At 34.0% G+C, this 110,381-nt stretch overlaps 8 protein-coding genes and 1 pseudogene across 14 annotated transcripts; 7 read left to right on the top strand and 2 right to left on the bottom strand.

The window, feature by feature from the left end:
• Window positions 1–1,278: 1,278 nt before the first annotated feature.
• LOC147411297 (uncharacterized) lies at window positions 1,279–1,879 on the bottom strand. The gene is made up of 2 exons (XM_086446980.1): window positions 1,590–1,879; window positions 1,279–1,525 (listed from the first exon to the last, which is right to left on the bottom strand). The coding sequence occupies exons 1-2, from the start codon at window positions 1,854–1,856 to the stop codon at window positions 1,355–1,357; spliced, it is 438 nt and encodes a 145-aa protein (XP_086303106.1). The 5' UTR covers window positions 1,857–1,879; the 3' UTR covers window positions 1,279–1,354.
• Window positions 1,880–7,001: 5,122 nt separating this feature from the next.
• LOC147411298 (uncharacterized) lies at window positions 7,002–8,984 on the top strand. Its single transcript, XM_086432019.1, has one exon. It carries the CDS (start codon window positions 7,002–7,004, stop codon window positions 8,982–8,984), a length of 1,983 nt encoding a protein of 660 aa, XP_086288145.1.
• Window positions 8,985–14,537: 5,553 nt separating this feature from the next.
• LOC147411299 (uncharacterized) lies at window positions 14,538–19,318 on the top strand. Its single transcript, XM_086446993.1, has 2 exons — window positions 14,538–14,966; window positions 18,792–19,318. The coding sequence occupies exons 1-2, from the start codon at window positions 14,711–14,713 to the stop codon at window positions 19,100–19,102; spliced, it is 567 nt and encodes a 188-aa protein (XP_086303119.1). The 5' UTR covers window positions 14,538–14,710; the 3' UTR covers window positions 19,103–19,318.
• Window positions 19,319–20,990: 1,672 nt separating this feature from the next.
• On the top strand, window positions 20,991–32,985 carry LOC147411300 (Putative membrane lipoprotein). 4 transcript variants are annotated; one of them, XM_086447023.1, is made up of 5 exons: window positions 21,055–21,145; window positions 22,332–22,389; window positions 22,738–22,984; window positions 23,617–23,889; window positions 23,959–24,324. In XM_086447023.1, the coding sequence occupies exons 3-5, from the start codon at window positions 22,744–22,746 to the stop codon at window positions 23,991–23,993; spliced, it is 549 nt and encodes a 182-aa protein (XP_086303149.1). In that variant the 5' UTR covers window positions 21,055–21,145; window positions 22,332–22,389; window positions 22,738–22,743; the 3' UTR covers window positions 23,994–24,324. The 4 variants fall into 4 exon arrangements, with proteins under 4 accessions (XP_086303142.1, XP_086303137.1, XP_086303131.1 ...); XM_086447016.1 differs by lacking the exons at window positions 22,332–22,389; window positions 23,959–24,324 and adding an exon at window positions 32,578–32,985 and having other exon boundaries at window positions 20,991–21,145; XM_086447011.1 differs by lacking the exons at window positions 22,332–22,389; window positions 23,959–24,324 and adding an exon at window positions 28,036–28,452 and having other exon boundaries at window positions 20,991–21,145.
• A 15,243-nt stretch (window positions 32,986–48,228) lies between these two features.
• LOC147411301 (E3 ubiquitin-protein ligase RMA1H1-like) lies at window positions 48,229–52,902 on the top strand. The gene is made up of 2 exons (XM_086447034.1): window positions 48,229–48,650; window positions 51,963–52,902. Exon 2 carries the CDS (start codon window positions 51,989–51,991, stop codon window positions 52,694–52,696), a length of 708 nt encoding a protein of 235 aa, XP_086303160.1. The 5' UTR covers window positions 48,229–48,650; window positions 51,963–51,988; the 3' UTR covers window positions 52,697–52,902.
• Window positions 52,903–58,435: 5,533 nt separating this feature from the next.
• EXPA12 (expansin 12) lies at window positions 58,436–60,480 on the top strand. Its single transcript, XM_086450945.1, has 3 exons — window positions 58,436–58,572; window positions 59,239–59,548; window positions 60,156–60,480. Exons 1-3 carry the CDS (start codon window positions 58,482–58,484, stop codon window positions 60,466–60,468), a joined length of 714 nt encoding a protein of 237 aa, XP_086307071.1. The 5' UTR covers window positions 58,436–58,481; the 3' UTR covers window positions 60,469–60,480.
• A 5,442-nt stretch (window positions 60,481–65,922) lies between these two features.
• Window positions 65,923–72,950, top strand: LOC147411303 (nucleic acid-binding protein). The gene is made up of 8 exons (XM_086447047.1): window positions 65,923–66,561; window positions 68,520–68,565; window positions 69,243–69,292; window positions 69,435–69,476; window positions 70,046–70,159; window positions 72,144–72,222; window positions 72,343–72,414; window positions 72,511–72,950. The coding sequence occupies exons 1-8, from the start codon at window positions 65,996–65,998 to the stop codon at window positions 72,556–72,558; spliced, it is 1,017 nt and encodes a 338-aa protein (XP_086303173.1). The 5' UTR covers window positions 65,923–65,995; the 3' UTR covers window positions 72,559–72,950.
• A 9,447-nt stretch (window positions 72,951–82,397) lies between these two features.
• Window positions 82,398–91,836, top strand: LOC147411304 (choline transporter protein 1-like). Of its 3 annotated transcripts, none has more exons than XM_086447058.1 (10): window positions 82,398–82,732; window positions 83,929–84,290; window positions 84,944–85,089; window positions 86,542–86,725; window positions 87,768–87,841; window positions 87,927–88,040; window positions 88,479–88,835; window positions 89,564–89,824; window positions 90,789–91,016; window positions 91,182–91,836. In XM_086447058.1, exons 1-10 carry the CDS (start codon window positions 82,548–82,550, stop codon window positions 91,374–91,376), a joined length of 2,106 nt encoding a protein of 701 aa, XP_086303184.1. In that variant the 5' UTR covers window positions 82,398–82,547; the 3' UTR covers window positions 91,377–91,836. The 3 variants fall into 3 exon arrangements, with proteins under 3 accessions (XP_086303184.1, XP_086303187.1, XP_086303194.1); XM_086447061.1 differs by having other exon boundaries at window positions 82,399–82,732; window positions 83,932–84,290; XM_086447068.1 differs by having other exon boundaries at window positions 82,399–82,732; window positions 84,013–84,290.
• A 2,183-nt stretch (window positions 91,837–94,019) lies between these two features.
• LOC147411305 (putative nuclear RNA export factor SDE5) lies at window positions 94,020–107,640 on the bottom strand (annotated as a pseudogene). Its single transcript, XR_015175470.1, has 13 exons — window positions 107,517–107,640; window positions 102,186–102,739; window positions 100,706–100,730; window positions 100,453–100,486; window positions 99,067–99,144; window positions 97,197–97,337; window positions 96,862–96,994; window positions 96,064–96,146; window positions 95,846–95,902; window positions 95,690–95,757; window positions 95,493–95,599; window positions 95,340–95,410; window positions 94,020–94,294 (listed from the first exon to the last, which is right to left on the bottom strand). The product of XR_015175470.1 is annotated as a putative nuclear RNA export factor SDE5 (transcript).
• Between the last annotated feature and the right edge of the window lie 2,741 nt (window positions 107,641–110,381).

Here is a 110,381-nt window from a genome sequence, read left to right on the forward strand (position 1 = left end):
TTGATCTTAACTCACAAAATTGATTTTTTGTGAAATCCATCAGATAAAATTTCATCAATCAAGCTTATTCTTAGTCTCTGGGGTCCACTAAGTAGTGTACCAAATGCTAAAGATGTTTGCGAGTCATTTTATTATGTACCACAAATACCCAAAATTGAATATTAAATAACACATTGGTATTAGCTATTATCAATTTTGATTCCAAACATGCGTTACATCCATAGATTTTTTTTTGCTTGGGATACACATATGCACATTCTCATAAATATGTGCAATTGTGTATCTCAAGGCAATAAGATTTGTGATTCTGGCACATGCTACATCACGAGAGTTTCTTTTAGTATGCCACATGGGAGTGTCAGAAAATCATTACTCTATTATTTTTATTATTATCATTATTATTATTTTTCTTCACATAATTACGTATCTTAAAAATCTTGAGTAAATTTTTTTTTTGTGCATGTACTTAACCTTTAACCATTTTTACCATTCACTTCAATCATAAGATCGTATTTACTTTCAATCTCACGAATTGTTGAAGTAAAAGATGATAGAATTTTGTATTAAAAACTCAAGGATTTTCCACAGACGATTAAAGTGAGATTGAAAATGAAGTTCAATAATTTAAGAAATAATGTAGGACTCATGATAATTTGACACTCTTTTTCATACACCCCCATTATAGGACCATAGCTCCTTTGCTTTAGGATATACAAGAAAAAGATTTATGATTCTGTAATTGTGAGGTCGAGAAACATGTGGGGAGTGTTTGAAAAAAAGAGTGTCAGATTATCATTAATCATAATTTATCATAAGAGTAATGATTTTTTGACTCACCCACATTGCATACTCAAAATACTCTCCTGATGTGGCATGTGCTAGAACCATAGATCTTTATTCTTCAAAATACATAATTACATATATTTATGGGGATGTGCAGGTATGTATCCTAAGAAAGAAAATCTATAATCGTAACACATGCCACGTCAAGAGAGTATTTTGAGTATGTCATGTGAGGGAGTTAGATTATCACGGCTCTTATCATAAAAGATAATTCATTTGGGGAAGAAAAACCAATGAGTTTTTAAGTTCATAGTTTTCATTAGTCTATAAGAGAAAACCTTTGGTCAAGGGGCATGTCATAAGTTTCAAAACAGGGGCATGTCTTAATTATTCACAAGAATGAGGAGCATGTCTAAATTAACTAAAGTTTAAGGGTTATTAAATTTAATTAGGATTCGCCTCCTCACTGACACCGCCAACTTAGCTAAGTCCAGTTTCAATTAAAAAAAATCAAAATTACTAAAAGAGACAACAGCAATCACCTAATTATAAAGTAATTCTTCCCAATATATCAGGGGCATTTACAGGGCTCGATGACTGGTTCCACCTCAGTTTTGAAGAGAAGAAACGATAGTGAGTCGAGAGAGAAGTAAATGAACCCCCCAGGTGAGTGAGTCACAAACGATCCGAAACTCGTCCCCGCAACACAGTGCCAGGCAAGGCCGTACGATGAATCAAATTCCTACAAAAAAAACACATTCAGATGAATGTGTTTATGTGAGAGAGAGAGAGAGAGAGAGAGAGACCTTCTTGAGAGCTCGAGCAATGTGGGTGGGGTTAGGTCGATTATTGGGAGCGACATCAACAAGTGATCTGGTGCATCGCAACGCAAGTTCTTGCATGTAGGCTGGCATATCGGCTGATCTCAACCGTATATTTAGACTAATAGAAATGGAAGCCAGCCTCACATCTGTAGTTGGAGACCTATAGATGGTTGGCACTAACTTACGCCGAGAAGGATACAGCACACCTTCGTTCTTCTCCTTCGCTTTCTCTTTCTGTGTTCTCTCCATGGGTATGAGAGAGTGTTACAAAGCGAGAGACAACAAACCTTGAGATTTGACCATGTTTAAATTAAAGTAACGAGAAACGAGATATTGACGAGATATTGATACGCAGTACTGAGGGCTGACACGAGAAAGTGCGGAACTGCATGGCACGTGTAGGATCAGCTTCCTAAGAAATTGGATTTTATGTTTATTAGGTAATTTTTCAAGGGAGATTAATTAAAAATCTGACTAACCTTACTAAGTTAGAAAGGATTTCACCCTTGGTGAGGTTTCTTGGGACCAGGGGCGGAGCCAGCATTTTGCCCATGTGGAGGCAATCAAGAGTAAATTTTTTTTTGTGGGGATAATTAAAAGTGAAAAAAAAAATAATTATAGGGGCAAAGAGTGAAAAAAATAAAATTGTGAGACTGATAATGGCAGATTTTTTTTGAATGAGTTTTTTTTTTTTTTAATGAAATTTAGAGGGTTGTGGTGTTGGATGGCAGATATAGTCTATTACGTAATGTCTCTCTTTTTAATTTAATTATTTAAATCACCATTATTATTTTCATAAAAATGATTTTTTATATATATGATTATTGATAAATATATATTTTTGTAATAAATTAGTTTTTCTCAAACATCTAATATTGGGAAGAAAATATTTCAAAAAAAGTGTAAATCTTAAATGGTTCATAAATACCTGTGGTTCAATCAATTAAATGATTGAATAAGTGATATGTAGAAATTGACAGTTCTTTCAAAGATGGTAATTGAATTGAATGAACTTTATTGCAATATTTGATCACATCGATTGGACCATTTCTTGGATCTGGTTTTGAAAATAATGACAATTATTATTTAACTTTTGTAGTACTATAGAAATTATATACGTGTGTACGTGTCCTTTAAGTTGATCAAACAATTGATGAACATCACCGACTTGGTATCTAGTTTTAAAAACACATGAAATCTTATAGTTTAGTTGGTAAAATCTTTGGGTGATGTTGACATGGACTTGGATTCAATTTTCAACCAACTTAATTCTTCGTGAGCTGGAAACTTGACCATAGAGTGCCACGTGGTACAATCTTGATGACTCATTAACTCATATACCAACAAATCAAAAATCATTCTGATTGTTTTGATCATTTTAGCATTAGATGGTCCATGTCCTCCAATGAGAGGACTAAATATTCACAGATATAAAATTACTTCAAGGACTATGATAGAGGGATTTCTTTCTACCTAGTCCCTAAGTTTTAAGACTTCTCTTAATAGTTAATTTAATAAAACTTTTATTTATAATCAGTCGTTGAACCCCACTCCACAAATCTCTTATAATTGAATGTCAAAACTGTATTAACCTTTTGAATTCATCATTTTCATCTTTAAAAAAATATGAGTTTCAAAGACTTCATTCTGATGGAAAGGATTTGAGAAGGAAGAATAATTCATTTTCAAGGATTTTTTCAAGCATTTTAAAAATGTATGTAAAAAGTTTTTTAATTTTTTTTTTTTGCTTCGGTTTTGGATGAAAATCAATCGAGGATGGTTCTTGTAGTTTGAAATCGTCTACACAAGTCGTTATATCAAGTTTTTAGTCGATTTTTCTTTGTATTTTTGTTGGAAAAACTTGAAAAATGAAAACGAGTTAATTTTACCAACATCGAGCTCACCACTTTTTATTTTTGGGTTCAATATTTTTATTGTCGAACTCAACAATAAAAATAGATGAGCTTGACAATAAAAATATTGAACTTAACGATAAATAAAAAATGCTGATCTCGACCATAAAAAGTGGTGAGCTTGAGATTGTATAATTTTTTTTGAATTATCTCAGCTTTGTTCTTTATTATTTTTTATAAATCATCAAAATAAATTTAAAAAGTGCATCTAAATGTTCACAATTAGAAATATATCATTTTCACTCGTCCTTCACAATAAAAAATTGTCGAAAATGATTGGAATCACCATTGGAAAACCTAAGTATGTGAAAAAGATGAAAAAGTGGTAGTTTGGGTCTTTCAAAAACATTATAACCTGAGATGAGGTTTAGCGACCCTTAAGAAATAAAAGGTTTACTAAATGGACTGGCCAGCAACCGTCCAAAATTCAAAGACTAATTAGAAAAAATCTCTCCACTAGGGTCTTTCAAGAAATTTCCCAAAATTTAACCACGTGGTATTTTGTATGGGGCCCATAGCCCATTCATATATGCTTGTATTACAAATTCCATATTGTGATTTTGAAAATTGTCTAGATTGAACCGAATCATCTTGTCCGTGAAGCAGATGATACCTCATTATCAAGTCAAACGCAAATCTGAGACGTCATTAACAAAAAACAAGAAAAGAAGTAACAAGTTAAATACAAGGGTATTTTGAATTTTTTTTTTTTTTTTTCCAGAATCTAGGAGAAGTTAAAATAGTTTCCAAATGCAATTCTAACACAAAAGTACTTCTGGCAGTACTTAGAGAGTTTGGTTCCGAAAGACATATCATGCTCAAGAGTACTTCTCCAGTTATTTCATAGAGAACTCTAGCTCCAACTATTTGACAAAGTACTCTTGCCTTTGGTATCCAAACAGACCCTTAGGACTTTTACTTTTTAAAAGTATTTTTTTTAGATGAATCCAAATACACTTTATAATTTTCAAAAGCAGCAAAATAATTATGTATCCAAATGGGCTCTAAAAATAATAAAGAAAGCAAATTGAAAATATAATGGTGTCTTAATTAATTGTCCTTTTCAACTTTCTCTTAAGTCTTTTTATTTTATTTTATCGGTAAGCTAGGGTTGAGGGGGGCCCTCCCATTTTATTTCATAATGTTAACAAGAATAGTTACAAGTGATATCATCAAATACAATACTCAAAAGTTCTTTAGGAATATTTGTGTCATCCTCAATAACATAAAAAATGCTCTTCAATAGCTCCAAAACGAGCTAAAAAATTTGTTGCTTGATTTTTTTTCCCTCGAAAAGAACTCAAAAAGACACGTTGAAAATCTCATGGCCATGATTTGACTCTCTTTGACAATTTCAGCATATTTCCAAGATATCTAATAAACAACCAAACTTTTCTTGAGTCTTGATTATACTCGAGTCTTAATCTGAGATAGTGGAATCGCACAATTCCAAGACATCTCGTAGTTACCTTTGATCACACTCCAAGACATTCTTGGAGCAACAATATTTAGAAAATTCACAAATATATATTGTTGATTGTTATGAGGGGGAGCTAGAGAATGAGATGCATTGCTTGTACATGTTCAAGACATCTCGTGCTTACCTTCGATTACACTCTACTTTCTTCTTTCTTCATACATTTTTTTCCCCATTTGCAAGCATAGAGAATAACCATACAATAATGCCATGCACCCCAACCCTCAAGCTTAAATCCAACCCCAACAACTACAATCTCAAAATTAAGTTCATGAAATTGCCCTTTGTGTCTCTCCCTAGCTAACGACCAAGGTACGAAATCTTGCCTTTTTCAATGGACTTTGAAACTTTACTATGTGATAAATATCTTTGGTTTGTTATGGTTTTGCTCTAAAAATTAAGAATCGTGATAATCTGACTTACCCATGTGGCATACTCAATCAACACCCCTGATGTGACAAGCTCAAGAACCGTAGATCTACTCGCCTTGGGATACAGAACTACAATTCTCCATAAAAAGATGCAGTTTTGTATCCCGAGAAGAGCATATCTACGGTTCTCACACGAGCCTGTCATGTGGCTAAGTCAGAATATCACGACTCAAAAATTAATTTTCATTTATACTAGATAGAGATCATGCACTCAAGGGAGTTGGTAGCTATCTTTTTTGGCTTCCCAACCCATTAATAATGTTTGGTACACCCGAAAAAACCATCTTGATTGGTGATTTCTACACAAGGTATCATGAGGTGACCATCTTGATTGGTGTGGCTTCCCGACCCACACCACAGGTATCATGAGGTGACCAGATGATGAGAAATGATCTAATCCATAGGCCAGAGATCACCAATCAGACCAAGTTTTTTTTTTTTTTTGGCTTGTAGGTTTGACCATAAATTGTTACTAAATCTGCTCTTTTTATATCAATGCAAAAATGGGTAAGAAGTGAAATGCATCACGATACACTTATTGTGGAATATAACAAACCATATGCCAACAGATTTATTTTTAATTGGATTAGATGAAATTAATAACATAATATTTGGACAAATCAGGTTCTGAAGACGATAGTCACGATACAACGTATTTACTTGAAAATTTCATTGTCATATGCAATATATATATATATATATATTAGATATTTTCGATGATTGTTTATATATTTGATATTTAGATTTAGATCATTCTATTTATTTTGTTTCTAGTTAATAAGTATTTTTGTTCATATTATGATTCTATTTGTAACTTGTTTACAGTTTAAAATATATGTAAGCAAAACCAAATTAACAAATTGAGAGGCCAATTCTCTTGGTATCCATACAAAATCATTATAGAGAGAAACCATGAATTATAAAATGACCAAAGTGATGGTCCGACTAGAGTTTGTAATAAAACCGCTTTTGGTAATTGTAAGAAAGAATCCTATGATTTGAAACATAAATCAAACAAGAACACAAGAATCTCACAAGACACAAGATATATGTGATTCGATCAAAGTATCGACCTTCGTCCATGTCCGAAAACGGAGGTTTCACTATGATAACCAAAGAAGAACTAGGTTACAATTTCTCTCTGTCTCTTGTATATCTCTCACACCCTTTTAGGGTTTCATCTCTTACCTTTTATATACTTAGGGTTATAAAGAGGTCAAACGGGTCGGATCCAAATCCAAACCAACCCCACACATTACCAATTAAACGGGTCGTTAATGGATCATCAAAATATCCGGATTGAATCCACAATAACTCTCTATATACAAGAATAGAAGACATATCCCAACAATGATAAACTATCAAATTTTACGATTATCATCTTTTACTAATATAAATAGAGGAAATGTAAACATATCTAAACATATTTGTTTAAGTTTGATCATGATCGGTATTTAAAACTATGTACTATTATTTATTAACTTAAATTTGATTATGAATATTTGGTCATAGTTTACCTATGTGTGGTGTTATAAATGAAATTAACTGCACATTAAAATCAAACAGGAATAACATGGACTTCCCTGAGCCTCTCAAAAAGCTTTGGAGTGCATGGGAGATTCGGATTTTAATTCTCTGTAGTCTGCTCCTCCAGGCCCTACTTCTCATCTTGGCGCCCCTTCGAAAGGGAAAATGGTCCAAATATGTAAGACCATTCATCTGGGCATTTTACTTGTTGGCCGACTCTTTCGCAGGTTTAGTTCTTGGAAACCTCATCAATGCCCAAGGTGGTGACTCTGAATGTGAAAACCCTAGAAACAATATTGAGCAATCTATTTGTAGCTCCAACAGTGAACTTATGGCCTTCTGGGGTCCATTTCTATTGTTGCACCTCGGAGGTCCCGACACTATAACTGCTTTCGCTCTCGAGGACAATGAGTTGTGGTTAAGACACTTGCTTTGGCTGATTTTTAATGTCTTCACTACGAGTTACCTTCTTGCACGGGCCCTCCCCATGAGAAGACTCTTGGCCCCAATGCTACTAATACTTTTGGCTGGAATTATCAAGTATGGTGAGCGAACTCGTGCTCTTTATCTTGCAAGCATGGATGTTTTCAAGGATTCTGCAGCACGGAATACCATCCCAAATTATCCCAGCTTCATGGAGGAATTCGTGCCAAGAGCAGAATTTCAGGCTTATTTAAATAGGCCACAAGAAGAAGAACGGTCTGCCCAACAATTCGAACCACTAGACAACATTAAAGTGGTAGAAGCAGCTCATCATTTCTTCAAGACGTTTAAGGGCCTAATTGCTAACCTTCTTTTCAGCGTGAGCTTGAGTCAGTTCTTCTTTCTGAGATTATGCGGTGAAGATGCCTTTAAAGTGGTAGATGTCGAACTTGGATTCATCTATGATGTGCTCTATACAAAAGCGGTTGTGGTGCATTCGGTTATCGGGTATGTTCTACGCGGCATTTGCTCTTGTTCAATTTGGGCATCACTCTTGCTTTTCACTTTTACTAAGAAGCGCAATTATAAGAAATTCGACAGAGGAATTACATATGCATTGCTTATTGGCACCATTGCCATGGATGTTATTGCATTTATAATGCTCAGCTTCTCCAATTGGACTATTGTCTCCCTTGGGAGTACTCGTCTTAGGCGGATTGTCTCTATAATTCTTGGAAAATGTCCATTTCTTAATAGACCCAGGTGGTCAGAATCAATCTCACAGTACAATTTGATTGATTTCTGTCTCATCGAGCGTCCAAAACATGTAAATTGGATCGTACAAAAGCTCAGCATTGGAGAATTTGTAGATTATCTTCAATATACATCCCGTGCATCAGTCACCAAAAATCTAAAGGATTTCATTTTTGATGAGTTGAAGAGAAAATCTGAGTTTGCCAAGGATTCCACGACCACACAGATGGTATGTTCATGTCGAGGCAATTGGGTTCTCAAAGGCACTGATTTTCAAGACTTACTTGGTTGGAGCATCGAAAAAGAATTCGATGAGAGCCTTCTATTGTGGCACATTGCAACTGATCTCTGCTACAACAACGACAAGGGCACAAGCAGATATAAGGAGATCAGTAAGAATATATCAAACTACATGCTATATCTCCTAGTAATGCAACCTTCCATAACATCGTCAATAGTGGGAATCGGGTTAATTAGATTTCGAGACACATGTGCTGAGATAAAGTATTTTTTTCACAAAGAGAATTCGAGGCCAACGTTGGAGAAGGCACGTATGATCTTAATATCATTGAATACGGAAGTTGAACCTTTATTTACGAAAGGATCTAGAACCAACTCTGTGTTGGTTAATGCACTTTGGCTCACCAAATTGCTCCATCAATTACCCGAGGATAAGAAATGGAGGATCATTAGTGAGGTGTGGGTGGAGATGTTATCTTATACTGCAAGTCACTTTCGAGGAGTTTTCCACATTACGCCACCAAGTAGAGGAGGAGAGATGCTAATCTTTGTACGATTCTTGATGGTTCACCTTGGTTTGCGTGAACAATTCACCATTTCAGCTCAGGTGTAATTTGTGTTGCAAAATTATTTTGAACCCTGTTTCCTTTTTAGGGTTACTAAAAAGGAAGTTATGTAACATTTTCTTAAGGGATTTTTTCTATTTGTGGGATTTTTATTTTTGGGGAGATATACATGTTTTAGCAACTCCCGATTTTATAAATAGAGATCTTTTGGGTTGTAAAAACTCAAGGAAAGAAAATAGTAATTATTCTTATTCTGATCCGTGGATGTAGGCGCACTATTGAACCATTTAAATCCTTGTGTTTTTCATTTATGCGTTACTAATTCTCTTTATTGCTTTGTTGTTCTACAAATTGTTATCAAAGCCAATAATTTTGTACTTATTGTAGTCAAATCACTTACAAACACGAAGTTTGATGTCGAGAGATTCAACAAGAGTGGTAGTTTCAATCTATGGCAAAGAAAGGGTAAAAGATATATTGGTTCAAAAGAGTTCGGTTAAGGTGTTGAAAGTGAGTCCTGTAAACCAAAGTGTGATAGGTGATTGTCAGGTGGTTCCTAAGGTTTGAGAGGACATGTCAAGATCCCCTTTTGGAGTTGATTAGGCAGCTACACATGTGTATTGGTTGTGTGATCGAATCGGGGCAGACCAAGATGATTCAATAGTGTGTAGTTGGTGCTTTAAAAGGCCAATGGTTGTTTGAGATATTAACAAACAGGTGACTGAGTCAGGTTGATTTAGGTTTGAGTTAGAGTTACATCCCAGGCATAGTTGATGCAAAGTTTGTTGTTTAATACATGTGCGATTTCTCTCCAAGTTGGTTATGGTATTAGGCCAAAATAGAATGATGGACACGTGTGACAAGTAATTGTCCTAGGTCTTCGGTACGACAAAATTCAAGTCAAGCTAGAGATTGTTGTGTAATTAATTGGTATTTTATTTTCCTTTTATGGTTACTAAAGAGGGGATTATGTAATATTTTCTTATGGGATTTTGTCTATTTTTGGGGAGATCGATACATATTAGCGACTCTCGATTTTCTAAATAAAGATCTCTAAGGTTGTAAAACATAAAATCTCAAGGAAAGAAAATAGTGATTGTTCTTGTTCTTATCCATGGACATTGGCACATGATCAAACCACATAAATCCTTGTCTTTTATTTGTGAGTTATTTGTTCTCGTTATTGCTTCGTTGTTTTACGATTTTATCAAAGTAGTCGTGCACGTGAATCCAACAAGTTGAGAGCAGATTCTCTATAGCACGTTTTTCTTGTAACATTTTTCAACGATTGAGAGAGCACCACATCAACAACATAACAAAATCTGGCCATTTAAATATGGGGCCTTAATGAGCAAAAGAAATACAAATCTATCTTGGCAATCTAATCACCACCGAGAGAGACGATAATCAGACATCTAACATCTCTTTCTAAATAGTATTTTGATCATTATTTGTTATTTCTAGTGTTATTATGATCTCATCTCAGCATCTTTGGCATTTCTGTGCTCAATTAATTGAAGTACATATTAACTAGTGTTATTGCTATCTTTTAAAATTTTACTTTTGGTTTTGATTGGGATGGTGGATTAAAAGCATTGCAAAAGCACAATTCTACTCTTAACCATCCAATTAAATTTTCTAGAAATTTTCATTCCAAAATTTTCATCCTTATTGATAATAGGATCAAAGTAAATAAAATAGTCATTTGATAGCATTTCATGTTAATTAATCTCTATTCAATAAATTTTAAAAATAGTTTCATCACATTTTTAAATTATTGTTATTTTTTTTTTATCTTTTGCCAAGATTATCTCAAATTGGTCCTTAATACATCAAACAAGAATAATCGAGTAATAATGATTCGACATGAAGTCTTCATCCTAACATTTTAAAATGGAAAATTAACAAACTAAAACATAGAATAATCATCTTGACTCGATTGAATTTTGAGTAATATGGTCAAAAATACTATCTACATGTGCCCCATTTGCAGGATTACAAACATGGAGTATCTCCATCCTAATTTATAAAGTTGTAACAATGGTTTCGGATATATATGGCTCACTCTCATTATGGATCTGTGGGTCACGTAAAGATTCACAAGGGAGCACTATTTTGAATCCAATTACTCACTAATCCATCTGTTAATGAACCTATACACAGCTAATTTAGCTAGATTTGAAATCTTTCTAAGGTCCGTGTGCTTACATCTTGGCATCCAAAAATATAATCTGATGCCACTGACTTGTAAATGAGGAAATTCTAAGAATTTTGAAAAATAAAATTCAAAAGTATTAATTTTCATCGTTGAATTTTAATTTTAAGTTTCGTAGTTTGGGGAGTTCAGTAACCGTTCAGTTTCAACACTTTGGATCAAGAAAAATAATATATTTTTTAAAACTTTTTTTAATATGAGGTCTTCCGTGAAATCTAGAAGGCATTGTTGTGTTAGATTGTCAATTTAGTAATCCATGTGGAACCCAACAGCCTTTAGTAAGATTTGAAATCTTATTAAGTTAGTAAGGAAAATGTTTTTCTATCATTTTTATTTTTTTATTTTATAGAGAAACACTTTCCTTACTAGCTTAGTAAGATTTCAAGATTTCAAATAAATATCAAATTGGCGATCAAACACCACATCCCTCTAGATCTCATGGAAAGAGGAAGAGAAGGCAAGAAAAGAAGAAATTGCACATCAGCCACCCAGGTACACCTCTCTATCCTTTCCCCCATATCTCTCTCTCTCTCTCTCTCTCTCTCTCTCTTCTCAGATATCTCCCTCTCTCTTGGATCTTTCTTTCTCCCCCATATCTCTCTTGAAGATCCGTGGATCAGAAAAAATCATAGATTGTTTCAAAATTTTCGTTTTCAAGATTGTTTCGTTGGCTGAAAAATCGAAATGTCTTATACGTACGAAATGAAACGAATGTTTGAACCATGGCAAAAAACCACTACAACTGCCAATATGGGTCTCTCTCTCACCCATCTTGACTTTTCGATTGTCGTCATTGATGCCAATGCTGGTCTTTGAAACCTCGATCTCCTCATTGGCCTTGAAAATAGATCTAATTACACAGTTGTTGAGGTCTTCTGTATTTCCAAACCAAGATCGAAACTTCCACTTGATTTTGGTGGAAAAGCCCTGATTTGGCTACTAAAAAAATATGGACTATTTAGTATCCAATTTATCAAATATATTAACTAAAAAAGATTTTTATATTGAAGTACTATAATTACCCTTTCAATGATTTCCTATGTGTTATAATTAATGACATGTCCTTTAAGTATGGTCATCAATTATAATAATCTTTAAATCACATAGATGATGATGACTACATTAATAATGATGATGGAGATGAGTATGATCATCATCAAATTGATTTGGTCTATGTATATCATATTTATTAAAATATATAAATAATTTTAAATAATTAAAACATAATTTTAGAACTCAACTTGAATGTTCATTGAATGAATTCAACTAAAAAATTAGCAAGTTAACACAAATGAATCAAATAAAATCATATTGAATTTAATTTTTAATAAATAAAATATTTAATTTTTATTTTTCACAAAAATATTAATAATTAAATAAATTGGTCAAGTTTTTTATTTGATCCCTATACTTTTATATCAAACACTTTGTAAAGTTGTTAAAAGGGTATTCCAAGTATTTTACTTAAAAAATCTTCAAAAAATTCTTAATAGACTAATATTTTATTAAGTGAGGTTTAAATGATCTGTATTTTTTACTAGTGGATTATTTGCTACATATTCTCAATAAAAAGTCCTTCTCCCAATCTTAAATCCAAAAAATAAAAATCTAAGAAAAAAAAAACAATCATTTCATGAGTCGAATTTGACTAAATTAAGATTCTGGCTAACTGTTCATTTAAATCAAAACGTGAACATGCAAAATTGCAGATTTTTTAAGTAACGAGATCGTAAATTTAAAGTGATAAACTCGCTAGTTATTTTCTCAAGAAGTCTATTTTTGATTCAGATTTATACATTAAATTCAACAATAACATGATGACAAACTCTAGTGCTTTCTAAGTCCATGTTTCTATCATCTATCACTAAACTATTGATTTTGTTTAAGGGTCCACATCCTTGGAGCCTTATTCTTGTCGATAATGACTCAGCGAGAAACTGAAGGGGACTCCCATTGGTTGCACTTGGACTGATGACTTTAAATATTGTTGTTGGGACTTTGGGATGTACAATGGTGACCGTGAAAATAATTATCATTGAATAGTGTTAATTAGTGGTGGGTTCACCACAAATCATATTAAAATTTTGAAAATGGGTATTTTCTCAAACAGAAATTTGAATATCAATGACCCGTTAAACTGTTTTAAGAATTATTATGTTATTTTATTATCATTATTATATTATTATTATGATCATTATTAATGTAAAAAGTAAAAAATGCTGTCACTCTTATCATGAATTTTTGGAGTTGATGGATTACTTATATAATTAATTATTTAGACAAATTAAAAAATAGATAATTTCAAACAATGTATTTTAATACTTTAAAAATCGTTTGTCAACATCCAAATAATGAAAAGTATAGAATGACAATAATTTTAAAAATCGTCGAGACTGAGATGATTCGTTTGAGTTATCTCAATATTATTTTTAAACAAGTGGAATTTTAAATGTCATTTACACTAACTTGTATGATATTTAAAAATTTTCAGTTGTCAGTTAGATCTTTTGTCCGTAAAAAGAATTATCTCACCCCAGAATCATATCTTAATAATGATCTCTCCTTCTATTTCTTACAAAGAGTCTGAAATTTGGGACAGGATACTTAGATCAAGATCTTATGATGATCAAGTTAGCAAGAAATTAAGAAGAACTGAGTTTGAGCAGGAGTAAAAAAATCTTTTACTTGTTTGTTGATCATTTTATGCATAGATTCCAAGATTCCTACTTACATTAATGACTCCCTTCTTGAAGCATAATACATCCTTATACCAATCTTTTACTGATTTGATATGAGCATTCACTTCTAAATAGTAATGATCCAAGAAAATCTTCTTTAAGAGTTTGTTTTGATTCTCTTGTTATATTTTGTAAACTTTCCTAAATGAATTAATGACTCGACTACATTCAACTGAAGGTTTTGAGTTTTGTTATGTGTCGCTCAGGCTGAATCATCTTCAAGAGTCGACTGAGATGTAACATGGATGTCTCAACTAAATCACTCACCTGTCTAGTGGTTTTATCAACACCTGTCACTCCTGATACAAATCTTGCATTGCTTTAGTAGTCCTGTAGGTCTTATTGGTCCACGTAATCGAACGAAATTATACCCTCACACTCGCCAAGTCAATCAAAATTAATATTAAAAAAAATATATCTTTTACTAACTAATTATTATTAGCTAAATTAAATATATTCTAGTAACTAAGCATATTTGAACTCATTTTACATATTTTATAACAAATTTATTAAATTATAAACCTTGTTAGAGGCATAAGTGTTTCGAGATGACTCAAGCGAGTCAACTTGGTACCGAGTTTGGAAGACATGAACATTGAACACCGAATTATGACATGTACCGTTCTATAGTTCTACTCTGTGTCTCTGTCTGCTTTAAATAATAAACAGGTCACAGGTCCTCTCCGAGTCTCTCAGATCTTAATTCTTTGCAAATCCCCCAATCTAGGGTTTCTGATTCTCTACTTCATCTCCGATTTTTTTTGGGTTAAAGTAATCTGATTTTTCCTCCAAATCTCCATTTATTTGTTCTTATACTTCAATGGCTGTTGTACTCGAATCGATCAGAGTTCCTCACTCTTCTGGCTTTCGAACAACTCTTGCACCATCGCCAATGGCTTCTTCTGTTTCTGCGATCTCGAGCGTCCAAAAAACCAGTTCTTTGCCGGAATTCAGGGGCTTGAGGATCCAATTGCGTTCTCCAAGACGCACATTAACATTCACGACCTCGAGGAATGATAGAATTGTTCGTCCAAGAAGTAGAATTGTCAGCGAAGCTCAGGAAACTACTCTCGAAGGTTAGATTTCTTCTATTTCCCCCCTTTTATGTATTTAATTGATCTGATATTTTGGTGTAATATGTTTTTGTTTTTATTTTTTTGAACTACTTATTAAACGATTTTTTTTAAACCTACGATGTTTTCGAAATATAATTAAAAAAAAAAAAACTTTTAAAAGATCCAATTAAATCCTACAATTTTTCACAATAATCTCACGAGTAAATTTAACTGTTTCTTTACAAATTAAAGAAAATCACTCTCTTATGATAAATTTTACCTACTTTTCTGCTTTAAATATATTGTTTCCAAAAAAATATAAATAGATTTCTCATGCTTTATTGAGATCTCATGGAGTGAGAGACATATTTTGGAGATCATTAGAATTGCTTATATTACTAGACTAAGGGTAGAATTAGTACTATTATACGCATATTACTACATGATATTTATCATATATATATTTGGTTTTTGATAAATAAGAATTCATTTATTGAGGGGAATGGTCAAGATGACCAGACCACGAAGAGGACAGACTACAAACTAAAATAAGATAAACAAAGCAACCGAACAAAAGACTCACTTACATAGCAATAGAGCAAACCCGCTCCCATTTGGTAAAAAGATTTTCAAAGAAAATTCCTTTAGATTCCTCATAGATTTTACTCCAAAGGAAGATGGGACCCAAGATGGAGAAAATAAGTTCTTGGCAAAGCTCTCCCTATCTTTGAATATCCGAGCATTCCTTTCTTTTTAAATCCCCCAACAAATAGCCAAAAAAGGGTGATCCTCTAAAGCTTCCTTTTGGAGGCCACAAACCCTAAATCAAGAGAAGCTCGACTTTCAAACAAGATTAAGATAAAAAGGGGAGAGCACCAAGAGACGCCAAACAAGCCTAGTTAATGAGACCAAATCTCTTTGGTCAAATTGCAATGAAGCAGTATGAGATCCACAGACTCCCCATCTGACTTACACATTCCACGAAAGTTTACTGAAATAATATCCCTTCTCATAACATTATCCATTGTCAAAATCTTCCCCAAGATAACGGTCCAAATGAAGAAGGAAAATTTTGCAGGAACTATTGGGCTCCAAACTTGCATATAGTGGACATGCCAGTGCTGCACATGTGAAAGGCTATGGTAAAGGGATTTAACCAAAAACATCCCTCTCCTATCATCACCCTTTAATGAGTATCCTCATCATTGGGATTGAGGGCCACAATCTCGATGGAGTTAACAAGACGAGCAATGGAGTCCATTTCTCAATTGTTGAAGCTTCTCCTGCGACCAAAATCCCAATCGACTCCATGGTTGGAACAAGTTAAGAAACAAGAAATCGGAGCCTACTTCTTCAAGAATAACTCAAACAAATTGAGGATTGGTATTTGAGGGAAGAAGGTCCACACTAAGGATCCTCCCAGAATCTCACCATGGAACCACTTCCAATTCTAAATCCCACCTTATTCCTGAATACTTGAAGAAAATTCCTTTTCAAACCCTACAACCATTGAAAGAATGAACAACACTGCTTTCCCAATTGAACGACTTTTCACCAAATTACTTCTTTCTGCCAAAGATGATTTTAATCACACTTGAACCTCCATAATCACTTGTCCAAAAGAGCATGATTCCTTTGACACAACTTTCGAATTCCGAGCCCTCCGTGCTTTTCTTTGGGTGACAGATCCGATTCCAATTGACCAATGACTTTTTCCCCTCCTTGTCAAGCCAAATGAACTCTCTAAACAATTTTTTCAATTTTAGCTCCGCACTCCTAGGTATAGATAATAAGGTTAGAAAGTTCGCCAAGTTACTCTTAATTATAGTCACCTTACCACGTTTAGACAAGTAGCGAGATTTTCAATAAGAGAGTTTCTTATCCACCCTCTTCAAAATTGGGTCCACTTTGCTATTATAAGGTGTGCCTAGGGGATCCAAAGTAAGACGAGGGAAAGGAATGAATCTAGCATCCCATGAAAGCACCAAGAACCTCAATGTCACCCACATCGCCAACAAAAGAATCCTTACGTTTTTGGAGATTCACCGGCATACTTGAGAAAACCTCAAAACACACAAGGATTCCACAAAAAGCACAGATTTCTTGGATGGATGCATCCATGAAAATGGGATGTCATTCGCAAACTGAATATGAGAAACCATTAGACTGCTTGTCCCACCAACAAAGCTTGAGAGAACATTGTTTGCAACTACCTTAGAAACCATCTGCCCAAGAGCCTCGACGGCTATGATGAAAACAAATGGTGATAAAAAATCTCCTTTCCTGAGACCTCTTGAGCTTCTAAACAAACTAGTTAGGGATCCTCATATCTAATTTCAAACTAAATTTGCATTAAACCCAAACTTCTCACTCATCTATCCCATCTTTTCATCTTTTCTCCTACCCCCAAAGCCATGTTGTATTAAACTAGTATTTTTCAATGATTGTCATTCCACAAATTGCACAAAAACTTAAAATTGATGGAGGTAAGTCCCCTTGTCATAACTCATGAGGATGTCCTTGGTAGGAATTTCCCCGAGGGAAGCTGCCTGGATGAAAAATAAGATCTCGGAGGGGAATTTTGGCCCCCAAATGGCAATATCTTGGGTTGGACTCCCTTTTCACAATACACTATTATTTCTTCCAAAAATAGACTAAATTGGTATAATGACTGAAATCTTTTTGATGCAAAACATCATCACCATATGCATGAAGTTCAGAGGTCCTCAAAATTGCAAAGTCCTTGTATTTTAACAAAGTCTAATGGTAGAACTTTTTTGTTGATCAGGCATTCCATTATGGGTTTTCTAGAACACTGTAGACTTGAGCAGATCCCTGAACCCTATCTAATACCAAATGAAATCCCTAGTTTCTGAGAAGAAGTGTGCCCCAGAGGAATAAAAATGATGAAAGCATCCACAGGGACAAAAAATGCTTTTGTTTCCAAAAACATAAAAAAGTACTGTTATTTTTTAAGACTGGGAAACACAAGGGGGAAAAAAAAATCAGGAGTTGTAAAATTTCTTCCTACTCGTCAAGATTCTATTCAAGTATTTAGGCAAGTCTTTTGGTTTTTTCTTGCGTATAGTGCTGTTGTGCACTTGTGCCTTTCACCATATCATTTAATATTCTGTAGTGCCTACCATCAATGTTTTTGAATGTTGGAGCTGGTAACGACCTTGTCTTTTGAATTGAGGAAATGGTGGGCCCTTGGTACTTCCTCCAAAAGATGGTTTCAATGGACAACTCAATCACTATTTTTTGTCCTTATCATCATTCTATTCATCTATCACTTCACTTTTAAAGCTGTCTTTAGAAGCTCAAAACTCAACTAGGAATCAATCTGCTTCAAGTACTTGTTCAATTACAGCCCACCTCTATATCAACATTTCTTAAGATATATTGAGTTACCATAATTGTGGTTTTCACGTTTTCTGATTCTTCTTTGGGATCTTAAGGTGCTCCATCAAGTTTTTCCGGGGGTGATGATCTCAGTGACCACCTCAACTGAACCGAAATCTTGATGAGGTTTTCGTGTGCTTTACCGATCATTTTCATGTAAAGTTGCTTGGGCCTTTTCTTTTGGTTATAGTTGAAGCACGTGTTGTGGTCTTATGCCCCTTAGGATTCTCTATTTATATGAAAGGAAGCAATATACCTAACTTATCAAATTTACTCTAAAGTTTCTAAGAGGAAGCAATATACATGATCAAGTGATTTGCTATGGTTGACTTCCTCGTGAGCAGAATTTCCACATATTTTTATGAAAAGTTATTTGATCTGGTGAATTCAATTTTTGCAGAACTTACATCTTTATTTATTTATTTATGGTTTTCGATTATGCAGTGCCAGCCGTTACCGATAAGTCATGGGAGTCACTAGTTCTCAAGGCCGATCTTGTGCTGGTTGAATTCTGGGCGTCTTGGTGTGGGCCTTGCCGTATGATCCATCCAGTAGTAAGTGAACTTTCAAAACAATATGCAGGTAAATTAAAATGCTATAAACTGAACACTGATGATTGCCCATCAATTGCAACTCAATATGGGATCCGAAGCATACCAACTGTCATGATCTTCAAGAATGGTGAGAAGAAAGACGCGATTATTGGTGCCGTGCCAAAAACTACACTGACCAACAGCATTGATAAATTTGTTTGAAGGTTTGCTAAAACCTTTGCAAGAATCTCACTGTCTAGTACTGTTTGATGATATCCCTTTAGGGGCCCGTGTTCAGATACTATGATGCCATATAATAAATCCATTACAATGTGTATAGTTATGGAGGTTGTGATTCTCTTGTTTTATTGTTTAAGATAACATGTTTGTGTACACAGTTGAATATTTTGTATTGGAATGTCAGCATGGTCATTTTCAGTTGTGAACATGTCAAGTCTTTAACATGTTCTGTACTGAGTTCGTGAATTACAAGGTACATTGGTCAAGGTTTCATGCTCAGTTATTTAATTTTAATATCTATTTATTATAAAAAAGTTCTAAAATTGGTCCAGAAGACTCACTCATATGAAACGAGATAAATTAAATGAGTCAACTCAATCCCAATCGAGTCCAGAAGACTCACTCATTCAATTTAAAAAACATGTATTTGGCAATTGGATCATGCCTGCTTCATATCCATATCCCCGAATTCCCCTTTTTATCTTGGATTGTCAATTGGCCAGGCGACCTCAAGCCCATGGTTTTAAATCTTGTCCAGGACCGGCAATACTCGTCTGAGTTGTCTCGGTATTGTTCACCAACAAAACGAGTTGACAAGTTGTCTCAAAGACCTGGTTTGGTTTGGTTTGTTTTAATTCTAAGGCAATTTTTTAAATCTCGTTCGAGACCACTTGGTCTCGTTCAATGGACGAGATGAGATGTTAAAACGAGTTTTTAAACCAAGCTCAAGCCTCGCAATTAAACCCAAGTCGGGACTGGCCCAAGTATTCAGGCCGATTTATGGGTTGGGCTGGGCCACTTAGCTAATTTTCTTTTATGCACTATCTTAATATTATTATTATTTTTAGGCAAAGAAAGACTAATGGTCACAACAGTCGATAGGTAAATGTGGCTTTTGAACACAATAGATATTATAAATTCAGCTAATAATGTTGGAGAGTTACTATTACCACACCAACTTTTACTAATGCCACACCAACTGTGTAATTCTTTAGTGGTTCATAAGAATTGGTGTAGCGTTAGTAAAAGTTGCTGTGGCAATAGCAGCTCTCTAATTTTATTATAACTAAAAGAGAACGGATCATGGGACATACGAAAAAACATATGTAAAAATAATGTAATAATAATAAATTTTCAAAAATATGGGTTAGAAGTTTCGGATTGAATTGATTTTTTGTGAGGATGATCTCTATGATGAGAAGATCATCCAAAAAAAAAAAAAAAAAATCTGTCCAATCTGAAACTTATAATCCCATCAAAAGTGATTTAGAATGTGGACCGTCGATTTTTTACCAATAATTTGTAAATCACTTTTGATGGACTTAGAAGTTTCAGATTGAGCTAATTTTTTGTGAGGATAATCTTCTCATCATAGTGACCATCCTCGCAAAAAATCAGCTCAATCCCAAACCTCTAACCCATATTTTGAAAAACCATTGTTTTTACATATGTCCCATGAACCACCCTAAATAAAATTAGATATATGTTATGATCCGGCCAGGCCATCCAACGGGCCTAGATCACAAGTTCCAGCCTGTTCCAAAACTATAATCAAGCCCAACCCAAATTGACGGGCCTCAATCTTATTAGTTCAAATAAATATCGGAAAGTTTCGAAAAAAAATCAGAAAATTTTCGCAAAATATAGAAATGGAAACCCATCATCTTCAGCGTCCCTTAAAATCCTGCCTTGTTCTTGAAATTTGAATGTTGAAGAAAATAAAATTTCGAGGGTGAAAGATAAAAATATTACTGTATTTCACAAATAATTGACACGTTATCGATTCAATTTTATGAATTTTAGGAAATTTTCGGATAATTTTGTGATTAAAAGTAACCTGCTAACCCGGTCCAAAACCCGGCCCATTGAAAGCCCTACTTCAGCACCCAATCCGAAGTCCGAACACTGCAGAGTGAAATGATGGCACTCTCCATGTCATCTTCGGATTCTTATCTTCCTTTTCGTTTACTTGAAAAAGGCGAAAAAATCCAATTCGAAGAGCACTCTGAGGATAATGGCAATCTGGTATTTTTTTTATTTTTAATTTTTTCAAATTTAATTCTCGTTTGAACATTTCTTGAACTATTGTATCAATTTTCGTTTTTTATTCCATTTTCATTCTCTGCAGAATTTATTTTCCTTTAATTCCATAATAATAATAGAGGAAGATATACTTTTAGGTTTGCAGAAGGATTTTTAGTGCTTCAGCATTTTATTGTTTAGTAGTCAAGGAAGTGTTGAGTTTTTCTTTGAATGATTAAGCTGATGAAGAACTATGTCCAGTTTTTTTTGTTTTTTTATTTATTTTATTATTATTATAAAAAAATCTTGAAATTGTTTCTAATTTCTGTATAATCTCTTGCACTCCATTTGTATGATTGCACTCCTTATTCAATAAAAAAACATAGAGAGAGGGTTATTGAAATGGGGTGCAATTAGTAGATATTTTAAAAATGAAAAATGTATTTTTTTAAAAGATGGGGTGCAACCAAAACTTGTGATCTGCAAGTAGTCGGTCCCTATTATATTTGTTACACAGAAATGCTTTAACTGGAAAAAGTTAGAACTCATAACCTATGGTAACTGCTAATTTAGACCTTGCAGATAAGAAGCTCACTATGTTAATAAATTGAAAGTAGCACAAATGAGGATGTTAAGATGGATGAGTGGAAAGATAAAAAAATTAGAAACAATCACATTTGGGAAAATGTAGGAGTAGCACAAATAGATGATAAACTAAAGAAAGTTAGCTGAGGTGGTTTGGTCATGTTCAACGGAAGCTAATTACAATCCCAATTAGAAGAAATATTCAAGTTGAAGGTCCTAAAAGAAAGGAAGACCCAAAGGAACGTGGATGGAGATGGTGAAGATATGAACTTATTTTCGATAAGAAAACACTTGGTTCTGGACAAAGTGGAATGGAGGAACATGATTCGTTTAGCCGACCCCATATCTTTAGGATAATGCTTTGTTGTTGAGGAAAGGAAAAAAATTAAAAACCATGTGTCACCCAAGAAAACTTTTTAGTTTTAGCACCCAACACTTGTCCAACGTGGATCATACACATGTGTAGATAGACTCTGCAATATACGTTCTAGGATGGATGGTGGTACAGTTTTTCATCATTCATGCGGGGAATGATCTTTTGATTTGCTGATCATTTCCTCACTTGAATCTTGATTTTCTTTTTTTGGATGTCTTGTATGCTTAGGACCAAGAGTTAAATACTTAGTCTTATGTGCATCATCTACAGAAGCTGATACGACAAGGTACCTACTCTCTGATCCTCACCACATTTATATGAGGTTTGGTGGTTACATAGGTATAGGGGTACTTGTATAAAATGAATGTCTATGTCGTCTTCAAAAGGTTTCTTCTTCAGTGCTAATTCATGTGGCAATATTATTTTCTGATTTTGGTTTTCAAGTTGTTTCATTTAAATGAACAATGAATAGTGGATTTTTTATTATCTAATCCTGAGATTTGATATCAGTCCTTTCAGTTTTACAATTTGCTTCATAGTTCATATTTGTTATGCTTTTGGTTTAATTCTTTATGTTATGGTTTCTTCAATCTTGTATGTCAAGAATTAATGATCTTAATTCCTCTTATTTCAGGCCCTTATGATCATAAAAGGGTTGTTCAGGAGGTATGAAAGGTGGAATCCTGTGCATCCAACATCTGGAGCCTTTTGGGGGATGGGAATAGGCGTTGGATGCGGTGTTGGATGGGGTCCAGGCTTCGGCCCTGAAGTCATCGGATATGTTGGGGCTGGATGTGGTGTTGGATTTAATGTTGGCATCACCCTGGCTGGTGTTGGCATTGGCCTTCCTGCAAACTTCCTTATTGAATTTCCATATAATGGTGCATTTCTTTTTCTTTCGTAATTTAATTGCTTAACTATTGCTTCACTGCTGGAGTTTGGATTCTTTTTGTGTAAAAATGTTCTCTGCTGCCACCATGACATGTAAAGTGGGATACACATATTTGCAATAAGCCTCCATTGCATGACATTTGAACAATGTGGAATGAGCCCATCATGCTAAGAATTTGACCAATTGGCCTATATTTTCTTGAACTTTAATTTGTGACATCTGTAAATTACAGACATTATTAAATTCTCGTAGTCTATTAGACCCCACAAAATACGTGCCATGCTCGAAGCTGATACCATTAAGCCGGTTACACAGATATGTCCAAAATGTTAATTTACTTTAAAAACACAATTGATTAAGTGTACATCATATGAACATATTAATAAATAAATGGACATTGTATTTAAACTAATCGTATGCAAATAATGTCTTTGAAAAATACAAGTTTATAGTAATAATGTTAGTGTTTGTCACCTCTTTATGACATTACATGTATGCATTTTTATTGCATGAGTGGGCATGTCTTTGAGGTACATGGTCCTTCACTAACTCATGTTTTTCAAACATATTGCATTTCATGTTCTTCTCCATCTTAAATGAATCAGTATAATCTTTTTCCAGCTTATACGGCAACAAGAACATGTGCATCGGTGTTTGCTAGATCCTACGATCTGTTTTCCGTGAGAAAAATCAAAGGGGATGTTTGGAGCCACGTTGGACCTCGAATATCTGGTTTACAGAGAGAAGCGAGTGGAAGAATCCCTGGCTTCAACCTTAAGCATTCCTTAGAGGGGATTAGCTTAACTGAGATGAAGAAGATGATGGACTACCATGCTAGGCCTATTTTGGAAGGTTTAGGAGCAATCAAGAATCATTGCTTGCCACCACATAGAGGTACATGAGCAAGTTAAATTTAACTTTTTTTTAAGAAATTACTATATTCGTTTTCGTGAATGAAACTAGGGCTTATGGGTGGAGCAAGGTTCAACATTTTCTAAGATATGCATGAGCCAGATGTGCTCATACCCCCAACGTTGCTAAGATAATCTTATCAGCAAATATTTGGACAGCTGTTCTCATTATTTACCTACTCTTTTATATATCTACAACCTTTAGTCCTTTATCTCTAAGGGGCTTGTTTGGGTAAATCTCAAAACCACATTTGTTGCTACTTTCATTATAGAATCATCAAAATGTGCGTAATTGTGCACGTGGATTGTACCTTTAGTTGGAACCTAGGTACTAAATTTTGATTTCAATGTCTATTTCGGTTAGCCTGGAAATGGAAATATTTCGATTAATAGGAAAATTAAGATATTTTTTCTGGAATTGATGGAGATATAGAGAAAATGATGGAATTATTGAGGAAATTTTCATTCAAACTATAGGAAGTGATAAAATAAGCATGAATTCTCACTTGTAAATTTTCAAACTACAATCAAAATAATCATATGAAGTTTGGAAGTGAAAATCAATAACGTTCCATTGCATTTTTTTATTATCAGTTCTATTGCTTGTTGTTGCAGACTTGCAGGATTACGAGAGCTTGATAGCCAAAAATAATAATATCATACATGGAAATAATTTTATGACATTAACTACATGTACTTAGTATGTCTAACTCTTAAAAGAACATATTATTTGGTATTACATCCACACATTATTATTTAGATATGCACAAATTAATAACGCATCCAACTCATTAGAAAATTAAAGATTGAATATGCATGTTTATATGTACATGCTAATATGCTTAGAGTTCATCAATTAATATGATATAAATAAACCAGATCTTTAATTATTTATTTTTACTAAGTAATAAATATTAGGAGTTATTTGCAATTCTTGTATTGGGTAAGGGAATCAACCCTTGATTTTAGCTAGATTGTATTTCTATCTTTATTTTGGAAGCTCTTTTATTTAAGGGCCCTTTCCTCCCTTAACAAAGGGACCCCAACTTCCATTAGGGACGAGGATTAGTGAATTGGCTTAAGGAGCCCATGGATGTAGTTGTCGAATTGAGAAATTGTCTCCTTATCTTTTCTACTCCTTTGGATATTTAATTTTGTAATAAAAGATTTTCGTCAAAGACTGTGATTGTGGGGTGTATCTCGAAGCATTGACGGCAACCTTGAAAAATGCCAACATAGATTCTATTTTGGTTGAATTTTGGGTTCAAGGATTGGGAGTAATGGTTGTTTTAAGTAAGCATAGATTTAGGGTAAGAATTTGGTTCAGAAGTGATGGATGATATGGATTCATGGCCCCGTTAGAGGAGATAAACATTTCAAGTGAAGCCCTTGACTATTGAAGGACCTAAGACATGTACTACCCCTTTGACGCACTCTTTAGTCTTTGAATAAACATTAGTTTGAGTGGTACCTTTGGAGTGGGTGGGCAATTGAGCCTTGGGATGCAAAGTTAGTTTCTTTTCCCTTAGTTTTGGTTTGCCATTAGTAGCTAGTTACCGTGTTCTCGCTGGGGGTTTGGTAGTGAAAAACACTAAAAGACGATTTGCAACTGAATTTTTTTTACGCTGATGCAAAATGGTAAGGTTGGTCTGAAGCACTTCATTAAGTCTTTAGGCTATTTGTTTATGGTCAGGTTGGTTTTGGTTGAGGGTGTTTTTCCCTAATCTAGGATGCATAGTTTCGGCACACTAAATTTTTTTTGAGAGATTTGGCCTAATATTTCCAAAAAAAATAAAATGGAATATATGTTTTCTTAAATCAATTAATCGATTTTGTTCCATTGTTGAATTTGGTGGGATAGAATTTCTCAAGGGCTTGCGTAACTACGGAATCTCTGGTTTGTCAGGGCTTGCTTATCCCAAAAAATGGGTTCATTCCTCTGTTCAATTTTATCTAAAGCTACGTCTTCTGTCAACATAGGTTTGTTTTTACATTCATTCTCACTACCTCAATCCATGTTCTCTTTGGCACATTCTTTCTAATTGAGACTGTAATCGCTCTCAGTTGCACATGACCAAACCATGTCAATTGACTCTTCGCTTTTCCCTTTATTTATCACCTATTGGAGTTACTCCTGTGACTATTTAAATGCTTTCATTAACTTAGTTTTTATCCTCATCCATCTTAGCATCCTCACCCCTGCTATACTCGATCTATGTGCATGTTTCTTATTGTCCAACATTAAGCTCTATAAAACATCACTTATTGTTGTTTTATAAAAAAAAAATCCTTTTTTTTAAAGGTTGATCAGGATGCATTGATACATAATATTATTGAAGCACACCTCCACTTTAATCGTCCATTCTAATATTATAGACACCACCCTCAAATTCTCAATCTTTATAGATGATAGAACTAAGGTGATGAAAATGGTTTTTCTGGGTATTTCCTAACCATCAATTTTTATTGCCCTGTTCTTTATAGGGGTGTCATTACTAAAGTTGCATGCCGACTGTCTTGGTTCTATTTATTACAAAGCTCTTGGAATAAAAAGCAACTCTCTAAAGTTATGGTTTTTCTTGACTTCCTTTCTCGTCTCATGAACTTATATTACGTCATCAAACAACATACACCAAGGGGGCTTGCTGTTAAATATTAGTAATTACTTTATCTTTAGCTAGAACAAATAGATATGGTCTTAAAGCATATCCCTGATGTAAACCAATTGTAAATTGACACTTTTTTTCTCTCTTCACCATCTGTTCTCACACTAGTCACATCTCTCTCATGAATGTCCTTGACTATGTTAATATATTTGCTTGGGACTCCTTTGTTTTCCAAAACCTACTAAATTAATTCTCTATGTACTTTTTTCATATGTTTCTTCTAAGTCAATAAAAACAAGTGGAGATTGATCTGCTTTTTTCTAAACTTCTCTATCATTTGTATATGTGGAAAGATTCCCTCGATGTTTGATGTCCTTCGAAGAAAACCAAATTGGTTCTCAGATATCTTTATTATCATTTTTTTTTCAATCTTTCTTCCATCATTCTTTTCATATTTTAATGGTGTTACTCATAAATTTGATGTCGTAATGCTTAGTATGGCTCTATATGAGATAGGCGTAATTTAGACTGGTATCAGTCTTTTCCATTTAGACTGTTTGCAGTACAACCAAGCTGCCCAAAAGAGTCAATAATGAGATAGGCATAATTTAATGGGTTGATCTTTGGCATATGGGAGATCTACTAGGGGAATTTTTACTAGGTGGGACATTGTAATTAGGGGTGCAACTCGGTTTGGTTTGTGGCTAAATCGGAACCTAACCAACATAGGTCAGTCCACTAAATAAGACCAGAACCAAACCAAAATGTCAGTAGAACCGAACCAATCCAAACCAAACTAAGGTCGGTCCAGTTCCATGGGTTTCCAATATCCTGTAAACTTAGTTGGAAACGACATATTTTTAATAAAAATAAATAATAAACAAAAATAATTTGTATAATAAATCATTAATCTATTCATAAAATATAAAATAAAAACCCATTAATTTATCCCTAAGGAAGTCTTTAATCTATGCCCTAACTCCTAAAACAATTCATATAACTGAATAAATTTATTTTATAAGGTTCAGTTCTATACAAGCCTTGAACCGGAACCGTACCAAATTGACCGGTTCTCCATTTTCTAAACCTAGAACCGAACCAAACCAACCCAAAGCTCTTAGTTTGAGCCGGATGAAGTCGCACCCCTAATTGTAATGTTGGTCCCTTTTCCTAATAAAACAATTTTGCTCACATCAAAGACCTTGTTTGATCAAAAATTCTTGCTGCTACGGTGCTACCCCAATATGATCATCAGTATGTATTTATTTATTTATTTTTAATTAGTATGTAGCTTTTTCATATACCCCAGATGATGCCCCATTACATGGTACCCATTGAAATTCAGGTCCCATTCTCACCCCTGTACTAAATCACGTTGTTTAGTCTCAAGATGACATTGTAAATTGTGATTGATCTCTTGAGATACTGGGGTCGTAGTCCGTTGTTCTAGTTTCTTTTCTATACCCTTTCTTTGTCCTCTATATTAATCAGGATTTCTGATGTATCTATTGTTCATTTTGTAGGTTGTAAAGATTAATTCTTTGAAGGACTTATGCCATATTGAAAGTATAGTAAGTATTGTCATTGCACATTCTTTTACAAGAAAGCTAATGAAATACAAAGATCGAAAGACGTATTGAGAAGACAATGTTTGTTAATTTCTGCATGCATGTTCTTTCCCAAAATTCTAAATAGTTCTTTTCAAGCCGTTGAAGGGTCCATTGAAATTGTACGTTGGCTTTATCGTCACTACCGTCATTATGCCACTGTTATGGAGTTAGGACCCACAATTAATGTTATGAAACAGTTAGGAAATCGGAAGAAGGATTTGAACTGATGAACTTAAAATTGCATTGTGGCCTCAGTTGCTGTACGTGAATTTTTTTACTTTTCTTTAGCAGAATTGAATGGAGGAACAAGATTTATTCAGCCGATCCCAAGTTTTTGGATTAAGATTTTGATTTGTTATAAAATGGAGGTTAATTAGTGGTACCTTACGAACTGAGTCTTCATTTATTGGTTAGCGTTTGCCATGGTGGTTGTGTGATTTTGAGATGGTTGGACATATTTTCAACACAAATGGTATGATCGACCGGTTGAAGTTTTGTTTTGTTTTGGAATGTTTTGACATAATATTTCGATTTTTGGCTGAATTGGAATGAAATATTAATCCCGAAACATTGCCAAAACATTCAATATTTTGGATTGTGTATTTTGGTTGAAACTGTCTCCATTTTTTCCTAACCAAAATATTATCTCTAGATGAAATTTTAAATCTTGACGAGGACAACTAGCTGAACATGGAATCCAAAGTGGGGATTTATCTTAAGAAATCCTGACCATTGGATTTGGTGTTTTAAAAATTCATACCTATTGCCATCCGAGGAATGTTTCAGTAAAGGAAAAAAATGTTATATTTAAGCCATGATCAGTTATGAACACCTGTGCATATGACATTTAACAATTTTTGAAAAATTGGATCAAAATGATTGATCGAACGATCGGATCCAATTGGATTTTGAAAGAAAGTCTCTTTGGTTCAAATATAATGAGGTAATTTGAAAAAAAATTGGGTTTGTATGATCGGACGTGAGAGTAGATTCTTATGAATCAAATAAAACTACAAAATTTTGACACATTCCAATCAGATTTTTGTGATGGTTGTGCCATAATGGAATTTGTGGGGCAGGTTAGTGTTAGAAAGTTATGCTTTGGGAGAGAGATTTTTTTTTTTTTTGTTTGATAAGTTTATATAAATCTATTAAAAACAGAAAAATGGTGAGGAGATGGCCTCTTTAAAGTACAAGAGGAAAGCTGGAAAAAAAAAAAAAAGAGAGGAAGAAAAGTATAACATAATGCCAAAACATAAAGGGACAATGACTTGAAAGACTCTTTATTGAGAATATGTACTAAATGGTCTCCTATTAAAGAATACGGATTATTTAAATATCACTTAATAAAATATTAGTCTACTAAGGATCCTTTGAAGAATTTTTTAAGAAAAATATCTAAAATACCTTTTTAACAATTTTACAAAGTGTTTAGTCTAAAAATATAGGGAGTCAAACAAAAAAATATTGACCAACTAATTTAGTTATTAATATGTCAGTAGAAAATAAAAATAAATATTTTATTCATTAAAAATTAAATATTTTATTTATTAAAAATTAAAGTCAATATAATTATATTTGACTCATTAGTATCGATATGCTAATTTTTGAATTGAACCTATTCAAGTTGAGTTTTAAAACTATGTTTTAATTATTTAAAATTATTTTAATAAATCTAATACATAGATCAAATCAGTTTGATGACGATCATACTCATCTCCATCATCATCATTGGTGCAGTTATCACCATCTATGTGATTTAAAGCTTACTAGTTTTGGTAAGATAAACAAATTTATTATTATTTTTAATTGATCTATAAGAGATGACCATAGTTAAGGGGCATGTCATTATAAAATATAGGAGTAGCTCAAATATTCTCAAATAAATATGTTTCTTTAAACTTCAAACAAACATCATTGAAAGGGTAATTATGGTATTTTCACTTCAAAAATTCTTTTTAGATTAATATTTGATATATTAGGTACTAAATAGTCCATAATTTTTTTAAAGAATTTTTTGGTACATATATTTAAAAAATAGGTCTTTGCGATCATTGTCTCAAAAATAAAACATCGCAATCAAGTTCTTTCAAGACTAAACGGAGCACAACTCATCCTTATCTAAACACAAAATTCTTGAAGAACACTCCTACAAAGTCCTCAAAGGACACTCCACAGAAAAAACAAACCAAAATGTCCAAGATTAAGGCACGAGTCGAAATCCCCTTCCTTGAAAGACTCTTTTCTTCCTCTGATTCCAAAGATCTCACCATATTGCAAATGGGAGAATGGCTAGAGATATATTTTTCACCTAGGGTAAACATTAATGTAACCCCACCCAAGGAAAATGGACAAAATAAACTGAGGAAAACTTCAATCCATGTGGAAAAGAGAGAAAATAAATTTAAATTTTTGTAACAAGATATAATTTCCCGATTCTTCATTTGTATTTCAAAGAGAGCAAAAATTTAGAATGTGCCTTCAACTGGCACATTCTTTCTAATTGAGACTGTAATCGCTCTCAATTGCACATGACCAAACCATGTCAATTGACTCTTCGCTTTTCCCTTTATTTATCACCTATTGGAGTTACGCCTGTGACTATTTAAATACTTTAATTAACTTAGTTTTTATCCTCATCCATCTTAGCATCCTCACCCCTGCTATACTCGATCTATGTGCATGTTTCTTATTGTCCAACATTAAGCTCTATAAAACATCACTTATTGTTGTTTTCTAAAAAAAAATTCCTTTTTTTTTAAAGGTTGATCAGGATGCATTGATACATAATATTATTGAAGCACACCTCCACTTTAATCGTCCATTCTAATATTATAGACACCACCCTCAAATTCTCAATCTTTATAGATGATAGAACTAAGGTGATGAAAATGGTTTTTCTGGGTATTTCCTAACCATCAATTTTTATTGCCCTGTTCTTTATAGGGGTGTCATTACTAAAGTTGCATGCCGACTGTCTTGGTTCTATTTATTACAAAGCTCTTGGAATAAAAAACAACTCTCTAAAGTTATGGTTTTTCTCGACTTCCTTTCTCGTCTCATAAAAGTTATGGTCACAGGGCAATAAAGATTGACACTTTTTTTATCTCTTCACCATCTGTTCTCACACTAGTCACATCTCTCTCATGAATGTCCTTGACTATGTTAATATATTTGCTTGGGACTCCTTTGTTTTCCAAAACCTACTAAATTAATTCTCTATGTACTTTTTTCATATGTTTCTTCTAAGTCAATAAAAACAAGTGGAGATTGATCTGCTTTTTTCTAAACTTCTCTATCATTTGTATATGTGGAAAGATTCCCTCGATGTTTGATGTCCTTCGAAGAAAACCAAATTGGTTTTCAGATATCTTTATTATCATTTTTTTTTCAATCTTTCTTCCATCATTCTTTTCATATTTTAATTGTGTTACTCATAAATTTGATGTCTTAATGCTTAGTATGGCTCTAAATGAGATGGGCATAATTTAGACTGTAAGCAGTCTTTTCCATTTAGACTGTTTGCAGTACAGCCAAGCTGCCCAAAAAAGTCAATAATGAGATGGGCATAATTTAATGGGTTGATCTTTGGCATATGGGAGATCTACTAGGGGAATTTTTACTAGGTGGTACATTGTAATTAGTGGTGCAACTCGGTTTGGTTTGTGGCTAAATCGGAACCTAACCAACATAGGTCAGTTCCACTAAATAAGACCAGAACCGAACCAATCCAAACCAAACTAAGGTCGGTTCGGTTCCATGGGTTTCCAATATCCTGTAAACTTAATTGGAAACGACATATTTTTAATAAAAATAAATAATAAACAAAATAAAAATTGTATAATAAATCATTAATCTATTCATAAATAATAAAAAAAACCCATTAATTTATCCCTAAGGAAGTCATTAATCTATGTCCTAACTCCTAAAACAATTCATATAGCTGAATAAATTTATTTTATAAGGTTTGGTTCTATACAAGCCTTGAACCGGAAGCGAACCAAATTGATCAGTTCTCCATTTTCTAAACCCAGAACTGAACCACAACTTGTTCCAAACTGAACCGAACCAACCCAAAGCTATTGGTTTGAGCTGGACCAAGTCGCACCCCTAACTGTAATGTTGGTCCCTTTTCCTTTTCCTAATAAAACAATTTTGATCAAGAATTCTTTCTGCTACCCCAATATGATCACCAGTATGTACTTTTTTTTTATTTTTTTAATCATTAGTATGTAGCTCTTTCATATACCCCATTACATGGAACCCATTGAAATTCAGTCCCATTCTCGCCCTTGTACTAAATCACCTTGTTTATTCTCGAGATGACATTGTAAATTGTGATTGATCTCTTGAGATACTGGGGTCGTAGTCCATTGATCTAGTTTCTTTTCTATACCCTTTCTTTGTCCTCTATGTTAATCAGGATTTCTGATGTATCTATTGTTCATTTTGTAGGTTGTAAAGATTAATTCTTTGAAGGACTTACGCCATATTGAAAGTATTGTAAGAATTGTCATTGCACATTCTTTTACAAGAAAGCTAATGAAATACAAAGATCGAAAGACGTATTGAGAAGACAATGTTCGTTAATTTCTGCATGCATGTTCTTTCTCAAAATTCCAAATAGTTCTTTTCAAGCCGTTGAAGGGTCCATTGAAATTGTACGTTGGCTTTATCGTCACAACCGTCATTATGCCACTGTGTTATGGAGTTAGGACCCACAATTAATGTTAAGAAACATTTAGGAAATCGGACGAAGGATTTGAACTGATGAACTTAAAATTGCATTGCGGCCTCAGTTGCTGTATGTGAATTGTTTTACTTTTCTTTAGCAGAATTGAATGGAGGAACAAGATTTATTCAGCCGAACCCAAGTTTTTGGATTAAGATTTTGATTGGTTATAAAATGGAGGTTAATTAGTGGTTACCTTATGAACCGAGTCTTCATTTATAGGTTAGCGTTTGCCATGGTGGTTGTGTGATTTTGAGATGATTGGACACATTTTCAATACAAGTGGTATGATCGATGGATCGAAGTTTTGTATTTTTTTGAAATGTTTCGACATAATATTTCGATTTTTTGGCTGAATTGGAATGAAATATTAATCCCGAAACATTGCCAAAACATTCAATATTTTGGATTGTGTGTTTTGGTTGAAACTGTCTCGATTTTTTTCCTAACCAAAATGTTACCTCTAGATGAAATTTTAAATCTTGACGAGGACAACTAGCTGAACATGGAATCCAAAGTGGGGATTTATCTTAGGAAATCCTGACCGTTGGATTTGGTGTTTTAAAAATTCATACCTATTGCCATCCGAGGAATGTTTCGGTAAAGTAAAAAAATGTTATATTTAAGCCATGATCAGTTATGAACACCTGTGCATATGAAATGTAACAATTTTTGAAAAATTGGATCAAAATGATTGATCGAACGATCGGGTCCAATTGGATTTTGAAAGAAAGTCTCTTTGGTTCAAATATAACGAGGTAATTTGAAAAAAATCGGGTTTGTATAGATCGGACGTGAGAGTAGATTCTTGTGAATCAAATAAAATTACAAAATTTTGACACATTCCAATCAGATTTTTGTGATGGTTGTACCATGATGGGATTTGTGGGGCAGGTTAGTGTTAGAAATTCATGCTTTGGGAGATAGATGTTTTTTTTTGATAAGTTTATCTAAATCTATTAAAAAAGGTGAGGAGATGGCCTCCTTAAAGTACAAGAGGAAAGCTGAAAAAAAAGAAAAAAAAAAAAAAGGAAGAAAAGTATAAGATAATGCCAAAACATAAAGCGACAATGATTAAAAAGACTCTTTATTGAGAATATGTACTGAATGGTCCCCCTAGTAAAGAATATGGACCATTTAAATCTCACTTAATAAAATATTAGTATATTAAAGATCTTTTGAAGAATTTTTTAAGAAAAATATCTAAAATACCTTTTTAACAACTTTACAAAGTGTTTGACCTAAAAATATAAGGAGTCAAATAAAAAATTTGGACCAATTAATTTAGTTATTAATATGTTTGTAAAAAATAAAAAATAAATATTTTATTCTTTAAAAACTAAATATTTTATTTATTACAAATTAAATTCAATATAATTTTATTTGACTCATTAGTATCGACATGCTAATTTTTGAGTTGAATCAATTCGATGAATATTCAAGTCGAGTTTTAATATTATGTTTTAATTATTTAAAACTATTTATATATTTTTAATAAATCTAATACACATAGACCAAATCAGTTTGATGACGATCATACTCATCTCCATCATCATAATTGATGTAATTATCACCATCTATGTGATTTAAAGATTACTAGTTTTGGTAAGATAAACAAGTTTTTTTTTTAATTGATTTATAAGAGATGACCATAGTTAAGAGACATGTCATTATAAAATATAGGAGTATCTCAAATATTCCCAAATAAACATGTTTCTTTAAATTTCAAAAATTATTGAAAGGGTAGTTATGGTATTTTCGCTTCAAAAATTCTTTTTAGACTAATATTTGATAAATTGAGTGCTAAAGAATTCATAATTTTTTTAAAAGGACTTTTTGATACAATTTTGAAAAAATAGGTCTTTGCGGTCATTGTCCCAAAAATAAAATAATGCAATCAAGTTCCTTTAAGGCTAAAGGGAGCACAACTCATCCTTATCTAAACACAAAATCCTCGAAGGACACTCTTACAAAATCTTTGAAGGACGCTCTACAGAAAAAAACAAATCCAAAATGTCCAAGATCACGTTATGAGTCAAATTCTCCTTTCCTTGAAAGACTATTTTGTTCCTCTGATTCCAAAGATCTCACCATTGCAAATGGGAGAATGCCCAAAGATATATTTTTCAACTAGAGTAAACATTAATGTAACCCCACCTAAGGAAAATGGACAAAATAGACTTAGGAAAACTTCAATCCATGTGGAAAAGAGAGAGAAAATAAACTTAAATTTTCGAAACAAGATATAATTTCCCGATTCTTTGTTTGTATTTCAAAGAAAGCAAAAATTTTAAAAAGCCACGCTCCGCTTAGTCAAGTTATCCAAGGTTAGAATATTTTTTTAGAGATGTTAACCAAATGAAGAAGACGATCTAGGAAGGAATTAAGGTAAACCAAATGGAAGACTCCGGGAACACTAAATCAAGGGAAGGCAATAAACCTTCTAAGGAAAGAGCACACAGAGAATTTCCCTTCCCTATTTTCAACTCACTCTCTCATATCCTCTATAGACGACACAATAATGGTAGAGTCAAGAATTTCTGAAAGAGAAGCCATCTCATCAACATCCCAATCATTGAGATTTCGCCTTATTGCAAATCAGGTAGTATTTCACAACTTTGTTTTTCTTCGACGATATTGCATAAATGGATGGGACTTGTGTGGATAAAGGTGATTCCCTCCACCACTTGTCTTCCCAAAAACGCACCTTGCCATCTTTTCCCACTCTGAACTTAATCCCTCGATTAAATTGCTTTTGTTTTTTTGATTTTTTTGGGTTAAATCTTTTGAACTAAAAACTTCTTATGATATTTGTGTAGAAGACAATGGCTCAAGAATTTAAAAATTAATTAGAAAAAATAAAATGCACCAAGAGAGCTTGAACTTGACGCATGAAATCATTGTCTTTAATATGTTATTTGCTCGCTATTCAAATGTGAATTTAAGTTTGTAATAAGCCTCCAACAGACTTATGAAGAATACAACAAGTCCAATCTCTTAATCATAATTCATTGATTTATAAAATTAAATAATTATTCAAATAACTCAACTCGATCATGTCCCAATGTGAAACAATGAGGGTACAACTAATGTCAATATCCAAAGAAAATTGTAATCCACTAGAAAATAACGGACTCTCAAATGGAAATTTTATTAAACTAAAAGATAATCTTGCATTGCAGCTTATTTTAATTTGGAAAGTAATCAGGGGTTAAGGTTGACTCCCTACTAAAATATAGAAAAAAAAAAAAAAAAAAGATTACACTCTTCTATCAGAGCATCCCTTCGCAATCTCCCTTCCATCTGAAAGAAGTTTGGTGGAAAATAATTTTACTTTCAGTCAAGTTGATTAGAATGAAGTAAGAAAGTTTACAGCTCTATTAGTTTCTCTATAAGAAAAATTAAATTGAGTATCTGAAAACCTATCCTTGAGAATCAGAATCTTGATTTTGTTAATTAATTAACTGCTCAATAATTTTCTAAGGAAGATTGGATAGAAATTTGTGAATCCGAAGTAATCTTGTTTCGAGAGCATCCACATCTGATTGCCTTCTCCATACCCTTCGAATCGAATGGGAATACGAAATACCAACTCATAAATCAAAGAAAGATTCTTCGAAAGCCAAGTCAATAATCTTGGGAGATTGTCCTTCATGAATATTAATTTGATTTCTTGAAACAATCAATCAAAAATATATTTTATAGAGAAATTTATTTTTGACAAATCCTCTTACATCGCCCTTCTTACTTACCAAAGCCAATTTTTTTTTTTTTTTTCAAGGTTATCTACAAGCCAATCAATCTCAAGATTCCAAACTATGTAAGATATTTTGTATCACACAAACAGAGTATCCAATGAGAGAGGAAGTTTCCTTTTAGAAGCAAAGGATGAGTCATCAAAATTAAAATTAATATTTTTATAATAATAATAAAAGAAAAGTACGAGTGGTGGTTGTTATTTTAATTTTTAAATAAAGCTGACTCAGTTCCATATAACCTTATCCAGTTATCGACATGTAAGAAAAATTAAAATAAAAATAATTGAATTTATAATGCCACGTGTCGGTAATAATTACTGAAACAAGTAACTACGGTTTAAGATAGTTCTGACACGTTATGTGGGACTTTGATGAGATTGGTACGTTATATTCCATCATTCCCATTGGAGTATCTATAAAATTATAACAGAATGACGTGTATTTGGATAAGGCTGTCCTTCTAATTAGATAAGGACGTCACCGTCAAGTTTTTCTATGTTAGGCCGTTTATGGATTTCTGTTACCGTTATCTTCAAATCTATTCAGTGATTTACTATTGGGATGTCGATGGATCGGATTGGACCCATAATTCGATCTAATCCACTAATCTCGGATCAGAATCAAGGATGATTTGGGTTTCCTATAGGATTGATTCAGGATCTATTTTGTCTTGGTTCAGAAGAGCCCATCCAATATTGAAAGTGTGTAAATTCTATAATATATATACATTTTTTTTTAAATATATAAAGTTTATTTAGATTTTATGTATCAAATGCGATTTCTTCTAATTTGTTAGGAAAATGTTGTAACGACACAAACGATGACATAAGGGTGATACAAATGATGTGGTGACGTGCATATAATCGTAGATGCTTTTTTACTTGTATCTTGCAGAAAAACATCTACGATAATATGCATGACACCACGTCATTGTGTCACCCGACTCAATTTTTTAATTGAAATCACACTTGGGTATAGGTCTAGATTTAGATTTGGATCCTGCTATTGTTATTCGATTAAAAAAACCCAATCCAACAAGGGTCTGATCCGGATCCAATTGTTATCTAATCCATTTTGGGTTCGATCAATCCTTATCAGATTAGTTAGGGGCGAAGCTAGGATTTTCTTGTAACGGGGTGCAAACTATGGCTAGTTGTATGGTTGAAGAACTTAAAGATGAATGATTTTAAGGAGAAATTTATTGAAGAAAATAAAATTTAGGTCATTTCCAATTAGTATATTCAATAGGCAAATGTCATCAACAAAAAATTGAAAGGTAGGGTGGGGGATGAGGGATTGGAGGGAGGTGAGGGCAAATGGGGAGACAGGTAAGGGAGTGGGGACAAATGGGACATGTAATTAGTTGAAAATATAGGGATGTCTCAAAGTTCTGTGGGGGCAATTGCCCCCATCAACTCCTTACCAGCTCCACCCTTGAGATTAGTACAATATCCACCACAATTTGATTGGAACTTGATCCATTAACACTCCTAAGATGCATTTATTCTTATTCTTTTTAATAATACTTGAAATGCTTATTAAATTTATATTTACATTTAAAACGTTCAACTATTGTATGGTGTGTATTATCTGGGAGTAGTTCATGGGACAACAATTGTGACAACATTTATGATAATACTTTTTATCTTATATACGTTAAAAGTTTTGGAATGGACAGTTTTATGTTTTTTTTTTAGGATGATTTCCTCACCATAGAAATCATTCTTACTAAAAATCAGCCTAATAAGAAATTTTTAACCCCATCAAAAATTATTTACCAAAAAACCATTGATAGGGATGTTATCACAACACTTGTATTCCAATGAATAGCATCTATGATTTTTTTACTAATCGAATGTCCATGCCAACTTGCGCGCACCATGACTAATCTTGAGGAGGACTGCTACAGCAACCCATCACTATGGTCCCCCAGTTAAATCATGAAAAAAACCTAAAAGGAGAATCGAACCCGTGACGTGCGCCTAACCCACACTTCACGTGCTCGTCCTTATCACTTAGGCAATCCATGGGTGGGTACATCTATGATTTTATATATACCACCAGATCAACATATTAAAGATTGTGTCGTAAGAATTTAATTTAACATTTTTCTTATTTTATGGGTTAAACTTAATTTTTGAATTATCCAATTTTTTTTTTTAAATTCATACTAGTGTTAATGGAATGAAATCGAAAACCTTCCCTACCCGTTATTGTATTCGTTGGGATCCATGGGACAACCATATATTTTTTATCCAAACTCAATAAAATAAAATAAAAAAATTATGTAATGGAGAAACTTCCACGAAAACACAATAGTTGCCAAACTCTCTCGTTCACACTTTTACGAATTTTCACGTCTTAAAACTGACTCGTTGGTTCATGGCCGAGTCGTACTAATTGCTCCCACGTGATCTATCAATTTCAACAGTACCACACATTTGTAAGTTTAATGGACTCGGAACCACTGAGTTTCAAATATGTGGATCTGACTCAGATTGATAGGTATTTTCCTTTCATCTGAAAAGGCACAGTAGGACCCACAATAATGTGGACAACACCTAGATTATGATTTTAGATCGTATGGCTCATATTTTTCGTGACTTGCCATCATTAAGTGGATTCTGGTACGACGTCATCATAATTGTCGGTACGTGATGTGGACACATTTGTTAATGAAGATCTAACCATTGAAATTAAAATATTTAAAATTTTAACCTTATTTAAAATATTAAAAAAAAAAAATTACTAGCAATCGTTTCGTAGCCATCACTATTGTAACTATCACTATTGATTGTATCATAATAATTGCTACATAAGTTTCGAGCTAAATGTTTGTTGGGATATTATTCTTTAAGGTTTTTAACAAATAGATTCTAAATAAAAATAAAATATAAAAGTAAAAATAAATTAGAAAAATTTATCGATAATTGAGGTAGGGAGAAGTCGATGTTCTTAAAATCAATTTCACCCTCTTAAGATTGAATTTACAATATAGTTATATCTCAAATGTTTGATTTCGAAGATTCAATAATTACTCTCTCACAAATTTATGTTGAACTTGATCAAATCAATTGTAGTACAAGCAACATGAATGATAAAAAAAATTCAATGGAAAACAATACTATTTTAGATAGAATAATAGAGAAGAAGAGAGAGATTAGAAGCTCAATTTTGTGTGCCTCAAACACTAGGATACGACCCGTTTTATAGACACTAAGTCCAACGGTCTATTGTGGTAATGATAAGAGAACATTTAGGCTTTAATTAAACTGATTTTGAACATTGGAGAATCCAATGGTCTACAACACATTACAGAATGGAAATTTTGATTTAATGATTCAATGAAGATCAACGGAACAACAACAAACAGTAGATAAATTGCAATGGGATTTTAAGTAAAATGATCTTCAATTAAGATCTAAACCCAAATCCAAGCCCAACCTGGTGCGTGTGTTTGTGTGTTATCATGTACACATGCACGCATTAAGATTTTTTGACGGATTAGCCCTAAACACAACGGGTTGCAATCCCACAGTGCCTAAGGCTCCTATTTAGCCCCCGAGACCCACTCTCTTTCTCATTACCATCTAAACAAGAGAGAGAATGAGATCATTTATTAGTTGAACACTATTCTTGTAGGACTAAGTTTGAAGACTTGTTTCTATAACTTTCAAGAAAAAAAGCAATTAAAGATAATATTTAACTTTTAACTTACACATAAAAGGTAAAACTCTTTTAACTTAGGTTTCACCAAATAAGAAAAACTATACACAACTAAAACTCAATAGGTCTTGAGTTCAAAACTTACCCCTCAACAAAACACTATAATAAAAAATTTCAAATTTTACAACAAATTCCAATTTATAGCACAACTTTTTTGTTGCTTTTAAACATAAAAATGCTCACGTCAATATAAAAACAAATTCTACTATACTAAAGCAATCACAATACTATCAATGTGATCACTTCGATATAGTAATTGCAGTAGAGTAGTAATCGTTCTAAAACAACTACTACCTTTTGTTTCTCATCAAAATCATGAGCACTAATTGATTTCAGTGTAAAAGAACATTAGCAATTCTTCAATATGGTAAGAATAATTTGAGGCACTTTGGTACAACAACCTTATTCGCTTGGCCCAGCAACCATGATTTAGTCCTAAAACTTATTTTAAAAAATGAACTTGAAAACTCAACATCATCAATTCAAAATTTCTCAAGTAAGTTTAGAAACTCAACACATTTTAGAGTGAATTACTATTTCACAAGTTGAAAATGAGTTATTTACGATTCGGGTTAACTGTTCATTTTAATTATCAAAACGTGAATGATCACATTTTTGTTAAAAAAAATTAGAACGATAATGAATTCAACGGTTTTAAAGTGACTATCTCACAGGTTTAAAGTGACAATTTTACATATTTAAACCTTCGAATTTGTTATTGTTCATGTTTTGATCATTAAAATGAACAATGAGTTAGAATTGTAAATTCGTCTAAAGTTAATCACTTTTTCATAAATATTCTCAGATTTTAAATAATTATACTTAATTTTTTCCTCATAAAACAAAACAAAATTTAATTATGAACTTGAAAATATTAAAATTTAGTTCTAAATAATTTATATATTCAATGTACATGTTTTTATTTAACTCGCTCGAGCCGACTCATGATTAATCGAGTTGATTCAGCTTGAATATTGGATTGGGTTCTGAATCTTAAAACTGCTGCTCCGTACCCAAACTTATCTGATTGGCTAAGAAGACTTTGCAATAAAGGTCACAGGTTGTCTGCTCAACCATATCCTTTGTAGATGGCGTACGTGTAAGATCTATTGCTTTCATATGGATAGGGCTGGCAACGGATCGATTTGGTATGGATCAGTGCCACTTCAGGTCCTTTTTTTTTTAAATTTATTAATGAATATGTGAATCGAATCTGATTCATTTCATTTCTTCTTTAATCCGAAAGCGATCCGATCCAATCCCATGCTTTATTTTCTAATTATTAATATTTAAAATTTTTTAAAAATCTACTTTCCTATTACATGTATGAAGAAAAATAAAAAAATACTAAAATATTTTATCTATATGTATTTATATAAAATTAAGAATAAAAAAAATTATTAAAATATATTCAAATCAGATTTTTCGAATTGAATTGGGATACATCTAAATCCAATCTGAAATTATTTTGGATCTAAGATTTAAATCCGAAAAATCCGACTTTTCATATTTTTTTTTATTTGGACCAATTCGGAAATTGGGTATATTTTGGACCATTGTCAGCCCTACATATGGAGTGGGATTTAGTAGAGGGAGGAGATGCTCAAGCCAAATCTCTTACAGAGCAATAAATGTTAGCCATATAGAGCAATAAATATTAATATAAATAATAGAGTAAAGATAAAAAAAAATAAGAACATTAAAAGAATTAATGTTTAATAGAATTTTTAATTAAATAATGTGGACTAAAAATGCATTAATATAAACATGTGCAGTGGGAGTGTTTGTATCGGTTATTAACTAGAATCTGATTCTTGACTATAATCCAAACAGAAGGGATTCTTCGATAACCAGAAGTAGAAATCGACTAAAATAATAAACAATGCAAAACCTTTTTCTTAAGATTTTGAAATCTATTTCTTATGCTTTTGTGGTAGAGTAAGGTTTAAGTTTAAGTATATAATATTTTGTATCACAATGGTAGCAACATGGTTAACAACGAGATTTTAATTGTATATATATATATATTCTGAAATCAAATTTTAGAAATAATGTGATTTTTATCGACGATCAAAATAAAAACATCCCTAAATGTTAAATTTAACAGCAATTTTTAAAATATTTATGCCACTAATAGACATTTTTATAAATGATTAATTAAAAAATGCATTTATATATAGGTTTTTTAGCCATAATTTTATTTGTCCACCTCTAGATATGTCTACTAATGACAGATTTTGAAAATTGCAGCTAATAATTTGTCCATGACAATCGAAACTTGGAATCTAGAAACATAATCTAATGACACGAACGCAATGGCCCTTCGAACAAAATAGTAATGCAAGTGTAATAGCATTATAATGATTTCCTGATGCCCTCGTCTGAGACACGCTCCCTGATGTGGCATGTGCTAGAATCATAGATATTTTTCATCGGGATATACAACCACACATATTCATGAGGATGTACAGTTGTGTATCCCGAGGGAAAAATCTATGATTTTAGCCCATGCCTTGTAAGGGGACGTGTACCAGATGGGGCGTCAGAAAATCACGATTCCAAAATATTACATTTGTGTGAGTAACAAATGAAAATGTGTCCAACCTTGTTTGATTCCCCTCAAATCTTCGACTTAGTAGATTGAGGAGGAAAAAGCAAGAAACCTGATCTCTATGATCGATAGAATTTATGACCTAACAACTTGCATGGTAATGACATGACATTGCCAATTCAAGCCTTGTGTGGGAAATCATTCATGGAAGCACATCTAGGAATGATCCCTTTGCAAGTTGTTACTCCTTTCAAATGATTCACATCTAGTAGGTTTTAAAATTCTAAGTTAGGGGCTAGGTTTCCCACTCCTTCCATGTGAGAATATAAATTCAAGATCAGATATTTCAAATGAGGGAATCAGAATATTATCACGTTAATGCATAATTGATGATAAGATTCTCAAAGGAATGACGACTACAATAGTAAAAAATCAATGAGAATATATTAATGTGTCAATAAAATATCGAAATATATAAGGAATCTTCCAATATGATAAGAGGATGGAAACTGTATGAGGGGTAAAACTTTACTTTGATTCTCTATGTGATTTTGATTAAAACAAAGAGTGAATCTGACTTAGGAATTGAAGTTTCTTTGGTAGGTATCACATCAGTGTTCTAGAACAAGAAGTGGATCATCTGTAACACAAGGTTCCTGTTGCACTCAATAGCATAGATCCAATAGATGAGAGAGAGCTATCTTAGAAAAAAAAATTAACATCTTAGCATCTTATGATCATAACTTAGATCGATCTGATTAAAAAAAAAAAAAGATATCAAAAAACAGGTTTTTCCTCCGGATCAATGTTTTGAAAATGAATGGCTACTTAACACAAGGGCAGAGCTAGTAAGGAGTTGGTGGGGGCAATTGGCCCAACAAAACTTTGAGACACCCCTATATTTTCAACTAATTACATGCACCATTTGTCCCCATTCCCTCACCTCTCTCCCCATTTGCCCCCACACCCTCCCTCCCTCCAATCTTTGCCTCCTCCTCCCTTTCGGTTTTTTGTTGATGACATTGGCTCTTGATCGGGCCTTCTGGACCTAAATATCCTTTTCTTCAACTTCTAACCAAAAATCTTTGAATTTCTTCTTAAAATCATTCATCTTCAAGTTCTTCAACCATACAATTAACTATAGTTTGCCCTCACTACAAGAAAATCCTGGCTCCGCCCCTGATTGAACACCCAATATCCCTGATTAAACGCCCAATATTTTAAGTGTGGGATCTAATTGTATGACTAATGTGGCACTCTTTCAACCGTTGGATCTGTGTTACAGGGTGCTCAAAGAACTGCGTACTACAGAGGATCTGCTTCCAATATAATAGAGATTTGGTCAATTTTATTGCATTAAATATCTCAAAGTTTGGATTGATCGAAAAATACTCCACAATACTTTATTATGATAATTGGTATCATTTTTCTTTAGCTTCTACATAATATGTAAATGAATTTTAAGGGCACACGTTAAAGTGCAATAAACACACTTTGGAAATTGGAATGTAAGGGCATTTTGGTAAAAATAAATTTTTTAAAGGGCATTACAAAATTCAATTTTCAAAGTGTATTTATTGCACATTGAGCCCTTATGGCACACGATAACAAGACCCTAGGTAAATTACATAACAAGTTTAACTGTTGGAATTGTCGAATAAATCACGGGAATTGTAAATATGTAAATAAAGGATGAAATTTGGATTCAACTATCAACTGTTTCTATCACAAATAGGATTGACTATGAATTTGAGCCAAGAATACCCTTTGGTGAACCCAGTTTGGAGGACATGAGCCTCTAGTTCTTCCAAATTAAAGCTTAGCATTAGCATTATAAGTATGAGACTATTATGGTGACTATTTAATGTATGTTTGGTGTGATTTTCTCTTAGACGTGGACATCATTGCATCTTGGCCTGGTGTGATCGTATTTCCTAATTTTAATTTATTGTCCGGTTTCTCTTTTAGAATCTTAAACATGAATTTCTATTCTAAATGCAATTTTACTTGACAATCGTTGGAATATGTCCAAACTATCTCAATCAACGTTCTTTTAATCTACATTTGATAGATAGATTTGTCGACAGATAGAAAAAGTATTTTTGATGTATTTTAAATAAAGAAAAAATGGAACAATAAGTGTTGGGCATAGTGGCCAAGACATCTCTCCAAAGAGGGATAGAGAGGCCTTGAACTTAGTCCCCCTCGTTGACAACCCACGACAATTTATCCAAGCTTACTTGATATCTGTGGTTTGTGGTAGGGGTGCAACTTGGTTAGGGTTGATTCGATTTGTGGCAAAATTAGAACCGAATCAACATAGGTCGATTCCACCAAATAAGAATCAAAATCGACTCAAAATGTCCATAAAATCAAACCGAACCAAATCAATCTAATGGTTAGTTTAGTTCTATGGGTTGCCAATATCCTATAATTGCTTGGAAACAACATATTTTTAATGAAAAATAATAATAATAATAATGAATGTGAAATTTTATATAATAAGTCATTAATTGATCCATAAAAATGTCATTCATTTATTTGTAAAATAAAGTCATTAATTTACGTGCTAAATAATACTTAAAAAAGGTAGTAAGCAATGTTTTAAAAATTGGACCGATAATCGAACCAAAATTTACTTCATTAGTTGGACCAGGGTCTGATAGATGTTCAATTTGGTCTGACATATATATATATACATTCTTATAAATTACAAAAGATTCTCATTTCTAATATTTATTGTTTAACATGTGATAAATGAATTAAAAAAAATGCAAACATCTAGTTAAAAAGAAGAGATTTAATGATTTCATGGCATTTTTGATAATTCAATTATTTATTTTCGAAAAATTATTTAAAGGATCCTCGCAGAAGGGTTTTTTATTATTTTATTTTAAGTACTCCCTAAGTTTTCAACAGTAGCTTGGTAGGATATTTAGTAAAATTTTTTTTCTTTCAAATAGTCCCTGGACCTCTTTTCCCACATTTCTCATGATTGAATGTCCTAACCATTTGAACTCATCATTTTCATCCAAAAATTGAATTTTTGGACATTTCAATCGAGTTTCAAAGACTCCAACCTATTGGAAAGGATTTAAGAGAGAAGAAGAAATCATTTTCAAGGGGGGTTTCAAATATTTTGAAGATGTATCTAAAAAAACTAGGGTTGTTTCACTTTTTTACTTAGTTTTTGGTTGAAAATTGATCAAGAATGGTTCTTTGAGTTGAAATCATCAAAAGAAGTCGTTATCTCAAGTTTTAAATCGATCTTTTCACGTGTTTTAGTCGAACAAACTTGAAAATTGAAAATGATTGAGTTTTACCTGTGTTGAGTTCACCACTTTTTAAATAAAAAGTGGTGAACTCAACAATAAATAACGGTGAGTTTGATAGTGAAAATTGTAAACTCGACAATAAATAAAAAAACGTCGAGTTCGATAATAATAAAAAGTGGTGAAATCGATAATAATTAAAGAACGATGAGTTCATTAGTAACAAGAGGCCATTAAGAAAGAAAATTTTTACTAAATATCCTATCAACCCACTGCACAAAACTTAGGGACTATATAGAAACAAACCCTTCCAAAAGGATTCTTTTAAGTAATTTTCCTTTTAATTTTTGAAAGTTTCTTTAAAAAGATCAAAACAATAAGTCATCCACCAACTTAATTGGATAAGGCTTTTGTAAATTTTCCTTAAAAATAAATATTTTAAAATTTTATTGGACGTTTAGGAAGATTTCTATTGAAATCCCAAAAAGAAGCAATCAATTGATGTTGTTCAATAAGACCCAAACACTCTTCTTTGACTTTTTATTTAAGAAACCAACGGTTCAATAATGACTGATTTTCACGGTTCAACCACGAATCTAGAAAAAATTTAGGGTTTTAAATCAATTTTCAATTTTCAATAAGCCAGATCATTATTTTGGAAAATTCTAGTCAAATGCGATTATATCGTAGGTCTGGTCTAATTTTTAAAATATTAATAGTAAGTTATTATGAGTTCAGTTCTCAATTTGGATGGATTCTATACAAGTCTTGAACTGAGTATTGAACCAAATTTGATTAATTATCTATTTTCTTAATCCAATGCAGAACCGTAACTTGTTCCAAATCAACTCAAAGCCATTGGTTTGGTACGATTCTCAATTTCAATTGGATCAAGTTGTACTCCTCGTTTGTAGGTGTATTACATGTAATCAGGGGATTTAGGTGAGATACAATGCTCTAAGAGGCCTCTCGATAGATCCATTAAAAATTCACGCAAGTCTCAATGAGCATAAATATTTATAGTAAAAAAAATTAACAACTAAATTAAAAGAGAACATCAACTCAAGTATCCTTACTTCATGAAAAAGAAGGATTGTTAAATTACGATAACTACTATTGCCACACCAATTTAAAATCTCCAATAAACAATATGGGGTGTGAGGAGTAAATAAAAAAAAAAGCTTGTTTCTATGTCTCTGTCTTTCTTCTCATCTCTCATCCCTCATCCAAAAGAAGAACAAAGTTGGAGCTAGGTACTCTCCTCTCTCTCTCTGTCATCTTCACCATGAAAGCTTGGATTTTTCTTCCCAAAAATTTGAAATTTCTTACCAAGATCAAAGATTTGAAGAAATTACAATCAATAAAGTCTTTTTGGAGATCAGAGATCTAATTACCAAAATTGGAGATTTGGAGAATCTCGTGAGGGATCTAAGTACATTTTCCAAGATTGGACTCATCCTTCTTCGTTATCAAGGAGGTGTGGCTTCTCGGGTCCCAATTTCCAAAATCGAGGCATCCTCTCTCTCTTTCTCTCCCTCTATGTATGTATCTATCCTTGTTATGTGCGTTTTCACTATTACGATTTGGGGACTAAGTTACCTAAAGGTAAAAACATTTTTCTTTTGCAATAACAACTTATGCAAATTTTTATTTCTCATTTCCAATTTTCGCTCTTATCACTATTCACTAGAGATTCAAAAGTATTTGAATATTTATTAATTTAGTAGGACATCAAATGTGTTTGATGAATTATGTAAGAGAAGAATGATTGCGAAATAGTCTCTATTTTATTGTACTATTTCTCATAGTTTTGAACGTTTTCATTGCACTATTAGTTAAAAATAAATTGACGAGTCATTTTGGAAATTTTATCTCCATCAGTTTGGCAAATACTTCTACAGATTTTCATTTCATCTCAGATTTCTTTTTTTTTAATTTATTCTCAAGCATTGGTGTGCAATACAAAAAATGGTGTGTACATTTATTTTTTCAATAAATAAATAATGTGCAGATTCCTTTTTATTGCTGTGGCTCATGTCATTTCATTAATTTGTGTGGCAATAGTAAATATTGGTGTGGTAATAACAACTCTGTAAATTAATACCTACGAATGGTAAAAAACTGTTTCATCTCTAGTTCGGGTCGGATATGGGTAATATTGTACACCGCGGAGGCCGGACTAAGTTAGAAGGTCCAATACGCCCAGAAGGCCCACACGTATGGTGAACACTTTTCTGTGCCACGTCATCGAAATGGATCAACTTTAGGCGCAGTAATGAAGATGTTTATCCAGTTTCATCTATAAAACGACACGTCTGGGATGCCTCCACACTCAACAAGTTTCTTTCTATCTTTGAACGAAGACTTCAGATTAGTCTCTCTTTCTCTCTTAGAACGAAGAATTCAGTTTAGATTCGCCATTGGAGCTCTGATTCAAAAGCTTTTGAAAATCTCTGAGTTGATCGATTTACCCGATTTCTGAAAAAACGGTGAGAAATTGAAATCCTTCTGGAACTGTATCTCTGCTTAATCTGTAAAAATATATGAATTTTTCTTGTTTTTTTTTCTTTCTGTATCATATTGGAAAGGATCGATCTTACTTGATCTTTATCTGCTATTCCTTGCTCGATTGGATTCGGATTTCTGTCTCTGTTTTTGGATTTTTTTTTTAATACTGTTTTTAGCTGAAAATAGTGGTTAACTCGATCGATTGAGTTGTGCTAGTTATGTGGAAAGACTTGAAATTTGGAAATCGCTCCTTTTAGTGAAAAAATAAAGTAAATCTTCAAAACATTTAGTATCTGTGAGAGAGAAAGAAATGGTGGATCGACCTAAAACTTAAGGTTCAAAACGAATTGTTCGTTAAAAGATGAATTTTGAATTAGAAAATATAGAAAAATGATGATGATTTCTGCAGATCTCACTTCCTTGGACATGCGACATAAAGTGATTCCTATTCCTTTCGGATTTATCTTTCTCTTTCGAGCTACAAAAGCATCAATGTCTGTGGATCTGATTCCAGGATTTTGATTTTTTTGCATCTCGAGGCAATCGCATCTGTAAAGAATCTCTCTCTCTCAGTCTCTCCGTGGTCCGGGCGCGCCGTTCTTGGCCGCAAGGAAACCCCCCCTCCTTTCTTTTCCCCTATTTTGGGTCTGTCCCTTGAGTTTTGTATTTTGTTTTTCTATCTACACACCAAAAAATCATTCCATGGATTCTCAAATCGTATATTTTTTTTATTTGCTTAATTTCTAAGTTACTTTGAAATCTTTAATCTAGATTTGAAAGCGTAAAGTGGTTCGAAGTCTTTATCTCGATCCCAAATCCACGCCTGACAGATTTCAGAAATCGTATAATATACGATCGATGTAACTTGAGTGGACTCGCTTGAGTTAATTCCCTGTCCGGGATGACTCAACACTTTTTTTGTTTCATTAATAAAGCCTTGGAGTAGAAGCAATCGCTCTATGACGACCATTCACCCATGACTGTGGTGGGGTCTTTGATTCCACTCAATTACGAGAAACAAAAAAAATTATGCTTCTATGCACATTCCACGTCCGTTGAGGCGTTTTTTTTAGTTAGTTTAACATGGCCGTATTCTTTATTATCAGTTTACTTTTTACTAGTTACAACTCAAGTATTGAACGACTCATGAAAAAAGACGGACTCCCTACTAAAAAAACATGAAATATTCAGCAAAAGCGGATCATAAAACAAAAGGGTGAATTACCATTTCGTGAGTTGAAAATGAATTATTTATTATTCCGACTAATTGTTCATTTTAATTATCAAAACGTGAATGATCATGTTTTTTTATTTAGAACTTAATTTTAAAGTGACTATTTAACAGGTTTTAAAGTGACAATTTCTAAGTTTAAATTGGCTATTTCCAATAAGTTACTTTAAACATGCCAAATAGTCACTTTAAAATTTTTTGAATTCGTTGTATTTCATTTTCTAGTAATTAAAATGAATAATGAGCCGAAATTATAAATTCGTAAAAAATAGGACAATTCACTCAACATGTAACGTCAAGTGGGGACAAAGATAAAGGACGATCAACAAACATTCAGTAGGGACAATTACATTGATTGGATCTTGCTTTTCGTTAGAGAAGAGCTAGTCTCATTGTCATATATCTTCTCATGCATTAATTATTAGTCTTTGAATGCATTTTCGATCACTCCTCTTCAAACATGAAATCCAATGTTTGTGTTAAAAATATGCCAAGATAACAATTATTCTATTAGTTGGAATTTTTGTTTTTTAATGATTGGATTTATTTATATACTTTTTTTTGTCACTTTTGTTGAGTCAAACATATTTTGAATCTTGTGAAAATTACAACTTTCACGGTTTACTACAAATTTATTTCTTTAATAAAATTTCTCTTTGAAAAAAAGTATTATTGAATAAAACTTTTATGATCCCCTAACTTAGGCTTTCATTTCTCCCTAGAAAATATCTCATCTTCAAACTCTAACTTATAGGGTAAACTATTTTTAATGTATTCAATGTCGTCTAACTTTTGTTTTGAAAATTCTCATCGTGTTTATAACTCTAGTCATTTGTTTACAACACATTGGACATCTTTATAAAGTCAATTTTACTCTTGTACGCTCTATAGACTTTTTAATTATTTAAATTGTTAACGACATCCTCTTTAAATCCCAAATAATTGTGTTGAGGAAGCTATTCGGTCGGTGGTCATGACTCATGATGAGTCTGATGGAGAGAGGAAATAGGGGAAACGTATGGTCTGCGGATAGTGAGGGAGGGTGTGATGTCCTTTCAATTCGTTTAAATATCTTGAAGTTCGAAAGGTTCTTTTATGTTGATTTGACTTCTTTTTTATTTTTTTTATTTTGCTTAATTAATCAGTACGATAATTATTGACTCTTTAACGGTTTTACAAGTCGTGCTGGGGTGACACAAGATTTACTGTGATTCTCACAATTCTGACGTGGAGATATATGCATAACCGTAGATGATTTTTACTCGTATTGCGAGGAAACACATCTATGGTTATGTGCATATCCCACGTCAGACTTGTGAGAATCGCAGTAAATGCCGTGTGTCATTCCAGCATTTTTCATTTTATTTTTAAGTTACTAGTGAGTCGCATGTGCACGTGTTTTCAGATAAAAAAATTATTCAAACTTATCTCCTAAGAGGTCATTTAAAGATAATCTAGAGTAGTTGAGGTCAAGGTGGGTATTTCATCAGTTTGAAGGGGTATCTCTAATATCACCAAAAACGTGGAGTGGAATGTCAAAATCATATTTTACTTTTAAAAAAAAGTTCTCCTTTTAATTTGAACGAGATTCGTTTAGTATTGTCGGTGGGTATCTCTAATATCACCCAAAAACGTGGAGTGGGATGTCAAAATCATATTTTACTTTAAATTTTTTTTTTTCCTCCTTTAAATTTGAACAAGATTCCTGTAGTATTGTCGGTGGGCGTTTGATTCGGATTCTAGGATCCAATTCTTTCCTATAATCCAATTTAGAGTTATATTTAATTTGAATTATAAATTCAATCATCCCATAATCGAAAATGGGTTATCTGTTAAAATCAGAAACAAAGGAAAACTTGTTGATTACATTTTTGTGCTTTGCACACGTGTACAATATTTGTATCTCAAGTTCTTTAACTGTAAACCCCAATCAGCTAAACAGATTCTGATTCTAGATTCTAAAATCAATTTCAACAAGTAATGTAATTTCTATAATCTGATTGTGACAAATCCAAAATCGAGAACCTAACCTTGTTTTCATTCCATCTTTTATGCTTTTCAGAGTGAAGAAGTAAGTAGCACTTAACCATGGAGCAATACTTGGAAGAAATGCCGACACTCCACGAGACTCAACAAAATGGATTGCCACCACAGAAGTGGAAATCTAGCTCCACTGCTGCAACAACATCGGAAAATTCTAATGGCTGCTTCGATTGCAACATCTGCCTAGAGAACGCTCTCGACCCTGTCGTTACGCTTTGTGGGCACCTCTATTGTTGGCCATGTATATACAAATGGCTTCAATTCCAGAGTCCTTCAGCTTCTCCGGAACAGCAGCAACAATGCCCAGTATGTAAGGCCAGCATTTCCCATACTACAGTTGTTCCCCTATTTGGCCGAGGCCGGTCCACCATGCAGACCCAAGGCAAAGGACAGAGACCCACCCCTGATTTAATCATTCCACGTAGACCTCCTGCTTGTGGGGTCCATACTACATGTCCTAGTCAGCATCTTCGTCGTCGTAATTCTTATCAATCACAGTCTCGATCACACCAGCATCAACAACACAACCCAACTGCCTTACATCCAATGGTTGGGATGTTTGGGGAAATGGTGTATGCAAGAGTATTCGGAAATAATGCAGATACGAGTTTATGTTGGTATCCGAATTCGTATCACCACATGGGGAGCATTAGTCCTAGAATGAGAAGGCAGGAAATGAAAGCAGAGAAGTCTCTTAATAGAATTTCGATATTCCTTTTTTGTTGCTTTGTTTTTTGCCTTCTCTTGTTCTGATTATTCTTATTTTTTTAAGGAGGTTTTTACCAAACAGGGCAAGTGTTTTAATATATAAAAAAAAGGGTATGGCAAGATAATTTTGATTTCTTGCATGCCCTGTTTTGTATTTTCCTCATCTTTATTTTATTTTTTATTTTGTTTCCCTCCTACTTTTGTATAGTTGTAAAATATATGAATATAAGCCTATGAACATTGCATGACTAGATTATTTATCACATAATGTCACTAGTGTGGAACTTGGGTAACGTTATGGTCTTAACTTATTGGTTAATTTATTACATCATACTTCACTTAAACTTGTAGTCAAATAAATTCTTTGCTGCTTAGAGAAGTTTAGAAGATTTGATTAGCTGGGAAGATCATGGGTGAGATTTGCTTGAATGGTGGAAATAGGATGCACGAGCTCAACTCCGATGGATGATTATTCTGTTAATTGGGTCTCTTTGGTTAGGTCGAGTTAGGTGTTTTTTTTTTTTTTTGGATCTAATATCTAAACCACCCATTAAATATCAGGCCAAGTTAAGATGCATTTCCTTCCATGGTCTTCAATTGATGCGTGAAGTATAGTTACATATGTACCAGTGAGAAAGGACGAGGTTAGAGATTTGAGAAGGATAAGCACATAAAGGGTACACATAATGTTGTGTGGGTCACATGAGCTAATTGTTCCTTTCACCTTAACCAAGTTAATGGTTATTCAGTCACTTACGAAGATATTTATGAGACAAGGTGGTATTGATATCCGCATTTTAGAGACTATGTGACAAAGAAGGTGATGTCCCTTCTTGATGTGATTAGTCTTGGAGGTTCTCCGACGACAACAAATATTGACCCCTCCACATACTCTCCATTCTCTCCTAGCCCTTTGTCATGTACCATGCATCAACTTACGGAATGATGCTTGTAATGCTTGCTATATTATCAGGCACATGGTTTGATTGGGCGCTTATATGCAGTATTTTATGCCTTTTGACACAACCCAAATTATGGCATCCATATTTAGTCGATAAAATATATATTTAATTTCCTTAATCCATAGATGATGAATGCAACTTATGAATGGTGTGGACAACAAAGCATGTACTCATATGAGGCTATCAAACTGAGTGAAGATGCGTGATTGGTTCAATGCACTGATGAATCGACCACTTAGGCCTTATTACTGTGCCGCATGACATCCAGTGGATGTGATTGATAGTATCAAATTTACGATGCCATATCTGTGCCCAATTGAGTGAATCGACTAAACAACAATGCTAATTAAAGGGTCAAGTGAATGGCTAATAGGGATGGGTGTGCACATGGATGAATACAACTGATTGAATGTGAACATCAAGGGCCCAGTGCGCATGACTATCAAGACAAGATGCATGTGTGTAGATAACAAGGCCTTTCAAACATGACCATTAGATGACATGTTATGGAAATTCAAGGATTATAACCTCCATTACAAATTATTATTATTATTCTTTTCATTTGAGCCTTTACCCTTCATTTGGCATTGTATACCCCTAATACTCTTTCACCATTTAGGTCCCATCTTACAATTTCCCAATTTGTAATTGAAATCCACTTTTAGAGCCCATTTTGATACACACGAAAGTAACTTTTTGATTTTTGAAAGTTATAAAGTTATAAAGTCTGTTTCGATTCATTTTAAAAAGCTACTTTTTAAAAAGTAAAAATCCTTAATTTGAAAAAATAAAAATAAAGGAAACTACTTTCTATTTTCTAAAAATTATTTTATTCCTTGCTACTTTCTACTTTTTATCCAAACGGACTCTTAGTTTGAAATCTTAATTATACCATCTTCTCTCACTAAGTTTAATTTTAAAAAAAAAAATCCAATTGCGACCACACTTAGAGTATCCAATTTTAAAGGGTCAATTTATCATTTTATTTGTTGACCCTAAAGCCTCTAGGGTTGGGTCAAGGAGTCTTAACATCTTATTTGTTCTTCTTGAGCTATAAGAGGGTAGTGTCAAGAGTTGCAGTTGGTGTAAAAATGCATCACCCCTAACAAGAATATTGGTTAGACATTTATTCCATTCATGCTAGAATATACGACCATTTGTATTGAAACTTGATTAACTAGAGTTATCCTCTCTCTAGTTAGTCTAGAAGCATATAGGTTTCTCTATCAAAATTTGAGTTGAGTCGACTTTTAAATCTACACTAGCTTGTGAAGTTGGTAAATGTATGTAACCCCAAGGGGTTGGCCGAGTGCAAGCTGAGCCTTGATAAGCTCCTCAGGGAGGGTAGGTCAAGTGTTCGAAACCCCACAAGGCAATGAATTTCTTGGGGCGGGCCAACCTCTAGGGTTTGGTTAACCCTCAACTCAACCCATTGCACGTAGGACTTTCTGAGGGCGCGGTGCATTTGACTGTGGGATTAGTCTCACCCGAAGGATGAGGAGACCCACGATAAGAAAAGAAAAAAAAAGTTGGTAAATGTTGTGTTGTCCTGGGTTCAAACTCTTATCTTGGATAATGAAGACAACAAATGAACCTAGCTATCTCAATAAAATGTGTAGGCCTCCATCAAAATGAGGGTTGATTGATCTTGAGCTTGCAAAATAGTTTTGGCTGATAATTCTCAAGTTTATAAAATGAGGTAAATCTTTTCATACAAGTAAAAAATGTTAGAATAAGCTAAATTTTTTTCTTACAATGTTTTTCATGGTGAGAATGATTTAAGCGTATAACAATGATTGTTCTTCAACATATTAATTATTTGATCCACAAGTAATACTCAAATTTAGGGGCTTAGAATTCAAGCCATAATATTCACAAATGACAAGTTATAATGTATGAAAGGTTGTGATAGAGATTAATAATTTTTTTATATTTTATGACAGGTTCTGGTCCAGTAGGCCCAACTAGCAGGGGTGAGGCAACTGGCCTCTTAAAGCACCATATCGCACCCAAATCCCCTGGGTACATATTATTTAAGATTTTAGAAGATTAGTATTTTCTTGATTAGGAATAAATATTAGATATGATTTTATTCTCATTTTGGATCTTGTAATTATTTATAATATATACTAACCTAGGGTGGGGTTCTAGTAGCGAAATCGAATTATCAATAAAAGTTAGGGTAAATTACACTTTGACCCACATAGTTTGGCATAATTCCATTTTGAACCCCTAACATCTTGATAATTGCACTTACCTCCCTTACAGTTATCTAAGAGTTTCACTTACCACCCTCCATCAAATTGCTGTCAATCTAACAGTTAAATTCCTTTTAAAAAGACCATTTTGCCCTTTTTAAATTGTTAGTTCTTTTTTTATAAACAAAAATATGCATGTTAAAAAATGAGTTCAATGAATGCTTTGACAGAGGCATTTTAATTATTGTTTTTAAAAAAAATTCTAATAAAAAAGAGAGGGTAAAACAGTAAAATAACCTAAATTTTAACCCCCTTAGTGAAAGGGGAGGAAAGCGCAATTATCAAAATGGAATTCTACCAAACTACAGGGGTCAAATTGTAATTTACCCTAAAAGTTATTTCTTATGTAGAGATATATAATCCCCCTCAATGACCTTTCAGCAATGTTCATGATCTTCTGATCGATGAGGTCCATGTCTCAGGTACACCTCCTTGAAGGCGACATTACCTTGGTAGATTTATCGAGTAACTGGATTTCAACAAATGCAAGTTTTTTTTAAGGGTGCGTGTGGAGAAGATCGAGAACAGCTTTTCGAAAAATATTATTTTGGTTAAAAATAAGTTTGATGGAATCACTGCCCCTAAAGTTCTTTTAACATATGGAACTTAGAGCGGCATTACAAGGTGAAACATGTGAGGCGAAAATCCAATTCAAGTTATCAAATGATAGAAACCCAGGCCCAGGAGGAGATGGGTGATAGATTAAGATATTTTGGACCACGAATTTATATTTGCTTTCCATTCTAATTTTTTTGTTGAGTTTAGTCCCACATTAGACACAAATTGCCTTGTCTCTTTCCTTATAAACTCCTAACCACTCCACTCATTGCCAATTGGTTTTGAGTTTGACCCCCAAATTTATTATGGTATTAGAGCGGATCTTTCTTTTCTCCACGTCACACAATTCATATCTCCATGTGCTTTTGGTCTAGTTTGGCTCACGTGTGCAAGGGCGTGTTGAGTTTAGTCCCACATTGGAAACAAATTGCCTTATCTCTCTCCTTATAAACTCTTAGGCCTCTCCACTCATTGCCAATTGATTTTGAGTTGGACCATCCTTTTTGGCCAAACTTCTAATAACAATGTGAATTCCCATGCTTTTGATGAAGATCTCAAGCTTATTTCATATTGGAACAAAAATGTTGGTTGAATTAGAACTCGTGAATTGGAGCTTGTTAAGTTTAATTGAGAACCTCAAACAACATTTATTTCAGGAATTCCCAGTGTTGAGTTTAATTCCACATCAGACACTTATTGCCTTGTCTCTCTTCAATCATTGCTAGTGGTATCAGAGAACGTGTTTTGACTCAATCCGGCCCATTTTGAGTTGGAACCCCAAACTTATCACCTAGGCAATGCTCTTCGTTCATGAAAAAATTATTTTTATACTCAATGTTATTAAAATTAGAAAACGAAATTATTGTTACAAGCAAACACCTCCTTAATGATGCAGATCTCCAATATTTGGATGGACTAGGCCCATTTGAAATCTGAACACATAACATTTTCTCAGCCCACAAGCATCATTTCCATGGACCCAAGAATCTTCGTCCGACTTAATTTTGTCTCTCCACAAGAAACCCAAACATGTGCGTCAGAACACTCTCTCTCTGTCTTAGTACGTGGGACCAACGCGCATGATCACCGTCATAGATCTACAAACATATGACTTAAGAACCTTTATTTCTTGGAGAAAATTGTTGATGCTGTCCAACCAATCAGAAAATGCCATTTGGCACATTGTCTAGGTTCATGTCATACGACATTGCTATGAATTTCAGGAGTGTTTGGTTGCATCTTTACTTTTATTCCTAAAGACTTAATCATATTTAGGTTACAGTGATAACAATCGAATTGGTTCAAATCCAATTTGAAATATAAAATATAAATAAACTTCATTTATTTAAATAAAATATGTAACATAATATTCATATTTTCTTGCATTTTATCGAATAAGGAATAATCTTAAATTGGTTCGATAGATAATCAAATTGGATACTTATTGGAATCCAAATCCTCCCTCTAAATCTGACGTTACTGAATTATATAGGTCTAATACCGATTTGAATAATATTCAATTCGTCAGCCTGATTTTTAAAACATTACTCCTAAAATTGGAGAGATTCTATTGCCACACCAACCTTTGCTAACGCCACCTCAACTCATATATAAAACAACAGAAAGTGAGCCCATATCTTCTTCGGGTGGTGTTAGCAAAATAATTCCTATAGAATAAGTTTATAACTGCAACCAAACAACCCGAACACTCCACTGTTTTTTGTATAATCGTGTCTGACGTTGGACGCTATAATTGCATGTGACGTTGGACATAATATCTCTAACTGTCAATCAAAACGTACACAAATTTCCGTACTCTTTAGTACGTGAAAAAACGCGTTTGTTATTAAAAACCTTTTTTTTCAATAACTGATTATATTTTATTCACCGACTTCCGCGTACCCCAAAATCTATAAATGGAAGCGGTTTTAGTAGATGTTGGACCACAAGTTTTTCATCTTTATAATAAGTTTCCAAAACAAAATAGAGGCATAAATGACGACCGTTATAGTCCGTTATTTTCTGCTTTGGCATTTTTTCTTCTTTGGAGCTATGGTTGCGAAGAGAATCAATGGTCAATCTAACGGTTGGTTTAACGGCCATGCAACTTTCTACGGAGCCTCTCAAAACCCCACCACCCTAGGTACGTAAATTATTTTGAATTAGAGTAAGTGCTAACGTACGCATTATGGCGTATGTAATGCTCACTTCTAGTTTGTTTCAGTGGTCCCATCTTGTACTTCTGGGAGTTAGATTGCAATCTCACTCTATTACCCTTTCTTAGTCGCATAGCCCATTCCTTTCTCCAATGATGCACACAAAGTAAGCCTGATTGATGATTTTCATTAGAGTCCTGATAATATGATTTTCCAGGTGGCATACTCAATCGACTCCTTGACGTGGACAAGTTCGAGAATCGTAGATCTGTACGCCGCGGGAAACACGACTCCCACAAGATACACTTTTTATGAGGAAGAGTAATCGTGTATCCCGAGACGTACAGATCTACGATTTCCAAACTTATCATGTTAGGGAGTCGATTGAGTATGCCACCTGGCGAGTCATATTATCACGACTTTTTTATTAATAGAAAATTCCAGCCACTTAAAAGTGATCAAATCCAAAGGTTATAAATCATTGATCAAATTAGCAGCAGAGAGTTAGAGAGGCACATGGAACTACTGAATAAAAGTAGTTCAAATATAACAAGATTCAAATAATTTGGATTAATTTCAATTTACATTTCTCTTATGATTTTTTGGTTATTTTCAAAGGATTCCTAATATGGGTTTGTTTGATCTTTATGAAGGAGGGGCTTGTGGTTATGATAACACCATTCATGCTGGATTTGGCATAAACACCGCGGCATTGAGTGGTGCACTTTTCAGAGGGGGTGAAGCCTGTGGTGCATGCTATCAACTCATGTGCAATGCAAAGGTCGACCAGAAATGGTGCCTTCGACAAGCGGCTGTGACCGTCACGGCCACCAATTTCTGCCCTCCAAACAACAATGGAGGGTGGTGTGATCTCCCCCGTCCCCACTTTGACATGTCCATGCCTGCATTTTCTCATATTGCACTCCAAGGCAATGAAGGCGTAATTCCTATTCTCTATAGAAGGTATGTATATCAATATATATTTTGTTACGACCATCATATCTAATGCAATCTAATGTTCATAACGTGTGATTGGCAACATAGTATAAAGTAAAGAATAATGATTTCCTGACGCCCCCCTCCCCTCTGACACATGCCCTCGTATGCCCCCTGATGTGGCATGTTCTAGAATCATAGATCCTTTTCCTCAGGATATACAACTGCACATATTTATGGGGACATACAGTTGTGTATCCCAAGGAAAAAATATATGATTCTAGCACATGGCACATCAGGGGGCATGTGTCAAAGGGGGCGTTAGAAAATCAAGACTCTAAAGTAAAAAAGTCGTGCTGGAGTGACCTCAAGAATTCACACTTTGCTAACGTGGAGGTACACACACAACCATAGATGCTTTTCTCGTATCTTGATGAAAAGCATCTATGGTATCATAACCACCTCCACATCAGTAAAGTGTGAATTGAGGTCACTACGACATTATTCAAATTTCAAAGTAAACACTATATGAACAGATTTTAATGTGAAATCATTTTCTTAACCGTACTTATTAGTATGGTTTAATTAAGGTGTTCGTCGTTTGATTATTTCATTTTCTCGGTGTTTAATAAAGGGTACCGTGTAAGAGGAGGGGAGGCGTCCGTTTCACCTTGAAGGGACAATCAAATTTTAATATGGTGATGATATCTAACATCGGAGGGAGTGGAGATGTGAAGGCCGCATGGATTAAGGGATCGGTGACAAGATCATGGGTGCCGATGCATAGAAATTGGGGGGCAAACTGGCAAACCAACATGGATGTTAGGAGCCAAAGACTGTCCTTCAAACTTCTTTTAGTTGATGGAAAAACCTTTCAATTCTCCAATGTCGTCCCTTCGACATGGAAGTTCGGGCAAACTTTTGCTTCCAGATATCAGTTCTCTTAGTAAACTTGAGAGAAAATAAAGATGATCAAGAACAACGATCGATCATTCTTTGATTATTTGGACACTTTGATTGTCTGTATATCTGACTAAGGATTGCAATTTCTTGCACGTAACCTTAGCATGAAATTGTTTTATAATCAATTAAGCTTATAAAAGAATAATTTTTCCTACAATTTTAACATAAAAACATTTCTTTGTTAAAGGGACGCCTGTCACTAGATCAGGATCTGATAAATTTGGATTTGGATTAAGGATTTGGGTTTCAATAAGGATCCAATTTGATAACCCATTGCATCTGTTCTAGATCATGTCCATCAGATAAAATGTGAGAAAGAATGCATATTATATTATGTATTTTTTTTTTAAATTTGTTTAAATATATAAAGTTAATACTTCAGATTTTTTTTGTAATTGTATTAAAATTCTTCGCTTTTATCATAATTTAATATCTTAATTTTGACAAATCGAATGAAGCTATGGATTGGAAGTAGAAAGTTATTTTGTGCAATTTCTCACTTATGCTCACTTTCAATTTCTACAAGCATTTTTCATGTTTTTTTTCCAGAGTTAGTTTTAACTTTGAAAAAGTATTTGGAGACCAAACCCAGTGTCCAATGCTTTGTGAGAAATGAGAATGTTAGTATCTTCCATTATATTAATTTTTTCAAAAGAGTCGTGATGAATGCACAAGGTCTAGGTGTGCGGCTGATGTGGCAAGGGCACAAAATCATAGATCATTTTCATTGGGATACATAGGAAAAAGATGTGCGGTTCTGTGCCCTTACCACGTCAGTCTCGTACTAAAGACCACGTGCATTCATCATTATTCTTTTCAAAAATATCCTTAACATAAGTTCACCTTCTTAAAAAAAAAAGGTATTTGGTCATTGTGCTATTAATGCTTTTATAAAATATTATATTATTATAATAAATACTTTTGCTAAAATATAATATATTGAGAATTTTTTATATTTAATATTTAATTATAAAAATATCATCTAATATATATTAAAATACCCTTACTTTTGGAAAATGCCGAAATGACAAAAAGTATTTATTGGGATTCTTACAAGTCTGATGTGGGATGTGCACATAACCATAGATGCATTATCTCGAGATACGAGTAAAAATCATCTACGATTATGTATGCATGTCTACGTCAGACTTGTAAGAATCACAGTAAATTCCGAGTCACCCCAACACGAGTCCTTACTTTTTCACCAAAAGAAAAAATAATAAATGTGTTTTAAGAATAAAAATCAAAGTTATAAAGAATGCTAACGTTCCATGCAGGGCGGAGCCCGGAAGGTCCCATCCCTCAAGTTTTTTTTGTTGCTGTAAAGTATCCACTAAAGTTTGACAATTATTTACGATACCCCTCTTAAGTTTTGATGCCTTGCCCTCTCTCACTGTGTTGTTGCTTTCCCCCTTTCAATTTTTTGTCCCCCTCCATGTTTTATTATTCAACTTCTCTTTCTACTAAATTAATTTTAAAATATTCACATGTTTGATCTAAAATTTTCAATCAAAAAGTTTCATTATCTTCTATTTTTAAAATCTTATCTTGCTTTCAGGTTTGAAGGGTTAATGTTGATTAATTTTGAGGTTTGAAAACTAAGTGAAAATTTTAGAGAAACTCTTTCCTTAGTATGATAGTGAGGAAAAAGGCCTCATCCACCATCAAAAAGACCTTGAGATTTGTCCTCACTATCACAGTAAGACTAGTCAGACTCAAAATTTTATCGAAAACTTTGGAAATCATTGGCTTTAGGAAGAATAATCAAGAATGATTTTTGGTTTATGGATGAAGATGATGGTAATGAGGTCATTTTGCATCAATTTATTGGGAAAAACTGAGGTCAAGGGGGAGCGTCGGTGTTTTGGTGAATATTTGAGAGACACCCCCTGTTTTGAACCGGTGTCACCACCTCTTGACTTGGGTCTTTTCTCGTAAACTAATGAGAAATGACCAAATTGCCATTTTCTTTTATTTTTAACCAAGAAACCCCTTGAATTTTCTCTCGAAATCAATTCATCTTCAAACTCTTCAACCTTACAATTAAATATAGTTTGCCTCACTACAAAAAAATCCTGGCTCCTCCATTGGCTCTATGAAGCATTGGACATTATTATTTCCCAAAATTCAATGGTCGAGATTTATCCTTGACATAAGCATTCCCAAGATACATATTATTGAGATGTACTCATAAATTCAAATCATTGAATTTTTGTTCTATGCTTGATCAATATTTTAGGCCCTCGTTGGTCACGCACAAGAATTTTTCTATACTTACTTCGGCATATGTGGTTTGTAAGGTATTGTATGTATACAAGGCGATCTAAGTGAGATATGGTACTCTAAGAGGCCAGTTGCTTTGTCCTTGCTAGTCGGGCCTACACGTTTGGAATTCCCCTCACATATATTAGGTATGACCTCCACATTTTGATGAACATTTCACTCTACATTCACTCTACCAAGTGAAGAAAGATAATGGGAAGCAAATGTTTGGCCATTACAAATAACAAAGGACTTGAAAGAAGCACTTCTACTACAAGCATTGAAAAGAGAGAGATATATCATTTTGAAACAACTTTCTTTATCAATGAACCTAACCCATATTCCTCTCCTAATGAGGAATTGGGGGTGAGAAACCAATGACTATAATTAACTAGAAGCAATCTCTCACACTCTTCCTCTTGGCAGGGGTTGGGATTAAAGAATGGTTGAAAAAACAATGGATTGAAGACACGGTTAAATAAGTTAAAAGAAATTGATTACAGAAATTATATAAAACTTGAAGATGATAATGTTGGGGAGAAAATTTAAGAATTATTTTTAGTTTAAGGTTAAAGATAAGGGCATTTGAGTTAATTAGCATTATTTATCACGATATGGGGGCTTGTCATTAGTTTGAAAATACAAGGGGTTACCTCAATTATTCACCAAAACATTGATGGGGTGTCTAAATCACAGCTTGAATCGAAAGGCTAGACTCGGTTAAATCAAAGCGGGTATTGATCATAGGAGTATCAATGAGTATCCATTTTATCGAAACTGAAAATTCCGATTCTAATTCCCTTTTTATTGGAACCGATTAGAGTTGAGTCTAAAATGGAATTAAATTGATAAGAACCGAAACTAGAACCGTTAGATTCTATCCAATAGATCCCTGAAATCAATTATTTTGACATTTCTTTTTTATATTAAAAATGATTTAAGGTATTTTTTTTTCTCAAAATTAATGCATGCTATATAAATTTTTTCAATTTTTCATATAAATTATCGTTGAGAGTTTAAACTGATTTATCTCTTCTAATTATTTTTACTTTTAAATAAGATAAATTTTTATTTATGAAAAAAAAATCATTAACTTATATATTTAGTATTACAAATTATAACTAAGTCAATTATCTTAAAGATAATGTAGACACTCAAATTTGACCGGGCCCTTGACGTAAAATGTCCTAAAAATCGAAAAAAATTGGAATGGGCTCCGAAGTCCAAACCTACAAAAATTCAATTTATTCTGTCATTATTTTTCAATAAATGACTCAAGACTACTCACGTGGCCCATGGACCCAAGCATCTCATCACCCTCCTACATTCTTAAACTCAATTCAATGCAAACCCAAACCCATCATTATTCTATCCATTACCTAAGTCCACTCAATTCAACCCATTCAACTTAAACCCATTCTTATTTTACCCATTACCTAATCCCATTCAACTCAACCCAACACATTATCCAAACCCAATTCTCTACCCAAGCCCAACATCACAACCCATCACCCAATATCATCAAGGTATAACACATATCATCACCCTATCTCACGTCCCTCATCAAACCACCAACTCCCATTACCTTTCTCTAAAAAATTAATTATCCCATTATTTTTCTCTAAATATCATCTACCCACACCTCCAACCTACACCTCCAACCTAATCTACTATATTCATTATTTCAAATCAAATACTTACAACTTACACTTCCCCCTAATCTACCATTATCATTACCTACAAACCCATCTCTACAACCTAAACCTATACCCCTCCTCTAAAATCAAACACTCATCATCTCCCATCAACACATCTTAACCCTACATTTTCACCCACTTTGACACATGGCATCATCTCCCTCACCCTCCCAAAATATCACCAACCACCCTTTTAAATCATTCATTCTCTTAAACTAAACACCACTCAATCACAATCACCATCTTAAACACCCATCATCTCACCTCACCAAAACTCCACCCAAATGGGTTGGGTAGGATCCAAACCATTTGAGTTAAAACTCATTCATTTAACCTTCTTACACAAGTACCCTTCAATCCCCATCAATTTACATATACCCCTATCTTAAACCCTACATCATTTTACCACTTCTCTTCATTTCACCCAACTCTACCTCTTAAAATAACTTTCAAATTCTATATAAAAAAAACCCATCATTCTCAACTCTCAATCCCTAATGAAAAATTAAGAAAAACACCTCTTAAAACTAAAACTCTATCAACTCTCAACTCTTACTCTACTCTCAACTCATCTCACAACTCTCAACTCTCAACCTTCTCTCAAACAAATCAAAAAAAGAAAAAGAAGACTCATCAAGGAAAGTCAAAGGAAGTCAAAGAAGGAACAAGATGGGTTTGGACAAAAGAACACTCTCCAACTTCCCTATTCTACTCATCCCTTTTTCTACACATTTGCACACACCACAATGGTTTAAATCACCAAATGGCCTCTTCTTCAATAAGGGTGCCCTCAATGGTTTGAACTAACATTAAATCGAATCTTTTCGATTTTATTTTTTTTTTTATTTTAAAAAAGATCGAATCCGAGGTTACCACCAACAGTGGATGGAGTAAGGTGCCTAACACCTTCCCTACTCCATAAATGGACCCTCTTACCTTGAATCAAAGGTTGGACCAAACATACTTTATCCATACAAGAGTCATCAAATGTCAAAATGACATAATTTCCAAAAATATGACATCGGCTAACCATTTACACTCATCTCCAGACATGAATGGTAGCGACTCCAAAATCCCCCAAAATGGAGGGATATTTCGAAAATGATGAAAATCCCATGTCTACAAATAATAAGCTAATCTTTTTTAAAGAAATTTTGTTTATAATGATTTAAAATATTTTTTTTCTCATTCGATACTTGTGAATCAGAATTGATGCGTACCCCTATTTTTTAATGATTTCAATTTCATATGTTTTGTAACCAGACCCGAAATTAGAACCGACAAGAATCGAAATAAAAATAAATATACGGATTATGATTTTAAGCATGGTTACTAGATTCACTATGGCACGTGAATCCGAATTCAAACCAAGCGAACCCATGATTCGGGTAAACATAGGTTTTAGGAATTGAACCGGAACTGGCCCATTGACACCTCTAAGATTCGATCCGACCCAAAAACCGGTTCTCTAACCATTCCACATCTCCCACATATCCGCCTTTGCCGCCACAGAGCATTGCCGCTTCGTTTGCTTGGCTTCAAGTTGTAGACAATGGCGAAGGATCGAAAACTTCCGTTACCAGAAACAAACGGCAAACGAAAACAAAGAGATGAAGAAGAAGAAGAAGACTTTGATGCTTCTTCGAAGAGAGATCATGGAAGGAAATCCAAAAAAGCTGAGATCGAAGAATCTGATCACTCGAGCGACTACGAAGGAGACAAGAATTTGAGTAGAAGCAAGAAGAAGAAGAAGAAGATCTCCAACTCTAAGAGAAGAAGCTCTCGTAGGCGCTACAGTGACGAAGATTCATCTTCCTCGTATTCGTCAGAGTCGGATGAATCTGCTTCTGATTCGAAATCGGACGGTTCGGATTACTCTTCAGAGGATAGCGAGAGCGAAGATGAGAGGCGTCGAAGAAAGCGTAAGGAGAGAGAGAGGAGAAGGAGGAAGGAGAGAGAGTATGAGAAAGAGAGGCGTCGAAGGAGGAGAGAAAAGGAGAAGAAGAGAAGGAAGAGAGATAAAGAGGGGAAAGATAAGAAAAAGAAAAAGGAATCGATGAAGGGAGCGGTGACGAATTCGTGGGGGAAGTACGGAATTATTAAGGAAACTGATATGTGGTAAGGATCAGTATTTGTGATTCTTGTTTTTGAAATTCAATTAGGATTTCTTAAAGCGCTGTTATGATGTTTGAATAATTGTTTGTTCTGCATTTTCTCTTATTCATTTTAATATTTGGAGAGCTTTGTTGTATCTTATTGAATTTAAGCCCTGCTTGGTCCACTGTAAAATAATGCATTGCCCTTGCATTAGGCTACATTCATGTACCAATGCATCTGTTTACTGCTACATTTTATTAATTAACAAACCATCATCACCATCACTCTTGTAATACAATAGAAAGGATCATTGTCTTGCTCAATTTCTAGTTTTTGTTGTGTGTGTGAACACCTTTGTGAAGCTCATTTAGTAATTTGATCAAACACCTATTACGTATTTCACCAACCACCTTGTATACCACACCTTCCAAGCCCTTGTTTGATTATGTCAATGAAGGATAAACCCCCAAGTTACCCAACTAATAGTAGCAAATTGAAAGAAGATAAACAATCACACAAAGAAAAAGTAAGAACACAATACCGACAACACGAGATTTTACATGGTTCACTTGAAGGTTACGTTCACGGAGATATGAGCAATGGAGCTCGCTTTCACCATAAAGAAAATGGGGCAAATCGATACAAAGAATCACCTCTTATACTTAGCTTCACCCTCTTCTAGATCTCAATCTTCTCAAACCTCTCATCTCTTGTTTTTTTTTTTTTGAAAAGGAAATCTCTTGGTTTTCTCTCTTTCTTTACTCTCTCCATTAGAAAAGTCTTAAGATTTAAACAAAAGAAAACAAACTACTTTCTTCAGAAGCACCACAAAGTGGGCCACTTAACATTAGTTGCAAAACCCAAAAACACACACACTTGCACTGGGCCTAATTGTTTTAAGCCATAATTGAATAGTTTTTTTTTCAGAAAATTTCAAACAATACTTATCATATCCAACATTAATTGTTATTAAGTAACTAACTATGTGTCAGGGTAACACTAGTAATGTTGGACTCCAATAAAGATGCTAAGACATTGATCACACACCTTAAGATTTCTTTCTCAAACCAAGATTCCCAAGCCATGCATTGACTAATGAAGCAGCTTTGTATTTGGGAAGATATATAAATAAAAGGGAATTCCAAACAAAATTGAGAATCGCCACATGGCCCTAAATCTAATCTATCTATACGAAATGATTTTAATTGAACACCATCTCTAAAATGAATGGTATTTAGATAGCTCTTTCCGAACTCTTGTCCCATAAGAGACTCTAGTAATATTAGATTGCCAACCACCATCGTAGGTCCCATATTTTCTTTCACCAACCTTTCTCCAAAGGTTTTCTTTTTTACACCTTATCTCCAAATCCACATATGCAACAAAACTGTCTTCAGTTCTTTAAAGTATCTACAACTAATACCTTCCACACTTTTGGATGAACAAGCTTTTTGCCTGTCACCTAGATGGAACTTATGTGATCTCGTTACCTCACTCCATTTCCATTGCAAATAAAGTCCCGCACCCACTTTTCTAACCACATAGCTGCATACATTGGCCATAATTCACTTAAAGGATTCGATAGTATGGAGTTTTCTGCTATTTACTTTTTTTGGGATGTTTTGGAAGAAAAAGAAAAAAGCTTCCTTCAAGGCAAGTATAGATCTTCCAACTCCATTGTTGAAAGCATTTGATTCAAATCTGTTACATGAGCTTCCATTTTTAGATGTGGCTAAGAGGTTGCTGACATTAGGAATTTTCATTGATTAGCATATGTTCACAAGCATGGTGTGCTCCTTTATGGTTCACATTATTGTATATATGCTCATCCTCCATGAGAGAGCACATGAAGCAATTAAATATTTTATATTTATTTTCTTAGATAAGCTGGAATTGAAAATTTCGAGTATAACCTCAGGCCTTAATCTTGTTTTTCTATTTCTTACTTCCTTTCTTGATAAATTTTCTGTGTTTCGTAGGAACAAACGTCCAGAGTTCACTGCATGGCTACTAGAAATAAAACAGGTATTTCCGTTTCACACTGCATCAATAATCTAGTGTAGCCACTCAAAACCTTGCAGGTTATTCTTTTATGTAATTACATTTCATTTCGATACATAAGTGCTAAAAAAGTGGGTTTTTTTTCCTTCTTTTTTTGGGGGGGAGGGGGTGGGGGGGATTAAAGCTGGACTTGAATCCATGACCTTGAAGTTGCATTGCAATATGTCAACCGAGCTTTTGGTCCAAGCCCTTGAATAGTTGAATTAATGTATACAATGGTCTGTAAGATACCTTGAGTGGATGTGTACAACTATCTCAAAGACAGATTTAGTTGCTGGGAAATTTGTAAGTTGCAGAAGCCTCTTGTCCAACTATAAATTCTCACAGATTTTGCAAACCGACAGTGCAGTATTTTGGAACATTTATTATTATTATATAATCTATGATCAACCTGTATGCAATTTGAAGTGGTGCCTTCTGTCTTGTTTTGGACCAAAAAATGTAGTTATTGCACATTTGCATCAAACTAAATTTTGCATCATCTTTTTTTGTTATAAAATAAGAGTCATTTGCATTTGATGTATATGATTTTTTGGTTCAATATTTTGAGGGCGATCTTTTTGTATCAATAAATCAAATTTCATATAGCGCTATTGGAGTTTGTTGCAACACTTTATAAGTCCTTGGACTTTGAACTACAGGTGAACTTGGAAACACTACCTAACTGGGAAGAGAAGCAAATGTTCAAAGAGTAAGGCTCATTCAACCTTCATCATACTCCACCTGGGATCATGTGTAGACCTGACGTAGAGTAAACAGTACCTTTTTTATTGTGTTTGGATTGTTTTAAGTGCTACTATAATGCGCCAAGCTAACATTTATCCTTTGTACAGGTTCATGGAGGATCATAATACAGCTACTTTTCCTTCAAAAAAGTAAGGGTGCCTTTGCTTTATCAACCTTGTATCCATTTGTTTAATCTTTCCATTTTGAAATGTTAAGGTTGTCGTTTCTGTATGGGAAGGAATATGAGTTTGCTTGTGTTTTTTTTTTTCTTTGTTATTATTGTTTTTTTATTTTTTTGGTAAGAGTTCCTTTGGTTTCTTAGTAGTAGGTTGTGTCTCTTTCTCAGAGACATTGAACACATGTTTCTTCAGTTTATTTTCATTGAATACATATTGGTGTAAGTAGATAATCTGGGATTGCTTCAACCAATGGGACAAATTGAGCTCTTTTCAATGAATTTCCACCACACCCATTTCCAAACTCATCTTAAGAAAGACTTGGCTGATATTTTTTGTTCATGGGGAATCTTTTCCACTCTTGTAGTTTAATTCGTTTCAGATTGTGTGCATATATTTTCATTTTTCCTTAATGACATTCATTCTCCTTTTTTACATGTCATTTTGTCTCTGTAGTTATCATTTATCAAAAATAGATCTGTTATCAATTTAAGTTATTGCAATGCTGCAAGTAAAACTTATTTAAATATCTGTGGTTGCAGATATTATGGTCTAGATGCTTATCACAAGCGTGAGATGGAAAAAGAAATGAAAAAGGGTTTTAAAAGAATTGTGGAATCTGAGCGTACGGTATTCAATGACGAAGAACAACGTCGGTATGTATATATTTTGGATGAATTTTCCAGTGGAGTAAAAGTACACGTAGCATCATTAATCTTGACTTTTCAGGTTTTCAATGACTACCATTTGCTTATTAAAAAAATTAAGACAACAATGGTTTTGAATTTAGCACACTAACTTTAGTTAATTAGTTTCATCTGTTGTTTCATAAATTGAGCACTAAGTTCTATTTGCTTGGACTTCTCATTCTGTCATTTTATTTATCTCATGTTCTTTTGTAATACACACTTGAATAGCAATGATATACTGTGGGGTTTGTCGAGGAGATACAAAGTTGATAAAATTAAAAAAAGAAGTAAATTTGATCTTTGGTTTTTTATTTGGTCTATATAGCCTAAGTATAATGCTTGCAGCGATAGTATAAGAAAGTAATTTAGCTTAAAGGCCTTGGGTGACACAGAGTAGGCCCTAGGAATTACCATCCCCTTATCTAAAACTTGTCTGTACTTTGAATCTTCAACCAAGACGCTTCTTTTATGAGATGCAATGACTGAAAAGAGAGCATAAGTTGAGGCTAAGTTAATGCATTTTTTGTTTTGGTAAGATGCATTTGAAAGATTAGGTTTTTAGGATTCGTGTTCTGTATCTTCAAATGTTTAAGCTTGACTTAAAGAAGTCTCTTCAAGATTAAGCCTCCTTTTGGCATTCCATTTCAATATACCCTGAAACCTATGTAACATTGACATGGAATATATGTCTGCGCCCGACACAGATGTTAGGCGTCTGTCTAACAAGGCATCTTTGAGAAGTCCAACCGCCGACTCATTCAGCGGCATGCATTATCATATAATATTTGGATACATTTAAATTAGAGGTTCTTTGAAAGAATAAAATAAAGAAACATGTGAAAGGTGAAGGAAAACATTTCAACATACCATAGAGCTATCCTATAACTTAAAATTAGAGTCATAAGAGGGAAAGGCTATTAGACAAGTAGACAACCATAATTGTGTTCACTAACTGAATGTGTTAAGAGTATGGAGGATGCAACAGTTTCTTAGAGATCATTTATAAAAAAAATCAGCAAGAAAAGACTGCACTGCCATAAACGCCAGGATGTGCCTTGGGACGTGTCCACAGAAATCCATCTCTATACTGGTCAACATGGAAAAAAGCACCCTTAAATTCTGTCTTTTTTATTCTGTTCTTTTTTGATAGATAAGCTGGAGGAATGGGATTCATTTAACCGACCCAAATCTTTGGGATTAGTCTTCGATGATGACGATGATTGGTACATTGAACCACGACTTTAAAGCTGTAATTCGACTGAACTATGGGTCCAGCCCATATTGCTACTTCCTATGATTCCTTGATTGATTAATTAAATATATTGGAGCCCACAAGGATCCTGTTTCTTTAAACATAGAAGTTCCTAAGAACTTTCATGTTGTTACATCCACCTTCAGATACTACTTACTATGATGCTTCTTGAGCTTTTGAGTATCTCCTAGATCCTATATCTTCCTCTCAATTTCGTTAGGTCATACTATCTAAGCTCTACCCTCTCTTAACCAATTAGGGGAGAACTTGCTGTAGGGTCAGTTTCACCATCTTCTCTTGAAATAATATTCTACATCCCTTGAAGTCTTTCTCTTCCTACTCCATTTTTGTTCAAATAATCAAAAACTCCGTACTTTGTGTAAAATTTTTCCATAAATGTTTGTTGTGTAGCTTCAACTTACATGATCATTGAGGGTATAGTACAATGATGTAATGACAGTAGCCTAAATAGAAAGCCAGACCAGAGTAAAATGCATGGAGAACTGAAGACTTTGGGACTTGGGATTATTAATTATTGTTGATCTACATTCAAAGTTCCAAACCATAATTTTTCATTTTCATGGATCTAAGCACAGTAAGTAAGTTGGGTCACCAAGGTTGACTCTGTTATTTGCATTAACTATTTAGATTTTAAAGCTACTTGTTTTGAGGGTTTTACGGGGTCTTGTTGTACTTCAGGCACGAGTTGATGCTAGCACGTGAAAAACAAAAGGAAGAACAAGTGGAAACTTTAAAGCACTCTATGCAGACAGGAATGGTATATATTCCACCTCTCATTCTTCTTTTTTAAATTTATGTATTTTTAAATTACAACAAATAAAGAATAAAATAAAAGCTTTCCAAGTATAATCTAACTTATTCTGCTCTAAATTCTCAGGCTCAAGCAATGAAAGAGCAAGCTCAGCTAAGGGAGGAAATGGCTTACCAGTACAAGCTTGGCAATTTCGAGGTGAATATCACACCCCCTCCCCTGCCCCATGTTTCTGTTTGTCAAATTCTTTTCTTGTAGATGATTAATAAACATTTCGTTAATTTATATATTCAGGCTGCTGCTGCAATTCAGAGACGATTGGATCCAGATGTCGCTATGTGAGGTGTACTTAACGTGCGTGCATGCATGCATGCATGTTCTTTCATGGTTATGTAATCTGAATTTGATCTTGGTATAATGCTCCCTAATTTCTTTTATAAGTTATATTAATGTTATGGGATTTGGAGAAAACTCTTGGTGAAAGTAGTCAGATCATCATCATTGTCGTCAAAGCCTTATCCCAAGGATTTGGGGTTGGCTGAACATTCCACTTTGTGCGGAACAGAATGACGTATCTGATCAAGGCTCATGTTTAGAGGTGATTGACAATTCTCCTGTATCCAGGTTTGGGACTGACAATGTAGTGTAAAAGAAACACTATATGCAGGCTGAGTTAAAAACTTTTACTAGATAATGGTTCGGTGATTAATATTGAACATGATGCTTTGATTTTCTGGGCTTCACATCGAGCGATCCTTGAATATACTTTCACGCCGCCTTCCTCTAAGGGGTATAGTGTCAATGGACCAGGAACAAAGTAATTTCCAGACCAAATGAAATTTGGAATATCGTGTCTGCAAGATTTTCTTCATTAATCTTTTGGTTGGTGGTGGAAAGCACCGAAAATAGTTATAATTGGTGATTAGCTTCTCTTAAGTAGTGTTTGCTGACCGGCTTTAAACTCATTCCGAATCCGTTATTGGTTTGTAACGTATTTCAAAATTTCACCAATATCATATATCTGTCTTGAACTGTCTTTAATTAATGAGTGAGTGTGAGCAGATATGTTCAAATATTCTCGACCTCCAACCAAAAGTCATTTTTCATGGTAAAAGAGTCATGCTGGATGGTACCTCATATCGCACATCTTCACATGAAAGTGGATAGGAACCATATCTCGAGGAAAGCATCTATGATTCTCATACACTTTTTACGTCAGGAAGTGCAATGTGAGGTCCACTCTTGAGGTCACTTCGGTATTATTTTCTAGTAAAATAGCAGGATACATTTATTTATTATTTATTTTATTTTTGGGTCAATTGGATCCATTAGTGTTTAGTGGGTTGTGCATCCAACATTTGTCTCTCTAGATTAAACATGGCTCCTAGTGATAAGAAGAAAATTTATTTTTGTTGGTTTGCTTAACTTAGTTCGATTCATTAATATAAGTATCATGTTAAAAAAATAAACCATAACTTGTGACTGTAGATCATGGTTTCGCCATGTGTTGAATCTGATGTGAATTCTTTCTCTCTCTCTGTCAAAGATATGTTATAAATTGAATTAATAAATGCTACAATCACGAATTTTCATTTTATATAAATCATAAATATTTAAATTTTGAAAACTTATTTATACAAATAAATATTAAAAAAAAGAAACATTTTTCTTACTTAGTAAAGATTTCACGTCTTATTTAGCGTCGTTTTGCTCAAATAAATTATCACAGTGACAATCTAACACCACAGTCCTCTCAATTTCATGGAAAATTTTTAATTAAAATATAAAAAAATCGAAAATCAAATTTCCTTTGAACTTAATCCAAGGTTTTTTTTAATAGAGTGCTACTAAACTTTCATATAACTCTCAAATTTAAAATAAAAATTCAATTGTGAAAAATAATTTTTATAGGAATTTCTTTTTAAAATTCATATAATTTTGTCCACCAATCATGATTTTGAATGCCACAAATTGAACCCAAAGACTTTTTGCCGAGAGTGAAATCCTTACCAACTTAGTAAGGCTAGTTGGATTCATATCAAAATCCATCCAAACTGAGTTGACTCAATGTTTCAAAATTGAGTCATGATGATCCAGACGTTGTCCCGTTTCTATATCAATGTACAGTGTCATTTTTATTGGATTTTAAATGAGTTAAGAGCCACTTTGAACTCTAATAAAGACGTGCCATGTAGACGACCCCAACTCTTGAAAGATAATAAATCTGGATTGGATCGTTTTTTGACTAAGTCAAGCTGTTTCTTAGCGTTCTTTTTTATGATTGAACTTGTAGTTCTTATTTAGAAAGTAATACACTTTTGACCCCTTACATACTGCATGACAGCTGGGATTCTAAGGATTCCCACTGAAGCGTATCCGTATAAAATCAATATTAATAATCTCTAAAAGATATCAATAAATTTCTGTTTTTCATCCCAACCGTTGAATAGAAACCAAATGTGAAACTTTTGTGGGCCCCGGAATATTCCTATTTAAATTCTAATTTCCCGATTCCTTGGAATGTTAGGATTTGATGTCAGAACGGATTGCCATTTTCGTAATATGGTATAAAATTTGGGGCATTTTTTTTATTTCTTGACTGTGTTCTTAGTTAGGAAACCATACTGAAGTATCGTAGAAGAATAGAAATAGAAGCAATTTACCGTCACAGTTCGTAAACATGAAATCTTTTTGGGTGTCGTTGGGATTCGACCGTTATGAGGACTCCTAAAATTAGAAAGAAAATAGAAGTGTTTTTGAATCCCTCTTGAACTCTAATTATTCTAATTTCAAACTTTCTAATTCGAGTAAACTACGAAAATAGAAACTCTGTTTCTCTCTTATAACTTTCTCTCCTTCTCACCACACTAAACCCATTCTCTCTCTCTCTCTCTCACACACACACACATAATGGTGAAATTCCTTGGAAGTGAAGAGATTCTCGAGACGTTGCTGATCGTAGTAAAGATGGAACTCGAAGCTTTTGAAGCTCGTCAAGCGTCCAACACGAATGCTGATGAGAAAGAAAGAAACAACAAAGGAAAGAATAAACTCATCGACTTAGCACCACAAGCCATCATTGCAAAGAAGAAAAGGTGTGTCATCTTGAAGCCGAAGGAAAAGGGTAAATCTCCGATGCTTCAGCTTCCATCATTATCACCACCACTGTCTTCATCACCACCAATTCCCGCCAAAATGATGAAAACTATTAATGAAGTTCGGGGAACGTATCCAGTTTGGATTGGAGAGAAGACCCTCTTTGCTAGTGATGTTAATCCATCTCTTAGTCGTCTTTTTCTTCCTAAGAGCCAAGCTTTGATCGAATTCTTGACTCATGAGGAGAGACAATTGTTGGAAAATAAGAAAAATCCTGCAAGTCTAGATGTAATGATGGTGGATCCCACAGGTTGGTCATGGAATCTTAAGTTCAAGTGGTGGCAAAGCATCGACAAGTACGTGTTAACGACGGGTTGGATGGATTTTGTTAAAGAAAATAAGTTAGAGAGTAAGATCGATATTGTTGAGTTGTGGGCCTTTCGACGACCTAATGAACATGGTGGTGCATTGGAACTCTGTTTCGCTATCAATGTTCAAAGAAAAAGAAGATTTGATTGTAGTGGAGCTAGTACAAGTGGTGCAAGCAGTTAGGGTTTTTTATTATTTTTGGTGGGCATTAATTTGGACTCTTTCCAATTTTGATTCTCTGTTTCAAGGGTTTTTTTTATTGTTTCCTGCTAGGGTTTTGTTATCAATGTCTATATTTCATATGTTCTGTATTAATTGATGGGTTTTCCTCCATTCCTCTGTTGTAATAAATTTAAAGATTCTGCTTTTTTATTTTTTTTAACGATGTTTGGTTTGAAGTTTGACCTTACGTGTGCCCTCATGGAATACATGCACTTTGGAAATTGGAATGTGAGGGCATTTTGATAAAAAATAATTTTTTTCAAAGGTATTTTCGGTACAAATTCCGAAATCCGAATTCCAATTTCCAATGTGATCGATCGTTTGAGGTTCTCTCAACGAAACATACGGATGAGATTAGAGAATTTCTAGGTTTTACAAGATTTCGAATCCCCATATGGATTCTCCCTTCTCAACCGTTTGTTTGCTATAAATATTTCTGAATGTGGGTCCACTGACCTTTTAAGAATTGGTCCCACTTTGGTGTTCTAAAGTCTAAACCATAAGTTTCATAACTCATTGAGTCGACTTGCTAATTGGGTGAGTCAACTGGACTCACTTGGACTTTAGCACTAAAACTCGTTTAAAGCAACTTTTGAGTCAGCTAGATAACTCGTCCGAGTCCCTTGAAAATACTCTGATTCGGGTAAAAATCAACCAAGTTTTGCTCCTATATTTAATAGTAATGCTAAGTAACATTGAAATTGACCCCAATTCTCACATTACTACGTGGATGTATGCATGAGTCATATATGTTTTTCAAAACAAAGTCCCTAGAAATCATAAATGGACCCAGACATTCAAGTTGGGCCCAATTTTTAAGATAAGCCTTTTAAATATTGAATTTTGGATTTTCACAGATAAAATTCATGATCTAATAAATTTAAGTGATCCACATTAAGTACTAAGCCCATACACCTAACAAATGGTTAAGTCAGAAAAATCCATTGGAACGGATCAGACCGATTATCAAATAATATTTAAATTAATTATGTAAAACCCATCTAAGAAAGGGACATAATTAAAAATACCCTCGTAACCTAAGTCTATAAATAAGAAAGTCTCATTCATTTGAAGGGGACCTGGATCACTTTCTCTTAGAAGACAAAAGTTCTCCTTCTGAAGAAAAAGAAGCTCTCAAATTCTTCTCTAAAGAGAAAGTAAGATTCTTCAAAAGAGACTTAGACTCTGATTCAAGAGAAGATTAAGCCTAAAAATCATTTTTAAGAAATCAAGAAATATTTCTTTTTTGTTCAAATGTAAAGTTCGGAGAGAAGAAAATCTATAGAAAACCTACAAAATATTAAGTATCAAAATTCTTTTTTAGAAATCAAGAAATTATTCTCAATCGATCAAGTGCATACGTGTATGGATTTTGGCACCATATTTATTAGAATCTTAACATGCATCCACGTCCTTTCATGGTTATGTAATGTGACTTTGGTCTTGGTAATTGCTCTCTAATTTCTTTTATAAGTTATATTAATATTTTGGGATTTGGAGTAAATGTAAATTTAGTCTCTAGCTTTCTATGTGTCTTTTGGAGAAACGGGTAACTCTTAGACCAGCATAGGTTGGTGGAAAGAAATGCCTTCTCTGTATTATTGCACAAATGCCATTCATCCCGAGGGTGTTGTGGCCCACCATTCAATGTGAGATCTATTAGGCAAAAAGGCGAGCTGGTATGTTTTTGGCACAAGAACTCTTGGTGAACGTAGTCGATCATCATCATAATCGTCAAAGCCTTATCTCAAGGATTTGGGATCGATTGAACATTCCACTTTGTTTGGAGCCCACACTAGCACGAATGGAATGACGTATCTGATCAAGGTTCATGTTAGTAGGTGATGGATTTTTACACCGACTATCAACCCAATACAATCCTCCTTTATCTAGGTTTTGAGGCCGACAATGTAGTGTAAAAGAAAAACTATACAGACTGAGTTAAACTTACTAGCTAATGTTTGGTGATTAATATTGAACTTGATGCTTTGATTTTTCGGGCCCTAATTAAAAGTTCAGCAACATTGATATTCCAATTTTCTTTTGGTCTGGAAATTACTCTCCGTGTCCATTTGACACTACCCCTTAGAGGAGTGCAGCCTTATAGCATATTCAAGGATTGCTCGATGTGCAAGCAGAGTTTTTTTGCGTCTCACGATTTCTTCATCAATCTTTTGGTTGGTGTGGATGGCACATAAAATAGTTAAAATTGGCGATTAGCTTGTCTTAGGTGGTGTTTGTTTACCAGCATGAAACTCATTCGGAGTAGAGTTCTCTTCCGTTATTGATTAGTAGTGTATTTCAAACTTTAATTTCGCCGATAAAATTCTGTTATTTGAATTATCTTTAAATAGTGAGTGAGGTAAGCTAATATGTTCAATTATTCTCAACTTCTAATGAAAAGTCACTTTTCATAGACACTCCTAAAGTACCATGACACATTTTTTTTTTTTTTAAATATATATTTATTTTTTATTCAAGTCAATTACAAGTACAATTATGATGGCCACGCACCGCTCCAAGTAGTGGGGTATAGCCTGAGTGCGGGGTGTAGGACTAGTCTGGTGCACGCAAACTGGCCCGAATACCCTTCGTTATAAAATAAAATAAAATAAAAAAAGTACAATTATGATGTTAAAAAAATATTCTAAGAATTAAATAAAAATAATAATAATAAAAATAAAACTAGATTTACTTCTCTTTTCTTTTGTATCTTCAACCATAAGATTCTATGTCCTTTAACCTTTACACCTGAGACAAGATAAGATTATTTTTGAGAAGTGGAATTTTGGATTTTTCAAAAAGGATTCATAAAAGAAATTTATCATGGGGATTAAAGAGTTTGACGATAACGTATTTTGAGAAAAAAATCAATGGTTTTTTAACTGGTGATTGAAGACAATAGCATTTAGCTCATCCAACAAGTCATTGTGACGATAGGTCACGAGTACAGTATCCAGTATGAGCATTAAAGGCACACTCTCACTTACTTGGTGTGTATGATGTGCAGGTGTTGCACGTGCCTTGGGACTAGTCTTTAAACAAGATCATGGTCTATGGACTGATCAAAACCTAATTATGGGTCCGGTCTGCTGTTTACAGGATATCTAGTTATAAAAAAAAAATAAAAAATAAAAAAATTTCAATTATTGACGGCTGACCCACAACAAAATATACTCTCACCCCAATGCCTCTAGTCAAAGATGCGATGGATTATCTCTTTCTTTATATACTTTCCTATGTTTATTTATTTGATAATAAAAAACGTAACACTCTAAGAAGCCGTGACTTTTGACTATTGATCAAAAATCAGGATTGAATTTTCCATGCCTTGATTCTGGTAAAAATAAATTGACTGTCTCTCTCTCTCTTTCTCTCTCAAGCCCTTGTTATAAACTGAATTAATAGATACTTGCTACAATCACAAAATCTCATTTTATTTAGATCATAAATATGTAAATATACAAATAAACATCAAAATCCATCCAAACTTAGCTGACTAATTTTCAAAAAATAGTTGTCTCGATCATCTTTTGACCAAGTCATAGAGACTAGAATATTTCTTGACCAACACTTGCTCAACAACAATCATAGTTAGTAATTCTCTGAATAATTCGTGAATTATACTCGAATTTTCTCGATGTTAAAATAAATAATTAAAACTTATGTTCAATTCAACTATTGTAAAAAATTTATGACTTCTTGATCTTTTTCGAATTTTTCATGGTTTTTGTTTTTTTGCTTTTTGAATTAGATAAATAAAAAATACTTTCTAAAAAGAGCGATAAAGACACAAACTAACCCTTGTTTTTATAATAAAAAAAAAAATTACGTCTTGCATGATACTAATTTCATTATTCTTTTTTTACACTTAAAACTTTCACCACTAGACAATTATTAACCATTGTCAAGTATCGAATCTCAAGATTATCGAAGAACAAATTAGTTTTTTACTTCTTTTATATCTTCTCTCTTCTCCATAGATCTTTTGAACATGAGACTTGGTAATTCAATTAAGAGAGTATGTGCTTTGCATTATAAACATTTGAGTTAATAGTAAGAAAAAAAAATTATGTTCTTAATTTAAAATTTTTCTTTGTAAGAGGTAAAATGTCTAATAAATATATGTATAACTATGGAAGTGTTCTTGATTTGTAAAAAGGCTTTCAAACACATCATGCATAGAAATATCAATGTTCTTAATTTACAAAACGATGAAGGCTAATGTTGGTGATTTTTAAAAATGAGATAATCTTTACTATTGTAATGACAGAAGACAGCGTAGAAGTGCTTCGACACCAAAACTTGCATTCCAAAATTGCCCCCACCTTAACATTAAAACTTAATATTATCAGGATAATTTTGGTTAAATACTAAGAAAATTGCAATCAAATGTTCCTAAAAGGAAGTTGGTTAGTTTTCAAAATTACAAAAATGTCATTTTTTACTATACAATCTTCAAAACCACCCTCTAATTAATATTTTACATTGTAATCACACATCCCTAAAAAATTTCAAAATTATAAAAATATCCTTTTTAACTATATAATCTTCAAAAACCACCCTTTAATCAATATTTTAACTTACGATAAGCCCTTCGCATACATGTACAATTGTACATGCTACCTTTTAGTAGATATTAAAAAGATTAGGGAGTTCCTTAACTCTGTGGATATGAGTATCGTGGAAAATTTAATCTGTATGCACACGAATTTTTGAAAGTTTTCTAAAGTGTTGAGTATAAATAATACTTGAACCATTTCCGTATCACATTTATGTCATTCGTTAACTTTTTTACTGAATTTTTAAACGGAACTGTTGAATTTATATTTTGAAGGGTGGCTCTAGTTGCACACACCGAGGTGGCTAATTGTACCTACTTTTAAGTGGAAAATGTAAAAAAAAATTAAAAATAAAATTACCCTTTTGTATTATTCATTGTACCCATCACAACCTATTGAACAAAAAACATACTTCTTCTTCTCCTCTTCCTTCGTTCTTTTGTTGTGCAGAAGTGTAACAAGAGTAAAGAAAAAATAAAAAACAAACACACAAGATTTATGTGGTTTGGACAAATTACCTACGCCCCCAGATAAGGAGAAAAATTCACTATCAATGATAAAGATTACAGACTCTATATCCATAGCTGCAATGAACCTCACAGGGCAAAAACATAAAGAAACCTACTAGAAAATACAATATATAACCAAAAAAATCGCCTTCGGGCCAAGCCCACTCCACATCAAGAAAGGTCCCTTTTGATACTACCTTTACCTCTTGAAGTCCAAGCCCGATAAGAATACTAGACACCTCACAACATTCTTCTTCTCCTCTCTCTCTCTCTCTCTCTCTCTCTCTCTTCATATCATCTCCTTTTGAATTTTGTAAGAGGTTGAATTAATGGATATTAGGTTTTATATTTTTTCTTCAACTTATCTCATTTCTTTTATTTTTTACATTTAATCATATGGAAGATTGAAAAATCACTATTAAAATCTCCAAAACAATGATTTTGCATTAAAGAACTTGAAGATTTTTTAGATAAATTTTGTTTTGTCGGTTCATACTGAATTTGTTTTATCAATTTCACTAGGCACCCATCAAATATTACTAAACATATTCAATAAGTACTGGCCAAACAAAATTTATTATTAAACATTACAAAATCGATTCGATAAGTCCCTACCAAACATAACTTTCTCCTATAATTGGTTTCGACTCAATTGGAGGTGTCAGGGTAAGAAAAACAAGTAAGATCAAAGCTAAACCCTAATTGATACATTTTTAGATTTAAAGAAGAAGAGAGAAGAAGAAGAAGAAATGTGTTTGGTAAGCTATTGAGCGGGTGTAATGAGAATTAGACAAAAAAAAAAAAAAAATGAATTCAATGTCTGCAATAAGGGCAGTTTGAATTTAAAAGATTACAAATTATAAACACAAAAAACAGAAAAACAAAACTAACCAATGTGATTTTAGACATGAGAATGCAAATTTTTGGGTTTTGACAAAAATGATTTATAGATTATATTAAGTTTAAATGTTTAAATAGGTGCATTTTTGAAATCCAAATTTTGGTGTAGAACGACTTTTACTCCTCTTCTCACATTATAATAGTAAAACTTTTGAGTGCAATCATCCAAATAGAGTGCAAAGGAAAACTTTTAAGCAGTGGAGTGCAATTGATAGTTGGTGGTGTGCAACTAGTCAGTCCCAATTACTAACCATGACAACGATAACCGAGAGACAAACACGGGCGAAGGAAAGTTTTTCTTCCTTCCGTATTTAGAGGCGGAAGTATGGGTTTTGTAATTGTTTTAACGGTATCATCATGTCAACTCAAGCTAAGCTGTATCTCTAATGACTCGGCCAAATACTTAAGCTGAGCCGTCTAAGAAGGATTTTGAAATCGATATCCACTTATTACTTTAAATCTTGTCTTTATCTTTAAATAACATAGCAATTATTAAGACTAAAATTCCAAACCTTTTTTCCCACTCTCTTAACGTCTACTCTTCCTTTCTTCCCCACTTTAAATGCTTCGTTTCTTCTCTCTCTCTTCATCTCTCTTTAGTCTTTAAAGTTAAAACCCTCTTCAGCTTTCAGACCCTCTCTCTCATTCTGGAGAATAGGATAGGCAGAGAGATATGGGAGGTCGTTGGGGGGCAATCATAGGGAAGTGCACATCTAGTGATAGAGATGATCAGATGGATGGAATCATAAGTCACAACAGGAAATGTAGAGATGTTTCGTTTCTCATCTTCTTTATTGTCTTCTGGGTGGCAATGATTGTAAATTCCAGCTTTGGATTCAACAAAGGAAACCTATTGAGGTAAAAATAAGAGCTACCACTTCATACTCATACTACTCTCATTTCCCTTGTTGGGTATCTCAGTTTTTCCATTTTTTCTCTGTATTTTTGGATAAAGGAAGCATTTTGTTGTGTTTATGTGCTTCTCAAAGAAACCTCTATACCCTCTTGTTTCTCTATTAGTTCTCTATTAACATTTTAGCTATGTTGAGTGGGCCTTTTTGCCATGTTCTGTGAGTTTCTGAAATGGGTTTATTAAGAGAACTCCTTTACTCTCATTTTTCTCAAAGGGTCTCAAAATTTATTTTTTTCGGTTGTGATTTTGATGTTTATTTGTGTCTTTGGAGGTAGCATTCTGCGGTTTTTGAGTTTTTCTCGTATGGCCCTCGCACTGATCGACACTTAGTAGACTCACGTGCTTCTCAAAGAAACCTCTATACCTTCTTGTTTCTCTATTCGTTCTCTATCAAAATTTTAGCAATGTTGATGTTTCTTGTGTTTTTGGAGTGGGCCTTTTTGCTATGTTCTGTGAGTTTCTGAAATTGGTTTCTTAAGAGAACTCCTTTACTCTCATTTTTCTCAAAGGGTCTCAATGATTTTGATGTTTATCTGTTTCTTTGGAGGTGGCACTCTGCGGTTTTTGAGCTTTTCTCATATGGGCCTTGCACTGATCGACACTTAGTAGACTTGCCGGAGTCATTTGGTTAAAATCGGTTTATTTTTCTATTTAAAATATTTATATCTAGAATGTTATTTCTATTGTTATTATTATTATTTTTTTGTAATAAGCTGGATTAATAGATGTTCAATCATAAATTTGCTAATATAGCATACTAGAGAAGTAGGCATTAAATGACGAACATAAATTTGCATATTTGCTCAAAGCAAATACCTTAAAAAATTTGCAACCGACTTCTATGTTCAAAAGTGCCTGCAAGTAGAGATATGAAGCCTCTTTGATTAGCTAAAATCGACCATCCTTTGAAAGACATAATTTTTGGTCTTTGAAACGCAAATCATCTTCTAACTGATACCCATCAATTACACCATAGTCCTTCAACCACTTGTGCCTTGGAAATCATCATCTTTAACATATCTGTTCTTCTACTTCTTATGAGTGCATGCGTGTGGTTGACCACCTTTCTGGTATATGATGAAAAGATTGGTCTTTTTTTTTTTGGGTTTTTTAATGGAAATTAAGCCTTTATATATCTTAGCAGGCTAACATATGGATTGGACTACAAAGGAAATATTTGCGGGAACAAGCACGCAAATTCTGATCTTCGTGAATTGGATCTTAGGTACTGGCTAAATCCCAATCAAGTTTATGAAAGTGGCCTGAAGAACAGCCAATTCAAGCTAGAAAATGCTAGGAGCATCTGCTTGATGGAATGCCCTTTACCATCTGATGATGGCGTCAGTTGGGTCTGTGATTATCCGGAAGGTGATATTCATCTCACTTTTGAAGAATGGATTGATGGGAATTATGATTATTTCGAGTTCCTACCACTAGATATGAGAAACAGCTCCCTTCAGCTTCAAGGACCTTGTTACCCTGTCATATTTCCAAGTGTAAATGGTAAGTAATGCCAAATTTCTTATGGTATAAATAGTCCTTGAACATCAAGTAACGTGGTCTGGTCTGGTTCGTTTGAAATGTTTGTTAATCAAATGTGTGTGTGTGTGTGTGTTATTGAGTGTATATTTTCCTCCATTCTCGGGTGTCATACCCCAATTAAACCCCATGACCCTCTTATATTCATAGTTCTCCCCCTCTCGAACAGATCAATCTTTTGGAGTAGTTGGTTGTGTAACATGGTATCAAAGCGCTAGGTTCGTATAGGTCACGGGTTCATTCTTTCCACCTTATGGGGTGAGGGGGAGAGTTGAGTATATATTTTCCTTCATTCTCGGGTGTGTCATACCCTAATTAAGCCCCATGACCCTCTTATATTCATAGTTCTCCCTCTATCCAACAGATCGGTCTTTTGGAGTAGTTGGTTGTTTAATATCCATGTGTGTGGAGATTTGTTTTAAATAGAATAGAGGCCATAGAGCTCTTAGATAGAAGTTTGTTGCCTGCTATTAATTTTTTTTACTCTTCTTCTTATTATTATTCTTTGTCTTGCATCCTTTACTATTGCAGTATGAATATTTCATTTGTGGTTCCTATTTCTTAAGATAATATTTGATTGCATATCTAAAAATGTCTTTCTTCTTTACTTTTTTCAGTTCACTGGAGCTGCCAATTTATTGCTCGTGCATCAAACCTGTCTTTACTGCATTGGCGGCAGATGGGTGGTGTGCATATCAGCGAGGACATCATAATAGATAAATCTATACATAGATCTATTAATTCTCAATCTGTTGTCTTAAAGGTTGGAGAGTTTTCCCCTCCCCCCCTAAATTCCCATGTATGAACTTAGGTATTAGTGTCCCTCTTTAAAAAAAATTATTTTGATCGATAGGAAGAAAATAGTATATTTGTGTCACTTTAACATAAGAAATACCCTTGCAAAAGTATCAGTAAAAAATTCATGTCAGTTTTGCCAACACTGAACATCTGACTTATATCCATATTTCCAGTGATATTCAAATTTTTGGAAATCTTTTCTTTCTAGTCCATTTAAAAGATAATGTTTGCTGTTACTAGTCTTTCAAAATGCTCCTACATTTTTCAAAGAGCAATTTATACCGCATAGGTGCTACTATCACAGCTTACTCATCTATGCTTGAGTTATTTTTAACTATGTGTTCCCACTAATTAGTCCTTGACATCTGATGTGGCATTAGACCTCGTTAAAATAATCATGATTTAAGAATCTTTTTTTACTGTTATAATTATGTTAGAGATAGAGTCACCCATTCAATCTGCCTAATAGAAATAAATGGGATACTTCCATAGAATTGTACTTATAATACTACAGGTGATCATGTTCCTGTGGAGTACAGGCTCAATTATCCAAACTGTTGTAGCAGTATGATACTTCTAGAGTGATACTAAAACAAAGGTGGGTCTGTTATTACAACGCACAGACTTTACCACCTTGCTGAGGTGGCACCTTCATTGTTCTTAATTATACCCAATATTTTATTAGAAGAACAAAAAAAGAAAGCAAAAAAGTAGAGATGATGTACTTTAACAATCAACTCCCATTTGAAAACAAAATTCTTAAAAAAAAAAAAAAAGCTACTTAACTCTATAGATGCCAATGGCCACTTATACAATTGCCTTCTAATAAACCATCGGATCTCTTCGACTTTTGTTTCCTCCTGCAAATACTACCCCCCCCTTTTCCGTTTTCTTTCCTTTGAAGCACGCTCTTCCTTCTTCTTTTTTTTGAAGAGACATATTGATAAAGAAAAAAAAGCAGGAGGCAGGTCAAGGAGGCCACCTACAATAAAAAGGAGAAGAAAAAACAGTGATAAAAGGGAGACCACAATAGTCTTTCTAAGAAACACCCAAAAACCATTCCAGTTGAATAAGGCAAGTCCCTTCTAAACAGAAAATCCTTGAAGAAAACTTCTCTGAACTCGCCAAACAACTTGCTCCAGAGGAAAAGGAGCCCCCAAAACTGAGAAAAGCACCTCTTGCAAGAAATGTTCCTTTCCTTCCAACATCCCTACTATTCCGCTCTAGCCAAATTCCCTAGCAAACAGCAAAAGGGTTAAGGAATCCGATTCTGCCCTGCTATTCTTCCTTTACCTAGAAAAAAATATCTTACTTTATCTTCTCATTGATAGATATGTTGCATATTATAAGAAATATATTGCTTTTTTGGTATATTCCGGAGTTTGTGATACATTATCTTTATACTCATTATCTGCAGAGGTATGTGGCTGATGTTGGGAAGTCATGGCAAGTATTGATAGTTTGTGGAGGAATTCTGCCACTGTTTTTGTCAGTCATCTGGCTTCTGATGATTCGATTTTTTGTTGCTGGAATGACATGGATAACGGTCATCCTCTTTAATGTCCTCATAATCTCGGTCACAATGTTTTACTATTTAAAAGGTCAGGAATATTTTATTTTACGGTTTTATTATTTTCTATTCTGTGTACTATGATTTTACTACTGTTTATTTTATTTATTTTGTTGGCATCTCAAAGTTGTCCAAGAAATAATGCTGTTCTGTTCCCAAATGGCTTTGAAAAGTGATAAATTGCTATTGATTCTAAAGTTTTGAAACAATTTTTGGGTAATGTTACTAATGCAACAAAAGCAATATATCTATCACATGATTTGTTTCATATGCAACTATCTTACGTTGGAATTTAATCATCGAGAATAAAAAGAAGATTGGTACTTCATGCTAGGAGCCAGGAGGCATATCAATTACTACTTGAACACAGTTGACAGTACCCAATGTGCACGGGTCTCTTGTCTACACTTACTCCTAGATTCAACCAAGCTGAGATTCTTGCAATTTTTTTATCGGTTTGCACTACCAATTTCAATCTTGAGACTCTGAAACTCAACGTTCCAAATAGCTAAAAAGAATATGAAGAAAACTTGAGATTTTAGAAGGAAAGATAGTTACCCAAAGATTTTGTTGGTGGAACATTGTGGAAGAGAACCCTTTTATGGAAAAATTGATGCTTTTTCCCCTCAATAGTTGAGGACCCTCTTCAAAGGACACATTCTGATGGAAAGATTATAAATTTTCGTTAGAATGGTGGAAGTGTAAATAAAAGGAGTTCTGTTAACTTGAAAGATAAAAAAGGAAAAAAGAAGGTAATCCGAATCTTTTTCCTAGAGATACATTTCCATTAATGAAGAATTTAACTTGGGGCATCCAATCTTGATTTTTTTAATCAACGATTTGGGTCGCATCCTTCAGTTGAATTGCATCTGACTATATAGTATTTGTTAACCAACCTTTTGGGACAGATGGTTGGTTAACACTCAATGGGATCTTTCATATTTCTTTCACTTGTTTTATGGCTCCAAGCATATTGAAAAAATTTCCAAATCTTAGTACAAAATTTATTTCCAACCTTATATTTTTATTTTCTGGTTATGAATACTGAATGATTTTCATAATCCTACTTTTAGCCGGATGGATTGGGAATGATGCCATCTCTCCCATTATTGGCGAGCACGATCCATACATTCACGTATATGGAAGGGTGGGTGCACATCATCAATGTAAGAGCTTTTGGTTTGGGAGCTCTTAATCCAATCAGTTTTGCTTAATATTCTTATTTATTTCAGGAACAAAGTCATCTTCATGCTGTTGCTGTTCTTATGACCATTATAATGGCTATTGCTGTCCTCTCATCTATAGCCATTGTTCGCCGCATCCTTATGGCAACATCTGTATTAAAGGCAAGTATTGACTTCAAGATGGTTCTCTGAGGGAATCTAAGGTACTTGACAGGTGGACCTGAGGCATGACATTGCAAAGGAACCTGATCACAAACTTCAGATTGATATCATTATTTTGGACTAGAAGGTGGCATGTGCAAACACATGTCCTTGAAGGCTTATTTGTAATTTAAAATACTAATTAAATGGTGATTTTGAAGTTTACTTGGCAAAAAGGATATTTTTGTAATTTTTGAAAACTAGCCAATGTGATTTTAGGGACGTGGGATTGCAATTTTCTTGGTTTTGACCAAAATGACCCTGATTATATTAAGTTTAGATGTTAAGTTGGAGGCATTTTTGGAATCCAGATTTTGGTGTCAAACCACTTCTACTCTCCCTTCTGTATATAGAGTATGTTACCCCTCTCTGACATTACTTACTCTAATCTTCATGCAGGTCGCAGCAAAGGTCATAGGAGAAGTTCAGGCTCTCATAGTTTTTCCTCTCATACCATATACTATCCTTTCAATATTTTACATGTTTTGGTTCTCGGCGGCTCTCCATATATTCAGCTCTGGCCAGATCGTCCAGAATGACTGCAAGTCCAATTGCTGTGCGTATGACCTCAGGTATAAGAGAATGAACTGTGATATGTGCTGTGGTTACAGCATACGATACACTCCTCATATTGCTGTTGCGATCCTTTTTCATCTGTTTGGGTGCTACTGGGCTACACAGTTCCTTATTGCTTGTTCTTCTACTGTGATTGCGGGGTCTGTTGCTTCGTATTACTGGGCTCGTGGTGAAACCCCAGTAAGTAGTTTCACCTTTTCTACATTAAAAACTTGAAGACCCAATTTCAGATTTTAAATCTATTTGTGACTTGGTTGATTGCTGTATTAGCTATTAAATATGAAAAGATTTCATCAATTATTTTCATCTTACTGAAATCCCAATCGTGGAATCCGATTAGTCCAAAATTCTCAAGTACTTGGCCGAGTTTCAACCAATTCCTTTTCCCTTCCCTACTCTTGGTTGGGACTTAGGACTTGGGAGTAGCAGTCATAACTGGACCCTATCTTTGATTTATTAGGTCGGTTTGTTATATTTGTTTTTTATTTGGATTCTTAAAGATCGAGGCAATTCATGAAATCAAGGTTTAAAATATCGTGTCAATTGAATGTTTCGGTGAATCAAAAATACGGTATTAGTCGATAGATTCAATACAAACCGATACATTCCTGAAACATTCATTGTTTCAGGGTCAATGTTTCATATCAGTCTCGGTCGATACAGATGCGTATCAACCGATACATTCAATACATTTTGATATTTGTTAAACCATGCATGAAAAATTGATGGAACCTTACTTGATTTAAGGAAACCTAGGTAACTTTTTGCAAGAAATTAGATTCCACATACAAGTATTGCACTCAACTTCAAGTAGTGTTAAAAAAGGGCATTGATTAGACAATTTATAATTAAAAATGCTTAAGAAAATTATCTTATTGGTTGAACATCTTGAACTTTATTGAATGCAGAAGGATATTCCATTTCTTCCAGTGTTTTTGTCAATGAAGAGACTCATGCGTTACAACCTTGGGTCAGTGGCTCTTGGCTCTCTGATTGTATCATTTGTTGAGTCAGTCCGTTGTATACTTGAGTCAATTCGCCGAAAGCTGAAAGGTGCTAATACCGCATCAGAATCCCGGGTAGGGAAGTTGGCATCTGGTTCTTCTCGGTGCTGCCTTGGATGTATCAGTTGGACCATCAAATCTGTGAACCGCAATGCCTACATAATGGTAATTTTGAAATAAGTGATTAAGATTTGTGTTCCATCAAGAGTGAGTACTTAGCTCATGCTTGGGTATGGATGGGGGTACTGGAAAAAGGCATCCTGCACCTTTCTTTTACGTGTCACTCGTGCATGGTTTAGTAGCTTGGATCAACCATTAGATGGGTCGTACGTAGAAGAATTACTCCCAGCTATGGCTGGCAATGGGTCAGGTGTAGGTTGGATGAAGCATATATCCTTATCCAACTCTATATCCGAACATCCATATTTGATTTGTAACCCACTTTTGCTAAGGGTATCCATATCTGATTATTCATCCAAATTTTGAAAGGATATCTATATCCAACTTGTACCCAAATGTCAAGTGGATATCCAAGTCAGATATATAAACCTCATTGTGAAGTTGATGGAAGAACCTTAATTTTGGGTTGTACATATATTTTTTTGTAAATTTACCATATTAAACTCGGATAAATGGATGTTCGGCTTGGATAAGATGCATATACATATTCAAGCCTAAAAAAATAGGGATAAAATAATGACATAATTTTACCCGAATTCTTAATCAGATAAAAAAATTGTACCCATACCCGAATAACTTAGGTCGGATGAGTTGGGTAATGGATATTATCCAACCATTGACGGCCCTACTCCCAGCGCATTGACACTACCATGAACTTGTAACTGTCAGGTCAAGAAATTATTCTTGACCATTTAGTTTAATATTTTCCCATCGTTGAAAAGAATAAAATAACTTTGATCATCTCAATATTTCCAGATGTCTGGATGGGACCCATCAAATATTAGGTTCCTATCTCCAACATTTTCTATGTATGGCATGGGCTGAATGGATGATTCCTTCACGTCTTCTCATCCAAACCGAGTATTCCTCTTGAATTTGTGATATTTACCTAATCATCTTTGATCACTGAGTCCACTTAATTCACATAATTTTTTTGTGTTACATGTAGATAGCCATAACAGGTAAAGGATTCTTTAGAGCTTCCGAAATTGCTACAAGGTTGATCATGAATAACATTCTACGGATAGGGAAGGTGAATGTGATTGGAGATGTTATTCTCTTTCTTGGGAAATTGTGCATCAGCCTCTCCAGTGCTGTGTTTGCATTCCTAATGTTGGATTCACATAAATATAGATTTGCTCATAACAGGATCTCCTCTCCATTATTTCCAGTTCTGGTAAGGTTCCAGTGACGTATTGTGATAATTGTTATTTCTCGTGAATTCATTGTTGACTCAGCCAAGAAAATGAACAACTAGTAAAAGGCATCATCACTATCAGTTGGATTAATGCTAAATGATAATGGAAATGTTGTACTTGTATTTACATTTATGTTTATGCAGGTATGTTGGGGGCTTGGTTATGTTGTTGCCACTCTTTTCTTTAGAGTAGTAGAGATGTCGATTGACACGATAATCCTCTCCTTCTGCCAAGATTCCGAGGAGCATCAAGGGACAGCCCAATATGCTCCTACCCTTCTCATTGAGACTCTCGATGACCAAAATGATACACAGAGGCTCATCCAAGGATCATCCTGATGCACCCCCTTGTATACAAATTTCTATCCCGTGTTTGCTGTACTTGGATTTTGAAAAGCTTAACATATTATCAGGTTCTACTAATCTTACTTACCTTTCTCACACTTGTTTTCTCTTGTCTTGTCTTCACCATATATATAGTTTTAAGGGAAATGTATGGAAGTTTTTGCGAAGTTGGGACCTATGTTCTGTTATCATGACATGCTTTAAGCCTCAAAGATGAACAATCATATTAATCCTGGGAAGTGAGTCCTGCGATGGTCTTGCGACATGATGACAGTATGACAGCCACGTGGGATGGCATCCCGTTAGTATGAAAAGTGGTGTTGCTGAAGTCTATGGCTTTGTGGGTTAATGATCTATGTAATATCAAATGGTTGTAGATTAAAGATTTATATTTGTTTGAAGTTGCGACAAACACTTATACAAGAAAAGATGTCCAGGCTCTTGAATTTGGCTATAGAGTGTGTGTTAGACATGCAGCAAGTGTCAAGGTGTTGATAGCTGTTTTGGCGTAGAATAATGCTGAAGTGACCTCAAGATTGTACCTCATATCGCATATCCTGACTTGAAAGTGTGTAGGAACCATAGATGTTTTTCATCGAGATATGAGTCAAAAAGCATCTATGGTTCCTACACACTTTCATGTCAGGATGTGCGATATGAGGTACAATCTTGAGGTCACCCCAGCACGACTCTTTGGCGTATCAACTTCTGAAAATTCAAGCATGATGATTTGGCTGTGCACAAAACTATATAGAGATCTTGATTACAAGAGCACCAATTACTCCATTAAAAATGGAGAGAGCATTATACATGAATTATGTATTTATAAAACATAACAACGGGAAAATCTTAAGAGAGTTCATTGGACAACCAAAAAAATGAAAATCGTTTTTAAGGATCCAAAGTTTTTTTTTTTTTTTTTTTTGTTCCTTTTTAAGGTGGATTTTTTATATGGTTTTTCCTCAAAGAAACTTCATTTTGTATTTTAAGAAAGAGTGCTGATAATATGATGGACTTGACGCACATTGACGTGGAACTTACTAAAAATTAAAAAGAGAGAGTTTCTCTCTTGCCTGTTCTCTGCTCACATAATTATTTTTTAGATTTCAAATTTTAAAAACAATCGTTGGACCCACATTGATTATCACATTGACAATCCAACAATACAAACATCTAAATTTCATGAAAATATTCATATTTAAAATATAAAAAAATTAAAAACAATTGTTTTTAAGAGCTTGATCCATGGTGTATAAAACGGACGGCTATTGAGCACTTATATTTAAAAATAAAATTCAACGATGAAAAATAACTTTTTTTTCTTTGTTTTTTTTTGTTTGTTATTTGTAAACTTTATATAATTTTATGCTCTACGACTCCATTTCATCGGATCATGATTTTGAATGTCACAAGGTGATAAGATCTGAAAGTTTCTTTTTTCATTTGTGAGCAAGAGAGAATTTTTTTTTTCTCTCTTTTTTTTATAGTAAGTTATGTGCTTCCACGTCAGCATGCCTCAAGTCCATCGACCAAAAATCCGTTATTATCAGCACTCTACGAAATATAATTAATAGGTATTTGCATCAACAATTCTTGCTCTTCTCTTATTATAGCAGTATCATGGGAGAACTAAAATGGTTCATTGTTTCTGTAAAACTCGAGATCTTCACAAAATAAATATGCTAATTAGATCCAATCACTTCTTTTCTAGAAGGGTAAATTTGGTAGAATCACAAAAATTTCCCAACTTTTATACAAAATTTGATGGAAAGTAGAAAAAACGTTCGTCAGATGGAATCCACCATCTTCAATCAAACCATGATTAAAGATGTGAAACCCTTTCCTTACGAACATAGTAAGATTTTGAGCCTTACTAAGGGTCGTTTTGCCCAAATGGATTACCCCATCAGAAATCCAACACCACAGTCCTTGGATGGCTACCGAACTTTCACATAACTCTTAAACTATAATGAAATTCAACAGTGAAAAGTAATTTTTCTTTTCTTTTTTTTTTCAAATTCATAGAATTCCGTCCTCTACAATCTTGAAGCACCGAATCATGTATTTAGATGCCAAGATGTGAGCCCAAGGACCTTTAGTAAGGGTGAAATCCTTACTTAGTAAGCCTAGGGGACTCATTATAGATTAGGAAGAAAAAGAAGACTACATGATTTCTCTGAAGCATTGCTTGGTACCCTAGACAAATTGCTGTGAATTGCAAAAATTTTCCAACCCAAAATTTTGTGGCCTTCTATAGCATTTAAAATTTTTTTTTTTACTCTAAATTTTCCTTCATTTTTAAATGGAATTTGTGGGCAATTGCATACGGTTGGTGTGGTGTTGACAAAAGCTGGTGTGGCAGTAGCAACTCTAAGTATAATAAATAGTGGGATAAAAATCATTATAATTCAACCAGGGGAGCATAACTTAGCGTACCAACAAATAATTAACTAAGAGAAAGTAGACTGAACTGGTTTGGACATTCTCAATTAAAGCCAATTAGACACCTATGTTCTGAAAGAGATCAAAGAAGAGTCAAAAATCTTGAACATGATGATCCTTTAACAGAAGAATGATAAATACCAGCTTGTTTTAAGATTGACGAAGACTTTCTTTCAAAAAACAGAAAAATAACTCTTTTAAGTTCGGTTTTAGTGGCGGTTATTTATAAATATGTACATAAATTCAAAATATAACCACCTGCCTACATGATCCACCTTTTAGACTACCTCTTCAAAGAATGTACGAAGAAAGGAAATCACAAGTTCAAATGATCTATCCTTTGTTTATCGTTTTTTTTTTGTTGCAAAACTCAATCTTTGCGGGATGATTTCATCAACTTGGATCAATATTGTCCCACCATTTCCTTCTTCAGTCCACTTGATGGATTCCCTCTCCAAAAGCTTCAGAATCTGTTAGAAAGGATTCCAAAAAATTTTGGATATTTCAGCTCATTTTATATTTCTTTTCAGAGAATAAGAGATTGTACTTCACAAATCTGACATTGAAAGCATCAGTGAGGTCTGTCTATAAGAAAGATAGAAGCTAACGGAATAATTTGATGAAAAAAAAAATCGATTTCCTACTACTTACAAGTTCAATTAAGCATCCTATCATAATAATTCACCGACATAACAGAGCCTGAATTAGTAATCTCAAAAGAACTAATTTAAATGGTTTTGGTCATGTGCAGCAATAGTTTCACGTTGGGGTGGTGATGGATTTTTACACAAGATGCCAACCTGACGCAACCCTCCTTTAGAAAGGAATGCATTTGGGGAAATGTAGGAGTAGCTCCAATAGGCGATAAACTTAGAGAAAGTTGGATGAGATGGTCTGGATGTGTTCAACAAAGGCCAACAACAGCTCAAGTTAGAAGAAATATTCAAGTTGATGGTAGATCTCTCAGAGACATCTGATTAAGTTGAAACGATGTTGAGAAGATAGTGAAGGAAATTATAAACCTGATAAGTTAGCTAAGTTTCGGTATCTCAATCTTGGGTCAATATGCATTTTCTATTCCAATGTTAGGTTCTTTAGTTTTTTCCCCACTCATAGTTGATTTGATGTAAAAAGGAAAGATTCAAACAACCAACTAAACAAAGATTTCTATTATATGAAAATGTAACATAAAACTGAACCAGACAGAATGAAATTCAACAAACTGATAAAAATTCCCCATAATTACTTGCTAGTTGTCATAAAGATTGACATGAAGCTAGGGTAAAAATAGTTTTTGTTGATCCATCAGTAACCTTGATTCTAAGACAAAACTGTTCAAGTTTATTTGAAAGATGTCGTACTTGTCCCATTTAAGGAAGAAGGCCATCTCTTTAAAAAAAAAAAAAATTATAATAATAGAAAATTTGCATTTTATCCACATGTATACATCAGCCTCATACAATTCAAAACAAGGAAGAAACTTCCAATCAAATCAGCTCAAATAATTACTCTTACCAATCGCTTTCGAGACCCTTTGGTGATGTCTTCAGCACCGCTCTCCACAACAACCTTAAGGTGCTGAATAGCTGATGGAAAGCAAGATATCGAATCCATGCCATATGTTAGTATATCATTTTAAGAATAAAACTGTGATAAATAGTTACCTACCCGGGATAGCAGAAAGGGAAGTGAGATGAAATTTCGGAAGACGTATGGCTTCTTTTGCTCCATGGTCATGCAAATCAAGAGTCACTTCATCTCGATTCTTGTTATTTCTGCAAACAAATTCAAACTTTAAAGAGTAAATAAAAAGGAATTGAGGGATAAAAATGATAGAGCAATCTCAGAACCCAATGTGCTCCAACCTGCATTCAAGAATCTGCTGAGCAGACTTTTCGTCTGCTTCTCAAGCCTTGTCGTTGTAAAATTGTCCCTGGAGACCCAACACCATTCATTTAGACAATAATTAACATTAAACATGCACGAACGTCTTTATCAAACATGAAGATTTAAAGCCAGACCAATTCTAGAAGTTTGTTAGCGAGGGTGTGATCTCCATTTGCAAATGCATCAACAGCCTGCGGAGAACATAATAACATTCAGTATCGAAACTTGAAAGCCATGACCATGATCATTTTAGTTTCTTTGGGAATAATTTATTATACTGAAAATGTGCAAATTCACGTGGGATCACAAATAGAATTATAATAGAAAAAAATTCTAGAAATAAGTTACTTACAGTTTTATAATATTCTTTCATTGTGAGCCAATGCTCTTTTGCAGATCTACGAAGGATTTGGTAGTAATCTTCGTCTTCCACATCTATTATATTGATACAAGAATTTAGAAGAGAGCAAAAGATGAGAATCACGAATCTAACTATTACTAAATCATGCCCTATACTTCAGTATTTTCTATACTAAAATCCAAAATGCAACATATTAAATGGTAGATGCAACCAAAATATTGACCTTTTAAAATCATGAACACAAGAATTGATTTAATTCAAGAGTATCAAACAGAGGAATAACACTAAAAAACAAAATCATGACCAAATGACAGCCACAACAACCAGGAGATGAGTGGCTGAGATTAGCTTCAAAGCCATATGTTAGCCTTTTGAATTTATACATTTCTAATAAAAATCTTTTAGGAGAGGATTGTCAAGGAGATAATTTCACAAATTGACCTTCAGACTTTGGTTCTTGTTAGAACCCTAGTGTTATCATGGAAACACTTATACAAGAGATCTCTAAAAGTTTTCTTCTCCAAGACTCTTGGAGATGGTTCTCCTATTTCAAAGGACCAAAATGAATCTTGGTTAGCATGTTTCTAAAAGAAGAATCAGAATCTCAAATGCAATTAATTAAGAATTAAAGAACTAAAAATGAAATTTTAAGATTCGAAAAATATCCCAGACAATGATTATCAATCTCCATAGCTTTTATGAAACTATTAACCAAAATTTTTGTGCTTTTTGCAAGGAAAATAATTTTTTTTTTATAGAAAATCTCGAAATAATGAACAAAGTACTCACCATCGTCAGTATCTTTTTGTGGTTCCACAATGTTAGTCAAAAGTTCTGGAGCAGTGTCTCTTGGAGGTTCAGTTACCACAACTGTTCTCGTTTTCTTCACTGCCCTTATTGGGTGAGTTCTTCTTGGTGCCTCCTAAAATCTCTTAGTTTCATTGAACAATGAAGCTAACATTTGCCTCTGGAGTTCATCTCTCTTTTTGTCTTGGTTAAGTAGTTTTGTTCCAGTTCTGTTTAAAACTCTTGCTCCATTAGTAATGACAGTGAAAATTGAAAGAATTTCAACCGTTTGTGAAGACGACAAGATAAAGTGTATGAAGAAGTTCATGTATTTTTTATTTTTTTCCGAAGACAACCCTAATAAGGATATAGAGTATATCCTCACAGTCAGTTAAAAGCTTCTTATGCCAATGGGAATGAACAAACCTTCGAGAAGTAGGAATTAGAGGCAATTTCGATTTTGGATACTTATCTGCAAGCTGCAAATAAACCAATATGATTAAACAAGAAACAAAACACGTATGCTAAAAATGATCAGAAGCATATTGTTATTCATACCTTCCACGTGTACACATAACAAAACAAAAAAATCACCATAGATCATCTTTGCATGAGTTTATATCATTTGAAAAGCCATAATATTGTTGATTACGGACCCTACAGGACCCTATCTTGATAAAATCTTTAGCAGAAGATGCATTTGGTTATATAAAAAAAGCACAATAATCAACAGTTAAATTTTGACAGATTTCAATAATCAACCCTTTTTCATTGGAGGGAAAGGAGACCTACAAAACAAGGAGGTCGAGAAGAACTACCTACAAAAAGTTTCAATGAAAAAAGAACATATATATACCAAAAAATTAAAGAAAAAAGAAAAATGAGCAACATGTCAACACCAACTAACCACCCATCCGAAATCCAGATCCTCAAAATCTAATCCTCGCCACTTGCTAAAAGTGTCAACCAAAGAAATAGTGATGCGTTCATGCTAAAAATTGTGCCTTATGTCATCTTCCTTACCTTCACCATACTATTTGAAATATTTTCATAGCTCCCAACATATCGTGAATGGAAGCAATCTATGGCATCTAGAATAAAAGCTATCATGGACAACTTTAATGATCTCCAACATAGAGCAAACGAATGGAAGCACTCTCCAAATCATACAGCCTCTAGAATAAAAGCTATCATGGACTAACATTTAAAAATCTCCAATACAGAGGAAATCATAGTCAAACTGACAGAAAAGGCACTAAGAAAAAAAAAAAAGATCACACTGTCCTAGCCACTAGAAAATGGATGACGAGAGCATATGTAATGGTCAACAATAAGGATTCTGTCAAGGACAGAAAATCAAGCGAAAAAAATAGGCTACTTTAGAAGGGACTTCAGATCCCCCCATGTGAGTGGAGTGGGGGAAAAATGCAAATGAGGGGTCCCGGCAGAATAAAGATTTCACTGAAACGGACCCATCACTATTTTCGACCTATTTTTATCAACTCCCAGAATATTTCCATATTTTGAGAATTTATTGAGAACAGTCCAGAAATAGCAAACTATGTATAAAAATACAAATTTTGGTGTGGATTGATAATTAAAATGTCCTTTTATGTAAAAGGAAAATGGAGATACATATGAGAACTTATTATTATGATTTCATGCTTGTTTTATCATTTCCTGAAGTCTTAGTGAACATTTCCACTAAGTTTCTGTTATCTCCACACTATTTGAACTAATTCCCATTCCAAGGTTAAACCCAAATTTACCCCAAAATTGAATCTATCTAAAAAATAAAGGCATTTCTACACTCGATACAAGAGACCCTTAAAACCCATCCGCTTGCTAAAGAATCTGGAAGATCATTAGCAGACAATGGAATGAGAGTGAACACGTTCGATCTTGACGTCACGCCACAAATCTCCTGGTCAATATGAGATAGCCTCCACTGCTTGTTCCTCCTTCCACATTCCCAAGCTATAAAGTTGCTAGGATCCCCCCAACAAATAAGAATCCTATATTAAGCTGCTTGGAAAATTTTCAGACTTTGAAGCAAAAAAAAAAAAAATAAATTATGCATTATTATATGTGAATAGCTCTTCACTCACTATCATGGGAAGAAAAACAAGATGCATTTTATATACTTTACAAAAGGAAAAGTCATCCACATTGCCATTGGATAATTGGAGTCTGGTTGATCATACTTACTTTTTCACTTGAGCTACCAACAATGTCATCGCTCTTTTTCAAAGTTGATGCTGATAGATCAATTAATTTCTCCATGCTCTACATTCCAAAAGCAATACATTAATTTGGGAAACATTTACTGTAGATGAGAAAGTGACTGTAAGTACAACCTTAAAAGGAGTAGATATAATTAATTTTGAATTTGTATTTCACAAATTCATATACCGACCATGGGGGTCAAGGCAACCAACCCAAACACAAAGACGAAGAAACAAGAGAAGAAACAGAGATACACCCTAAGGGTGACTTAATGACCCAAAAACTATATCTCTGATATTACAAACTTGATCCCATCTAGAAAGAAAGGCTTCAAAGAAAACTCCTTTGAATTTCTTTTCTTTTTTTGGAGGGTAACTCCTTTGAATTCCTTGTAGACTTTGCACCTAAAGTAATGGAGGCCAAAGGTACAAAAAGAACATTTTGTTGATATAAAATGAAATGCAAAAAAAGAATTGCTAAACTCCATTCATAAGAATTAGCAATTACAAGAAAACTTATCTTAATGGAAGTCAAAAAAGAAAGAAAAAACTTAGAAGTGGACTTTTTTTCTATCATGAAATTAAGAAGGAAAATGCAATCATGAGAATTCATCAAACCTATCAACCATGTTACCCATATATGCCGAGGAGTCCAGGGCACAAAAACGGCATTCACTCTTAAAATTGCAATAGGTGACAGGTTATGGCACACATCTAGGGTATATGGGTAAAATAATTAATGACATGCAATGACAATTGTTGATGTATGACAAAGTTGAATAAATTGCAATGACTGTATGCTTGTCTTTATACAAAAGTAGTTCATGAGATTTGTTTGATGAGAGTTTTAAGTATATCTTATCATTATAAAAGTCCACCTAAATTAAAAACAACAAATACAAATCAAATAACTGAAAGCAGGATGAATCTTAATAACTTCGACTTCTTGGACTACACTTATTGACATATTAGAAACCAACAACCTAGCATTATAAGGAATAAAGACCACATAAAAATCTAACCATACCTTAAAAAAATGAGAAATGAAGTTCATAAACAAGCTCAGTAGGATGAAATGCACTTCATTTTTGAATGCTCTTGGAATATAACAATATAGTTCTTTCCAAACTTAGCTTATACTTGTGAAAGTTGGGCTTAAGACTAGTCCTTGATACAAGAAGAGTAAAAGATGAGAAATTTATAGCCCAACTCAGTAAGCAAAAGCAACCACAAGTAGTCCCCAATAGGAGCTCATTTCTCTGACAGGAAAAATTCCAGCAAAATGTTTTCCCATCAACAACTTTGTATTCCACAAAATAGTTCTCAGAAAAGTTACTTGCATACATTGCTACTCTCCTCTAATCTTGACTCTTGACCATCCATTATAGCTACTCTCCTCTAATCTGACCAAAATACAGAAACTAAAAAGTTAACCAAACAAACATGCCAGCATCTTTTAATAATCATAAAGATTCTGTCTTGACATTTTCTCACATTCACAATCATAGAACAATTAAATTTGATATGATAACAAAACTCAAATAACATATAAAAGCGGAGAAAGATCATTTATTATAGAAAAGAGAGGAAGTCCTATCAATAAAGAGACTAGTTAATTTAACTTTTTCGCATCATACCCACAACAACCTGCAAATTTTATTTAGTGCATGATTACACAAATTGTTACCAATTGCAAGAGCATTTTTATACGAAACGACATCATTAAAGTGATAGTGAAAAGTCAAAGACAAAAAAGGCAATCTAACATGTGCAAGGTACAAACAAGTATGATACAATGATAAGCCACATAACTGACAAAGTGAATTTATTTTCAAAGAACAGCAAAAATCTATCAAGAAGATACATCTGAAGCATACTAGGAACAAACAAGTACCATACAATGATTGATCATATCAATAATGTAATGAGATCTTCAATATAACAATCAATGAGATATAAACTGATTTCTGGTGGGATCGAGGCATGACAACCTGAGTACATGGTACATAGAAAATATGGATGATTATGCTAATGGACATGTTTATATATGTCATATCATTGTGTAATAAGGGTATCTTAGTCATTTCTCATCTATGTAAACATTAATATAGCTGTCAATATAACTTATTCTGATAGACTAGTGTCTTTTGTAACAATGTTAATAGAATAAATAAAGGTGTAGAGCTCTCTTCAACCCTAGCCAAAGTTTACAAATTACCCTTTCTTCTTCCTTCTCTATTATATCTTCTCCTCAACTTGGTATCATAGCATTTAAAGGACATGGGTGATTTCTGTACACCCTGTACACATCATTGCTGGCCTTGTACAAGTAATTGCTTAGGGAAGACCGCAAGTGTAATATTTTAAGGTTTCTCCTTGATTCCAAGCTAATAAGAATCAACTAGTTCCATCATATCAGATTGGATTTTGCTATTTTGAGGTTCAACATAAAACCATTCGGATCTATGGTTCTAAAGACACTTAAATGAATAGAAGACATGGGTATATATATATATAGAATTGAATGGAGAAACAAGATTTGGTCACAGCAAACATTTGGGATAAGGCTTTGACCATAATGATGACAATTTGTGACAGTCAATTCAGAATTTTGGTTTTCAACATTTTCCCTAGTTATTCGGTAACTATTACAAGTCCTTCTGAATTTTGACATTATCTTCATTTTTTTTTTCAATATTAAGAACAAATACTATTCTGGATGATATATCAATTAAATGAAGATAGAAGTGATAAAACCCCAAGCAGAATGATATAAGAAATAAATATCAACCAGATAGCATCAAACAATTGACTCTTATACCATTAAACAATTGACTCGCATGATACTCTTGACAGAATGCAGCTGACAGCAAGCTACATGGAGCTAACATTATTACAGAAAAATCCTAGGCACATAGTTCACTCCCCAACTACAATTTAAGAGGTAAAAAGAAAAGTCGAAACAGATCATCCGAAAAAAAACAACGTACTTTAGGGATGGAATGAAGAAACATGCATTTGGGAACAAAAAGTTAAGAGTTTCCAATGGGATGAATATCAAGTAGCACAAATAGAAAAAATATCAACGTGAGGATGGCATACCAAGAACTTCTTGGATCACACCCATGCCAAGTTGAAATCCATTTCCAAGCATTTTATAAAGGAAGTCCTCAACATCCTCATGCATAGGATCATTCCTCGCTGTACAATCCAATGAGGCATCATTCTCCCAAAGTTCAGGCATTGGAAATTCCTCCAAGTTCAATTTCAAGGGTTTGGTTGTTGCACAAGATTCACTCAGCAATATTGTGGACCTAGAATACCCTTTACCAAGAAAACTTGAAACAATACCCCCCTGAAACAGAACACCTTTTTTGTTTTATTGATTTCGAATTCATGTCTGCATGAGTTGGCTTCTTAGCAATGCCCTCAGACAACGGTTCCAATGATGATGTATTAGTAATGGCAGCATTATAGGTACATTCTTTTGATTGATACAGAAGTTCAGCAGCCAGATTTGTGTTGTGGTCAGCCTTGTAAAAAGCAGAGGCTATCTCACTTAGAGAAAATTCAGAACCAAATGCATCAAGCAACTCCTCCAAGATCTCATCATCATAATCTGAACTATACACATCCATTTGGAATATTCTTCAAGACTAAAATGGGAAAAAATGGCATTAGAAACTTTAGGAACTAAAGCAGACAAGTTAAAGTTAATATAATCATTTGTAAGACCTTCATTGAAAATATGAACTTAAATATTAGATGCTATGGAAACAGTTTATGTGAAGTTCTTAATGAAAAACTTATTAAAATGAATTGTAAGATTGTGGTGGTCAAACAATTTTGAGATATTAATGCATGTTGACAACCATTTACCCCAAAAGACTGATCTGATCGGGAAAGGCGCAACTATGAATATAAGAGGGTCACGGGTTGAATTGGAGCACGATACGTGAGCACGTGACATCCTAGAGAGGAGGCGGATAACACAACACTCAACACTCCCCTTCACCCATAAGGGTGGAAAATTCCCTTGAGGAGACTCAAATCCGTGACCTATACGAACTTAAAGCTCTGATACCACGTTGACAACCATTTACTCCAAAAGACCGATTTGATGGGGAGAGGCGCAACTATGAATATAAGAGGGTAGCGGGTTGAACTGGGGCACAATATGTGAGCACGTGACACCTGGGAGTGGAGGCGGATAACAAAACACTCAACAATGCACTCGTCATTCGCATATATGTGGGAAAAGGTTGCATGGACCAAAAGAGCATGTAAAGCCTTGACCAAGGTCCTTATTTTGGGCCATGTTGGTCCAAATGACACCTCAAACCTTTAGAATTCATGGTCTAGATTAGGTTAAAAAAATAATAATAATAATAACTTTTTTGAACTGATCTAGCTTTGGAAATGGACTAAAGTCCCAAATATAAAATTCAAATCCAACAGAGAAATAAAGTCTTTTTAAAAAAAATAAAATTAGAGGTCATAAAGTTTTATGTTATGCATCCATGTGGCACCTGACATGTTTTTGGGTGATGCCACATTGGCATTCGGTCCATATAACCCAATCTCTCTCTCTCTCTCTCTCTCTCTCTCTCTCTCTCGCGTGCGCATACACACACACACACACACACTCTAGAATCATCTTTGGGGTTAAAGGGGGTAACAAAGGAAAGATAATAAAATTGGAGGGGTATTAATGCATGTTGACAACCATTTACCCCAAAAGACTGATCTGATTAAAGGCGCAACTATGAATATAAGAGGGTCGCGGGTTGAATTGGGGTATGATACGTTAGCACGTGACATTCAGGAGAGGAGGCGTATAACACAACACTCAACACTCCCCTTCACCCATAAGGGTGGAAAATTCCCTCGAGGAGACTCAAATCCGTGACCTATACGAACTTAGCGCTCTGATACCACGTTGACAACCATTTACTCCAAAAGACTGATCTGATGGGGAAAGGCGCAACTATGAATATAAGAGAGTAACGGGTCGAACTGGGACACAATATGTGAGCACGTGACACCTGGGAGTGGAGGCGAATTACACAACACTCAACAATGCACTCGTCATTCACATATATGAGGGATAGGTTGCATGGACCAAAGGAGCATGTAAAGCTTGGACCAAGGTCCTTATTTTGGGCTATGTTGGTCAAAATGACACCTCAAACCTCTAGAATTCATGGTCTAGATTAGATTTAAAAAAATTTTAAAAATAACTTTTTGGAACTGATCTAGCTTTGGAAATGGACTAAAGTCCCAAATTTAAAATTCAAATCCAATAGAGAAATAAAGTCTTTTTAAAAAAAATAAAATTAGAGGTCATAAAGTTTTATGTTATGCATCCATGTGGCACCTGACATGTTTTTGGGTGATGCCACATTGACGTTCAGTCTATATAACACAATCTCTTTCTCTCTCTCTCTCTCTCTCTCTCTCTCTCGCGTGCGCATACACACACACACACACACACTCTAGAATCATCTTTGGGGTTAAAGGGGGTAACAAAGGAAAGATAATAAAATTGGAGGGGTATTAATGCATGTTGACAACCATTTACCCCAAAAGACTGATCTGATCGGGAAAGGCGCAACTATGAATATAAGAGGGTCACGGGTTGAATTGGAGCACGATACGTGAGCACGTGACATCCTGGAGAGGAGGCGGATAACACAACACTCAACACTCCCCTTCACCCATAAGGGTGGAAAATTCCCTTGAGGAGACTCAAATCCGTGACCTATACGAACTTAAGCTCTGATACCACGTTGACAACCATTTACTCCAAAAGACCGATTTGATGGGGAGAGGCGCAACTATGAATATAAGAGGGTAGCGGGTTGAACTGGGGCACAATATGTGAGCACGTGACACCTGGGAGTGGAGGCGGATAACAAAACACTCAACAATGCACTCGTCATTCGCATATATGTGGGAAAAGGTTGCATGGACCAAAAGAGCATGTAAAGCCTTGACCAAGGTCCTTATTTTGGGCCATGTTGGTCCAAATGACACCTCAAACCTTTAGAATTCATGGTCTAGATTAGGTTAAAAAAATAATAATAATAATAACTTTTTTGAACTGATCTAGCTTTGGAAATGGACTAAAGTCCCAAATATAAAATTCAAATCCAACAGAGAAATAAAGTCTTTTTAAAAAAAATAAAATTAGAGGTCATAAAGTTTTATGTTATGCATCCATGTGGCACCTGACATGTTTTTGGGTGATGCCACATTGGCATTCGGTCCATATAACCCAATCTCTCTCTCTCTCTCTCTCTCTCTCTCTCTCGCGTGCGCATACACACACACACACACACACTCTAGAATCATCTTTGGGGTTAAAGGGGGTAACAAAGGAAAGATAATAAAATTGGAGGGGTATTATTGAAAAAAAGGAAATGCAATATATAAAACGGGAATAAGACAAAAGGCAATGAAGTTTGGGGTATTTCTTGGAAAGGGGAAGAGAGAAAAGGCAATAAAGTTGTCTCAAGATACATTCTGTTAGAGGATAAAGATTGAGACAAGACGGGGGGGGCAACCTAGGGCTTAAAATGGAACAGATTTTATCTGAAATCCGAGTGATCCGAATTCGAATTTAACGGGTTTGGTTCCATCAAGTATAACCGAGTAAAATATGGTTCGGATATTGGTTGATGTCCCTTGACTCAAGTCAGATATAGATCTGTCCCTATATCTGCCAAGATTCGAATGATATATTACTTTACAAGTTGTATTTTTTAAATTTTTTAAACCATTTTTCATCAACCAACAACGGTTGGATGTAGTGGTCAAGGCCTCTTTTCAAAATGGAGTGATCTTGAATTCAAGTCACCATGTAGTCACATCTTAGCAATGTTATATGAAGTAACCTTGAACAGTTTGACACTATCTAACCCGACTGATCCGAATCAATTAATTCGGTTGGATCGGATCCGGATATAAATTTAATGAAGTAAAATGGTTCGAATATGGTTTTAACTGGTAGGATCCGAGTCAGATTTGGATTCAAATATGAATCCGGATAAAAAATTCAGATATGGATATGGACATACTCATATCCGGCTAGAACCCGACCCATTTTAAGCCCCAGGACAACCGTCCTATTTTAGTATATATAATAAGTTAGCTTGTGTCTACGGGCATGGGCATCCATCCTAAAGATACATTATTTATGGTGAGATAAAGATAGAGACAAAATAGGGGGACAACCGTCATGTTTTATTATAGGAGAAATTCCCAAGAAAGTAGAGAACAATTGAAAAATTCCCAAAATAGTAGACTATTAAATTCCGAAAATGGTAAATTATTATTTTTGCAATTAAAATATTTTGGTTAAAGTCATAATATATATATATATATATATATATATATTATGACGGGGGTGTCTTAATCCATAGGCCTGACTAGCAGGGGCAAGGCAATTGGCTTCTTAGAACACTATATCTCACTCAATTCCCCTTATGTACATGCAATACCCCACAAACCACACATTCCAGGTAAGCCGGGATAAATCCCTGTGGGTTGGCCAATGAGGGGGCTTGAGCTCAAGCCCTCTCCCCTTTTGGAGGGAGGGTCTAGACACTACACCCAACACTCGTTGGTAAAAAAGAAAATTATATTTGTTAAAACAGTAAATATTTTTCCCATTTTAATTTCATGTAAACAGTTTAAAAAATTCACTTTATAAAACAATAAATTTATTTCCCACTTTTATCAAAATGTTTTAACTGCGAAAACGATAATTTACTGTTGTCAGAATTAAAATGAATAGTCTACTGTTTTGGGAACTTTTCAATTTCCAGCGCATGTTTTGGTAAAACAGTATATTATATATAGGTATAGATCCATCAATTTTACATATATGGCCCACATTTTCTCTTCATTTCTTCATTTTACATAACTATGGATCAAATCAAACATTCAAACTCATGAGCACGCCGTCACATGCAATCTTGTTTATAACGAATAAGCTCTTGTAGGATGTCATAAATAAATTATTTTGACTCCTAAAATGGATTAGTGAAATAGATTCACTCAAACATCCATAGATGTTCTTCAACTACACACACAAACAAACAAACACGGAAATCTCCAAGCCAACAAACCAAACTGATTACTGAAGTCTAATTCTTTCTCTATCTGAATTCTACAAAAATTAATCTAAACCTCAAAGTATTTGCATAAAACCACAATTAAAAACAGCTCACTTGATTACTGTAAATGCAAAACCAGGCTACAGAGTACCAATCAATCAAAAGAAAATATAAAATAGAACAAGTCGATAGATGATTTGGATCAAAATGAGGTAAAACCACGAGTTACAGAAGACATATTTATGATCAATCATCCCTGTTAAAGTAGAAATTAAGCTACAAGAATACACAATGAAGTGATTGAAATTCTTACTTGATACTAGAGATTCAGAGCAAGCAACGTAACAGAACTCTCTCTCTCTCTCTCTCTCCTAGAAAACGAGATGAGAGGGAAAAAAAATGGAGTGGCAGGCATTTATAAACTTCCTTTGGGTGAGAGAATCACAAAAAAAAAAAAAAAAAAACACGTTAAATAAATGAGGAGATCATCCTCCCTATTCCCTAGTTGTTGTTGTCCCGACTCCGGACTCATGAGTGACGTGTACGGACTCAAAAATTGAGACACTTAACATCTGGAGGAATATCAACGGTCTAAGACTAAGGACGATGGTATATTCTAAACGAAGGTTTAGGATGGGTACATTTTTTTTCCACAGAAAATCAAATTTCAAGAATAAAAAATTGTTTTAAATAAATTTCTTTCTTTTTCTTTTTTTTTTCTGAATTTTTTATATGAGATCGACTCTGTTCTATTAGCAATCGTTAGCCTAAAGGTTTTTCACCCTACATGATCTATTACATACAAACAATTATTTTCTCAAGAAAGTCACTTTTAGATAAATGATTTTGAAAGAAATTATTTTCCATTAACAAACATATCCTAAAGAATAATGATCTTCTGACTCCCCCCCACCCTATAAACTCCTTCCAAATTCTCTTGATGTGGCATGTGCATGAGTCATAGATTTTTTTCCTCGGGATGAATCACTGCACAAATTTATGGAGATGAGCAATTGTGCATCCCGATAAAAATCTATGATTCATGCACATGCTACGATAAGAAAGTTCGACGGGGGGGGGGGGGGGACTTAGAAAATCATGACTCTATCCTAAAATATGAGGAATAATAATGAATGCAGCTGATGTGGCAAGGGCACACATCTTTTTTGTGTATCCCAATGAAAATGATCTACGTTCTGTGCCCTTGCCACGTACCAAGACCGCGTTCATTCATCATAACTCAAAAATGAATCGTACAATGTGGAATAGATCATGTGATAATGATGGCATCTCATTCTTTTCACATTCCTTAGCTCATAATAATTATGTGAGCATATTTGTTGTTGTTAATTTTTTTTTTTACCACAACAATCAAATTTCCAGAAAACTAAAAATTGCATGATACAGTTTTATTATGTAGTGAAATTTTGTTTCCCTCGTGACATTTAAGTGATTGGTGCACTCATATTAGCCAGTGTCGCCCTTTAATTAGTTTTTCATGTGAACTTATTTTCTACGTGTAATCAAACAAGGAACACTTTTTAGAGATTTTATTAACATGTGCCCTAAGGGCACACGTTAAAATGCATTAAATACACCTTAAGATCTTATTTTTTTTTTTTTAATATCAAAACTGCCTTCAAATATTATTTTTTTCCCCAAAAAATATCCACAGGGGCTTATTCCCAAGGTGTATTCAACGCCTTTGTTTTTTAGGTATAAAGTATTTCTGAACAAACAAACACCTCCTAAAATACGAATTCTATCACCTGAAATAGATCATGTTATAATGATGAGATTTTATTTTTAACATTTATGTGAGCATGTCCAATAATTAATTTAGGGCGTATCGACAATCACTATTGTGATGTCCAAATCAGGCATCATTTGGGCCGTAGTTAAGCCAATGTGGCCCATTCATGATTAAGATAAATTAATTAATAGCTTAGGGGCAGTAATTTGATAATCTAGTGAGTAATTTTTTTAAGAACAGGTTCTTATGAACTTGCAGAAGATTTTACTAAATTTGTAGGGCACTGGTGTGTGCAGATCGATCTTACAAATCTTTTTTTTTCGGCCCAAGAATCAAATTGAATGCAAGAACATGATTTGTTCATCCAACCCGGGTATTTGGATCAGGCTTTGACGATGATACCCTATCAATGGAATAGAAATCAAATAATCTTTCAATGCTTAGAATTCTTGTCTTTCCATAAATTGTTCCAACTTGAGGGATAATGGAAGGGAAAACAGATGGTGTCACATAAAACACAACACATCGTTGGAAAGCCTGGATCTAGTTATTTTGATTTTTGATTTTTTTTTATTTTTTTTTGGCAAGAGACAGCTCATTTAAACCTCCAATCCATAATTTATATGAAAAATTGAAGAATTTTATATAACATACATTAATTTTGAAATAAAAGAATATCTTGAATCATCTATGGTGTAAAAAGAAACGAAAAAGAAACGACAAAATAAGTCGGTTTTAAGTACCCGTCAAATAGAACCTAATTATCCCGGTTCATATCGGTTCGATTCCATTTTAAACTTAGCTCTAATTGATTGCAATGAAAAGGGAATTGGGTGTTTTTGGTTTTAACTCTAGTTTGATTTTGGTTAAATGGGTACCCATTAACACACTACATCAGAACATGTTTTTGGATGCTACAAGTTGAGTTCAACAGGACTTAATAAGATTTGAAATCTTATTTAAATTAGTAAGGGTAGATTTCTATATGATAAAACATAATTTTAAAGTCGATTTTACTATAATTTTGTAGGAGATAAATCTCTCCTCCAGTTGTAGTGTTGTGGGAAAGGAGAAAACCTCCCATCAGTTATAATTTTATGAGCCCACTTTATTACTTGTATTATTCATCTCCTCTAACTTTACTATATTTTCGTTTTTACCCTTTTTATTATTTTTCATCTTCTACGTTTCTTCAACATCATTGAGCCTTATCATCCCGATCGTGTACTTCGATAGTTTAGATTCGTCCAAATTATTCCTTCCGCCCCACTCGCACCAATTCATGCAAAACGAGGATCAACATCCAACACATATAAAACCTATCATCAAGTCCTCGATCAATACTAGTATGAGTGGAAGAATCATGTCCTATCCATCCACAATGAAGGAGTGCTTATTTTTAGTTGTTCGGATTGTGCAAAAGAC

This window comes from Akebia trifoliata, chromosome 1 (assembly GCF_017979445.1).
Source record: "Akebia trifoliata isolate Shusen 1 chromosome 1, ASM1797944v1, whole genome shotgun sequence".
Taxonomy (NCBI): Eukaryota; Viridiplantae; Streptophyta; class Magnoliopsida; order Ranunculales; family Lardizabalaceae; genus Akebia; species Akebia trifoliata.

Bases quoted from the DNA above. Each gene is read 5' to 3' on its own strand.
- LOC147411301 (XM_086447034.1), top strand. From the start codon at position 51,989: ATGGAGCAATACTTGGAAGAAATGCCGACACTCCACGAGACTCAACAA.
- LOC147411297 (XM_086446980.1), bottom strand. From the start codon at position 1,856: ATGGAGAGAACACAGAAAGAGAAAGCGAAGGAGAAGAACGAAGGTGTG. The intron at 1,526-1,589 runs GTCTCTCTCTCT...TTTTTTTTGTAG, and splicing joins TTGCTCGAGCTCTCAAGAAG to GAATTTGATTCATCGTACGG.
- LOC147411300 (XM_086447005.1), top strand. From the start codon at position 21,038: ATGATGGCACTCTCCATGTCATCTTCGGATTCTTATCTTCCTTTTCGT. The intron at 21,146-22,737 runs GTATTTTTTTTA...CTCTTATTTCAG, and splicing joins CTGAGGATAATGGCAATCTG to GCCCTTATGATCATAAAAGG. The intron at 22,985-23,616 runs GTGCATTTCTTT...ATCTTTTTCCAG, and splicing joins TATTGAATTTCCATATAATG to CTTATACGGCAACAAGAACA.
- LOC147411299 (XM_086446993.1), top strand. From the start codon at position 14,711: ATGGCTGTTGTACTCGAATCGATCAGAGTTCCTCACTCTTCTGGCTTT. The intron at 14,967-18,791 runs GTTAGATTTCTT...TCGATTATGCAG, and splicing joins TCAGGAAACTACTCTCGAAG to TGCCAGCCGTTACCGATAAG.
- LOC147411304 (XM_086447058.1), top strand. From the start codon at position 82,548: ATGGGAGGTCGTTGGGGGGCAATCATAGGGAAGTGCACATCTAGTGAT. The intron at 84,291-84,943 runs GTAAGTAATGCC...TACTTTTTTCAG, and splicing joins CATATTTCCAAGTGTAAATG to TTCACTGGAGCTGCCAATTT. The intron at 87,842-87,926 runs GTGGGTGCACAT...TATTTATTTCAG, and splicing joins ACATTCACGTATATGGAAGG to GAACAAAGTCATCTTCATGC.
- LOC147411298 (XM_086432019.1), top strand. From the start codon at position 7,002: ATGGACTTCCCTGAGCCTCTCAAAAAGCTTTGGAGTGCATGGGAGATT.
- EXPA12 (XM_086450945.1), top strand. From the start codon at position 58,482: ATGGTTGCGAAGAGAATCAATGGTCAATCTAACGGTTGGTTTAACGGC. The intron at 58,573-59,238 runs GTACGTAAATTA...ATCTTTATGAAG, and splicing joins TCAAAACCCCACCACCCTAG to GAGGGGCTTGTGGTTATGAT. The intron at 59,549-60,155 runs GTATGTATATCA...TGTTTAATAAAG, and splicing joins ATTCCTATTCTCTATAGAAG to GGTACCGTGTAAGAGGAGGG.
- LOC147411303 (XM_086447047.1), top strand. From the start codon at position 65,996: ATGGCGAAGGATCGAAAACTTCCGTTACCAGAAACAAACGGCAAACGA. The intron at 68,566-69,242 runs GTATTTCCGTTT...TTTGAACTACAG, and splicing joins GGCTACTAGAAATAAAACAG to GTGAACTTGGAAACACTACC. The intron at 69,293-69,434 runs GTAAGGCTCATT...TCCTTTGTACAG, and splicing joins GAGAAGCAAATGTTCAAAGA to GTTCATGGAGGATCATAATA.